Below are 140,613 nucleotides of genomic sequence, written 5' to 3'. Positions count from 1 at the left end.
CTGGCACAGCTTGAGACTGTGTCCGCTTGTTCTGGTGCTGGTTGCCTGGGAGAAGAGACCAACCCCCACCTGGCTACAGCCTCCCTTCAGGGAGGTGTAGACAGCAAGAAGGTCTCCCCTGAGCCTCCTCTTCTCCAGGCTAAGCAACCCCAGCTCCCTCAGCCTCTCCTCACAGGGCTGTGCTCCAGACCCCTCCCCAGCTTTGTTGCCCTTCTCTGGACACCTTCCAATGTCCTTCTTAAATTGAGGAGCCCAGAACCGGACACAGGACTCAAGGTGTGGCCTAACCAGTGCTGAGCACAGGGCACAATGACTTCCCTGCTCCTGCTGGCCACACTCTTCCTGATGCAGGCCAGGATGCCATTGGCCTTCTTGGCCCCCTGGGCACACTGCTGGCTCAAGAAAGCTGGGGAGGGACTTCTGAGGGTGTCAGGGAGTGATAGGACTGGGGGGAATGGAGCAAAACTAGAAATGGGGAGATTGAGATTGGATGTTAGGAAGAATTTGTTCCCCATGAGGGTGGTGAGAGCCTGGCACAGGTTGCCCAGGGAGGTGGTAGAAGCCTCCTGCCTGGAGGTGTTTGCAGCCAGGCTGGATGTGGCTGTGAGCAACCTGCTGTAGTGTGAGGTGTCCCTGGCCATGGCAGGGGGCTTGGAACTGGCTGATCCTTAAGGCCTCTTCCAACCCTGATGATTCTGTGGTTCCAGATTACTCTCTGCCTGTGCCACTCATTTCACAGTTTCTTCTCCTTTATTCCTGTCACAGACACATGCCCTGAGCCTTATAGCATGAAGAGCTCTTCAGCCCTCAGAGAACCACATCTGAGTGTGCCTGCACTATAGGAAGAGTGTTTAGTGAGCAGTTAATGACTTCCTTAAAAGGCTAATACACTTAGCAGTTGAAAGGATGCACAGCTAAATGTGGCCCTTATAAAGCCCAGCGGATTCCATTAAAAACCCAGGCGTGCAGGAAGTCTCTAGTTCCTATTAGAACTGATTGTACACAGTTGCATGGGAAGGAATAAATTTAGTGTACAGAATTTTACATCACTTCCTCTGCAAGCACTGACAATTCTCTGGGGTCCACAGCCCTCTGCATCTGGTCCCCACACACGTACGTAACACGCACGGACAGCCGAGGGCTGTGCAGCTGCCGTAAAGGGAAATGTGCCTCCAGGAGTCAGAGTCTGCACATCCTGAGGCAAACAGCAGTGGCCCTGAGGGCTGCTGCATCCCTGGGTTTGGTCACAGCCAGATCTGGAAGTTAGGTTTCCCTCTTGTTAACACAGGACTCACCTGGAGGGAATCTGTGTGCGCATGAAGGAGGAGGAATCATAGAGTGGTTCGGGTTGGCAGGAACCTCCAAAGGCCACAGAGTCACAGAATGTTAGGGGATGGAAGGGACTTTGAAAGCTCAACCAGTCCAACCCCCCTGCCAGAGCAGATCACACAGGAACACATCCAGGCAGCTCTTGAATGTCTCCAGCAAGGGAGACTCCACAACCCCCCTGGGCAGCCTGCTCCAGGGCTCTGGCACCCTCACAGGGAAAAATGTCTTCCTCCTGTTTCCATGGCACTTCCTCTGCCTCAGCTTCCACCAGTGCCCCTTGTGCTGTCCTTGGGCATCACCCAGCAGAGCCTGGCTCCAGCCTCTGGGCACTCACCCTGCACATCTTTATCAACAGCAATGAGGTCACCCTCAGGCTCCTCCTCTCCAAGCTCCAGAGCCCTCAGCTCCCTCAGGCTCTCCTCCTAAGGAAGATGTTCCACTGCCTTCATCATCTTTATGGCTCTGTGCTGCACTCTCTCAAGCAGTTCCCTGAGGTCCTTCCTGACCTGAGGGGCCCAGAACTGGACACAATATTCCAGGTGTGGCCTCACTAGGGCAGAGCAGAGGGGCAGGAGAACCTCTCTGGACCCACTGACCACAGCCCTTCTAATCCACCCCAGGATGCCCTTGGCCTTCTTGGCCACCAGAGCACATTGCTGCCTCATGGTCAACCTCCCATCCACCAGGACCCCCAGCTCCTTTTCCCCTTCGCTGCTGCAACATATCCAACCTCTCCTGCTCCATGGGGTTGTTCTTTCCCAGGTGCCAGACTCTCCCTTTGCCCTTGTTGAATCCCATTCCATTTCTCCCTGCCCAGCTCTCAGCCTGTCCAGGTCTGGCTGAATGGCAGCACCACCCTCCTGTGTCAGCCACTCCACCCAGCTTGGTGCCATCAGCAAACCTGCTGGCAGTGCTCTCTGTGCCCTCATCCAGGTCATTGATGAATATATTGAATGGTCCTGGTCCCAGTACTGACCCCTGAGGGACTCCACTAGGCACAGGCCTCCAACTAGCCTCTGTCCCATTGACCACAGCTCTCTGACTTCCTCCCTTCAAGCAGTTCCCATCCACCTCACTCCCTGCCCATCCAGACCACACTGCCTCAGTGTAGCTGCGAGGATGCTGTGGGAGGCAGTGTCAAATGCTGTGCTTAAACCAAGAGAAACCACAGCCATTCCAAGAGACACCATTCCACAGGCCATCCAGTCCAAACCCCCTGCAGTCAGCAGGGACATCCTGGGGAATTCAGTCCTGTTGTATGTGTGTGAGGGAAGTCATTCCATTCTCCTCTTTGGTCTACTTTCCCATTTGGGAAATGCAAACAAAGCTAATGCTAAGTCTCCTTCAGAAGCCTGAACCTTTGTTGTGGCAGCAGCTGTGCCTTCAGTCCTGCTCAGCTGATTTTATGGGCTCCTGCAGGTTTGTTTTCCAGGAAAAGAACTGCAGAGAGCACCACCTCAGCTTCAGCAGTGGGTGTTCACAGGAGCTGGAGAAACCACTCTCAGCTCCATTGGAAATGATTTTGTAACTCATTTGCAAGGACATCAAAGAATCCATTTGCCTCTAGCCACAGTCCTGGCACCAGCAGGTGAGGAAACGACCCAGAGAGCATTGAGACATCTCTGACAAAACCCAAGGCAAAACTGCCTCCAAGAAGCACTGGACTCAGAGGATGCTCAGGGACTCAATCCCCTAAAGACTCAGAATCACAGAATCACAATAAGGTCTGGGTTGGAAGGGACCTCCAAAGCTCATCCAGTCCACCCCCCTCTGCAGCCAGCAGGGACATCCTCAACTAGATCAGGGTGCTCAGAGTGGAAGGTGATGCTCTGTACAGCAGGGGCTGTCCCAGCAGCCCAGGCTGTGGGGCTTGGCTAAGGAGAAGCTAAAACTGAACCAGAGCCTTGCTCTCTTCCCTGAGGAGCTCCAGCAGGAGGATGAGAGGTACAATGTCTGAGGTCTTCCCCAGAGATGGTATCCAAGAGCCACCAGAAGTCCCCAGGGGCAGCTGAGCTGAGAAGGCAGTTGGAAACATGGTGCAGCACTAGACCTTGCCTCTGATGGCAGTGCACAAAGTGCTGCTATCTCTTCTGTCTTCATCTTCCTTTTGCATTCCTTGGCTTATTAACAGAGCTGATCTCTGCTAGCCTGGGACTAAAGACACACATTGTTGTGCACATAGATTTGAGGCTAAAGCACGTGGCCATGGAACTGGAGACAAACAGGACAAACCATTCCAAGCAAAGAGATGGGATCCCCACTCAGCTCCTAAGAGGACAGCAGATCCTGAGGGGGTCTAACCAGAAAGGAGGTCCCTCAGGGGTCAATACTGGGACAGAACTATTTAATATATTCATCAATGATGAGCACAGAGAGTTCCTGATGACCCCAAACTGGGTGGAGTGGCTCACACAGCTGAAGGCTGTGCTGCTGTTCAGCCAGACCTGGACAGGCTGAATGAAATTCACCAAGGGCAAGGGGAGAGTCCTGCACTTGGGAAAGAACAACCCCATGGAGTAGGATAGAGGGACTGAGCTGATGGAGAGCAGTGAAGGGGAAAAAGGACCTGAGAGTCCTGGTGGATGGGAGGATGCCCATGAGGCAGCAAGGTGCCCTTGTGGCCAAGAAGGCCAAGGGCATCCTGGGGTGCCCAGAGGCTGGAGCCAGGCTCTGCTGGGTGATGCCCAAGGACAGCACAAGGGGCAGTGGTGGAAGCTGAGGCAGAGGAAGTGCCATGGAAATATGACAAAGACTTTTTTCCCTGTGAGGGTGACAGAACCCTGGAGCAGGCTGCCCAGGGGGGTTGTGGAGTCTGCCTCTCTGGAGGTATTCAAACCCCACCTGGCTGTGTTCCCGAGTGACCTGCCCTGGGTGACCCTACTCTGGCAGGGGGTTGGACTGGATGAGCTTTTGAGTTCCCCTCCAGCCCCTACCATTCTGTGGATCTGTGATGTTCACCAACTGCTGTGCACATGCCAGAAAGAGGTTTTAGCTCTTTGCTGGCTTCCTGTTCGTGTTAACACAACAGAGCCTCAGTGTCCCCAGCCCCGTGTGCCCAGCTCCTGAGCACAGCAGCAGGAAGCAGCACTTTGCTTTCACACTTTCAGGGCCTGAGCACACCCGGGGTGTGTGTGGGGGGGGAGGGTCTGCCTGTGCTAAGGCCTTAACGACTGCCTCTAAGTGCAAAATAGCTGCAGCAATGCGAATCAGAGGCAGATCAACCCCTCAGGTGCTGTGGCTGCACCTCCATGGCATACCCACCTCCACGGCACAGTCACCCACCCTGCGTCCCCAGGGTGGGTGACAATGCTCCTGGGGAACCTGAGGTGTTCCTCAGGTACAGCCCTGGCTAATTCCTGGTGAGAGCTGCACTTAAGACAAGTCAAGCCCTAACTTTGCCTTTCCCCAAACAGGCTTAATTATTAACTCCAGACTGGATGAGAGGAAAACAAGTGTTAACTAATAACCTTGATTTCCCAGTACCCACAAAAGCAAGTTGGTTTGTTCTGTGTTTGGTTTTGTAGTGCTGGCTCCACTTTAACTTTCTGTTTGCCTGGGAAATGCTGATCTGATGCTTTGCCCCCTTAGAACTGAATCATAGAATTGAATTGCCAGGGTTGGAAGGGACCTCAAGGCTCAGCCAGTTCCAACCCCCCTGCCATGGGCAGGGACACCTCACACTACAGCAGGTTGCTCACAGCCACCTCCAGCCTGGCTGCAAACACCTCCAGGCAGGAGGCTTCCACCACCTCCCTGGGCAACCTGTGCCAGGCTCTCACCACCCTCATGGGGAACAACTTCTTCCTCACATCCAATCTCAATCTCCCCATTTCTACTTTTGCTCCATCCCCCCCAGTCCTATCACTCCCTGACACCCTCAAAAGTCCCTCCCCAGCTTTCTTGCAGCCCCCTTCAGATACTGCAAGGCCACAATGAGGTCTCCTCAGAGCCTTCTCTTCTCCAGACTGAACAACCCCAACTCTCTCAGTCTGTCTCCAGAGCAGAGCAGCTCCAGCCCTCTGCTCATCCTCGTGGCCCTTCTCTGGGCACCTTCCAGCACCTCCAGACCCTTCCTGTCCTAGGGGCTCCAGAACTGGACCCAGAGCTCCAGCTGGGGTCTCAGCAGAGCGGAGCAGAGGGGCAGAATCCCCTCCCAGCTCCCTTCACGTGGTTGGATGCCAAGGGAAAGAGAGAAAAATGAAACTGATGGAAACGAAGTCAGAGCCAGGCCTGAGTCAGCTGGTGCACGGCCACAAGGATGGAACCAGGGTTTCTTTTCTTCTCCTTTACCTTATGGATTAATTTACCATGATGTCAGTTCAGTTGTAACCAAACCCTCTCCTTCCTTCCCCCTCCTCCCCCCCGCGATGTACTCTGCAGCGCTTCACATAGCCTGGGGAGGTGGTCTCGAACGGCTTGCAAATGGATATTGCCCTGCAAGCTGCATTCTGCCTCACAATTGCCATCATCATCCCCTAAGTCTTAAAAGCCAGCGCACGATGTGAATGAGAGGCTTTTCTTCTCCATGTGGGGCTCACAGCTCAGAGCCCGACGTGACATTTTGTCAGCCTGTTAACAAAGCAACGCAGGAGACCGTTGGAAATAAGCCCTGCTTATGTAAGTGTTCACCGGGGTCTAAATATTAATGTCAGGACTCTGCATAATGGAAGTGCTCTAAATAATCCCTTTGAGCCTTCGTAGCTTAACCTTTCTTCCTATTTTAGCCATTAGTTACCTTTAAACAGCAGGGTTCTCCGGCTGAGGAAGAGGCTGGGAGCAGCAGGCACTGAAGTCTCCACAGCCTCCCCTTTCAGCGCTGGATTTCTGGGGCTGCCCTTGCTCTTGGGGATTTTCATTGCAAAAGAACGACACAGCCTGCAGCAGCCACCACAAGCAAACCAACAAACAAACCAGCCAGCCAACCAACCAACCAACAGGAAAGCAAACGTCCCAGGCTGCAGCTGCTGCTTCCCTCTCCCACTCTGCAGAGGTATTTGGCATCTCAGCCCGCTCATGTTATCAGGACGTAGAGAATTGTCAGGCTTGGAAGGGACCTCAAGGCTCAGCCAGTTCCAACCCCCCGGCCATGGGCAGGGACACCTCACACTGCAGCAGGTTGCTCACAGCCACAGCCAGCCTGGCTGCAAACACCTCCAGGCAGGAGGCTTCCACCACCTCCCTGGGCAACCTGTGCCAGGCTCTCACCACCCTCATGGGGAACAACTTCTTCCTCACATCCAATCTCAATCTCCCCATTTCTAGTTTTGTTTCATTCCCCCCAGTCCTATCACTCCCTGACACCCTCAAAAGTCCCTCCCCAGCTTTCTTGGAGCCCCCTTCAGATCCTAGAAGGCCACAAGAAAGTCTCCTGGGAGCCTTCTCTACTCAGACCGAACAACCCCAACTCCCTCAGTCTGTCTCCATAGCAGAGCAGCTCCAGCCCTCTGCTCATCCTCGTGGCCCTTCTCTGGACACCTTCCAGCACCTCCAGATCCTTCCTGTCCTAGGGGCTCCAGAACTGGACACAGAGCTCCAGCTGTGGTCTCAGCAGAGTGGAGCAGAGGGGCAGAATCCCCTCCCTGGCCCTGCTGGCCACACTTCTCTTGCTGCAGCCCAGGCTCTGCTTGGCTCTCTGGGCTGCAAGTGCTCACTGCTGGCTCCTGTTGAGCTTCTCCTCCACCATTTTTTAGCTTCTCATGTTGAGCTTCTCACACCACATTTCTACACAGTGTTATTCACTGACTTGCCAATAAAATGCTGCCTCAGTGATGCCCAGGTGATGAGCTAAGATGATGATTGGCAGGAATCAGAAGCTTCCACACTGTGCCTAACTGGTTGCCAGTGTCACCACTGCTCTCTTTTCAGGGAGCTGCCAAGCTTGGCTGCAGGCTCCAGCTCTGGGCACCACCTACACTGCAGCATCCAGCTGCTGAAGGGAAGGGTCTTGTTTCTTTCATGTGCTTCCCATCTGGCTTACAGACTGGGGGATGATGAGATCGAGAGCAGCCCTGCAGGAAAGGACCTGGGTGGGTGAGAAGCTGGGCATGAGCCAGCAATGGGCACTGGCAGCCCAGAAAGCCAATGGCAGCCTGGGCTGCATCCAAAGCAGTGTGGCCAGAGATGGAGAGAGGGGATCCTGCCCCTCTGCTCTGCTCTGCTGAGACCTCACCTGCAGTGCTGAGTCCAGCTGTGGGGCCCCCAGCACAAGAGAGACAGAGGAGACGACCAAGATGATGAGAGGGGCTGGAGCACCTCTGCCATGAAGTCAGGCTGAGAGAACTGGGGCTGTTCAGCTAGGAGAAGAGAAGGCTGCAGGGAGACCTTCGAGCTACGTTTCAGTATCTAAAGGGGACCTAGAGGAAGGCTGGGGAGGGACTGTTTGAGTACAGCCCCACATGGTAATCAAAGACTCACAGCACTGTCAGGGTTGGAAGGGACCTCAAGGCTCAGCCAGTTCCAACCCCCCTGCCATGGGCAGGGACACCTCACACTACAGCAGCTTGCTCACAGCCACATCCAGCCTGGCTGCAAACACCTCCAGGCAGGAGGCTTCCACCATCTCCCTGGGCAGCCTGTGCCAGGCTCTCACCACCCTCATGGGCAACAACTTCTTCCTCACATTCAATCTCAGTCTACTTATTTCTAGTTTTGCTCCATTCCCCCCAGTCCTATCACTCCCTGACACCCTCAAAAGTCCCTCCCCAGCCTTCTTGTAGCTCACTTCAGATACTGCAAGGCCACAAGAAGGTCTCCTCTGAGCCTTCTCTACTCAGACCAAACAACCCCAACTCCTTCAGTCTGTCTCCAGAGCAGCTCCAGCCCTCTGCTCATCCTCGTGGCCCTTCTCTGGACACCTTCCAGCACCTCCACATCCTTCCTGTCCTAGGGGCTCCAGAACTGGACCTAGAGCTCCAGGTGGGGTCTCAGCAGAACAGAGTAGAGGTGGAGGATCAGCTCCCACCTCCCTTCACTTGGTGTGATTCCAAGGGAAAGAGAAATATGAAACTGATGGAAGTGAAGTCAGAGCCATGCCTGACTCCCAAGGCAAAGACAGTGTCAACAAGTGACCCCAAGTACTCCTGGTTTTGGTAAGGCAAAAATTAATTCCATGGTTGTCCTGGCCCTCCCTTTCTCAGCAAACACAGTGGGAGTCTCATTGCTTCCATGTTTTGTTAAAGAACTAATTCACCTGCTGATAAAAGTTTGGATTCTGTTTCCAAAAGGCTCAGTAGTCTTTATTGTTGTTGTTGCTATTATTATTATTACTACTATTATTATTAGTAGTAGTAGTATTATTAATGTGGGTTGCACTTTCTTAATGAAAAATAACCAATGAAGATGCAGTGGAAAACTTCCCTCTGGGAGAACCAGTACTTTTTAATACACTCCATGCCTCCAGTTCTGCTGTCCCCAGCAGAAGAAGGACACAGAGCTGCTGGAGTGAGGCCAGAGGAGGCAACAAAGATGATCCAAGGGCTGGAGCAGCTCTGCTGTGAGCACAGGCTGAGGGAGCTGGGGGTGTTCAGAGGGGAGAAGAGAAGGCTCTGGGGGAACCTTAGAGCTGCCTTCCAATAGCTGAAGGGATCCTTCAGGAAGGCTGCAGAGGGACTTTTCCTGAGGGTGTCTAGAGACAGGAGAAGGGGGAATGGCTTGAAGCTGAGGAAGAGCAGGGTGAGACTGGAGCTGAGGAAGAAGTTCTTCAGTGTGAGGGTGGTGAGACTCTGGAACAGGCAGCCCAGGGAGGTTTTGGCTGCCTCCTCCCTGGGGGTGTTCAAGGCCAGGTTGGATGAGGCTTTGAGCAGCTGAGTCTAGTTGAGAGATGTCCCTGGGCATGGTGGGGAGGTTGGAGCAGACGATCTCTGAGGTCCCTTCCAGTCTGAGCCATTCTGTGATCACTGTTTAAGGTCATGATGTTTCTCATGTCCCCCCAGCACCACAAGAACACCACACAGCCAGCTGAGCCAAAGCTGTTGCTGAGGAATTCCTCACCATGGGCTTGATGGACAAGGACACCTTCCAGGCTGGGGCAGGCTGCAGAGCCTGCTGTGAGAGCTGTGCCACTGCCACTGGGTTTCTAAGGAAGCTGTGACAGGGATCCTGGCTGATGAGGAGGCACCACACGCTGGGGCTGAATGATTCAGCGTCACAGAAATAACTGTGGCAGAAATAACTCCTGGGAGCAGAGAGCACCCCAAACTCTGGCCCACAAAGCAGATCCTACACTGTGAATCATGTGGGTGAGATCCTCTCTCTCCCCTTACTTCCAGCTGCTCAGTTGCTCAACGTGTTGCTTAAAATATGACTGTTGCTTAATACTACCCTTATATGTAGCTGCTCTGCAGCATCATCTTGCAAAGTGGATGGGGAAATCCTCCCACCCCTGTGACAAAAAGCTTTGATAGCTCTTCAGAATCTAAATTTTCCAGTGGAAGCCTTCAGCTGCCCTGTTTGAAACACATCCTGCTGAGTTTGGTCAAATGAATGTCATTATTAGATCATCGAGGTGAAAAGGAACCCTGGAGAAGAGAAGGCTCCAGGGAGACCTTAGAGCTGCATGTCAGTATCTGAAGGGGGCCTACAGGAAGGCTGGGGAGGGACTGTTTAGGAGGGTCTATGGGGATAGGATGAGGAGCAATGGTTTGAAACTGGAGCAGGGTAGAATTAGGTTGAATATCAAGAAGTTCCCTGGGCAGCCTGTTCCAGCATTTCTCTACTCTCCCTGTGCAGATGAGCTGGGGAAGCAATGTGTCTCCACAGCAGATTCTCATTGTTGTCATAGAATAACAGAATGGTCCAGGCCAGAAGGGACCTCCAAAGGTCATCCAGTCCAAGCCCCCTGCAGTCAGCAGGGACATCCTCCACTAGATCAGGCTGCACAGAGCCCTGCCCAGCCTCACCTTGAATATCTCCAGGGATGGGGCCCCAGCCACCACCCTGGGCAACCTGTTGCTGTGTTCCACCACCCTCATGGTGCAGAACTTGCTCCTCACATCCAATCTAAATCTGCTCTTCTCTCATCTCAAACCATTGTCCCTCCTCCTGTCCCTGCAGGCCTTTGCAAACATTCCCTCTGCAGCCTTCTTGCAGCCCCCTTCAGGTACTGGGAGGCTGCTATTAGGTCTCCCTGGAGCCTTCTCTTCTCCAGGCTGAACACCCCCAGCTCCCTCAGCCTATCCTCCCAGCAGGGCTGCTGCAGCTCCCAGATCATATTTATGTCCCTCCTCTGGATCTGCTCCATCAGTTCCATGTCTCTCTTGTCAGCTGGACACAGCACTGCAGGGGAGGTCTCACCAGAGCAGAGCAGAGGAACAGAATCTCCTCTCTCGACCTGCTGGCCACAGTCCTTTTGATGGAACCCAGACTGCCACTGATCCTCTGGGCTGCAAGTGCCCTTTGCTGACTCATGTTCAGCTCCTCATGCAGCAGAACTCCCTAGGGGAGCCTGCAATGACCTCTGGCCTGGGTTTTGCAGTCATCTGACAGCTCTCTGATGTGCCTCCACTTTGAGAAGCAGGGCTGTGGGCAAAAGGATGGCCAACCACCATCTGCTTCAACACAGCTGAAAGCAGAGGAGGGAGGATGTTTTCCCCCTGCTTTTGGACGTTTCCAGCACTGGGCAGGAAGTTTGGCTGGAAAATGATGTCAAAAGGTACCAGTCTTTTGCAGGGGGCATAGAGAGGGGTGGCAAGGGAGAAGGGCTGCAGGGAGGCATTCAGCAGCATGGGCATGCAAGTAGGAGCTGCTGCCCAAGCAAGGGCTGAGGCACTCTGTTCTGTGTGGTCCTGTTATGAGTTGAGTTATCTGAGTTAGGGACTAGCTCAGGACACAGGCTCTCACCCACATTCCAGGGCAAGCAGACTGCTCCCATTCTCATCATCTTGTCTAACACATGGTCTGTGAGAAGCATGGTGAGGAAGCATGGTGAGGAAGCATGGAGGAATTGTGTTTCCTGGTGGACAGAAGCATGCCTATGGACCAGCAAGGTGCCCTTATGGCCAAGAAGGCCAAGGGCATCCTGGGCTGGATTAGAAGGGCTATGGTCAGTAGGTGGAGAGAGGTTCTCCTCCCCCTCTACTCTGCCCTGATGAGGCCATATCTGGAGTATTGTGTCTAGTTCTGGGCCCCTCAGGTCAGGAAGGACCTCAGGGAACTGCTTGAAAGAGTCCAGCACAGAGCCACAAAGCTGCTGCAGGCAGTGGAACATCTCCCTGTGAGGACAGGCTGAGGGAGCTGGGGCTTGGAGCAGAGGAGCCTGAGGGTGACTTCATTGATGGTGATAAAGATGTGCAGGGCAGTGTGGGGAGGATGGAGCCAGGCTCTGCTCAGGGATGTCCAAGGACAGCACAAGGGGCACTGGGGGCAAGCTGGAGCAGAGGAGGTGCCACAGGAACTGAAGGGAAAACTTTTTCCCTGTGAGGGTGGCAGAGCCCTGGAGCAGGCTGCCCAGAGAGGTTGTGGAGTCTCCTGCTCTGGAGCCTTTCCAACCCCACCTGGATGTGTTCCTGTGTGACCTGCCCTGGGTGATGCTGCTGTGGCAGGGGGCTTGGACTGGCTGATCTCTGGAGGCTGCTTCCATCCCCTAACATTCTGTGTGTCTGTGCTGTTCACCAACTGCTGTACACATGCCAGGAAGAGGTTTTAGCCCTTTGCTGGCTTTCCAGCTTGTGTTAACACAACAGAGTGAAAGCAATTGCTGAGCAAAGGCAAAATTGGAGGGAGCTGCAGAGGGCTGTGAGGCTGTGAGAAATGAATGGCACGGGGAGCACAGGCTGCATGGCACCCCTGGGATGCTGCCAAGCACAAGCCCTGAGCAGGCATCACATATTTGTTTCCACCTCCTTAACCTAATGCACACACACACACATGTGTAATTACATATAAATCCATCTAGATCTAAAATTGGCTATTTTCTCTTTGAAACCCTTGGAAACTCTGCTAGAATAAACTCCTAATCCTGTTTGAACAAGTGTGATTTTATATTCCCACTGCTTGCTTTGCATTGCATTACCAAACCCACCCCCCCCAACACACACACACACACAGAGCCACTCACTTGGAAAGCTGCTTGTGGCTCATAGAATAGCCATGGACAAGCTAAAAGCAAACCCCACTCTTCTGACTGAATGAAAAGCATTTGACTTGTTTTTCTTCTGGGTGGGATGGGAATTCCCTGCAAAGTCAGAGCAGGGCCTTCAGGGCTTTCTGAAATGGTTTGCAGATTGATGATGGAAATGGGATGATGGCAGCCAGACTGCTTGAAAACCCCAGGAGCTGGGTCTCCACTGGGTGAGATGGAAAAATAGGTTTCAGGGAAGAGCTGTTTGGGCATTAAATGCTGCAAGAGGCTCTGCTGTAGCCTGCCAGCTGTGTCCATGTGGTGTGCTGCAGCTAGAGAAAGCCTGTGACTGAGGGTTGGTGTAGAGAGCAGTCAAACCACCCCTGGGCAGTGGGGAGGAAACTCCTGCTGCCCTGCTGGAAATATCCAGTACAGCAAGCTCCTGCAAGCTCCTGGCTCAGTGCATGGAAGCAGCTCACACAACCCACTCAGTGCACTCCTTTGGAGTTTGCCACTTTAGCTTTCATCAGCCCCTGCAGGGGACTGGGATTGGGTCTGGCCAGAACTCTTCTCATTCCTGGTTCTTGTTTGTGTGACAGAATCCCAGAATTACTGAAGCTGGGATAGACCTCTGAGACCATCCAGTCCAGCCTGTGACCTAGCACCACCACCTCGACCAGACCATGGCACTGAGTGCCACATCCAACCTTGCTTTAAACACCTCCAAGGATGGCAACTCCACCACCTCCCTGGGCAGTCCATCCCAGTCTCTGATTCCCTTTTCCATGAGGAAGTGCTGCCTAACATCCAACCTAAGCCTCCCCTGGCACAGCTCCAGGCCATGCCCTCTCGTCCTGTCATGAGTTGCCTGACCATCACCCGACTACAACTTCCCTTCAGGCAGCTGTAGAGAGTGATGAGGTCTGCCCTGAGTCTCCTCCAGGCTGAACACCCCCAGCTCCCTCAGCCTCTCCTCATCAGACTTTCCCTCCAGCCCCCTCCCCATTCTGGTTGCTCTCCTCTGGAGCTGCTCCAGCACCTCCAGATCCTTCCTGCAGTGAGGGCCCAGAGCTGCACACAGTGCTGGAGGTGAGGCCTCAGCAGTGCCCAGGACAGGGCAGAATTCCATCCCTGCTCCTGCTGGCCACACTGCTCCTGATCCAGGCCAGGATGCCCTTGGACTTCCATGCCCCCTGGGCACACTGCTGGCTCATGTCCAGCTGCTGTCCCCCAGCACTGCCAGGTCCCTCTCTGCCAGGTGCTCTCCAGCCTCTCTCCCCCAGTCTGTAGTGCTGCATGGGGTTAGTGTGGCCAAAGGGCAGGACCCTGCCCTTGCACTTGTTAAACTTCATCCCAGTGGCCAGACTGAGTGCCTTGTGCCTTGAGTTCCCCTTCTGTACCTGCCCTGCATGCATGCAGGAGCCTTTGAAAGTGAAAACTGCTGGGAAATAAATCCTAAGGAACTTGGGTTTGAATTGCATTTTTCACACTGAGGGCATGCAAAAATGAAGTGGAAATTCATGAGCTGGTAGCAACCCTACAGCCATGTTACACAGGATGAGGGCACAGAGAGCACTGCCAGCAGGTTTGCTGATGGCACCAAGCTGGGTGGAGTGGCTGACACAGGAGGGTGGTGCTGCCATTCAGCCAGACCTGGACAGGCTGAGAGCTGGGCAGGGAGAAATGGAATGGGATTCAGCAAGGGCAAAGGGAGAGTCTGGCACCGGGGAAAGAACAACCCCATGGAGCAGGAGAGGTTGGGGACTGAGCTGCTGGAGAGCAGTGAAGGGGAAAGGGACCTGGGGGTCCTGGTGGATGGGAGGTTGACCATGACCAGCAATGTGCTCTGGTGGCCAAGAAGGCCAAGGGCATCCTGGGGTGGATTAGAAGGGCTGTGGTCAGTAGGTCCAGAGAGGTTCTCCTGCCCCTCTGCTCTGCCCTGCTGAGGCTGCATCTGGAATATTGTGTCCAGTTCTGGGCCCCTCAGGTCAGGAAGGACCTCAGGGAACTGCTTGAGAGAGTCCAGCACAGAGCCACAAAGATGATGAAGGCAGTGGAACATCTTCCTTAGGAGGAGAGCCTGAGGGAGCTGAGGGCTCTGTAGCTTGGAGAGGAGGAGCCTGAGGGTGACCTCCTTGCTGTTGATAAAGATGTGCAGGGTGAGTGCCCAGAGGCTGGAGCCAGGCTCTGCTGGGTGATGCCCAATGCCAGCACAAGGGGCACTGGTGGAAGCTGAGGAAGAGGAAGTTCCCATGGAAACAGGAGGAAGAATTTTTTCCCTGTGAGGGTGACAGAGCCCTGGAGCAGGCTGCCCAGGGGGGTTGCGGAGTCTTCTTCTCTGGAGATACTCAAAACCCACCTGGATGTGTTCCTGTGTGATTGCTCTAGGTGATCCTGCTCTGGCAGGGGGGGTTGGACTGGATGAGCTTTCAAGGTCTGGGATCTGTGATCCTGTGATCACAGAGAGCTGGGAGCATGGGGCCCTGCTCTGGGATGTTGGTGTGGAGCAAAGCATCGTGGTGTGGTGTTTGTGGAGTTCATATAGCCTCCCTTCTGTCATTGCAGGGCAGTGTCAGAGGGATGGAGCCAGGCTCTGCTCAGGGATGTCCAAGGACAGCACAAGGGGCACTGGGGGCAAGCTGGAGCAGAGGAGGTGCCACAGGAACAGAAGGGAGAACTTTTTCCCTGTGAGGGTGGCAGAGCCCTGGAGCAGGCTGCCCAGAGAGGTTGTGGAGTCTCCTGCTCTGGAGCCTTTCCAACCCCATCTGGATGTGTTCCTGTGTGACCTGCCCTGGGTGATGCTGCTGTGGCAGGGGGGGCTGGACTGGATGAGCTCCCTTCCAGCTCCTAAAGTTCTGTGAATCTGTGACTATCAAGCTGCTGAAAAAAGTACCAAGCCCTTCAAAATGCCGAAGTGAAGCCTTTGCAGTGTGAGGTGGAGCTGCCACCCTTGCTGACACTGCTGCTCACTGAGGGTTTTCGAAGCACAGCAACTCTTGGAGCCGGCCGCTGTCACTGTCAGGAAGTTCTGGGGACCCTAACTGGCAAAGATTTGTCTCCCTGGGGGCTTCTGAAGAAAAAAAATCCACGTTGGGAGGCAAGGGCTGGCTGGAGCTGTGGCAGATGGTGCTTTTCTGGAGAAGATATTAGTGTTTAATAACGACTGCGAGAGTGTGAACCAGATGTTCCCCTCACATTTTATCTGAGCAAAGGTTTGGGAGGGTGCCAGCTAGAGAGATATGTGCATCAGAGAGCCTGAAAAAATACACAGCTGGGTCCCCAGGGACTCATTAAGGGAGGAGGAACTTTCTGTGAGCCATTAAACTCCATTGAAACAGCAAGTTCTGTTTGAGCTGTGACTAATACCTCCTAGGAACTCCCTTTCAACTCTCACTTGGGCAGAGCAGCGCTCCAGAAGGATAAGGGCAGCACTAAGCTGGTTTGCCAAGGAAAATGGGGACTCCAGCTTCATCAAGGCTGATGGAAAATAGTCCTGAGCCAAGGAAGGAAAGCTCCTAATGGAATTCACCTTTGATAAGGCTTTGTCTAGCTCTCCGGTGGGATGCAGTGTGTTTGTTTCTAGCTGTACAGGACAACACTTTCAAGAGCCCTACATATGGGGCCCTCCAGCAAAGCATAGCTGTAGCTATTGTGTCTGAAGTGCTCCTGTCTGTGGCAGCCTCCCAGGCTTCAGTGAGCACAGAGTGTGTCAGTGAGCACAGAGTGTGTCAGCTGCAAGCCACAGATGACACCAAGCTTTTCTTCTTGAGTGCGACTGCAGGCTCCTCAGGTATGCAAAAGAGGCTGCTTGTTAGGGGGGGAATGTAGAAATCAGGGCTCAGTCTTGGCACCACTTCTGTTTAACAGCTTTATTGATGACCTTGAGGAAGACACAGTGTCAGCAGTGAGCTCACACATGACACCAAGGTAGGTGGAGTGTTGATCTGCACCAGGGTAGGGAGGATCTGCAGGGGGACTTGGGTAGATTGGATCCATGGCCAATGTTAACAGGATGAGCTTCAACAAGGCCAAGTGCCAGGTCCTGCACTTGGGGCACAACAGCCCCAAGCAATGCTCCAGGCTTGGGGCAGGGTGGCTGGAAACTGCCTGGCAGAAAGGGACCTGGGGATGCTAATGGAGAAGGGGCTGAACAGGAGCCAGCAGTGTGCCCAGGTGGCCAAGAAAGCCAAAGGCATCCTGGCTGGGATCAGCAATGCTGTGTCCAGCAGGAGCAGGGAGCTGATTGTCCTCTTGTGCTCAGCTCTGGGGAGTCCACAGCTGGAGTCTTGTGTCCAGGTTTGGGCAGCTCAATACAGGAGAGCTGTGGAGGTGCTGGAGCCAGGGCAGAGGAGGGGAAGGAAGCTGTGAAGGGGCTGGAGAAGGAACGTGATGAAAAGCAACTGAAGGAGCTGGGGATGGTTAGTGTGAAACAGAGGAGGCTGAGGGGAGACCTCATTGCTGTCTACAACTGCCTGAAAGGACCTTGTGGAGAGGCTGCTGCTGGTCTCTTCTCACAGGTAATTAGTGACAGAACAAGAGGGAATGGCCTCAGGCTGCACCAGGGGAGGTTTAGACTGGAGAGTAGGAAACATTTTTTCCCATCAAGAGTGGTCAGGCACTGGAATGAGCTGCCCAGGGAGGTGGTGGAGTCCCCAAGCCTGGATGTGTTTGAAGGTGGTTTGGATGTGGTGCTTGGGGACATGGTTTAGGGGTGACCCTTGCAGAGCAGGGCTAATGGTTGGACTTGGAGATCCTGAGGGTCATTTCCAACCTCAATGTTTCTGTGCTTCAGTGAGCTGGTCTGATTTCTTCTTGTGCAGTGGAGAAGTGCTCCCACCTCTGCCCTCTCCACCTGTAGCTGAGCTACCTGAAGGCTCAGCCTCATACTAGATGCTCATGGGACAGCAGAAGCATGAGGTCAGAGCTCCTAGTCTGGTGCCAGGTCGAGGACCTGGCAGAACCTGTGGCTGACCACCTGAGAGCAGGGGGAGTCTGGAGCCCTGTGGGAAGAGGCTGCTCCTCCAGCAGCAGCTGCTGACCTGCTGTGGTCCTTCCTGCCTCAGCTGCAAGAGCTGTTCTTCCTTCCCAGCTTTTACAATGAGTATTTTGTCACAGCACTAAAATAATCACCAAGGCACTGAGTGCTTTAGCTGGGCCTGCTGTGATCTTGGGTTTTGCAGCGGGATGTCACAGCTTCACAGATTGCATTGAGTTGGGAAGAACCCACAAAGGGCAACTTGTCCAACCCCCTGCACTCAGCAGGGACACCTCCAACTAGAGCAGGATGCCCATTTGAGTCTGACCTTGAATGTTGCCAGGGATGGGGCCTCAATCACATCCCTGGGCAGCCTCTTCCAGTATTTCACCTCTCTCACTGTGCAGAACTTCCTCCTGATGGCCAATCTGAATCTGCCCTGCTCCAGTTTCAAACCATTGCCCTTCATCCTATCCCCACAGCCCTTCTGAATAGTCCCTCCCCAGCCTGCCTGTAGGTCCTCTTCAGGTACTGAAATGCAGCTCTAAGGTCTCCCTGGAACCTTGTCTTCTCTAGGCTGAACAGCTCAAATTCTTTCAGCCTGTCTCATAGCAGAGATGCTGCAGCCCTCTGATCATCCTGGTGGCCTCCTCTGGACACGCTCCATCAGGTCCATGTCTGTCTTGTCTTGGGGGGCCCACAGCTGGACCCAGCACTGCAGGTGAGGTCTCCCCAGAGCAGAACAGAGGGGCAGGATCCCCTCTCTCCATCTCTGGCCTCTACTTTGGATGCAGCCCAGGCTGCCAATGGCTTTCTGGGCTGCCAGTGCCCATGGCTAGCTCCTGTCCAGCTTCTCCTCCACCAGCACCCCCTGGTCCTTTCCTGCAGGGCTGCTCTCATCTCCCAGCCTGGACTGATATTGAGGGTCGCCCCCCAACCTAGTTGCATTATGTGGAATGAGAACCTCTGTGTTCCTGCTGCCCTCTCTTCAAGCCTGCTTCAGCATCCAGGCAGACTCTGAAAGCAAGGATGCCCAAATGCTGTGAGGCACATTGGAGAAGCACCTGGGGAGCGGTACCACCTGGAGCCCATGGTGGACACGATTGTCAGGACCTTCTTTCTGGGCATGGCACTTGTGCTTCTGCATATTGCTGGGGGATTCCATGCCATGGCCATTTTTGCTGTTAGAGCTCGAGGTGTGCCACCTGAAGAACCTCACAATATGTTTGGTGCCAACACAAAGCCTGCCTGAATTAACAGGATTTTAATTAAGGGGATGAGCGATGTCCTGCACCACTTAAATTGCTCCAGAGGTGATTTACATCAATTTCTTTGCTGTTAATTAGTTGTAAGTCAATTAAATATCTCTACACAGAGGAACTGACTGCTCTAAAGTGCAAGCCTGACTCACAGCTTGCTTGTCCTGACATTGCAGTTCAAGGTCTCCATGCAGTGGGGGCCAGACTCTATAGCCTGTAAACAAGAAGCTTATCTTTTCCAGCCCTTTGTTTTCTGGTGGCTCAGCCACAAACCTGACCTACTGTCATTCAGCTGGGGAGGAAGTGCTTTAGCTTGAACTTCTCCCACCAGAGTTCATGCTGAGCTGCCTCCCCTTGCAGTTAGAGCAGGTGAGGAGGTACATAGAGATGATTATTGACATCTCTGGCAGCCTAGCTGATGCAAGGTTGGTTGCTGAACTCAGTTGTCTGCTGGAGCCCTTGAGCTAAACCAAAGGTGATTGTCACTGCCAGCACCTTTTCTGCATGCAACAACACAGCAGAACCCATTAAGGACTCGATTCTTTGGCATTCTTAGGAGTCACAGCAAACCCCCTTGGCTGCTCCATGTGTCCTTCCAGGGTTGGAAGTTACTGCCTTTAAAACCTCATTTGTTGCAGGAACAAGGAAAGAGGGGGGAATTGGAAGTGCCACCAGGTAACATCAGTGAAGAGTTTGGAAGAAGAAGAAAGTTTCCTTTTCTTGAAGAGATTTTTTCCAGGATTTCCATCTTTCCTATGCTACTACAGCAGCATTGCAGCTTTTTCCTTCTGTGACAAGGCTCCCTGATGTAAGGTTCACTGGGAAGACAGCACAGCAATATTCAGAGCCCTCCAGCACAGCCTGGGAGCACAAGGCTCACTGCTGACCAAGGCACAGCCACAACTATGCCCACAAACCAGAGAATCCCAGAATGGCTCAGACTGGAAGGGACCTCAGAGATCATCTACTCCAACCTCACTGCCATGGGCAGGGACACCTCTCAACCAGACTCACCTCCTCAAGGCCTCATCCAACCTGGCCTTGAACACCTCCAGGGCTGAGACAGCCACAGCTTCCCTGGGCAGCCTATTCCAGAGTCTCACCACCCTGGTACTGAAGAACTTCTTCCTCAGCTCCAGTCTCACCCTGCTCTCCCTCAGCTTCAAACCATTCCCTCTTGTCCTATCTCTAGACACCCTCAGGAAAAGTCTCTCTGCAGCCTTCCTCTAGGGTCCCTTCAGTTGCTGGAAGGCAGCTCTAAGGTGCCCCCAGAGTCAAATCTTCTCGAGGCTGAACCAGTGCATGCTACTCTTCTTAGATGCTGCTTCTTGCACCCTTCTCCCTCCCTCCCTCCCTCTCTTCCTCCCTGCCTCCCATCCTCCCATTTCCTTCCGGCACTACAAAGCCCTTCCAAGATCAAAGTCCTCGGTGACCATGAGTTAGCACAATGCTGCTGCTGCTTCGACAGGGGCTGGGAGCCAGCTGGCACATCTTACAAACCATCACCAGAGTCTGCTTAATTACTGTTCCCAGGGCACTCTGTGAACGAAACTCTGGCCTGGACAGCTGCAGCAAGCTGATGCCCAGCAGTGGGGCGCTGCAGCGGCACAGCCATGGCTTGGAGGGGGCCTCCTGCATTTATTTCTTTGTTTATCTTGTGTTGCACTTCATGCTGCTAATCCACTGGTGGGCCTGCTCTGAAAAGATGCCCTGTGGAAACACAGTGACATTCTATGACTATGACTCTGTGATTCTATGACTATGATTCTATGACTCTATGACTGACTATGACTCTATGATTCTATGACTCTATGATTCTTTGACTCTGTGACTATGACTCTATGACTCTATGACTCTATGACTCTATGACTATGATTCTATGATTCTATAACTATGATTCTGATTCTATGACTCTATCACTATGACACTATGACTCTATGACTCCATGACTCTATGACTCTATGATTCTATGACTCTGACTCTATGACTCTATGACTCTGATTCTATCACTCTATGACTCTATGGCTCTATGGGTCTATGACTATGATTTTTTGACTCTATGATTCTATGACTCTATGACTCTATGACTATGATTCTATGACTCTATGACTCTTTGACTCTATGACTCTATGATTCTATGACTCTGACTCTATGACTCTATGACTCTGATTCTATCACTCTATGACTCTATGGCTCTATGGGTCTATGACTATGATTCTTTGACTCTATGATTCTATGACTCTATGACTCTATGGCTCTATGGGTCTATGACTCTATGGCTCTATGGGTCTATGGTTCTATGACTATGATTCTTTGACTCTATGATTCTATGACTCTATGATTCTATGACTCTATGACTCTATGGCTCTATGGGTCTATGACTCTATGGCTCTATGGGTCTATGGTTCTATGACTATGATTCTTTGACTCTATGATTCTATGACTCTATGACTCTATGGCTCTAAGAGTCTATGACTATGATTCTATCACTCTATGACTCTATGATTCCGTGATTCTATGACTCTATGACTCTATGATTCTTTGACTCTATGACTCTGTGACTCTGTGACTCTGTGACTCTATGATTCTAGGACTCTATGATTCTAGGACTCTATGACTCTAGGACTCTGTGACTCTATGATTCTATGACTCTATGATTCTATGACTCCATGACTCTATGATTCTATGACTCTATGATTCTTTGACTCTATGATTCTATGACTGTGACTCTATTATTCTTTGACTCTGTGAATATGACTCTATGATTCTATGACTCTATGACTCTGTGACTCTATGAGTCTATGATTCTATGATTCTATGACTATGATTCTGATTCTATGACTCTATGACTATGATTCTATGACTCTATGCTCTATGACTATGATTCTGTGACTCTGACTCTATGACTCTATGACTCTGTGCTCTATGACTCTCTGACTCTATGCTTCTTTGACTCTATGAGTCTATGATTCTATGACTCTGTGCTCTATGACTCTATGATTCTATGACTCTGACTCTATGACTCTGACTCTATGACTTTATGACTCTATGACTCTATGACTCTATGAGTCTGTGCTCTATGACTCTATGATTCTATGACTCTATGGCTCTAAGAGTCTATGACTCTATGGCTTTAAGAGTCTATGACTCTATGACTATGATTCTATGACTCTATCACTATGACACTATGACTCCATGACTCCATGATTCTATGACTCTATGACTCTATGGCTCTATGATCTATGACTCTATGATTCTATGACTCTGTGCTCTATGACTCTCTGACTCTATGACTCTGACTCTATGACTTTATGACTCTATGATTCTTTGACACTATGACTCTATGATTCTTTGACTCTAATACTCTATGACTCTATGACTCTATGATTCTATGACACTATGACTCTATGACTCCATGACTCCATGACTCTATGAGTCTATGATTCTATGACTCTATGGCTCTATTGCTCTATGGATCTATGACTATGATTCTTTGACTCTATGATTCTATGACTCTATGACTCTATGGCTCTAAGAGTCTATGACTCTATGACTATGATTCTATGACTCTATCACTATGACACTATGACTCTATGACTCCATGACTCTATGACTCTATGCTCTATGACTCTATGATTCTATGACTCTGACTCTATGACTCTATGACTCTGATTCTATCACTCTATGACTCTATGGCTCTATGGGTCTATGACTATGATTCTTTGACTCTATGATTCTATGACTCTATGACTCTATGACTATGATTCTATGACTGTATGACTCTATGGGTCTATGACTCTATGGCTCTATGGGTCTATGGTTCTATGACTATGATTCTTTGACTATGATTCTATGACTCTATGGCTCTAAGAGTCTATGACTATGATTCTATCACTCTATGACTCTATGATTCCGTGATTCTATGACTCTATGACTCTATGGCTCTAAGAGTCTATGACTCTATGACTATGATTCTATCACTCTATGACTCTATGACTCTATGATTCCGTGATTCTATGACTCTATGATTCCATGCCTCTATGATTCCATGCCTCTCTGACTGTGATCTCATGATTCCATGACTCTGTGATGCTATTCTAAAAGGAGATCTCCCAAGTTTTTCCCCAGTGCAGAATAAATTGATTACTAAGAGGTCTGTCCCATGCAGATTGGGATTCAAAATATGTCACTTCCAAATATATCACTCACCAAACAAACAAACAAACAAAGAAAGCTCTTCCTGCTCAAGCTCCCCCATCTGTGACCTGGGGTAAGCACCCTCTCCTGGCTAGCCAGGGCTAGTTTGATGAGCTGCTCCAGGCAGTGCTTACAATTAATCCATCTGTTAAATGACACCCACTGAGGCTGATTCTAAGCCTTTTGCTCTATGTCTTCAATTCTGGCCCTGCCCAGCCCCATTGGGTGGTTTCTGTGGCTCTAGGTCCTTCCCTGATCCATGACCACACAGTCTTGCTGCCCCAGGCTGATCAGACACAGCACAGCACAGGCCAAGTCAGACATGTCCCAGCTAGCCAGTGGCTACGTGCAGTGGAGAACCTCATCCCTCCAGCACAGCTCTCCAGCCAGTGGCACTCACTTCCCTGCCACCCACTTGCTGTCAGCAAGCACCTGCTCTCACCCAAGCTCCTGCACCTGGCATGAGGTCATTCCAAGCTCTGCGCCCACCCTTAAGTCACCCCAAGCTCCTACAACCCTGGCATGAGGTCATCCCAAGCTCTGCACCTACCCTGAGGTCACCCCAAGCTCCTGCAACCCTGGCATGAGGTCATCCCAAGCTCTGCACCCACCCTGAGGTCACCCCAAGCTTCTGCACCCCTGGCATGGGGTCATTGCTCAGAGGCTGAGCAATGCAGGGTGGCACAGAGGTGGCTGCAGCTCCTGCTGCCATGGTAGCAAGGCAACCAAACCCTCTGCCCTCCTCCAGCTGTGCAGCTGGACACATGGTTTGTGTCTAAGCCTTTGCACCTCCGGTGGCTCTGCCCACAGGCCTCTGTGGTCACTCATTAGACTTATTTCCTTGACTGCAGGAGAGGAGATGAAAACCATTCTGTGGGTGAATCATCTGCACTCTGGCCCAGAATTGCACCACAGAATCCACAGCCACAGCTGCCTGAGTGCAGCCAAATTCTGGGAACAGAAAGGCAATGTGGGGCAGGAGAAGTCTCAACTGCCTGGTGGCAAAAGAGCTACCAAGGTGCAAAGGAAAAGGGACAGCACTGTCCACAAGGAGACACAGGCTTCAGGCCAGTGCACAACCTGCTTCCGGGGGGAGACTGTCATCAGCACCTCTGCAGCCACAGCTGGAGACCTGCTGCTCTTCTGGTCACTCAGCAGGCTGAAACACAGCTGCCCAGAGCTGGAGGGGCAGGAAAAGTCAGGTTCTGCACATGAGGGCATTGCTACCCTGGCAGGCACATCCTGCACCTGAGGGCATTGCTGCCCTGGCAGGCACATCCTGCACATGAGGGCATTGCTACCCTGGCAGGCACATCCTGCACATGAGGGCATTGCTGCCCTGGCAGACACCTCCTGCACATGAGGGCACTGCTGGCCTGGCAGGCACATCCTGCACATGAGGGCATTGCTGCCCTGGCAGGCACATCCTGCACATGAGGGCATTGCTGGCCTGGCAGGCACCTCCTGCACATGAGGGCATTGCTGCCCTGGCAGACACCTCCTGCACATGAGGGCATTGCTACCCTGGCAGACACCTCCTGCACATGAGGGCATTGCTGCCCTGGCAGGCACATCCTGCACATGAGGGCATTGCTACCCTGGCAGACACCTCCTGCACATGAGGGCATTGCTGCCCTGGCAGACACCTCCTGCACATGAGGGCATTGCTGCCCTGGCAGACACCTCCTGAACATGAGGGCATTGCTGCCCTGGCAGACACCTCCTGCACATGAGAGCATTGGTGCCCTGGCAGGCACATCCTGCACATGAGGGCATTGCTGCCCTGGCAGGCACCTCCTGCACATGAGGGCATTGGTGCCCTGGCAGGCACCTCCTGCACATGAGGGCATTGCTGCCCTGGCAGACACCTCCTGCACATGAGGGCATTGCTGCCCTGGCAGACACCTCCTGCACATGAGGGCACTGGTGCCCTGGCAGGCACCTCCTGCACATGAGGGCACTGGTGCCCTGGCAGGCACCTCCTGCACATGAGGGCATTGGTGCCCTGGCAGGCACATCCTGCCATGACCCAGGGAAGCACTCCTGCAGTGGAAGGCCTCTTTGGCAGCTCGAGCAACTGTGAATAATCCTTTTGAGTTCCTGCCCCCAGCCTCCAAGTGTGATCAGTGCACAGTGACGCCAGTGACACAGCCTGAACCTTCTCCTGCTTCGAGTGGCTGGGTTAGAACAACAGTGAGAAGAAAGAGCTGGGGTGCAAGGGACAGTCAAAAGGACTCTCTCCCTCACACAGATCCCGTGACAGGAAGGCAGAGCGCAGGACACAAGTCATGTGCTAGGGACATGCTGTGCTGGCAACCCCACCTTGCCCTGGCTCATGTGCACCTTCTTGTCCTGCCTCCCTTCTCCCATCCCACAGCCAGATGTGGACTTCAGCCCTGACAAGCTAGACTCCCAAAGGAAAGGATAGGTGGAGCAATCATCCCTCCTGCTAAAGCCTAGGGCAAGAATGGCCCTTCAAAGTGTCCATGAACGAGCAGCCTCAGCGCCCAGGGTACCCCAGGAGGATACAGCACAGGCAGTGGCTGCGCCACACAGCCCTGTTCCCTGTGGAGGAAGCTACAGGAACATGGGAAGGGGAGGTGGTAGAGTCACCATCCCTGGAAGTGTTTAAAACAAGACTGGATGAGGCACTCAGTGCCATGGTTTAGTTGATTAGTTGATTGTCAGCAGTGTGCCCAGGTGGCCAAGAGGGCCAATGGCATCATCCTGGCATGCATCAGCAATAGTGTGGCCAGCAGGAGCAGGGAAGTCTTTCTGCCCTGTGCTCAGCACTGTGTCCAGTTCTGAGCCCCTCAATTTATGTAGGACATTGACACACCTGAATGTGTTCAGAGAAGGGCAACAAAGCTGGGGAGGGGTCTGGAGCACAGCCCTGTGAGGAGAGGCTGAGGGAGCTGGGGTTGCTTAGCCTGGAGAAGAGGAGGCTCAGGGGAGACCTTCTTGCTCTCTACAACTCCCTGAAGGGAGGTTGTAGCCAGGTGGGGGTTGGTCTCTTCTCCCAGGCAAGCAGCACCAGACACAGGACACAGTCTCAAGCTGTGCCAGGGGAAGTTTAGGCTGGAGGTGAGGAGAAAGTTCTTCCCAGAAAGAGTAATTGGCCATTGGAATGTGCTGCCCAGGGAGGTGGTGGAGTCCCCATCCCTGGAGGTGTTCAAAAAAGGCTTGAATGTGACACTTGGAGCCATAGTTTAGTAGCCATGAGGTCTTGGGTGACAGGTTGGACTTGATGAGCTTTGAGGTCTTTTCCACCCTTGTTGATTCTATGATCAGATGGTGCTGGGTGATAGGTTGGCCTGGATGATCTCAAAGGTCTTTTCCAACCCGTTTGATTCTGTGATTCTGTGACATGATCATGCTTTCCCTTCCCAGGTTTTTCCCTTCTCACTGATAACTCTTCTGTTACTCTTTCCTGTGCAAGCTTCATCTCCTCCAGATTCCAGGCTTCTGTCAAAAAGGCATCAGAAGCTTCCAATACTTGGTCACCCTAACTCAGCAAGCAGTGTCTGCAGGACTGCCTGGGGATTATCACAGTATATTAGAGGTTGGAAGGGACCTCCAGAGATCACCCAGTCCAACCCCCCTGCCAGAGCAGCATCACCCAGGGCAGTCTGCACAGCAATGCATTCCAGATGGGTTTTGAATGTCTCCAGATTAGGAGACTCTACAACCTCCCTGGGCAGCCTGCTCCAGGGCTCCATCACCCTCACTGGAAAGAAGTTTCTCCCGGTGTTGAGGTGAAACCTTCTCTGTTCAAGTTTGAACCTGTTGTTCCTTGTCTTGTTACTGTGCACCACCCAAAAGAGCTTGGCCCCCTCGGAGGCTGAGAGTAAAATGCTGCCCTTGGAGGGTCAGAGGAGAATTTTGCCCTAGATTTTATCATGTCCCTGGAGCTGGGGTTTTCCCCAGTTGGACTTGGAATGCTCCAACTGGGTGTTCAGTCAGAAAGACCACACATGATGCTGTCTGACTGGTGTTTAGCTTTTCAGCTCCAAGCCTGCCTTGACCTACGACAAGAGCTGGGAGTGGAGGGGAGGAAGGGGAGAGAGGCTGGGCAGGAAACAGAGTCCAGTGAACTCTTACAAACCTTAAACAACCGCAGCGGGCTGAGATGCAGCGGGCGAGATGGACCAAGGTTCAGGGTGATTTGTTTTCTCTGGAATGCTTTCAGCTCTCTGGGTGTAAGATGTGGGGCTGGCTCCCCCTCTGAAGGGAAGCAGGCTTTGGGAGGAAGGCTTCCAGAGCCATCAGCCATTGATCTGCGCTGCAGCCTGCACAGATTGGGAACGGATTCCCCACGCGACGCAGCCTTTAATGAGTTTGTCTCTTGAGTTCTGCAAAGCAGTTCAAATCCTTTTGATGACATTTCCTCTGTAGTAATTAATGTCTTATCAGTGAGATTTGCAAGGAACAATGGCCTGATTCTCCTCTGATGCCATTTTGCATCTCTGTGTCTTCACTGACTACAAATGAGATGCTCCTGCTTCGCAGAGTGGGAGAGGACAATGAAGACCTTAAGCCTACCACGATTTAATCCCCAGGCTTTGAACTCATTTTCTCTCATTCAGAGTTCATCCTTTGCTTGCAGCCCTGCATAATCCCCATTTTACTATCATTGCTGGAAATGTGTGTCCCTTGGAGTGGGGACTACCTTTGGATTTCAGAACCCCCAAACGAGGGAGGCTCCAGCGGGGGGGAAGTTCCACACTGCGTCGTCTCTTCATGCAGGGTGGTGGCTCTGCTCCTCACCTGTACCCTCACCTGGGGACTGCTCACAGAAATCACAGAAACAATCAGGCAGGAAAAGACCCCCAGGATCACCAGTCCAACCATTAGCCCTACTCTGCAAGCATCACCCCTAAACCATATCCCCAAGCACCACATCTAAACCACCTTTAAACACATCCAGGCTTGGGGACTCCACCACCTCCCTGGGCAGCTCATTCCAGTGCCTGACCACTCTTGATGGGAAAAAATGTTTCCTACTCTCCAGTCTAAACCTACCCTGGTGCAGCTTGAGGCCATTCCCTCCTGTTCTGTCACTAATTATCTGTGAGTAGAGACCGGCACCAACCTCTCCACAAGGTCCCTTCAGGGAACTGTAGACAGCCATGAGGTCTCTCCTCAGCCTCGAGGTCTCTCCTCAGCCTCCTCTGTTTCACACTAACCATCCCCAGCTCCTTCAGTTGCTCATCAGATTTCTTTCCAGCCCCTTCACAGCTTCCTTGCCCTCCTCTGCCCTGGCTCCAGCACCTCCACAGCTCTCCTGTATTGAGCTGCCCAAACCTGGACACAAGACTCCAGCTGTGGACTCCCCAGAGCTGAGCACAAGAGGACAATCAGCTCCCTGCTCCTGCTGGACACAGCATTGCTGATCCCAGCCAGGATGCCTTTGGCTGTCTTGGCCACCTGGGCACACTGCTGGCTCCTGTTCAGCCCCTTCTCCATTAGCATCCCCAGGTCCCTTTCTGCCAGGCAGTTTCCAGCCACCCTGCCCCAAGCCTGGAGCATTGCTTGGGGCTGTTGTGCCCCAAGTGCAGGACCTGGCACTTGGCCTTGTTGAAGCTCATCCTGTTAACATTGGCCATGGATCCAATCTACCCAAGTCCCCCTGCAGATCCTCCCTACCCTGGTGCAGATCAACACTCCACCTACCTTGGTGTCATGTGTGAGCTCATTGCTGACACTGTGTCTTCCTCAAGGTCATCAATAAAGCTGTTAAACAGAAGTGGTGCCAAGACTGAGCCCTGATTTCTACATTCCCCCGCTAACAAGCAGCCTCTTTTGCATACCTGAGGAGCCTGCAGTCACACTCAAGAAGAAAAGCTTGCCACACAAACCTTCTAGTCCAGCATGAAAAGTCCAGCTGAATTTTCTCCTAGAAACAATCCACCTGTAGAATCTCCCTGCACTGCAGGATCATTTGCTATGATGCTCACAGGATGTATATCCTCAGAGTGGAATAAAGAGGCTGAACCAGGGAGGTGGTGCAACTTCCTCATCCTTGGAAGTTTTTGAAGCAAGGCTGGATGTGGCTCTGAGCTACCTGCTGTAGTGTGAGGTGAGGCCATGGCAGGGGGGTTGGAACTGGCTGATCCTTGAGGTACCTTCTAACTCTGACAGTTCTATGATTCTAATTGAGACTCTTACAAGAGCTGGACACATCTTTATGTTATTCTTTTGGCTCCAGTTTCAAGGCTGCAGGAATGGCTGTGCCCAGCAATACCTTGGTGAGGAGGGAATTTCAGGGTGTAGCTTTTTAAACAGAAAGACAGAGGAGAGGGCTTTTCCATGTGGGATTACATCAGAGGGCCACTTGTGGCCTTCTGCTGTGTGGCCTTGTGAAATTGGTGATGTCTTCTGGAGCTGCAGCCCCCCAAATGTTTCAAAATGCCCCCTTAGCTTTAGCAATGCTCCCTGTTCCTGGAGCTTCTGGACCAGGCAGCTAAGGGCATATCCTCTACAGAGTCACAGAGTCAGATTGCACTGGGTTGGAAGGCACCCTCAAAGGGCATCTTGTCCAAACCCCCTGCAGTCAGCAGGGACACCTCCAAGTAGAGCAGGCTGCACAGGGCCACATCAAAAGGTACAGGACTTTGGATGGTGACTTTATTTTGGTGTGGTTAGACATGAGGCTTTTTCTCTGGGAAGCAACAACACAGAACAGAAGTGATCCCTAACCTGAAGATTTCCAGTTCCTGAGGGCTTTGGAATGGAGGGAGCTTATCAGGCATTGGAGCAGGCTGCCCACGGAGGTGGTGGAGTCACCAACCCCGGAGGTGTTCTAGAAATATGTGGACAGGGTGCCTTGGGACATGGTCCCTCTGCCCTGCCCTGCTGAGACCACAGCTGCAATCCTGTGTCCAGTTCTGGGCTCCCCAGTTCAAGAGAGACAGAGACCTGATGGAGAGAGTCCAAGGGAGAGCCAGGAGGATGCTTAGGGGACTTGAGCATCTCCCCTGTGAAGAGAGACTGAGAGCCCTGGGGCTGTTTAGTCTGGAGAAGAGAAGGCTGAGAGGGATCTGATCAATGTCTATCAATAGCTGAGGAGTCGGTGTCAAGTGGAGGGGGCCAAGCTCTTTTGGGTGGTGCACAGGAATAAGCCAAGGAGCAATGGATACAAACTTGAACAGAGAAGGTTTCAGCTCAACATGAGGAGAAACTTCTTTGCAGTGAGGGTGGCAGAGCCCTGGAGCAGGCTGCCCAGAGAGGTTGTGGAGTCTCCTTCTCTGGAGCCTTTCCACCCCCACCTGGATGTGTTCCTGTGCAGACTGCCCTGGGTGATGATGCTGTGGCAGGGGGGTTGGGACTGGCTGATCTCTGGAGGTCCCTTCCAACCTCTAACACTCTATGATTCTGTGGTCTAATGACCATCTCAGTGTCAGGTTGATGGCTGGGCTGGATGATCTCAGAAGGCTTTTCCAACTGACACAAGTCTATGATTCTATGCTTCTAAGGCAACATCAGCAGCATGCAAGAGAGAAACAGAAATGCAGAGAGCCCAAGTGGCTGTGATAAGTTTTGACACAGGCAGATGCTCACTTGCTGTTGGAATAGTTATTTGTTTAGAACATGTTTCTATCTGAACAATGAAGTATGAGCAGGCAAGAGGCAGCTGGTGCTGGCTTGAAATACTTTCATCAGCTATACACCAATCTGGACTGAGTTCAGCATGCTCCCTATATTAGATAGGCAAATCCTGCAGTACCTCTTTAGTCCCATCAATTAGGAGCTGATAGGTGGTTTCAATTCATTCCAGTGGGGTTTCATTTTGTGTGTGTATGCAAACATTACTCAGATGGGTCCAGACTTGTAGGGCCAGACACCAGAGAGGAGTTAACCCAAGTGTGACTTGTGGTGCATTACATTTAAAAGGTAACATTATGAAGACCTTGGCTAATAAAAAAACCAACATCTAAGCTACAAAGCAAAGTGCTTGGAGCTGAGAACCATCCAGGGTTAAGGCTGTCCTTGCAGCTAATGCCTGATGATAACATCTTTAATTACTGTACTCTTTGTCATTGTCTCCATTGCTTTCAACTTGTGTGACAAAACGCTGTGTGGATCTTACTGCCAACATTATCTCTCCCCATGCAGCCTGGCATTCATGCTGATAGCCAGTGCAGAGTGCTGGGGCAGACAGACATCTTCCCATCACTGCCTGCTGGCAGCAGAGGAACGTGGAGCCTTATGTCCAGCAGTGACAAGTTTAAGGTGTGGGTGAGACCAGGCTGCCCAGGGATGAGGTTGCAGACCCATCCCTGGAGACATTCAAGACTCAGTAGAGGGACTTGGGTAGATTGGATCCATGGCCAATGTTAACAGGATGAGCTTCAACAAGGCCAAGTGCCAGGTCCTGCACTTGGGGCACAACAGCCCCAAGCAATGCTCCAGGCTTGGGGCAGGGTGGCTGGAAACTGCCTGGCAGAAAGGGACCTGGGGATGCTAATGGAGAAGGGGCTGAACAGGAGCCATCAGTGTGCCCAGGTGGCCAAGAAAGCCAAAGGCATCCTGGCTGGGATCAGCAATGCTGTGTCCAGCAGGAGCAGGGAGCTGATTGTCCTCTTGTACTCAGCTCTGGGGAGGCCACAGCTGGAGTCTTGTGTCCAGGTTTGGGCAGCTGAATACAGGAGAGCTGTGGAGGTGCTGGAGCCAGGGCAGAGGAGGGCAAGGAAGCTGTGAAGGGCCTGGAGAAGAAATGTGATGAAGAGCAACTGAAGGAGCTGGGGATGGTTAGTGTGAAACAGAGGAGGCTGAGGGGAGACCTCATTGCTGTCTACAGCTCCCTGAAAGGACCTTGTGGAGAGGTTGGTGTTGGTCTTTTCTCCCAGGTAATCAGTGATAGAACAAGAGGGAATGGCCTCAAGCTGTGACTGGGGAGGTTTAGACTGGAGAGTAGGAAACATTTTTTCCCATCAAGAGTGGTCAGGCACTGGAATGAGCTGCCCAGGGAGGTGGTGGAGTCCCCAAGCCTGGATGTGTTTGAAGGTGGTTTAGATGTGGTGCCTGGGGATATGGTTTAGGGGTAACCCTTTAGGGTAGGGTTAATGGTTGGACTTGGGTCTTTTCCAACCTGAATGTGTCTGTGATTCTGTGAATATGGCCCTGGGCAGCCTGCTCTAGTTGGAGGTGTCCCTGCTGACTGCAGGGGGGTGGCCAAGATGCCCTTTGAGGGTCCCTTCCAACCCAGTGCAATCTGTGACTCTGTAAACACGGTTGCCCAGTGATGGGCAGCTATCATCTTGGCTTTGGCAGAACCACCTACCTCTCTTTCTTCTCCCAGGCACCCCAGACACTGCCTTGCCCTGCTTTCCTCTATCAGTGCTCCTGCATGCACCACCTACTGTTTGATTCCCCAGCACTCACCCTCTCTGACAACACCTTCCTCCACCCTTGCTCTTGTCCTTCCCCACCCCATGCTGCCCTCTCCCCAAATCCTCCCTCTTCCCTCTTGCACTCTAACTCTCACAATCTCTGCACCTCCAGGAGTGAATCAAATGCTCTGCTCTCCCTCCTTGCTGTGCAGGCACACACAGCAGCCCTTGTCTTCAGAGTGCAGAGACAAAACCTCCAGCCAGTCCTTTTATTTGGAGACCAAGCCCAAAGAGATTTCTGTGGCTTTCAGCTGGAGCACCCCTGGCCCAGCTGAGCTTTCCAATGGCAGAATTCAGCAAGTCACTACAGAGCATGGACAAACTGCAAAGACAGGAATCACAGAGTCATGGAATGGCTTAGCTTGGAAGGGACCCCAGGGATCATCTCATGTAAGTAGTCACAAAATCATTAGAATCAAAGAATTGTCAGGGTTGGAAGGGACCTCAATGATCAGCCAGGTTCAACCCTCCTGCCATGGGCAGAGACACCTCACACTACAGCAGCTTGCTCACAGCCACATCCAGCCTGGCTGCAAACACCTCCAGGCATGAGGCTTCTACCACCTCCCTGGGCAACCTGTGCCAGGCTCTCACCACCCTCATGGGCAACAACTTCTTCCTAACATCCAAGCTGAATCTACCCATTGCTGGGTTTTTTTATCCATTCCCCCCACTTCTATCACTCCCTGACACCCTCAAAAGTCCCTCCCCAGCTTTCTTGCAGCCCCCTTCAGATACTGCAAGGCCACAAGAAGGTCTCCTCAGAGCCTTCTCTTCTCCAGACTGAACAACCCCAACTCTCTCAGTCTGTCTCCATAGCAGAGCAGCTCCAGCCCTCTGCTCATCCTCGTGGCCCTTCTCTGGACACCTTCCAGCACCTCCAGATCCTTCCTGTGCTAGGGGCTCCAGACCTGGACACAGTGCTCCAGGTGGGGTCTCTCTTTTCTTCTCTGCCCTCAAACAGCTCCTAACACAAACTCCCAAACTTCATATCTTTGTTTCTTTGTTTGATTGGGCTTTTTTCAGCTGATCTTAGGGCTATTGCTCATACTGCCCAGAAATGATATTTTCAGCTGGATTTTGGTCCCCGTTCAAGTTGCTTTGCTCTCCCTCCCACCCCTTGTAGCAAGCATGAGAGAGTTACTGCAGGCTGTTCTGTGAGCAGCTTGTTGTTTGGTTTGGGTATCTTTGGTGCATGCTTCCAAGACAACAGTGAACTGCTGTCTGTAATCTTCTCAGGGCTAGTCATTTATTCCTGGGTTACACATGGCAGTATCCACAAGCCCTGTGAGGAGAGGCTGAAGGAGCTGGGGTTGCTTAGCCTGGAGAAGAGGAGGCTCAGGGCAGACCTTCTTGCTCTCCACAGCTACCTGAAAGGAGGTAGTAGCCAGGTGGGGGTTGGTCTCTTCTCCCAGGCACCCAGCACCAGAACAAGAGGACACAGTCTCAAGCTGTGCCAGGGGAAGTTTAGGCTGGAGGTGAGGAGAAAGTTCTTCCCAGAGAGAGAGAGAGATTGGCCATTGGAATGTGCTGCCCAGGGATGTGGTGGAGTCATCATCACTGGAGGTGTTCCAGAGGGGATTGGACATGGCACTTGGAGCCATGGTTTAGTTAGTCATGAGGTGTTGGGTGATAGGTTGGACTTGATGATCTTTGAGGTCTTTTCCAACTTATTGATTCTATGATTCTATGGAAGGAACCTCCGACCTGGGCACTAATTACCTGTCCGCAGGTGAAGGGGAAGGCAATTTCGAGCCTCGGAAGGCAATTTCGTGCCTTTGTCTTTCCCCATTCACACCATGATCACTCACATCATTCACGGCTGATGGAGATGGGGGCAGGGGGTTTGGAGCACCGTGTAACACTTCCAGCACCTCCAGATCCTTCCTTGCAATAGGCATGGCTCAGATGTGGGGAACAATCCCCCAGGCGCTGTTGAAAAGCGAATTTCCGGTGTTTGGTTGACTCCTCTCGCAGAAAGTTGGTGCTCCGTGCTTCCCTGCGTGGAGGTAAAACATCTTCTCCGAGGAACGTTTGAAGGCATTTGGCTTGCCATAGACAAAATAACATACTTTCCCCTAGCCTTGCTCTTGGACACAGATGCACCCTTCCTGATAAAACCTGCAAACCCAAACTAAGCCCTGAACCCAGCCAGCTGGTGGCTGATACCCAGCGTGGCGAATCCCAGCTGGATGCATTCAGCTTTGGCAGAGGAGTAAGCAACTGACAACAAGCTATAATCATGAGAAAGTGTTGGGCAATCTCTGCACCTATAATTTATAACTCCTACACATTTTAAGATAATGGAAATTACTCATGTTCATCAGGAATTGAATGGATGCCTCTGTTATTACTTGTGTTATTCAGGTAGCAGCAGCAGCCAGAGGTACCTCTAACTGACTTTCATGAACTTCAGCAGCAGAATTAGAATCTATTGCAATTCAACCTTTCTTTATTTCTCACACACACACACACCCCATGTACTCCTTACAAACCTTAGCCATCATATCCATGTGTCCAGAGAAGGGCCACGAGGATGAGCAGAGGGCTGGAGCTGCTCTGCCATGGAGACAGACTGAGAGAGTTGGGGTTGTTCAGTCTGGAGAAGAGAAGGCTCTGAAGGGACCTAATTGTGTCCTTCCAGTATCTGAAGGGGGCTCCAAGGAAGCTGGGGAGGGACTTTTGAGGGTGTCAGGGAGGGATAGGACTGGGGGGGATGGAGCAAAACTAGGAATGGGGAGATTGAGATTGGATGTTAGGAAGAAGTTGTTCCCCAGGAGGGTGGTGAGAGCCTGGCACAGGTTGCCCAGGGAGGTGGTGGCAGCCTCCTGCCTGGAGGTGTTTGCAGCCAGGCTGGCTGTGGCTGTGAGCAAGCTGCTGCAGTGTGAGGTGTCCCTGGCCGTGGCAGGGGGGTTGGAACTGGCTGATCCTTGAGGTCCCATCCAACCCTGACAATTCTGTGATTCTTAGATGCCCTCTTCACAGCCATCACTGCAACACATTCCCTGTCCTAGGTTCATCTCTGTCTCTTTGCATCAGTATTCACTCCTTTTGCTGCACAACAACAAACACAAAGCAGCTTCACTTTCAGGCTGCTGCTGCTGGGCTGCTTCACCCAACTCCCCATCCTTCAGGGGGCTGCCACCTGTGCTCTGCCTCTAACACCAGCCTTTCATTTTCTTCTTCATTAGGCTTCCCTACCACTATTCGTTTCTGTTCCAGGTAAGCAAAAAACCTTTTGTTTGCTGCAAGTTTTCTGTTGCCACTTGTTGTTGCTCAGCTCAGCTGCAGGGCAGACTCAGACTTTCTGTTGCATTCCTTAAAGCCCAGCATTCTAAACCACCTTATGAATGGCACACAGCCCAGCTGCGTGGCCCTGGTGGTGCCACAGCAGACACAACAAGCAGTGGTTGCTTAATGGTGCCCTTAACTCCTGCCATGCTGTTGATTCAGCTATCAGGAGGCACCCAGTTCCGGGCAGACATAGTTGGTATCTCATAGCTAAGCAAAACAAACATAGAATCATAGAACTGTCAGGGTTGGAAGGGACCTCAAGGATCAGCCAGCTCCAACCCCCCTGCCATGGGCAGGGACACCTCACACTACAGCAGGTTGCTCACAGCCACATCCAGCCTGGCTGCAAACACCTCCAGGCAGGAGGCTTCCACCACCTCCCTGGGCAACCTGTGCCAGGCTCTCACCACCCTCATGGGGATAAACTTCTTCCTAACATCCAATCTCAGTCTACCCATTTCTAGTTTTGCTCCATCCCCCCCAGTCCTATCACTCCCTGACACCCTCAAAAGTCCCTCCCCAGCTTTCCTGTAGCCCCCTTCAGATACTGCAAGGCCACAAGAAGGTCTCCTGGGAGCCTTCTCTTCTCCAGACTGAACAACCCCAACTCTCTCAGTCTGTCTCCATGGCAGAGCAGCTCCAGCCCTCTGCTCATCCTCGTGGCCCTTCTCTGGACACCTTCCAGCACCTCCAGACCCTTCCTGTCCTAGGGGCTCCAGAACTGGAGCAAACAAAGAGAGAGCTAGAATAAAACATAAATAACCTGCAGAAGTCTGTGATTTGGGAGCTGTGGAGCAGAAGCAGCCTTTGAATCAAGGAGAAACAAAGATGTCCCAGGGTGTTTTGAGGGTGCTTGAAGAGGTACCCTTAAAACAAGAGCCTGTTGAAGAAGGATGCATGTCCAGATAACTACATGGTTAAGAACTGATGAAGAAAAGAACCCTGCAGTGGTGTGTTGCCAAACAATTGCTGCCACTCTCAGGCTGCTCAGTGGTCCCATGAGCACCAGTCCCATCCCACCACATCCCCTGAACTGACCCATTCACAGATTCCATCGGGTGGGAAGGGACCCTCCAAGGTCACCTGCAGTGAGCAGGGACCCCCTCCAACTAGATCAGGCTGCCCAGGGCCACATCCACCTGGAGTCTTAAGACAGAAATGAACATGGTCTGCAAGGGTTTAGTGAGACATTTGGATGGGAGAGGTGGGCAGATCCATTGTGCTTAAATCAGAAGCAGAACATTTGGCAGTTTGGGGATGTAATAATAACTCTCACTCTGAACTGTTCTACATATATATATATATAGAGAGAGAGAGAGGGATATAGATAGAGATAGAGATTCAGATTATATAGGTATAGATAGATACAGATGCAGATATATAGAGAGACATGATATAAATATAGATATAGATGCTATAGATGAGATATAGATATAGGTATAGATATAGATATAGATATAGGTATAGATATAGATATAGGTATAGATATATATATTGATATTGAGATTGATATTGATATTGATATTGATATAGATGGTATAGATGAGATATAGATATAGATGATATAGATATAGATATAGATATAGATATAGATATAGATATAGATATAGATATAGATATAGATATAGATATAGATATAGATATAGATAGATGGATTTCAGTGTTGTGGCACTGCTGGGGCCATACAGTTGGACTTAATGGGGTTTAGAATGTGTCCTGCTGCTGCTGGGACAGAATCCCAGGCTAAGCACGAGCTGCAGGCCATCAGCAGTTCTGAGTCAGCCAGCACAGCTGACTCCAGTTGGCTCCAGGTGCATCCCAGACCATCAGCATCACGTCCACTATAAAGGGGAAGTTTACTGCACAGAGGGGAGCTTGAGTTCTTATTCACCCTGCTCCTCTTCCTCCTGAGGGCTGCCTTCCTGCATGTTGGGATCTAGGACTAGGGATGGAATTCTGCCCCTGCAACTCAGCACTGGTGAGGCCTCACCTTTTGCAGTTCTGGGTCACTCACCTCAAGAAAAATATTGAGGTGATGGAGAGGGTCCAGAAAAGAGCAATGAGACTGGGGAAGGGACTGGAGGGGAAGTCTGATGAGGAGAGGCTGAGGGAGCTGGGGGTGTTTAACCTGAAGAAGAGACTCAGCGGGGGACCTTATCACACTCTACAACTACCTGAAGGGAAGCTGTAGTCAGGTGGGGGTCAGGCTCTGCTCCCAGGTAACTTGTGACAGGACAAGAGGGCATGGCCTGAAGCTGTGCTGGGGAGGTTCAAGTTGGATATTGGGAAGCACTGCCTCAGGGAAAGGGGGATCAGACACTGGGATGGACTGCTCAGGGAGGTGGTGGAGTTTGTCCCTGGAGGTGTTTGAGGCAAGGCTGGATGTGGCACTCAGTGCCATGGTCTGGTTGAGGTGGTGGTGTTAGGTCACAGACTGGACTTGATGGTCTCAGAGGTCTATTCCAGCCTCAATAATTCTGTGATTGTGACTGCTGCACTTCTGCTGTGAACTTTATAGCTCTTGTACTGACACTGGTATTAGTTTGGCTATTTCATTAACCCTGTTTTTATTTCAGCCTCTGGCTCTTCTCTCCTTTTCCTGGTTCCCCTTCCCTGCTGGGCTGAGGTCAATGGACAATAAAGTGGCTGCTAGAGTTTAGCCTTAGGTATGGGCTAAATGTAGGCAATATGAATGCAAAGTTATCTCAGGCCATTGCTGGCATGGGTTCAGGCACATTTAATATCAGCTGCTTTCTTCCTTTTCATAGGTTTTGTTCCTCTTTGAATAAGTTACTGAGGAAAATTGACTACTTCTTATAACTTCTGAATGTGATGCCAAGGCTCTCTCCCAGCCTGGGCACAAATAGTGCCAGAGACCATTTACACAACAAAGAGCAGCTCCAGCCAGCAGCACCTCATCACCCACTTGACTGCAGCACGAGGCTCAGGCTTTTGTGCTCCTCACTAGTGCTCTGGGCCAAGTGTTCTCAATCACATCTCATGTTATTAGCCAACTATTAATGGAGAAATGGCAAGATTAGGACCTCTCCTCCCCATGCAGATCTCTTTCCTTAGCTCTGCTGGTTGTGCAAGTCAGCAGGGGGGCTTTGCCACAATAGACATGGGTGCTGGGGAAGCGCTGAACTCCACTTACCCTTGACCTACCTTGGCAGCCATGGGCTGGAACTCTCTTTTTTTATTCCCCCCAAGATTCCCAAACTTGCTTTTTGCACAGCTCCCATCTTTCTAACCACCACTCTTCCCTAAAATTCCATAGTACACAACACTAAAAGGGTCCTGCAAAGCCCTCTCTCTCCCCTCTGTGGTACTGCTAGCTTTAGAAAGGCTTGTGTGAAGCACACTTGGTGCTTTGACTGCACGGTGTAAATGAGCCAGAGCAGGCAGCACCACCCAAAAGCTTTATTTGCCTTTAGGAAGGCCCCAGAGCTTAACTGTCAAACTTGGTGGACATTTTGGTTATCATTAGGGCTTTTTGGTGGTTGATGACCACGTGGCACCTGCTATGGGTGAGGTCCTCTTGCATCCTTCTGGCACACAGCACATTTTGTGGGGAGAGGAAAAAAAAAACCACATTAGAAAAAGCCTTTGATGGAGTTTGTTCCTTAATCCTGATCCAGCCTGGTTTGACTTTGGAGCTGTGATCAGGTGGTCAGTGCCCACTGGAGGGCCCTGGAAGGGACTTGGGGTGACACAGAGGCGGTGCAGTGATCATTACCTGAAAGCCTGCATCAGAAATGCCCAGGCTTGCAGCTTTCTTTTGGCAACTGTCTTATTGCCTGGCTCAACTGCTCTCGTTGCAGCCCTTATGATGTAATTCCTCTAGGTTAAAACACTTGGGTCCAGCTCCTTTCTGGGCATTCCACTTGCCTCAGTCTCTATAAAATCTGGGTGAGGAGAAGGAGAGGATGCTGAAGCACTTGGCTGTGATAAGAGAGCCATTCTCCATAGGACCACCAGAGAGTATGGTGCTTTGAGACATGGGAGTAAGGGGGTGGCAGACAGGTCCCAAGACAATATCTAGTTATTTCTGTGACCTACAAGGGCCATTTATTCTCTCTTCTTTCCTCCTCATGTCTAGCTTTCCAAACCATCTGTCTGATTTCCAGTCTTCAGTTCTGCTCCTTCTCATTAGTGTGTTCTTAGCTTCATGCTTGCCGTCAGAGATTGTCCCTGCACAGGTTTAAGGATGTGTGTAGGTATTTGGAGTTGTTGCAGGTCGTAGGCAGTGGCCCTGAAGGGCTCAAGGCTGTATAGACACTCGTGGTCCATGAGGAGGCCATGAGATGCTGTTGCCTTTGCCTGAGGAAGGCTTTCCCTTTGCTGGTTGCAGATGGTATGTGGAGCTTTGACAGATTCTACTGAGTTTGTAAATCCCTGATAAGTGTGGATTGTAACATGAAAGAAAAGATGAGCTTGGTTTATTTGTTAAAGATGTGCCTGAAAGGTCTGAACACTCAACCCCCACCCTGCTGTAGGAAGTCACTAGCCCCCTGGGGTCTGGCAACCCTTGGCATGCTTCCTGTACTCAGCTGCTCTGTCTCTGCATTTGTGCTTTATGTTCTTTGTGCCTAAGGTAGCACTCTGCTCTCCCACTGTTGAGGATCCTGCCTGCGTAAGGAGTGATATTTCTGCTTCCCCATCCTTCCCATCCCTTCAGACAGGGATCCCTATGAGATCCCATGCCTATGCCAGGTCCTACAGATCTGGCCCGACTGGAGTTCTGCTTCGCTGCCTTTCACCCACCCACCTCAAAGAGCGCTGAAATTACTTGGTAGACAGCAGGATTGTAGTCAAACCAAGGAACAGGACACACAGAACGGAGCCCTCAGTATTTGCAGCATACTTTGAGGGAGAAGGATTACATTAAACAATCTGTCTAACATAAGGAATATATTAAACAATCTGTGTGTGACACCCACGGGGAGCAGACCTTTGCAAATCTGCTAAGATTTCAGTGGGGAAGGCAGACTAAAACCCAACGAGACAGCATGTCCAGAAGGTGGGTCTAGAAATAGCAAGCCTGGTAACTGTTGAGAGGTATCACGTTCCTGGGACTGGGCTGTGTGCAGTGAGAGCACTCCAGGCATGGCCAGCTATCCCTCCAGGGCCGAGGGTCCTGCCACTTCCCAGCACAGAGCCAGCTGTTGCACCCACACTGTGCAGGGATCTCCAGGGATGCTTGTTTGCCTGGGAGAGGCTGGGAAAGTGATGAGTTGAGGCAAGAGACTGCTTGAGCCAAATTAACTGTATTTTCTTACATGGCATTCCTGTTTTGATAGGAAAGCAACCAGAGCAGGAACCAAAGGCAGTTGGGATCTCAACAACACCCACTGGCAGACAGGGCATAGAAAAACCTCCCTGGGTTCTCTAAGAGCAATAGATTTTTGCTAAACCAAAAGAGACCATGATGGTTCTTGTGACCCTTTGACTCATGGTATAAAACACTGCCCACAGCCTTCTGAATTAAGTCACAAGTGGCAGCTTGCAGGCAAGACTGATACATTTTGCTCTCCTGGTTATTGGTCATTTCCCATTTCCCTGATGTGAAACAGGGACACGTTCAGTGGTGGAAATGCACTGGCAGAGGCAACTGGATCAGGCTCCCAAGCTCTGCAACACCACCATTTTCCCCAGTTGAGAAATACCATGGACTAGTCATAGCAAGACTTCTGGTCGTGGCTTCTGGATCTGCCAGTTCCTGCGACATTTATGTTGAAGACCCAGCTCCCGAATCCGTGTAGCTAGGTGCAAATCACAGCCGTCTCTTACTTGCCACTCTCTTACCCCTAAAAGTTTCTCTTCATCTTGTTGATGGAGAAAAGGGGGAGGACGACACACAAATAAACAAACAAAGAGGTATCTTGAGGTAGAAAGCCAAAGGGGGGGGTCAAAATGAACCGGCATTTGGGGCTATTGCCCCATCCCCGTGATTTTTAAGCCCTCGTCCCGTTTTTTTCCCCCACCGCTCAATGTCGCGCACCCAGGCGGAGCAGAGCGCGGCGGCAGAGCGCTGAAAACCGGCGGCCGCGGCCGGATTTGCCCTGGAAGGACGCAGCCTCTCCCCCGCCCCGGCTCTTGTAACCGGGCCGGCCCTCGCTCGCTCGGCCCGCGGCGCTGCTCATGTTTTCCACTGGGGGGGAGGACGAGAGCGGGGCGGAGGAGCAGAGGGGGGAAAGTTGCTTGAATTTGCGAGGGGCGAGAGCCGGCGGCAGCGGCGCGCCGCCTCCTTCCACTGGCTGGGGGAGCTGCCAATCTGTGTTGTAATCCTGCAGGAATTTCTGCGGGGTTTAACTGGGAGCCGCGCCGCCGCCGCCACGCACTCGGGGCGGAGGGCGGCGGAGGGCGGCGGAGCCGGCAGCGCGCAGCTTGCAGCCCCCGGGCACCCGAACGCCGCGCAGCACCAGGCCCGCCGGAGCGGAGCGCGGACAGGAGCGGAAGAAGCGCGGAGGGCCGGAGGGCGCCCGCGGGCCTGCCCCGCGCCCCCCCTTCCCCGGGCGCCGCTGAGCGCCGCCGCCGACCCCCGGTTTCTTCTCTGTGCCCGGCCCCCGGCGGCCGCCGCCGCCGCGCCGGCTCCGCGGGAATAATGCGGGGCGTGTGGCTAGCGCTCACCGTCAGCTTCGTGGCCTGCGCCTCTGGGCAGCCGGTGAGTGCCGGGGCGGTGGTGGGTGGCGCGGCAGCCCCGCGGGGCTCGGAGGGACGGGATGGCGGCGGCCGCTTCGGCTCCGTCTGCTGAGTGCGGGGCGCGCAGCCCCGGCCCTGCTCCGCGGCATCGCCGCCCGCCGAGGCAGCGGAGCGGTCCGCGGTGGAATCTGTTGATAGCTGAGCTCTCGGCAAGCAGAATGCACCGCCCCTCCCCCTAAAAAACCCCCAGGGAGTCCTTAAAAGAACCCCATGAAGCGGGGCACTCCGCCGCTCTCCGGTGAGCCTCATCCGAAGTTTGTCGCGGCGACCCAGCCGCCTGCCGGACCGGAGCACCCTCCACCCCGGTACCTCTGTTCCTGCTGCCCCGGAGGAGGGGTGTGGAGGGGCTGCCTGGCGGCCGTGGGGCAGCCGTGGGGCGCCCGAGGGGCAGCGGCGGCGCGGGGTTGGGTCAGGTCCAGGGCGCTTTGTTCCCAGCCCGGCCGAGCGCTGGGTGTCGGGCGGGCGGGCTCCGAGCGGCGGTCCGAGGGAACCGCCGCCTAGCCCCGGCTCCGCGGGCTGGGAGTCAGGAGCGTCTCCTTGCAAAACCAACCCTGCCCGGCCGGCCTGCGAAAAAGACAAACAAAAGCAGTGGATTTTACTCCTGGCTGCTCTGCTCAGGACCCCCCTAAACCCTCCGGTACACCGCGTTGCTGCGCCTCTACCGTGAGCGGGGGCGCAGAGCTGCGCGCCTGTCGCCCGGCCGCCTGTCCCGGCCGCGGACCCCCGGCCGGCCCTTCCCGTAGGTGCTTGCTGCTAGGTTCTCGGGAGAGTGCTGCCGTTTGCACTTCTCCCGAGCCACGGGAGCGTTTGCTAATCGGGGACCTCTGCTGAACGCTGTTGTTACCTCGGGATTCGTACGTCTGGAAAAGCCACTCCGGCGATGTGCGCCCACCTTCCGCGGCAGCCAGCCCGGGAAAGGTCCGGAGGGTTTTGGGCTTCAATCGGCAGGTCTGAGACTGTTGCGAGGGAAAGGGACGTGCAGATGACACCGCTGCAGTGTTTGGCCAAATATTGGGAAATAATAAATGGAGGTTTGAGGATGAAATTAAAAAAGCCGTGACAATTTAATCCAATTAAAATGAGCTGCTCCGCTGAACTGAATAATGTCGCCAGGTTGGGTTAACTTTTGAAGTTGTCTAGCGGTTGTATAAGTTAGCCCAGTCGCAGCCTTCCTGAAACCTGGCTCATCGGTCGGGATTTCCAAGGATACAGTTGCAAAACACTTTTCTTAAGGACTAATTAAAACAAGGGCTGTGTAGGACCCGGGCTCCTGCTTCCGCTGAGCCTAGCAGCGCTGCACAAACACCCTTGCCTAATGAGCTACAATAGGCTTTAATTTTATAGAAACGCTCTGCTTCTGAAGTTCTCGGGTGGCGTAGTAACTATTAAATTGCCACAGTAATTAGTAAAGTATTAAGTTTTATGGGTTTTTTGCCTTAGGATGAACACATTGTGGCAGCGCAAGGCGAGTCCTATGGGGCGTACCGGGGCAGTGGGGAGAGCAAGGCGGGGCGGGGGGAGAGCCTGCCCTGGCTCTGGTGCCGCAGCCTTACCGCTGCCAGGAAGTTGTGGAGAGGCTGGAAAAGTAAAAGGAGGCTGGGTTTTTCCTTTTCTTTTCTTCTCCCCCCCCCGCCTTTCTTTTATTTTTTTTTATTATTTCTTCTCCTTTTCTTTCAGTCTGTCTGGCAGCAGCTACGTTGTCCCTTATGGTAGGATTTTGTAGACCAGTCTCTGGGAAAAGATAGATGCCAAGTCTGTGGCCTCTGTAGAAGGCTGTCCTTGTTGTATGAGGAATTTTATATAAGGATGCTTGGGGGGGAAAAAAAAAAAGCCCTATTAGCTCTCCAGAGCACTCTCGAGTGGTTTCAGCTCTAAATTTCTTCCCATTTTGTTTGGTTCTGCTATTTATTATTATTTGGGCAAAGCTGCAAGGTAAAAACAATAATAATTAAAACAAACAAAAAAACATCCCTCATTTCTAATGAGGTAAATCACTCAGGAGCTTCTGAGCACAGGAGAAGACGGCAGCTCCTAAAGCAAGAATTCCGTGTGTTTATACTTGGTGCAACCAGCAAACGTCTCGCTTGGTGTGGGGCCAGGCAGATGTCAGAGCTGTGCTTTAAACATGCAGTGGGAATGAGACCTGCGTTGGGCCTGCCACTGAACCTGGGAGCGGTTTGCCTGTGCTGGATGCACGCTTGGTGTGCCCTGACGCGGGCTGTCGTGCCGCAGGTGTGCTCTGCTGCGCTGTGCCAGCTCCCCTGGGGCACCACCCGTGTGGGGACACGGGGTGAGGAGGAGCCTGACCTGGGTGGGAGTTGAGGCATAGGAAGTTCCATGGAAACAGGAGGAAGAATTGTTCCACTGTGAGGGTGTCAGGATGCTGGACCAGGCTGCCCAGGGGGTGTTGTGGAGTTTCCCTCTGTGGAGATATTCAAGACCTGCCTGGATGCGTTCCTGTGTGACCTGCCCTGGGTGATGCTGCTCGGGCAGGAGGGTTGGACTGGGTGATCTCTCGAGGTCCCTTCCAGCTCCTAACATTCTGTGATTCTGTTCATGTGTGGTGGCAAGCATTGCCCACATCAAAGCTGGTGGCTGGCAGCCAGGGCTTGCGGGGCGGTTTGCTGTCGCCGGTGCAGCAAACCTGAGATGTCAGATTGGAGCGGGGTCTGGTGATGCCAAGGGGTGTGGTGCACTCACCCAGCCTGCTCTGGATGGCAAAATATGCACTTTTTAGCTACCTGAAAAGTTCCCTGCTTTGCTTTGAGGAGGGATGAAGAGAGTGATGTGAACCCACTGGAAAGAAGAGGCAAACTCTGTAAGTGAGAGGCCTGAGGTGCCTTTGAAAAGGTTGGGTTCAGGAGTTAGCTCTTGGCTGATTCCAGCAGCACCAGAAAGCAGCAGCACCAAGTGTCCAGCTGGACTGGTCAGCTCCCATGTGGAAGAGACTGAGAAACCTTTTCATTTCATCCTGTTTCTCAGAGGTGGGGTGAATGCTTTCCCAGAGCTTTTGTGAAGGTCTTGTCCCCTCTGCAAGCCCCAGTGCCTGTTGTGAACCTCGCTGGCTAGCAGGTTGTGCTGCGTAGCCCTGCACCGAGGTGCTGCTCTCCTGACAGAAGGTCAAGCACAGCTCTCCTTGTGAGGTTTCAGGAGACTTCATCTCAGCAGTGCAATGCGTGTGGGGCTGGGCTTTAGACTTCTCAGTGAAATAGAGCACAGGGGCATCAATGTCAGCTGGTGGGTGGTCTTTCTGTTTCTCCTTTAAGTGTCTGAGCACTGATTTGTTTGCATAAATGGAGTTAGTGAAGGATGATCCAAGAGCAATATTTGGAGTGGGGTTTTCTTTTTCAGCAGCATTTGGTGCTTTAGCAGCACGATGCTGTAATTTTCGTGCACTTGGTTGCTTTGCTTTGCTTTGCTTTTTTGGAATTCAGAAAATTAATGGTGTGCTGGAGAGGAGGAATGTTGGGGGTTGTGTTTTTCTTGGGTTTCCTTTTAAAAAGGCAGCTAGATTTTGGAGATGGTAATTAGGGGAGAAGAGAGCAAGCAGAAGGGCTGAAGAGATGGGTGGTGTCTCAGCTTTGTATGCTGTGCGTGTCTCTCCTAAGTGGTGTTAAAGCTGCGTTGCCAAGTAAGCTCCAAAGAAAGGTAGGAAGCTTTTTTTTCCCTCTCCCTTAGTGTTGATTTATTTGCACCATTCCCCAGCTCATGAGCTTTTTCTTCTCACTGTACAATTAACAAACCTCTGTCCGCTGCCTTTTGTGGCTTGGCAGTGGAAGGGCAGCAAAGTTGGTGAGGGGTTTGCAGCACAAGCCCTATGAAGAGAGGCTGAGGGAGCTGGGGTTGCTTAGCCTGGAGAAGAGGAGGCTCAGGGGAGACCTTCTTGCTCTCTACAACTCCTTGAAGGGTGGTTGTAGCCAGGTGGGGGTTGGTCTCTTCTCGCAGGCAAGGAGCACCAGAACAAGAGGACACAGTCTCAAGCTGCGCCAGGGGAGGTTCAGACTGGATGTTAGGAAGAACTTCTACACAGAGTGATTGCCCATTGGAATGGGCTGCCTGGGGAGGTGGTGGAGTCACCATCATTGGAGGTGTTCAGGAGGAGACTTGATAGGGTGCTTGGTTGCATGGTTTAGTTGATTAGGTGGTGTTGGGTGATAGGTTGGACTTGATGATCTTGAAGGTCTCTTCCAACCTGGTCTGGTCTATTCCATTCTATTCTGCTTCCCTTGCTTTGGCTGAACATCTGGGTGCTGCCATCCCAAAGCTGCTTGCACTGCCCTGCACTAGGAATCCAGGGCAGCTCTGGGTTTTGCTGCCACACTTGGGGATTACAGTTCTGCAGTGAAGCCACCCTTTAGCTGGATGGTCTGGGGAGCCACTTTCTGGGGACAGGTTTCCCTTCCAGCTTAGTTTATCTTTGCAAAATTAAAGGACAGATAATTCTGGACCTGAGATCAAACACTGAAGCAGGTTTGTTGGTGTTTTTTCTATCTCATAGCCCTGAGGTCTGCGTTGCAACTGACTTAATATTCAGGCCTAAAGTGCAGAGATGTTTTCTCTGCATTTTTTGCTAGATCCTTATCAAGGAAGTAGATGAGAGCCTCCATCTTCAGGGACAAGTCAGGACAAATAGCTCAGGGTTTGAAGTCAGATACTGGGATTGTGGTTCCTGGGTAGGTGATACCTCTGTGGTAGGTTTGAGGCAATTGCTGCAGCTCATGGGATAAAGATGGTGAACTTTGGGGAGTGAGCTGTGAGCCTTGGGCTTGTTTGAAGTTTTGCTGGATCTCGGCCTCTGGGGTCCCAATCTTAAGCGTAATCTCGGGATGACCAGATCAAGGCCTAATTTCTTGGCAAGCAGAGGTGCCCCAGGTCAAACCCACGGCCACGAGGGGGAGAGCTACCTGCCATCTTCAGTGGGGAACGTGGCAGTTTGGCAGGGAGTCCTGAGCTTGGAAAAGAGCTCCTTTCTCCCTGCAGCAGCTGAGCTCCCTGCAGAGCAGCCACTCGTCTGCAGAGCCCTGCTCTTCATGAGCCGATTGTCTTTTACAGAACATCAAGCAGAGGCATATGGATGGCATTTATTAATTGCATTATCTCACCAAATTGACTTTTGCCATTGACCAGTTAAAACATTTTCCTTATGGCAAAGAATTAGGGGCCTTAGGAAGGCTCAGTGGCTGAACAAAGGGCTCTTGTCTAGGGACAGAAAAGTGCCCTTTTGTCTTCTGAATGGATCTGACCCACAAAGGTTTTTAACAGAAATGTTGTGTTTGAGTCTGGCAAGCTTATTGGAGGCCCCGTGTTAAGACCCTACTTGAATGTAAGTCATAAAGGTGCCCTCTGTGCTGCAGCATTGGGAAGAGGGTGCACGAGTCATGAGCAAGAGATTTTGGTCCACGTTCAAGTCGCTTTGCTCTCCCTCCCACCCCTTGTAGCAAGCATGAGAGAGTTACTGCAGGCTGTTCTGTGAGCAGCTTGTTGTTTGGTTTGAGTATCTTTGGTGCATGCTTCCCAGACAACAGTGAACTGCTGTCTGTAATCTTCTCAGGGCTAGTCATTTATTCCTGGGTTACACATGGCAGTATCCACAAGCCCTGTGAGGAGAGGCTGAAGGAGCTGGGGTTGCTTAGCCTGGAGAAGAGGAGGCTCAGGGCAGACCTTCTTGCTCTCCACAGCTACCTGAAAGGAGGTTGTAGCCAGGTGGGGGTTGGTCTCTTTTCCCAGGCACCCAGCACCAGAACAAGAGGACACAGTCACAAGCTGTGCCAGGGGAGGTTTAGGCTGGAGGTGAGGAGAAAGTTCTTCACTGAGAGAGTAATTGGCCATTGGAATGCGCTGCCCAGGGAGGTGGTGGAGTCCCCATCCCTGGAGGTGTTCAAGAGGGGATTGGATGTGGCACTTGGGGCTGTGGTTTAGCTGTCAGGAGGTGTTGTGTATTTAGTTCATAGGTTGGACTTGATGATCTCTGAGGTCTCTTCCAACCTGGCTGATTCTGTGATTCTGTTTGGGTACAAGGTTTCTCATGCTCCCGTCGAGGTGTGATTTGCTATCCCTTGTGTAAGGACTGCATTAGTGTCTGCCCCTGGGATAATCCAGGTCTCTGTGGGTCTGTCTGCTGCTTTCTCCATTAGCTCAGCCCCGAGGGATGCTCTCCAAAGCACGCCAGCTACTGAGGCAGAAATGGGAAATCCATCTCGCCCTCCAAACTTTTGGGAAGCTGATTGCAGTAGGAGCAAACATAGCATTAAACAACTGCTTGCAACAAGTGCTGATGTGCTGAACAAATGGTTCTCTTTTCTTCTTTTTGCTGACATCTTAAGCAGGGGGATGCATTTAAAGTGAAGTGATGGCTAACAGGGCGGTGATGAATCTGCAGGACTCGGCCTTGTCTGGAGATAAGCTATTAGCATGTCACCTAAGCTGTGCTTCACCAAAGCCTGAGCTGGACACTCCATCTGCAATCACTGATTCTAGTTTTTATATAAACAGCTTCTTCAGAAATCTCCCTTCTGAAGCTGAATTGTTTTGTTCCAAAGGTGAATTGAGTTGGGAAAGTTCAAATAAAAACCTGTTTGGCCGTGTTTGAGTTGTGAGCATGAAGATAAATACATACTTTGTACTCTTACTCACATTAAGGAGACAAAGGGACTTGTGCAGAAGGTCACCCAGCCTGTGGTATACTCAGGAACTGAATCCAAGTGCTCAGAGAGCAGCAGTGTGATGAGCAGCCAGAATGCATTGTCTGTATTGAGATATTATGTTGTCAGAATGTGTTTTGTTCCAGCTTGATTAACCATAATAAAGGGTAATTTTCTCTAGAGGTGCTTCCACCCTAATGGAGGTCACTTGTCACCTTTCAGAGCAGTGTGAAGTGGCCCATCCTGATTTTTTGAAGTGTGTTCAAGAGTTCTGACTGTAATGGTCTGGCGGAGCTGTGGGGAGCGGTGCTGCTGGAGTAACGCAGGCTGGGAGGTGAAGTACATCTCAGGAAGCAGTTGGGGGCATGACTGGTGTGGCCTCAAGACCAAGGAAGTTTTGAGAGAGGAGAAATGGATGTAATGGACTTGCTACCACATGGATGAATAACCTAACCAGGTCTTTCATCACTCTCAGCTTCCCCAGGATCCTTTCTGGTATGCCTGCTCCATTAGTTACACAAGTAGAAGCAAGCTTTCCCCTTTCTCTGGGCTGAGCTGCATTAATTCCAGCTGTGGTGTTTCTGCAGAAACATCTGCCTGGACACAGCAATGTGAGGGCACAGCTGTAACCAGCCAAGCCCCATGGGCTGGGGTTTGCAGGGGAAGGCTGATAATGGGCTTGCATACATGGTATAGCTTACAGGGTGTTGGAAGGGGCAATGACTTTGAACTAGAGAAGAGCAGATTTAGATTGGATGTCAGGAACAAGTTCTTCTCTATGAGGGTGATGGAATGCTGCAAGAGGTTGCCCAGGGAGGTGGTTGAGGCCCCATCCCTGGAGATACTCAAGGTGAGGCTCAACGAGGCCCTGGGCAACCTGGTCTAGTTGAGGATGTCCCTGCTGACTGCAAGGGGGTTTGGGCTGGATGAGCTTTGGAGGCCCCTTCCAACCCACTCTATGATTGTCCATGAAGTGCCATCTCTCCCACCTGCTGCATTGGAATGTCTCATTTCAGTGCTTGCCTCCAAGTCTGGATGGAGATGGACTGTATGAGCTTTGGAGGTCCCTTCCAACCCAAGCCATTCTATGATTCTAAGGAGAGATGTCCAGCAGACAGATTCTTCCTCTGCTGAGTAGTTTATCCATGCTCACTCTTGATCTGGAGATCCTAGAATCAGTGAGTCGCTTGAATTGATTATACCAAGGGAAAGCCTCCACAAAGCCTCTCCTTTAGAATCCCTTTCAAGTGGTCTGCACTGCTGGGTTCAGATCTAGAGGTGTGGAGGTGTGACTTGGGTGGTGTTCTTTATTATGTAAAATGAAAACCTGCCAGGGAAGCAAAGCAGAAAGGTGAAGGTAGTTCAGAGTACTGGAGACACAGCAAAATGGAGCTTCTCTTGAATATGAATTTGTGACACTGCACAAATAAAAATGGATATGGCATAGCCCTACATAAATAATAGCACTGGGTAATACCTGCAGCAAGGAGGAGTGTAAAATAATGCTGCTGGGAAGCAAGATTCCGAGTTTTCTGTGGAAGGAGAGTGTCAGAATATTCACAGAATCACAGAATGTTAGAGGCTGGAAGGGACCTCCAGAGCTCAGCCAGTCCCAACCCCCCTGCCCCAGCAGCATCACCCAGGGCAGTCTGCACAGCAATGCATCCAGGTGGGGGTGGAAAGGCTCCAGAGAAGGAGACTCCACAACCTCTCTGGGCAGCCTGCTCCAGGGCTCTGCCACCCTCACTGCAAAGAAGTTTCTCCTCATGTTGAGCTGAAACCTTCTCTGTTCAAGTTTGTATCCATTGGTCCTTGGCTTATTCCTGTGCACCACCCAAAAGATCTTGGCCCCCTCCACTTGACACCCAGCCCTCAGCTATTGATAGACATTGATCAGATCCCCTCTCAGCCTTCTCTTCTCCAGACTAAACAGCCCCAGGGCTCTCAGTCTGTCTTCACAGGGGAGATGCTCAAGTCCCCTAAGCATCCTCCTGGCTCTCCCTTGGACTCTCTCCAGCAGGTCTCTGTCTCTCTTGAACTGGGGAGCCCAAAACTGGACACAGTCCTGTCCTGGCTGTGAGACTGTGTCTCCTCCCAGCTGGGAGTTCAGGGGCACTCAGCAGCCACCACTGGTGGCAGTGCAAGCACAGGGAATGGAAGTGTTTGTGCAGCAAGAAGGAACCTCCATGACCAGGGGCTTTGAAGATGGGAAATTTGGGGGTGTTTGTAACTGGCTTGTGTCAGTCTCCCTGTAAAAGGATGAGAAGTTCCCAAGAACAATGGTGAAAGATGAATGCTTCAGGATCATCAATGACTCAAGCATCTGTAGCATGGGGACCCTTCAGGTCTCCTTCTCTGTGGTGGAGCAAGAAAGAGGACTAGCGCTGGAGGTAGATAGGAAAAGATACAGACAGGCTGTATAAACCTTCTAAATTCTTGCCTTTGTTGGAGCTGCTTAGAATGTGCTCTTTGATTATTTCTTGTCTGTGAAGGCTGATTTTTCTTTTGAATGTAACATCTCAAATGGCATGAGAGGAAGCTTCTGGGAGTACATTGGAAATTAAGTGCCCCCAGAGACTTTCTCCTCTACTGAGCCTTCAGCACTGAGCTCTCTGCAGCTGTTGCAGTTGTGACTTGGAAGGTCTTTGGATCTTTGGGTGCCTGTGACTAGTTGATAGAGGTCTTTATTCTACCTAGGTCTTTATTTTATATGTGTTTTTGTTTTATCCACTGCTCTGTGCGTGTCTTTTACTGAAGGCAGCGTGTCTTTCATCTGTTCAGGAGAAGAAGTACCCCACAGAACATGAGAAGGGCTCCTGGTTAAATAAACAGAGCAAGAATTGCTCTCAAACCTTTCATAATAATTATCTTGGTCTGAATTAGGGTGGGAGGAGCAGCTGGGGCCTCTGCCCTTACCAGGGGGAAGAAAAGCCTCAACAAGAAAGCAATCTTTACCAAGTGTGTTTCTTCACTTGTGATTCAATGCATCAGTTTGATATCAATTTTCCTCCGTAAGTATGGTTTGATGCTCTGTAGCTCCCACAGGTGTCTTTTCCTTCTGTTTCCATGGAACTTCCTCTGCCTCAGCTTCCACCAGTGCCCCTTGTGCTGTCCTTGGGCATCACCCAGCAGAGCCTGGCTCCAGCCTCTGGGCACTCACCCTGCACATCTTTATCAACAGCAAGGAGGTCACCCTCAGGCTCCTCTGCTCCAAGCTACAGAGCCCTCAGCTCCCTCAGGCTCTCCTCCTAAGGAAGATGTTCCACTGCCTTCAGCATCTTTGTGGCTCTGTGCTGGACTCTCTCAAGCAGTTCCCTGAGGTCCTTCCTTATCTGAGGGGCCCAGAACTGGACACAATATTCCAGATGTGGCCTCACCAGGGCAGAGTAGAGGGGCAGGAGAACCTCTCTGGACCTACTGACCACAGCCCTTCTAATCCACCCCAGGATGCCCTTGGCCTTCTTGGCCACCAGAGCACATTGCTGGCTCATGGTCAACCTCCCATCCACCAGGACTCTCAGGTCCTTTACCCCTTCCCTTCTCTCCAACAGGTCAGTCCCCAACTTATCCTGATCCATGAGGTTGTACTTTCCCAGGTGCAAAACTGTCCCCTTGCCCTTGTTGAGTGTCATGAAATTTCTCCCTGTGTGGCCATGCTTGGATCAACTGAATTGTCTTTCCATCCTTTTTGAACCAAAATGCTTTGCTGGGCAACTCTCTCTGCTGTGTGGAAGTGTCTAGAAGTCTCTAGAAGTTCTCAGAGAGTTTGGCAGTGAGTGGTGGGTGGGCAAGGAAGCCCTATGGCAAATGCTGAGGTGGGTTCTGCTCTTCTGGTAGGAGCTGTGGTCTTGTGGAACATCCCAGAACATCTGTTGGCATGCAGAGGGATGATAGGAAGGCTGCTGAAGAAGTGACAGCTCTGAAAACTGCCATAAACTCTGCTGATCCCATTAAGCAGCCTTATCTCCAACCTACTGAATCATGTTTGGATACCTCGGTTGCTGCTTGCAGGGTCAAGGAAGGTAGGCACCGTGGCCACCTTACCTCCATGCTGGAGGGGACAGGGTGTTGAAGTTGACTGTGGCTGCCTCCAGTTGTGCTGCCTGCTGGAGATGCTCATTCTCTCTGGTGGTGTTTAGGCCAAGCAGCCATGCCCTGTGTTCTGCAAGAGAGGATCTCTCTGCCTTTGGGGAGGCTCAGTAAGAAACAGCCTTCCTGCTGGGGTGGGGAGGCAGAGGTGTGCCCATGCACCCGTGCTGGGGTTTGCTGGATGGAGGCAAATCCTGAGCTGCTGGTAACAGGAGACCGTTGGGTCTAAAATCATTTGAGACAGTGCTCTTAATAGCACTGCTGTGCTGGAAATGCCACTTCTTCTCTGTTGTGTAACTGTAGGGCATTAGAGAGGGGAAATGACCTTTCTTTCCTTTTGTTCCTGTTCTTACTGTGATTCACAACCTGAAAAGCTTATTCTGCCCATGGCTGCTTGGGATTCTGTGCTTTCGCTAATGCTGCTTCCTTTGACTGCATCTCTGCCACTCAACCTGGAGCTGGTGACTTGGCACCTTGATGTAGGTCTCTCTGGTGGACACCTGTGATTGGTCTCCTGCCTGGTGGCATAAATTGTCCTATCCCAGAAGCCAGATAATGAAGGCTTCCTAATGCTTTTCTTTTTTTTCTTGAGGGCCATGAACCTTGTCTGGATTAAAGAAATCATCTGGGCTTGTTAATATTTAGTGATGCTACCAAGGTCATGTGCCTATCATTTTATTTTAGAATAGAAAAGAATTAACCAGGTTGGAAAAGACCTTTGAGATCATCCACTCCAACCTATCACCCAACACCATCTGATCAACTAAACCATGGCACCAAGTGCCTCATCCAGGTTCTTCCTAAACACCTCCAGTGATGGGGACTCCACCACCTCCCTGGGCAGCACATTCCAATGGCCAATCTCTCTTTCTATGAAGAACTTCTTCCTGACATCCAGCCTAAACCTCCCTGGTGCAGCTTGAGACTGTGTCCTCTTGTTCTGGTGCTGGGTGCCTGGGAGAAGAGACCAACCCCCACCTGGCTACAACCTCCCTTCAGGGAGCTGTAGACAGCAGATGTTGTGTTTTTCTGACCTTCTCTGTCTGCACTGGAGGAATTGGGCAGCTTTGAGATGTTAGGAAGAAGTTGTTCCCCATGAGGGTGGTGAGAGACTGGCACAGGTTGCCCAGGGAGGTGGTGGAAGCCTCCTGCCTGGAGGTGTTTGCAGCCAGGCTGGATGTGGCTGTGAGCAAGCTGCTGTAGTGTGAGGTGTCCCTGGCCATGGCAGGGGGGTTGGAACTGGCCGATCCTTGAGGTCCCTTCCAGCCCTATGATTCCAGTTCTATGATTCTATGACATTAAAAAACCCCAAACCCTTAGTCTAGGGGGGGAGGGAAGTGTTGTGCTTTGATAATACAGAGATAAAAGTCCCTGTGATGCTCTTTTGCTGTGTTACTTCCTGCTATTTCCCATGAACATCAGAGGACCTTATCTCCACTGATTGAAATATGTAAAGGTGTTTCACTTGAGGAAGGCTGAGGAGAAAACAACTTCTGGCAGATGCAGTCAGCCTCTCCAAGACATGGGCAGGATCCATGGCCACGAAGGTAGTGGCTGCACACACACAGAGCTGGCACAGCGCCTGCGGAGCCTCACTGCCGTGTTGGTGACCGGAGATGAAGGGGTCCTAAGGGAGGATTAGCAGGAGGATTTGGGGGGATTTCTCATCTTCCTCGAGATGCACAGAAAAAGCTAATGTTTCTCTCTCTCTAATTCAGCTAACAGAATTGGAAAGCCTCCTTTGAGCTGTCTCTGGCAGCTCGCTGGAGCAGCTCTGCCATCAGTAGCATTCACCAAAACAAGGAGGGGTAGGGAAGGTGGAGACCTCTGTGCATCTCAACCCCCCTTTTCCTCCTTTCCCCCCTTCCCCCCCTCCTTTCCCCCCTTCCCCCCCTCCTTTCCCCCCTTCCCCCCCTCCTTTCCCCCCTTCCCCCCCTCCTTTCCCCCCTTCCCCCCCTCCTTTCCCCCCTTCCCCCCCTCCTTTCCCCCCTTCCCCCCCTCCTTTCCCCCCTTCCCCCCCTCCTTTCCCCCCTTCCCCCCCTCCTTTCCCCCCCTTCCCCCCCTCCTTTCCCCCCTTCCCCCCCTCCTTTCCCCCCTTCCCCCCCTCCTTTCCCCCCTTCCCCCCCTCCTTTCCCCCCTTCCCCCCCTCCTTTCCCCCCTTCCCCCCCTCCTTTCCCCCCTCCTCTCCCCTAGGACAGTGTTACTGCCAGTCTCCACAGGAGGTGAGTTTCTCCCCAGAGCTACTGGTTTTGGCTGTGCAACCCCTTTAACTCCTTGAAGCATTGACTCTTGGAGGGGTTGGCATTGTTGCAGTTAATTTATAGATTAATGCATTAATGGAGTTTGGCACAATCATAGAATCACAGAATTGGTAGGGTTGGAAGGGACCTCAAGGATCAGCCACTTCCAACCCCCCTGCTGTGGGTGGGGACATGACTGGTGGTGCTGGTGGGCTCTGTTGCCCACTCCTTGAGGTGTGAGCCATCAGGCTGGGTGGGAGAGGTATGCAATTAACTGCTGATATAGCTAGGGACAGTTCTTTGGCCTTTTTGCTCTCCCAGCTTGACTAACACATCTGAGTGCTGGGTTCTATACATGGGCCACAACAACCCCAGGCAGTGCTACAGGCTGGGGACAGAGTGGCTGCAGAGCAGCCAGGCAGAAAGGGACCTGGGGGGGGACTGGTTGATAGTAGGCTGAACATGAGCCAGCAGTGTGACCAGCTGGCCAAGAAGGCCAGTGGCATCCTGGACTGCATCAGGAACAGTGTGGCCAGCAGGAGCAGGAAAGTCATTGTGCCCTGTGCTCAGCACTGGTTAGGCCACACCTTGAGTCCTGTGTCCAGTTCTGGGCCCCTCAGTTTAAGAAGGACATTGAGACACTTGAAAGTGTCCAGAGAAGGGCAACAAGGCTGGGGAGGGGTCTGGAGCACAGCCCTGTGAGGAGAGGCTGAGGGAGCTGGGGTTGCTTAGCCTGGAGAAGAGGAGGCTCAGGGGAGACCTTCTTGCTCTCTCCAACTCCCTGGAGGGAGGTTGTAGCCAGGTGGGGGTTGGTCTCTTCTCCCAGGTAACCAGCACCAGAACAAGAGGACACAGTCTCAAGCTGTGCCAGGGGAAGTTTAGGCTGGAGGTGAGGAGAAAGTTCTTCCCAGAAAGAGTAATTGGCCATTGGAATGTGCTGCCCAGGGAGGTGGTGGAGTCCCCATCCCTGGAGGTGTTTAGGAAGAGCCTGGCTGAGGCACTTGGTGCCATGGTTTAGTTGATTAGATGGTGTTGGGTGATATGTTGGACTTGATGATCTCTGAGGTCTTTTCCAACCTGTCCTGTCCTAGTATGCTTTTTTGGGAGGGAGGAAATAGCCCTGATGCCCAACAAGAGTAAGAGCTGAGCTGGTGGAGAGCTGTCAGCCCTGGACAGTGATGCTCCCTGGCTGCAGGGTTGAGGGCTTTCTGTAGGCACCAGAGGGCAGAGGCAGATTTGCATTTGAATGGGCAGCTTGGCACTTGCCAGCTTCACACAGTTAATTACCCCGATGCTAATGTCACTGAGCCCCGGGTGTGTATTCAGGGAGCGCTGAGTTCAGAGCATCCAGGAGGCAAGCCATGATTTCCTAATCAGTGCAGAGCTGTGTGGTGGTCATGGATGCACCGTGTGACCCCCGCGGCTGGCAGGGATGGGGTTGGGAAGTGCTGTTGTAACCGAGGGCCATATGTCAGGGGCTGGGAGCTGCAGCCTATTTATAATCGTCCACAGGTGGAGCGGGAGGCAGCCCTGCACAGGCAGCAGTAATCACCACCAGCAGTGTAGTTCATTGCTCCAGCCTTTGGGTCTAATGCACTGAAAAAAAAGCGTTTGATCTGCAGGCTGGCACAGCCTTCAGCTGGAGCCCTTCAAAGGCATCCTGACCTAATTCTGCTGCGGAAGTGTGTGAGCCTCCCCTCCTTCCCTTCATTTCTCGCAGAAGGTTTCAATGATCGAGCCTCCATCCCCTCCACGTGCCCACACTGGATCCCAGAGCATCTGAGTGAAAGCAGCCATCACAAGCCAGGTGGTAAATAGAGCATCCAGCTTAACAGCAATGACCTTCAGTTCAGCAGAGGAGGGGCCCTGCTCCTGTGCTTTGCCGTTGTCAGTTAGCTTTCCTTGAGGCTTGCTCTGTTTGCTTATTTGTTTGTTATCTTATTGGCTGTGTCCTTTTCTTTTTTCCCTTGGTGCCTGATGGCAGAGCCTGAAGTGTAGCACTGGCTCTGTGTGTGTGTAGGAGGAAGGGCTTTGTGCTGTGCTGAGGTTGTGCAGTGGAGCAAACCCAGAAATGGGTGGGTTCAGCTTGGATGTTAGGAAGAAGTTGTTCCCCATGAGGGTGGTGAGAGACTGGCAGAGGTTGCCCAGGGAGGTGGTGGAAGCCTCCTGCCTGGAGGTGTTTGCAGCCAGGCTGGATGTGGCTGTGAGCAACCTGCTGTAGTGTGAGGTGTCCCTGCCCATGGCAGGGGGGTTGGAAGTGGCTGAGCCTTGAGGTCCCTTCCAACCCTGACAAATTGAGGACTTCTCCAAAGTGAGGAGGGGGACTCCAGGAGTGTGAAGGATGAGGGAAGTGAAGCTTTCCTTTTTTATAATCCCCTTTCCCAGGGGAAGTTTAGGCTGGGGGTGAAGAGAAAGCTCTTCCCAGAAAGAGTAATTGGCCATTGGAATGTGCTGCCCAGGGAGGTGGTGGAGTCCCCATCCCTGGAGGTGTTCAGAAAAGGCTTGGATGTGGCACTTGGAGCCATGGTTTAGTTGTCAGGAGGTGTTAGGTATTAGGTAATAGGTTGGACTTGATGATATCTGAGGTCTTTCCCAATCTGGTTGATTATGATTATGAATTCTATGAATTCCTCTTTCAGTGAGCACCTTTAAAATGGGAAATAGCTTTTAAAGGAAAGGTTGCTTTCTTTTCCAGATAAATCAGTTCTTTAATTTATCTAACACTGTCCATGGAGCTATGTGAATTTATCAGTTAAAGCATAAGTGCCTTGATTTGCCTTTTGGATACATCACAGAATATTAGGGGTTGGAAGGGACCTCCAGAGATCAGCCAGTCCAACCCCCCCTGCCAGAGCAGGGTCACCCAGGGCAGGTCACACAGGAACACATCCAGGTGGGGTCTGAACGTCTCCAGAGCAGGAGACTCTACAACCTCTCTGGGCAGCCTGCTCCAGGGCTCTGCCACCCTCACAGGGGAAATGTTTTCCCTTCTGTTCCTGTGGCACCTCCTCTGCTCCAGCTTGCCCCCAGTGCCCCTTGTGCTGTCCTTGGACATCCCTGAGCAGAGCCTGGCTCCATCCTTCCTCAAAGCAGATATAATGATGTTATCTTGATGGGCTTTTGCCTTCAAAAGGAACTGGGGAATAAAGTCTTTTTTTTCGGTGGTGGTACCATAGAGCACTCTGCTGTGCTGAGTTAGTTCTCCTTGTTATTGTCTGTGGAGGTGTAGACCATTTTCATCAGAAGATAAAACCAAACAAAGCAACCTGAGCTGAGGCCTTTTAGATTCTAACCTGTCACTTGGAATGTTTTCATATGCCATTATCACTGCAGTGGTGGGGGTAAAAATACCAGTTCCCTACTAGAAACACTGGGTTTTGTTCCATGTGTGTTTTGTGACTTGTGCTAATGGTGTTTTTGAGCAGTGCTGTGCAGTACATAGTAACTACAGTGCACTTAAATGTATTTTGCATCTTAAGTTCTCTTGCTCTTTTTCTCTGTGGTCTCTTCTGCTTCCAACCTCATTAGGCTTTCTATTTTTACTTCTCCCCTCCCCTGTATTCCTTCTCCCTGCTGCTTTTGTGCTGTCAGGCAAGCCAGGTAACTGTTAGCATTGGCACTGCTCCTCAGTCTCGTGTTGCAAGTACAAAATCCAAGAGCAGAAGAAAAAGGTAGATGAAAATCTGGGCCTGCTCTGATCCTTTGCCCACCCTCAGGAATCTTGCTCGCTCAGCTTACAGCTTTGAGAGAGAGGCAGTGGGGAAGGAGGTGGTTGGGAGTGACTGAAGTACTGGCTGAGCTGTTGGTGGGGAGGGGATGCTGGACTGCTGGCACACCTTGGCCAGACCCCTGATTCAAAGCTGAGACTGTCTTGAGAGCAGCCCTGAAGAAAAGGCCTTGGGGTGCTGGTGGAGGAGAAGCTCAATAGGAGCCAGCAGTGAGCACTTGCAGCCCAGAGAGCCAAGCAGAGCCTGGGCTGCAGCAAGAGAAGTGTGGCCAGCAGGGCCAGGGAGGGGATTCTGCCCCTCTGCTCCACTCTGCTGAGACCACACCTGGAGCTCTGGGTCCAGTTCTGGAGCCCCTAGGACAGGAAGGATCTGGAGGTGCTGGAAGGTGCCCAGAGAAGGGCCATGAGGATGAGCAGAGGGCTGGAGCTGCTCTGCTCTGGAGACAGACTGAGAGAGTTGGGGTTGTTCAGTCTGGAGAAGAGAAGGCTCTGAGGAGACCTTCTTGTGGCCTTGCAGTATCTGCAGGGGGCTCCAAGAAAGCTGGGGAGGGACGTTTGAGGGTGTCAGGGAGTGATAGGACTGGGGGGAATGGAGCAAAACTAGAAAGGGGTAGATTGAGATTGGATGTTAGGAAGAAGTTGTTCCCCATGAGGGTGGTGAGAGACTGGCACAGGTTGCCCAGGGAGGTGGTGGAAGCCTCCTGCCTGGAGGTGTTTGCAGCCAGGCTGGATGTGGCTGTGAGCAACCTGCTGTAGTGTGAGGTGTCCCTGGCCATGGCAGGGGGCTTGGAACTGGCTGAGCCTTGAGGTCCCTTCCAAGCCTGACAGTTCTCTGATTCTATGAAACACCTGCAGGTGACTGCTGTGGAGTGAGAAGAGTCACTGTCCCAGGGATATTAGCTTCATCTTTGACTCGTCAGCTGTGCCTGACACCTCTGGCGCTTGTGAACCAAGTGCTTAAGCAGATGTGGATGACTTGAGCACCACATCCCTCATCCCCTTTGCTTTTGGGAAAGTCGAGCGTGCGGAGCCAGCGTTCTGCCACTTGGATTTCTTTCTGCCGTTCAGGTTTCGTTGAGAGCCTTTGCCGCCTTCTCTTGGAGCGGGGAACGCTGAGCATGGTGGGCACACAGTGTGTGTGTGTGGGATCGAGCTGGTGTTGCTTCTCTGACCTACAGCATCCCTTCAAAACTGAGTTTTGTGCGAGTCACCCTCTGAGTGTTGAAGCGCTCAGCAAGCGGCGCTGGCTCGGAAGGAGGGGGGAGCAGGCTGGAGTTGGGCTGGTTTGAAGTATCAGGTTACTGAGCGCTCTATAATCAAGGTGACAGCTGCTTTCCTTGTGCTGTACTGAAACAAAATATCCCAAAGTGTTCCCTGAGCCTCCCCAAATACATCCGTTTAAGCTGGGTGCTCTTGCTCTTTGCACGTGGTGGTGGAACGCTTAGCGCTGCCGGCTGATGAAATCTTGGGAGTGGTGGTCTCTTTCCATGGACACCGGAGGGGAAAATGTTGAGTGCTGCCATCCCCGGAGTGCTTAGACCTGTCTGTGTGTGCTAAGGAACAGTTTCAAGGCAGGCAGCACAGGCAGGGAAGTGCTTCCTCTCTGGGGTGCTTGTGCACCTGCTGGAGGTGCTGAGCGTGGCCCAGGGGCAAGAGGAAGGGTGGGCTCCGGGATGCCTGGGGGGAATATCTGTTGCCCAGCAGCTGCTGTCTGGATGCTTGCTTCTTCCAGCAACCTGTTAACACAACTCCCATCCCTTCTGAGGTATTTACACTTGCCCTTAAGTCACCATTTCTTTCTTTGGCTCCTTAAGCTGACACACTTTGAGGCACTGAGGAGTGAAAAAGGGGAGGTGCTGCTCGAAATAGCTGCTCGGGAGAGGAGTGTTTGAGGAAGAGGCTATGAGCCCTCTCTGAGCTCCAGTCATACCTCCCTTCTAACAATACCAGTTGGTCTGATTTTATACAAAAACTCCTGTGGCTGCCTTAGCCACAGGGAGGGGGGAGGGGGAAAAACCCAACCAAAGCCACAAAAATACCTGGCTGGGTTTTGGGTGCAGTTTGTTTCCAGTGATGAAAGACAAAGCATCTTGTGGGGAAGAGGCTTATGTGAAAGACAAAAGATCAGTGAAGGCTGTTTTCATGTGATTTGGGGACTGTGACTAAAAGATTTAGAAATCATCCCCTGGTACAAAGCATTCTTTTAACAGGCTGGTCTTCAGGGAAAAGAAGATAGTCTGTGCCTTGGTCTTTGGATTGCCAGAGGCTTGCTGCAGGAGCAGTTTCCTTCAAGGCAGAGGGACCTCTTCCCAGGCCTCTGCTGCAACAAATGGCATCAGCAAAGGGAAGCTTGACCTGCAGAGGGTGAATCTGTCAAGGCAACAGAGACTCAGAAACTGGGGGGAAAGACAAGAGTGTTCCAACTGCTGAGTCTCACTGTGTGGGAAGCATAGCTTTAGCTGGTAGGTGCTGGCTGCCTCGTGCCCTTTCTGTGGTTAGGAAGGGCAAGAACAAGGAATGAAAGGACTCTGGGAATGCCACCTGGATTAAAGTTAACTCTCCCAGATCTGATAAACTGCACCAGGAGTTTCTCTGGGTGTATTTTAAGAGCTGCCTGTAAAAGCCTGAGGCTGGAGGGAGCTGCAGCAGGAGGGAAGGTAGCAGACTCCAGCTTTGGGGTTTGCAGGAGGCTTCTTCCTGGGCATAAGCTCCTTCCATGCAGGCCTCCTGTTCCACCAGGCTGCCAGCATAACTGGAAGTCTCCCAGTTCCCTGGCCACAGAGCCTTCTCCAGCATACAGAAAAGCAGGTCTCTGTCACTTCATTTGTGGTCAAGGATGTGAAATGTTTCCACAGATGAGAGTAGGCTCTGAGCAGTGCTGATGCTCCCACCAAGAAAGTCACAGAATGGCAGAGGCTGGAAGGGACCTCCAGAGATCAGCCAGTCCAACCCCTCTGCCAGAGCAGGAGCACCCAGGGTAGTCTGCACAGGAATACAACCAGGTGGGCTTGGAAAGTCTCCAGAGCAGGAGACTCCACAGCCTCTCTGGGCAGCCTGCTCCAGGGCTCTGCCACCCTCACTGCAGAGAAGTTTCTCCTCATGTTGAGCTGAAACCTTCTCTGTTCAAGTTTGTATCCATTGATCCTTGTATGGAATTTGATATGCAAAGTCCTCCCAAGGCAGGATCAAGGCAAAAGAACAGTGAGAGTGAAGGTGCTGGTAGAGCACAAAGTCTCCATCTCTGGCTTGTAGCTGTTTCAAAGCACCTGGTTTATCCTTTTGTCCTTTCTGGGGTGAAGCCTCTGCTCTGTGGAGACTCTGTTGGGAGACATGCAAGGTTTTTGAAGCAGTGAAACTGCTTGGTAGGAAGACAGTATGCATAACTGACAGAGCCTTTCTCCCTCATGAGTACTCTTAAAAGGTCTGGAGCAGTAGGTGCCTCAGAACCAAATCTCCCATGGGCAGGAGAGTCTCCTCTGTTGGCCGTCACAACCATGGTTGCCTCTAACCTTTCCCAGGAGACTTAGTTGACCTCAAGGAGGGCTGTGGTGTGTGCAGTCCCTGCTCCTGCAGCAGAGATCCCTTAAGCTTCTGTTTTCACAATTCTTGAGGTTTTCATTTTCTTTTTTTCCCTGACAGTGCAAGGATCACAGAATCAGAGAATTGTCAGGGCTGGAAGGGACCTCAAGGCTCAGCCAGTTCCAACCCCCCTGCCATGGCCAGGGACACCTCACACTACAGCAGGTTGCTCACAGCCACAGCCAGCCTGGCTGCAAACACCTCCAGGCAGGAGGCTTCCACCACCTCCCTGGGCAACCTGTGCCAGGCTCTCACCACCCTCATGGGCAACAACTTCTTCCTCACATCCAAGCTGAATCTACCCATTGCTAGGTTTTTTTATCCATTCCCCCCAGTCCTATCACTCCCTCACACCCTCAAAAGTCCCTCCCCAGCTTTCTTGGAGCCTCCTTCAGATACTGAAGTACACAGGAAGGTCTCCTCAGAGCCTTCTCTTCTCCAGACTGAACAACCCCAACTCTCTCAGTCTGTCTCCATGGCAGAGCAGCTCCAGCCCTCTGCTCATCCTCGTCGCCCTTCTCTGGACACCCTCCAGCACCTCCACATCCTTCCTGTCCTAGGGGCTCCAGAACTGGACACAGAGCTCCAGCTGTGGTCTCAGCAGCGTGGAGCAGAGGGGCAGAATCCCCTCCCTGGCCCTGCTGGCCACACTTCTCTTGCTGCAGCCCAGGCTCTGCTTGGCTCTCTGGGCTACAGGTGCAAAATGCCAGAGTTTCGTAATCATGGGCTGCTTCTCCTAGCATTCAGAAAAAGAAATCAATCAGTCCTGCTCTGCTTGGCATGCCAGGATATTATTTTCAATAAGTAGGAGAGATAAAAGTAAGTTCCCCCCTTAATCTCCTAACCTCTGAGAGAAAATGAAGGAGTTCTTTCCAGAGCACATACTCAACGACCAGCCAGTGAAGCCTATTCATATTTTGGTCATGCTTCACCAAGTCCTGCACCACACCTAATGAGCACACTGCCTCCTTCTGATGCCTCTTATGCTGCCAGCAGGAAAGCATTAGAAATAATGATGCAAAACCAAAAACAAAACAGCCCTGAAGAAATCCTCACTGCAACAACTCCCCTTTCAATCTGTTTGGTGTGTTTGCTCCTGCTCCCTTGGTAGAAGCTGTCACCTTATGTAAGAGTTCATCCTTACACTTTCATCCTGAGGGCTGAAGCACCTCTCCTGTGAGGACAGGCTGAGAGAGTTGGGGCTGTTCAGTCTGGAGAAGAGAAGGCTCTGAGGAGACCTTCTTGTGGCCTTGTAGTATCTGAAGGGGGCTGCAAGAAAGCTGGAGAGGGACTTTTGAGGGTGTCAGGGAGTGATAGGACTGGGGGGAATGGAGCAAAACTAGACATGGGTAGATTCAGCTTGGATGTTAGGAAGAAGTTGTTGCCCATGAGGGTGGTGAGAGCCTGGCACAGGTTGCCCAGGGAGGTGGTGGAAGCCTCCTGCCTGGAGGTGTTTGCAGCCAGGCTGGATGTGGCTGTGAGCAAGCTGCTGTAGTGTGAGGTGTCCCTGGCTGTGGCAGGGGGGTTGAAACTGGCTGAGCCTTGAGGTCCCTTCCAACCCTGACAATTCTAGGGTTCTATGACTCTCATTCGGTTGTTTTCTTGCCTTTTCCCTGCTTGTGTTTGTATGCTGAGGTGTTCACAAAGGCATAAGAAAGTGTCCTTTTGGGTGAGTTGTGAAATGGATGACGTTTTCTGAAAGCACATGGTGTCTCCTTTGGCAGCAGCGTGGTCAAATGAGTCAATATGTGCTTTGGTAAGGAGCCTCATTCTGCAAGCACCTCTGGGTCTGTCCCATCATACTCTCATGACTGTGTTTGTAATTCCAGGCAGTCTTGGAAACCCCATGGATGTCAAATTTGAGTATTTTGGGGTTGTTTTCTTGGTTTCTGGTGTTGGGTGAGGGTTTTTTTGTTTGGTTTGGTTTGGGTTTTTTCCTATTTCATGAGTTTAAAATTCCTTCTTAATTCTGTGATCACATTGTCACAGGCTCACAGGATGCTAGGGGCTGGAAAGGAACTCTGAAGATATTCAATCCCTGCCCCACTCCCCCACCAGAGCAGGATCATGGAATCCAGCACAGGTCCCACAGGAACACATCCAGACAGGGCTGGAAGGGCTCTAGAGAAGGAGACTCCACAACCTCTCTGGGCAGCTTACTCCAGGGCTCTGTGACCATCACAGTAAAGAAGTTCCTCCTCATGTTGAGGTGCAACCTCCTGTGCTGGAGTTTATATCCATTACTCCTTGTCCTATCCCAGGGCACAAGTGAGCAGAAGCTATCCTTGTTCTCTCCCTCTTGACCCTCAGCCTTCAGCTATTGACAGACATTGATCAGATCCCCTCTCAGTCTTCTCCTCTCCAGACTAAACAGCCCCAGGGCTCTCAGCCTCTCTTCACCAGGCAGTGCTCCAGCCCCTTCAGCATCCTTGCAGCCCTCCCTTGCACTCTCTCCAGCAGATCCCTGTCCCTCATGAACTGGGGAGCCCAGAGCTGGATGCAATATTCCAGGTGAGGTCTCAGCAGGGCAGAGTAGAGGGGGAGGAGAACCTCCCTGGCTCTGCTGGACACACTCCTCTGAATGCAGCCCAGGATCCCATTGGCCTTCTTGGCCCCCAGGGCACATTGCTGTCCCATGCAGAACTTGTTGTCCACCAGCACTCCCAGGTCCTCCTCCCCAGGGCTGCTCTCCAGCAGATCCCCTCCCAGCCTGTGCTGCTGCAGTTGATTCTTCCTCCCCAGGTGCAGGACTCTTCACTTCTCCTTGTTGAACCTCATTTGGTTCCTCTGTGCCCAGATTTCCATTCTGGCTAATGGTCTGGGTTGCTGCTCAGCACACAGTCTGGGTTTCTACTGTAATTAGCACAAGTTAGGGATGAGATAGCCATAACTCCAGTAGTGGTGTCTCAGCATGTTCTGCGGAAGGTAAGATAGTTGAGAACCAGGGGAGTGGAACATCTTCCTTAGGAGGAGAGCCTGAGGGAGCTGAGGCCTCTGGAGCTTGGAGAGGAGGAGCCTGAGGGTGACCTCATTGCTGTTGATAAAGATGTGCAGGGTGAGTGCCCAGAGGCTGGAGCCAGGCTCTGCTGGGTGATGCCCAAGGACAGCACAAGGGGCACTGGTGGAAGCTGAGGCAGAGGAAGGGCCAATGGAAACAGGAGGAAACAATTTTTCCCTGTGAGGGTGCCAGAGCCCTGGAAGAGGCTGCCCAGGGGGGTTGTGGAGTCTCCCTCTCTGAGGATATTCAAAACTGACCTGAATGTGTTCCTGTGTGACCTGCTCGAGGTGACCCTGCTCTGGCAGGGGGGTTGGACTGGAGGAGCTTTCGAGGTCCCTTCTGGCCCCTGACATTCTGTGATGTGGAGGGGTCTGCCCACACTTCATGAGGCATGTCAAACCTTGTTTTGCTGAAAGTTTGGTAGAGGGGATGGAGTTGTGCTGCACTGCTGCTGATCTCATGTGGCTATGGAGCAAGTCAGAGATGCAAAGAAGAGAGGAGTGTGCCTTCACTGGCTGAAAATCATCCTGTGGCTGCTTACAACTAACAGCAGACTGCAGCAAGAGACACCTGGAGAGGGGTGGCTTTCCCTGAAAGGGAGGAAGAACCCTCAACAAGACTCCCTTGCTGCAGCTTTTGGTTCCTTTCACTTCTGGCTTTTATTCATCTTGGAGTTTCTTTCATTGCATGGGGGATGTGACTGCAGTCAGTTCTTTGCTCTACTCTGCCCAAGAGCCAAGTTGAAGGATTGGTGGAGAGCGAGCGGGCAGCTGGCACCGCCGCTGCTGGCAGAGGTGCTTGGAGGTGAAGGAGTTACCTCATCTCACAGGTCTCACAGCCTTCACCTCCTCCAAACTGGTGCTTCTTCAGGCAAATGTGAGAGCATGGCAAGTAAAGCTGTGAGAGATGAGGGTGAAGATGATGGTGGATGTCTTTGTGGGACTTCCTGGGGCGGTGAAAGATGATCCATTGGTGTGAAGCGAGGCCTGCTTCCCCTCAGGCAGGACAGAGTGGCAGGTTGGAGCTCTCTGTCTGGGTGGAAAAAAAGACCAAATACCCTTTGTGCTATTTCACACCTGAACTGATGTGAAAATACACCAAGTGCTGTGGCTGCTCTGACCATAATCCAATAGAATGCCAGAAGTTGCTGGCTCCTGCTGCAACACCAGCAAATCAGTTAGAATAGAATAGAATAGAATAAACCAGGTTGGAAGAGACCTTCAAGATCATTGTGTCCAACCTATCATCCAACACCACCTAATCAACTAAACCATGGCACCAAGCACCCTGTCAAGCCTCGCCCTGAACACCCCCAGGGATGGCGACTCCACCACCTCCCCAGGCAGCCCATTCCAGTGGGCAATCACTCTCTGTGTAAAACTTCCTCCTAACCTTCAGCCTAAACCTCCCCTGACGCAGCCTGAGACTGTGTCCTCTTGTTCTGGTGCTGGTTGCATGGGAGAAGAGACTAACCTCTGCCTCACTACAACCTCCCTTCAGGTAGTTGTAGAGAGCAATAAGGTCACCCCTGAGTCTCCTCCTCTCCAGGCTAAGTAACCCCAGCTCCCTCAATCTCTCCTCATAGGGCTGTGCTCCAAGCCCCTCACCAACTTTGTTGTCCTTTTCTGGACATGCTCCAGCAAGTCAACCTCCTTCCTAAACTGAGGGGCCCAGAACTGGACACAGGACTCAAGGTGTGGCCTAACCAGTGCAGTGTACAGGGGCAGAATGACCTCCCTGCTCCTGCTGGCCACACTGTTCCTGATGCAGGCCAGGATGCCATTGGCCCTCCTGGCTGCCTGGGCACACTGCAGGCTCATGTTCAGCCTACCATCAACCAGCCCCCCCAGGTCCCTCTCTGCCTGGCTGCTCTCCAGCCACTCTGACCCCAGCCTGTAGCTCTGCATGGGGTTGTTGTGGCCAATGTGCAGAACCCGGCACTTGGATGTGTTCCTGTGTTGTTGTGCTCAGGTGCTTGTGTTTTAGCAGCTTCAGTTTGGGAATTCTAGGGGATTCAGGGCTTTGTGTCCAGTTCTGGGCCCCTCAGTTTAAGAAGGACATTGAGACACTTGAAGGTGTCCAGAGAAGGGCAACAAAGCTGGGGAGGGGTCTGGAGCACAGCCCTGTGAGGAGAGGCTGAGGGAGCTGGGGTTGCTTAGCCTGGAGAGGAGGAGGCTCAGGGGTGACCTTATCACTCTCTCCAACTCCCTGAAGGGAGGTTGTAGCCAGGTGGGGGTTGGTCTCTTCTCCCAGGCAACCAGCAGCAGCACAAGAGGACACAGTCTCAAGCTGTGCCAGGGGAGGTTTAGGCTGAAGGTGAGGAGAAAGTTCTTCCCAGAGAGAGTTGTTAGCCATTGGAATGTGCTGCCCAGGGAGGTGGTGGAGTCACCATCCCTGGAGGTGTGGAAGTGAGGATTGGATGTGGCACTTGGTGCCATGGTTTAGTTAGTCATAAGGTCTGTGGTGACAGGTTGGACTTGATGATCCCTGAGGTCTCTTCCAACCTTACTGATTCTATGATTCAGCAGATGAATTAACCAGGGTAAAGGTTATGCATTGCAGTGCATAATGGTTATAGTATTATCTGCTAATTTTCATCAAATAAGTAAGATTTTTCCACAGTTTGTTAAGACTTACTGATTTTGCAACCTAAAAGGCTAAATATCAGTTATTCATGTCTGATAAATGAGATTCTTCAGGAGGCAGCTTCAGCTGAGAAAGCATCTTTCTCCTGCTCTCTCAGCACAGGAAGGACATGGACCTGATGGAGAGGGTCCAAAGGAGGCCATGAAAATGATCAGGGGGATGGAGCAGCTCTGCTCCAAGGACAGGCTGAGGGAGCTGGGGGTGTTCAGCCTGGAGAGCAGTAGGCTCCAGGGAGACCTAATAGCAGCCTGCCAGTACCTGAAGGGGGCTACAAGCAAGCTGCAGAGGGACTGTTTGCAAAGGCCTGCAGGGACAGGATGAGGCAGAATGGTTTCAAACTAGAGCAGAGCAGATTTAGATTGGATGTTAGGAACAAGTTCTGCACCATGAGGGTGGTGGAACACTGGAGCAGGTTGCCCAGGGAGGTGGTTGAGGCTCCATCCTTGGAGGTATTCAAGGTGAGACTCGACAAGGCCCTGGGCAACCTGATGTGTTGAGGATGTCCCTGCTGGCTGCAGGAGGGGTTTGGACTGGATGAGCTTTGGAGGCCCCTTCCAACCCATGCTATGATTGTCCATGAAGCGCCCTCTCTCCCACCCGCTGCCGTTGGAATGTCCCATTTCAGTGCTGGCCACCAAGTCTGGATGGAGATGTGGGTATCTCACAGTTGCCAGCAGGGAGAAAGGGACCAGTTCTCCAGGCTAAATCCTCTTAGAGCTGTGAATTTGTTTGCTTTGCAGGCAGGATTGAAATGGATCATCTGCTAAAGCCCTGCTGTAATTTCTCCTTGGGAATTTAGGTGGATATTATGCATGCCACACAGCTGAGCTCCTCTGCACATTCTCCTTTTTAAAGCATGCTCTTAAATGTCAATAGACTCATCTCTGAAGTTTAAGGATCCAGAATTGATGGGCTAGGCTGGTTTTGGTGGGGTTTTTTTTTTAGGACTTGACAGTGGCAAGTGGGAAGGCAGTGCTAAAATAAGGCATTAGACTATCTGAAGTTGCTCATTCAGCTTTAGACTCAGGGGGTGGCAAGTTTGGGTCATTTTCCAAGGCACCATGGGCCACGTGAATGCATGCAGAGTTTGAGGTGGAGGGGGCAGGATTTTCTAGAGGGCAGGAAAACAATTCAGCTGTGCACTGTGGCTGTTTCACACCATTTCTCTGTGAGGCATCATATGTTGCAGTGGGGGAAAAACACAGGAGAAGGGGAAGCTAAAAAGAAGTGGCCAGAGTTGTATTTTTCTTTTGGTAATCACAGAATCACACAGTGTTAGAGGTTGGAAGGGACCTCCAGAGATCACCAAGTCCAACCCCCCTGCCACAGCAGCATCACCCAGGGCAGTCTGCACAGCAATGCATCCAGGTGGGGTTGGAAAGTCTCCAGAGAAGGAGACTCCACAACCTCTCTGGGCAGCCTGCTCCAGGGCTCTGCCACCCTCACTGCACAGAAGTTTCTCCTCATGTTGAGCTGAAACCTTCTCTGTTCAAGTTTGTATCCATTGTTCCTTGGCTTATTGCTGTGCACCACCCAAAGGAGCTTGGCCCCCTCCACTTGACACCCACCCCTCACATATTGATAGACATTGATCAGATCCCTCTCAGCCTTCTCTTCTCCAGACTAAACAGCCCCAGGCTCTCAGTCTCTCTTCACAGGGGAGATGCTCAAGTCCCCTAAGCATCCTCCTGGCTCTCCCTTGGACTCTCTCCAGCAGGTCTCTGTCTCTCTTGAACTGGGGAGCCCAAAACTGGACACAGGATTGTAGCTGTGGTCTCAGCAGGGCAGGGCAGAGGGGGAGCAGAACCTCCCTAGCCCTGCTGGCCACACTTTGCTTGCTGCACCCCAGGATGCCATTGTCTTTCTTGGCCACCAGGGCACATTGCTGTCCCATGCAGAACTTGCTGCCCACCAGCACTCCAAGGCCTTTCTCCATGGAGCTGCTGTCCATCAGGGCTGCTCCTAACCTGTCCTGGTGCCTGCTGTTATTCCTCCCCAGATGCAGGACCCTGCACTTGTCCTTCTTGAACTCCATGAGGTTTGCCTGCACCCAGCTCTCATCCTATCAGATGTGGTTGGATGGCAGCACAGCCTGACAGGTGTCAGCCACCCTCTAGAACCACAGAATCACCAAGGTTGGAAGAGACCTCAAAGACCATCAAGTCCAACCTGTCACCAAGAGAAAAGATTCACCATAAAGCCTTACTGCTTTTTAGCATGATGTAGCAGGACAGCCTCAAACAATAGCTTGGGATATGCTGCTGTGTCTTCTGAGCAGTAATGATTAGTAAGTGGTGTTTTGCTGATGCATTAAGTGATGGTTTGCTGGAGTATTGCCTTAAGGAATCAAAACAAGTTAAGAGACTTAATGAAAAAGTATCTCTTGCCTAGCAGTCCAGAGAGTTCCATGCAGCAGTGTGATCAGCATGGACTGTGGGGCCAGATTTAGTTATAGGCTTTTATCATTTAAAGAAGTCAACACTTGTTAGCAATTTGGTGTGAGGAGCTCTGGATTCTGTACTCAGTTCCTTTTCAGTCACTGTGATTCGTGTGACAGTTCATTGATTTCTTGTTTTGGAGGCCACAGGAGAATTAAAAGTAGCTTCCAAGGGTGTGATGAGAGCTCAGCTCCCCCTGCCTTACACTGGTTTTGCAAACTGTCACTCTGCAGCTGAATTTGCCCTTTGTGTGAAGCCTTGTGTACCACCAGAGTTAATATGTAAACCAAACCACCCCCTTGTAATTTGCTACCCTGTTCCATTACATTAGAAACTCAGGTGACAAAGTGAAAAGGGTCTTGTTTTAGAGCCTGAGCTGCTTTCCCACCCTCAGGCAGCAACCTTATTTTAAGGCTCTTGCTCTGAGGGAAGGAAGAGTTCAGTCCTCCAGCTGCATTTGAGAGTCTCAGTGATGTGAAGAGAGAAGCTGGTGCTGTCCTAAATTCACCCTGGAGCTAGCAAGCACCCTTCCAATACAATGAATAGTAATGGCTGCTTTGAGTAGGCTACAGGTGAGCACTCTGCTGGATGTTGGTCATTATGTTGCTGGAGTTTAGGGCCATCCCAGTCTCTAGGAGCAGAGGTGAGCACTCTGCTGTATCACAGTATAACTAAGGTTGGAAGAGACCCCAAGGATCATCAAGTCCAACCTGTCCCAACAGACCTCACAACTAGACCATGGCACCAAGTGCCACGTCCAATCTCCCCTTGAACACCTCCAGGGACGGCGACTCCACCACCTGCATGTTGGTCTTTATGTTGCTGGAGTTTAGGGCCATCCCAGTCTCTAGGAGCAGAGGTGAGCACCCTGCTGGATGTTGGTCTTTATGTTGCTGGAGTTTAGGGCCATCCCAGTCTCTAGGAGCAGAGGTGAGCACCCTGCTGGATGTTGGTCTTTATGTTGCTGGAGTTTAGGGCCATCCCAGTCTCTACTTAGGAGCAGATACTGCTGAAGAGTTTAGGTTGAGCAACACTAAAGAAGGAGTTATGGAATCTTCCTCTCTGAAGATACTCAAACCCCACCTGGATGTGTTGCTGTGTGGTCTGCTCTAGGTGATGCTGCTCTGGCAGGGGGGTTGGACTGGGTGATCTCTGGAGGTCCCTTCCAGCCCTAACAGTCTGTGATTCTGTAGAGAGTGGTTGATCCATCTCCAGACTTGGCTCTCTTCAGCTTTTGGTCATATTGCAACACTAAAGAAGGGTTGATCCATCACCACACTTGGCTCTCTTCAGCTTGTGGTCATTGTTGACCCTTAAATAAGACTTTGTGCAGCTGTGATACCATTTGTACTGTGACAGGGGACAAGCTGGACTTCAGATGTTTGATATGTGCAGTAGCTGTTGTCTGCAGAGGCTGGTGCTGGTGGTCAGTTTAGGTGGATCCCATGCATTGTTCTTTGTATCTCATTATCTGGGACCTTTCAGCTGTGAGTAGTGCCAAATAAAAAGACCATAGGGGTTTAAAGTACAAGCACCTGCTTCTGTGGTGTCCATAAGTGTCTTCAGAGTTGTAAATAAGTAAAGGAAAGCACATCAGATGCAATCCAGGACTGAAGAGCAGGCTCCAAGTGAAGCAAGCTGAGCAAGCCCACATAGGGTCCCTGGTGGGACTCTTGTTGTGCATGAAGTGAGGCATATGTGGGAGCAGCATCTGCTGGAAGTCCAAGCTCACACAGAATGATAGGGCTTGGAAGGGACCTCTTGACATCATCCAGTCTAACTCCTTGTCAGAGCACAGAGCAGGTTGCACAGGATGACATCCAGGTGGGCTTTGAATGACTCCAGAGATGGAGACTCCACCACCTCCCTGGGCAGCCTGCTCCAGTACTCCACTGCCCTCAACATAAAGAAGTTTCTCCTTGTGTTTAGATGGAACTCCCTGTGTTCAAGTTTGTGTCCATCATCTCTTGTCCAGTCACTGGGCACCACTGGAAGGAGGTTGTAGCCTGGTGGGGGTTGGTCTCTTCTCCCAGGCAACCAGCCCCAGAACAAGAGGACACAGTCTCAAGCTGTGCCAGGGGAAGTTGAGGCTGGAGGTGAGGAGAAAGTTCTTCCCAGCAAGAGAGATTGGCCACTGGAATGTGCTGCCCAGGGAGGTGGTGGAGTCCCCATCCCTGGAGGTGTTCAAAAAGGGATTGGATGTGGCACTTGGAGCCATGGTTTAGTTGTCAGGAGGTGCTGGGTATTAGGTACTAGTTTGGACTTGATGATCTCTGAGGTCTTTTCCAAGCTGCTAATTCTATCATTCTATGGAAACAGCCTGGCTCCCCCCTCCTGACACCTACCCTTTAAGACCCTTTAAGAGTCACAGCTTGTGGGCAAGCCCCAATGCAAAACTGGTGGCAGTATGCTGGGCCAAAACTTGACCCAGTGTGTTCCTTGCAGGGTTTGCTGGCTTCCTCAAAATGCTCCACAAAGTGATTGCCTGGGTTTGGCTTGCTCTATGACAGACCACAGCTGCTTTTCTCTGCTGGAGATCTGTCCATTTATTTGTGAGCTTAAAAAATAGCCTGGACAGTTGGAGTGCTCTGGGGTGGGGGGAGAGGATTCAGCTTAAGCAGCAAATGGTATGAACAACGAGACTAACACTGCACAGGTTGCCTTAACACTGCTGTGGGATCTCAGTGCTAAGACTCTGAATACATTCAGTATGGAGAAGAGAAGGCTCCCAGGAGACCTTCTTGTGGCCTTGCAGTATCTGAAGGGGGCTCCAAGAAAGCTGGGGAGGGACTTTCTAGGGTGTCAGGGAGTGATAGGACTGGGGGGAATGGAGCAAAACTAGAAATGGGGAGATTGGGATTGGATGTGAGGAAGAAGTTGTTCCCCATGAGGGTGGTGAGAGCCTGGCACAGGTTGCCCAGGGAGGTGGTGGAAGCCTCCTGCCTGGAGGTGTTTGCAGCCAGGCTGGCTGTGGCTGTGAGCAACCTGCTGCAGTGTGAGGTGTCCGTGGCCATGGCAGGGGGGTTGGAACTGGCTGAGCCTTGAGGTGCCTTCCAACCCTGACCATTCTATGATTCTGTAAGAATTGCATCAGGAGGAGCAGGAGGAGCTGACAGATGCAGAGAAGAGGCAGCTGGGTGCCTTGCAAGTTTGTCCTAGGAACTGTTGCTTCTAAAAAAGCCAAGAAATGAACCAGTTCTGTATAGCAAAGGCAGTTTGTGTGCTGTGCTTGGCAGCTCGAGTTAGGGATGCAGCTGAGATGGGGGATGCAGATCCCTCCAGGCAGGTTGGGAGGTTTCTCAGTGGAAAAAGAGAAGTTACTCCAGAAGAGAGTCCTGAGCAAGTGGCTCACTGAAACTGGTCATGGGGTGGGTATCAGGTGGAAGGGGATGGTCTCTTTTTGGTGGTGCCTGGTGCCAGGACAAAGAACAGTGGGTACAAGCTGGAACACAGGAGGCTCTACCTCAACGCATGGAGACATTTCTTTACTGTGAGGGTGGCAGAGCCCTGAAGCAGGCTGCCCAGAGAGGTTGCTGAGCCTCCTCTGGAGACTTCCCAACCCCACCTGGATGTGTTCCTGTGTTACCTGCCCTAGGTGATCCTACTTTGTCAGGGGGTTGGACTGGATGATCCCAAGAGGTCCCTTCCAAGCCTTAGCATTGTGTGAAATGACAGAAGTCTATGAGTCTGGAACAGGTTTCCACCATGCTAGGTGGAAGGATGGATGCTGCTTCTGTGCACCATGTGAAGGAGACCAGTGGCTGTCACTGCCTGTGTGATGCCATTACCTGTTGCTAAGTGAAGCACGTGTGCAGTGTCCCCAGTTCAGTTCAGTAATCCTTCCTATCCCAAGCTCTCCTTGCAGGCTTATTGATGAAGCACTCTTCTTCCCCCCACCCCCTCCCAACTTGATAACTGGCAGCAGTCTGCTCTTCTCTCCTCCCAAATGATCATCCCCACCCTAAACTCAAACTGCTAAACTGAGTAGGGATGAACCCATGGCATCTTCACTATGTCTAGTTCTGGGCCCCTCAATTTAAGAAGGACATTGAGACACTTGAAGGTGTCCAGAGAAGGGCAATGAGGCTGGGGGAGGGGTCTGGAGCACAGCCCTGTGAGGAGAGGCTGAGGGAGCTGGGGTTGCTTAGCCTGGAGAAGAGGAGGCTCAGGGGAGACCTCATTGCTCTCTCCAACTCCCTGAAGGGAGGTTGTAGCCAGGTGGGGGTTGGTCTCTTCTCCCAGGCAACCAGCACCAGAACAAGAGGACACAGTCTCAAGCTGCACCAGGGGAGGTTTAGGCTGGAGGTGAAGTGAGGAGAAAGTTCTTCACTGAGAGAGTTGTTAGCCATTGGAATGTGCTGCCCAGGGAGGTGGTGGAGTCCCCATCCCTGGAGGTGTTCAAGAGGGGGTTGGATGTGGTACTTGGAGTCATGGTTTAGTTGTCATGAGGTGTTGGGTGACAGGTTGGACTTGATGATCTCTGAGGTCTTTTCCAACCTTATTGATTCTATGATCTCTGGAGCTGCAGCCCAGGTCTGATCAAAGCTCAGGCTGTTGGATGGCCACTGCCTTGCTCCTGCTTCAGGATATTCCACGTGGCACAAGCAGAGCTTGTTTGCAGGGGCTGGAACTGCCCTGCAGTGCCTGGGAATCTGCAGGTGCAGGCTTTGCTCTAGCAGTGCAAAGGTTGTGTACATGAACATCAGAGACCCTGCAGAGGCTGATGCCATGTGTGACACATGCACTGAGTGATGCCTTAACTCTGATCTGACATACTTGCTGATGTACAGCTTCACAGATTGCCTTGGGTTGGAAGAGACCCTCAAAGAGCATCCTGTCAACCCCCCTGCACTCAGCAGGGACTCAGCAGGCTGCACAGGACCACGTCCAGTCTGATCCTGAATGTCTCCAGGGACAGGGCCTCAACCACATCCCTGGGCAGCCTGTTCCAGTATTTCACCCCTCTCACTGTGCAGAACTCCCTCCTGATGGCCAACCTGAATCTGCCCTGCTCCAGTTTCAAACCATTGCCTTTCACCCTATCCTCACAGCCCTTCTGAGCAGTCCCTCCCCAGCCTGCCTCTAGGTCCCCTTCAGATACTGAAATGCAGCTCTGAGTTGTGCCCAGAGCCTTCTCTTCTCCAGGCTGAGCAGCCCCAACTCTCTCAACCTCTCTTCACAGGGGATGTGCTCCAGCCCTCTCATCATCCTGGTGGCCTCCTCTGGACCCACTCCAGCTGTCCTTAGCAGTTGTTTGTTTCTGATTCTGTTCTATTTCCTGCCAGAGAAACTTTGGTGTCATATCCTATGGCAGAAATGAGGTCTGGTTGATCTTGGAGTACTTTGCTTGAAACTGTTCTCACTCTGGTGTCCTCCAAAGCTGATTGCTCTGCCCTGGCCAGCGGGGGCTGGCAGGATCTGTAGGCACATGCCCTGTGGTCAGTGCAGTAAGGTGGTACCTCCAAACCCAGTGGTCAGTCCTGCTCCCTGGCAGAGGGTTTGGCTTTGCTGCTGTTGGGCCTGGCAGGTGAGTGTGACTAAAACCAGATCTGCTCACCAAGTGCCTGAGTTCCCAGGTGGCTGGATTTCCATGGAATAGGACTTTGACCAGGATTTATCCTCTTGGGGTCAATCAGTGCTGAAAAGCTGCCTTCCTGCAATCAGGGCTTTATTCATCACAGGGTGATTCTGCACTTGCTCAGCCTTTATCTCACTCATCTGTGCTACTTGAAAATTTGGGGTGCTCTAGTGAAGAGAAGCTACCCTGGGAAGTGGCAGCTTTATTACCCATGCCTGTCCTTCCTTCCTTCCCTCCCTCCCTCCTTTTTAATCTCCCCACTGTAGCCTCAGAGCTCAGGTGATGAGACCTCCTTTGCTGGCTGTTAGTGAGACCTTCCCTCAGTTTGAGGAGTAGCTGGCAGGCAGTGACCTGCACCTGGATGTCCATATGTGGTATGGCAAACCTGAGGTGTGTGGGGTGCTAGCTGTGGTAGCTGCTTCTCCCATGGGCAGGTGTCCCCTTGGTCACTGGAGGGCTGGTCTGCTCCTGAGACTGCCTCACCAGCAGCAAAGGGGAGGTGGGGTCTTGGAAAGCAGAAGAAACTGATGTGGGCTACGTGGCAGGGGGGTTTTCTGCTATGAGGACAGGCTGAGGCAGCTGGGGTTGTTCATCCTGGAGAAGAGAAGGCTCTGGGGGGACCTTGGAGCTGCCTTCCAATAGCTGAAGGGATCCTCCAGGAAGGCTGCAGAGGGACTTTTCATAAGGGATCATCTACTCCAACCACCACACTATGGGCAGGGACCCCTCTCAACTAAACATGGTTGCCCAAGGCCTCATCCAACCTGGCCTGGAACAGCCCCAGGGAGGAGGCAGCCACAGCCTCCCTGGGCAGCCTGTTCCCTCACACTGAAGAACTTCTTCCTCAGCTCCAGTCTCACCCTGCTCTCCCTCAGCTTCAAACCATTCCCCCTTGTCCTGTCTCTGGACACCCTCAGGAAAAGTCCCTCTGCAGCCTTCCTGGAGAATCCCTTCAGCTATTGGAAGGCAGCTCTAAGGTCCCCCCAGAGTCTTCTCCAGGCTGAACACCCCCAGCCCCCTCAGCCTGTCGTCACAGCAGAGCTGCTCCAGCCCTTGGATCCATCCTTGTGGCCTCCTCTGGCCTCACTCCACCACTCCTTATGACACGGAGCTATTGTGGCAGTTCATAAAGTGCTTCTTAGGGCAGTTTAGGAAGTGAGGGGTTTTATCCTGCTTTTATATCCTTCCCATGCATGTGGTGGGGTGTTTCTAGCAAATACACTTCTTGTGTGTTCCAGTGCCACTGACTTCCTGCGTCATTCCCTTCGGTGCTGTGTGGTGCTGAGTGAGCATTCCTGCTGTTTGTTGAAGCATCTTGCCCTTGTGAGTGTTTAGTGTTTCTGCAAGCCATTGAGCTTTAGGAGAGTTTCTTTAGTAGGGAATGAAAAGAATTGCAGGTATTCCAGGAATCTCTGAAGAGCTATTTCATAACAAACCCAAACCAAACAAAAGAAAAGGGAAAGCATTTTTGGGGTGCTTTTTAGTTGTTTTTTTTCCCCCTGCTAATCTGAATTTTGAGAGAGGTGAGTACCAGGAGCTCAGTGTGATGGCCTTCAGGCATGTATCACAGTCTCACAGTATAACTAAGGTTGGAAGAGACCCCAAGGATCATCAAGTCCAACCTGTCCCAACAGACCTCACGACTAGACCATGGCACCAAGTGCCACATCCAATCTCCCCTTGAACACCTCCAGGGACGGTGACTCCACCACCTCCCTGGGCAGCACATCCCAATGGTGAATGACTCGCTCAATGAAGAACTTTTTCCTCACCTCAAGTCTAAACCTCCCCTGGCACAGCTTGAGACTCTGTCCCCTTGTTCTGGTGCTGCTTGCCTGGGAGAAGAGACCAACCCCTTCCTGTCTACAACCACCTTTCAGGTAGTTGTAGAGGGCAATGAGGTCACCTCTGATCCTTCTCTTCTCCAGGCTAAACAACCCCAGCTCCCTCAGCCTCTCCTCACAGGGCTGTGCTCCAGACCCCTCCCCAGCCTTGTTGCCCTTCTCTGGACACGTTCAAGTGTCTCAATGTCCTTCCTAAACTGAGGGGCCCAGAACTGGACACAGGACTCAAGGTGTGGCCTAACCAATGCAGAGTCCAGGGGCACAATGACCTCCCTGCTCCTGCTGGCCACACTGTTCCTGATACAGGCCAGGATGCCATTGGCCCTCTTGGCCACCTGGGCACACTGCTGGCTCATGTTTAGGCAGCTGTCAATCAGCACCCCCAGGTCCCTCTCTGTTTGGCAGCTCTCAGCCACTCTGACCCCAGCCTGTAGCTCTGCATGGGGTTGCTGTGGCCAAAGTGCAGCACCTGGCACTTGGACTTATTAAATGCCATCCTGTTGGACTCTGCCCATCTGTCCAGTCGGTCGAGGTCCCTCTGCAGAGCCTTTCTACCCTCTAACTGACTAACATCTGTTCCCAACTTGGTGTCATCTGCAAACTTGCTGATGACTGACTCAACCCCCTCATCCAGATCATCAATGAAGATGTTAAAGAGGATGTAAAAGCAAGCTGTGATCCCCAGTAAGGTTGCAGAGAGAATACAGATCCCACTGAGTCAGGGTGTTTCTCACCACAGCACTGAGGTCTCTCTAGCTAAACGAGAAGTGACAGCAGCGTTGCTTTCAGCCCGGCCAAGAGCTAAGGTGGAAGGAAGGAGGCTGGATAACAAGGTCCTGCAGCTGGGTCAGGGCAATCCCAAGCACTGATAGAGGCTGGGCAGGGACTGGCTGGAGAGCAGCCCTGAAAGAAAAGGCCTTGGGGGTGCTGGGTGATGAGAAGCTCAACAGGAGCCAGCAGTGAGCACTTGCAGCCCAGAGAGCCAAGCAGAGCCTGGGCTGCAGCAAGAGAAGTGTGGCCAGCAGGGCCAGGGAGGGGATTCTGCCCCTCTGCTCCACTCTGCTGAGACCACAGCTGGAGCACTGTGTCCAGTTCTGGAGCCCCTAGGACAGGAAGGATCTGGAGGTGCTGGAAGGTGTCCAGAGAAGGGCCATGAGGATGAGCAGAGGGCTGGAGCTGCTCTGCCATGGAGACAGACTGAGAGAGTTGGGGCTGTTCAGTCTGGAGAAGAGAAGGCTCTGAGGAGAACTTCTTGTGGCCTTGCAGGATCTGAAGGGGGCTCCAAGAAAGCTGGGGAGGGACTTTTGAGGGTGTCAGGGAGTGATAGGACTGGGAGGAATGGAGCAAAACTAGAAATGGGTAGATTGAGATTGGATGTTAGGAAGAAGTTGTTCCCCATGAGGGTGGTGAGAGACTGGCACAGGTTGCCCAGGGAGGTGGTGGAAGCCTCCTGCCTGGAGGTGTTTGCAGCCAGGCTGGCTGTGGCTGTGAGCAACCTGCTGTAGTGTGAGGTGTCCCTGGCCATGGCAGGGGGGTTGGAACTGGCTGATCCTTGAGGTCCCTTCCAACCCTGACAATCCTGTGGTTCTATGGTTCTAAGTCCTATTTGAGTGCCTGCAAAAAGTAAAGAACTCAATTACTGGGAAATTCTGTAGGCTGCTACAAGTTTGTCTTCGGTAAGGACCATTGAATAGTCCTGATGTGGAGAGACCTCTTGGGGTGACCATTTCACCTTCTGGACAAGCCATTCTGCTGGGTTTGCTTTGCTTTGTGCAGTGAATTGTGGTGGCTGTTCTAGGAGAGCCCTTCAACCTTAATGCCTTCCTCTTAGGAAGTGGTATTGCTAATGGGAAGTTGTAGAGATTAGCTTAGATCAGTGCCTGGTTTCTATCAAGCAGCTTGGCAGGAGTTGCTGCATTCTCTGCTGGTAGATTTGCTCCCCTAATGGGGCAGCTCTCTAGGCACAGTCTGAAATGAGATGCTGGAGTCAAGACTTTTTGTTCCCTGCCTGTACTTCAGGAGCTCTGCCTTTAAATCATGGGAGCCTTACTGTGCTTCAGTTTACTGATGTTTAATTTTGAAGCAGAGGTTCCCTCCAGCCAGGCAGCCAGATTTACTTAAGGCCCATAACAAGGTAAGGATCAGATGTGGATGCTGGTTTAACAGGCCATGGATTTTTCACAGGGTAATTAAGGTTAATGTTTTCCTAAACTTATTTGGGTTTGTATCATTTTCAATTAGTGTCTGATATAAAAGATAGGTTTGTAGGCTACCTCTGCTCATTTATTTTTCCTTTCTAATTTTATTTTTCTAATGTGATTTAATTATTTCTGGGGGGGGGGGGGGGGGTGGAAATCTCTCTCTCTTGTTTTGCTTCAGTGCTTCAACAGTCTGTAGCCTTAGAGGAATATGCTAAAGCATGAGCTGAGCTAAGCTTTGCTTTTTCCTCCCTCATCAGTAATGATCAGGAGCAGGTTTCCATCATTCAAGGCTGCTTCTTCCAAGGGCAGTAATGTTAGCTGTGCTGTGGGTTCAACCCACACAAGGTGGGCTTCGTTACAGGTGCTGAAGATGAGACATCTCTCAGCCAGCAGTGCCCTCCTGCAGCCCAGCAGGCAGCTGTGTGCTGGGCTGCAGCCAGAGGAGTGTGGGCAGCAGGGCAAGAGAGGGGATTCTGCCCCTTGGCTCTGCTCTGCTGAGACCCCACCTCCAATCCTGCCTCCAGTTCTGCTGTCCCCAGCAGAAGAAGGACACAGAGCTGCTGGAGTGAGCCCAGAGGAGGTCACAAGGATGATCCAAGGGCTGGAGCAGCTCTGCTGTGAGCACAGGCTGAGGGAGCTGGGGGTGTTCAGCCTGGAGAAGACTCTGGGGGCACCTTAGAGCTGCCTTCCAGTACCTGAAGGGATCCTGCAGGAAGGCTGCAGAGAGACTTTTCCTGAGGGTGTCTAGAGACAGGCCAAGGGGGAATGGTTTGAAGCTGATGGAGAGCAGGGCTAGAGTGGAGCTGAGGAAGAAGTTCTTCAGTGTGAGGGTGGTGAGACTCTGGAATAGACTGCCCAGGGAGGCTGTGGCTGCCTCCTCCCTGGGGGTGTTCCAGGCCAGGCTGGATGAAGCCTTGAGCAGCTGAGTCTAGCTGAGAGGTGTCTCTGCCCATGGTGGGCAGGTTGGAGTAGATGATCTCTGAGGTCCCATCCAACCTGAGCCATTCAAGTATTTTGTAGCTGGGACAAGCTACTCCTGAATAAGTAAATCTAAACCTATACTTAGTAGTTTTGCTGTCTCAAGTTTGAAAACAAAGCTCATTCCTTCCTAAAAAGACATCTGATTTAATGCTACTGGGTGAAAGCAGTATCAGCAAGACACAGAGGACTCTTACTCATGCATTTGAAAGCAGTAGAAACATTTGGGTGATGCATATGAAAGCTGTGTCAGCTCAGTGGCTCCAAAAGGAGATTACAGAATCATAGGATTGTCAGGGTTGGAAGGGACCTCTAGGATCAGCCAGTTCCAACCCCCCTGCCATGGCCAGGGACACCTCACACTGCAGCAGGTTGCTCACAGCCACATCCAGCCTGGCTGCAAACACCTCCAGGCAGGAGGCTGCCACCACCTCCCTGGGCAACCTGTGCCAGGCTCTCACCACCCTCATGGGGAACAACTTCTTCCTAACATCCAATCTCAATCTACCCATTTCAAGTTTTGCTCCATTCCCCCCAGTCCTATCACTCCCTGACACCCTCAAAAGTCCCTCCCCAGCTTTCTTGTGGCCCCCTTCAGACACTGGAAGGCCACAAGAAGGTCTCCTGGGAGCCTTCTCTTCTCCAGACTGAACAACCCCAACTCCCTCAGTTTGTCCTCATAGCAGAGCAGCTCCAGCCCTCTGCTCATCCTCATGGCCCTTCTCTGGACACTTTCCAGCCCCTCCAGATCCTTCCTGTCCTAGGGGCTCCAGAACTGGACACAGAGCTCCAGCTGTGGTCTCAGCAGAGTGGAGCAGAGGGGCAGAATCCCCTCCCTGGCCCTGCTGGCCACACTTCTCTTGCTGCAGCCCAGGCTCTGCTTGGCTCTCTGGGCTGCAAGTGCTCACTGCTGGCTCCTGTTGAGCTTCTCCTCCACCAGCACCCCCAAGGCCTTTTCTTTCAGGGCTGCTCTCCAGCCAGTCCCTGCCCAGCCTGTATCAGTCCCTTGCTCCAGTCTGTTTCCAGTACAAATCACTTTTGTCTAGAGGAACTCAGGCTGGACATCAGCAACCTCTGAGACCAAAGGCACAAAGAAGCATGCTCTAGCTTCAAACTCAACTGGACACAGTGCTCCAGGTGGGGTCCCACCAGCGCAGAGCAGAGGGGGAGCATCCCCTCCCTCAGCCTGCTGGCTGTGCTCCTGTTGGTGCAGCCCAGGATGTGACTGGCTTTCTGGGCTGCTCTAAAGCCAAGTGGCTGGTTTTTAATAGGAGTGAGTGCAGTGTAGAGCACAGGCAGGTCTTTGCATTTTATCTTTCCTTTTTTTTTGGCCTGCTTGCCATGGGCAGGGACCTCATGGTGCAGTCTGATTTATGGTTGAAGAAAAATCCCATTGCCAGTGTTTTGGAAAGCCTGGGAAGGAAGGAAGGAAATAGGTAGCCTCTCTGGTTAGCTTTCAGTGGAGTGCTGCGAAAGGCACGGCCTTCAGTCAAGAGAACAAAAGCCCTCTTGTGGCTTTATGAGGTTTTGGGGTGTGTCTGCACCCTGAAAAATGCCAGAGTAGCATTTATTTTGGAAGCTTCATTTGGAGCTTTCATCGACACCTTGATGAGGAGAGGAGAGCTGCCGTCAGCTCCCTGCCTGGCCAATTCCCAGCTTCATCCAGACAAGAGGGAAACATCAGTGGAAATGTGTCAGCCTTTGCAAATCCAGCCTGGACCTGTCTTTCTGGCCTTGAAGGAAGGAGGAGATGTTCACCAAGATGTTCTGCTGATCTCTGTGTAAATTATGGCTGATGAGCTGGACAATGAGAAGCTGTGGCAGGAGAAGACCTCTAGGTGTTTTTTAACACAGGCAGCTGGTAACACTTCACCCTCTTCAGCTGCTAATCTAATACAAGATTCAGTTCAGGACTGCTGCCTGCAGATTTGGAAGGCTTGGGAACTAAGAGAAAACCACCTGGAAGGTGGTTGTGTGCTGTGCAGTCCTCTTGCATGCCTGGGACCCAGTAGTCTGCATTGCCAGCCACTGCTGCCAGCAGCATTTTGGGGTTTGGCTCCTATCTGATCTTCCCAGGAGTTTCTAGGTGCTGTAAGTGGACTCTAGTCTTGCTTGGTGACAACCTGGAGCACTCTCCAGAGCTTGCCCTGCTGTGCTTGTCACTGAAGGGTGATAAGCCAGGCCTTACTCATGTTCCATTCAGCACCTGTGTATAGGAAGTGTGCTGAGGTTACAGAGCTGAGCATTCCAGAAGTGTTTCAGACATCTGTGCAGCCTTCATTCAGGGGCCTTTGTCTCCTATGTCACAGACTAGCCCCTGACTCAGTCAGCCTCCCTCTGCCTGCAGCTCCTCTGTCCCACACTGAGAGGGCAGAAGGCAAACACTCTTCACTTTTTGTGCCCTCTGTCACTGAGGCATCCATACAGTCATGGTAGCTGTGATGGGACCTGCAGGAGGCACGTGTCCCTGTGGAGCTGGGCACAAGGCAGGGTGCCCAAGGCAGCCCAAGCAGTGCTACATGCCTGTTTGCAGGAAGCTCAACAGGGCTTCTCTGCCTGCAGTGAGTGGATTTCCATTCATCAAAATAGAATCACCAAGGTTGGAAGAGACCTCAAAGATCACCAAGTCCAACCTGTCACCACAGACCTCATGACTAAGCCATGGCTCCAAGTGCCACATCCAATCCCCTCTTGAACACCTCCAGGGATGGGGACTCCACCACCTCCCTGGGCAGCACATTCCAATGGCCAATTACTCTGTCTGGGAAGAACTTTCTCCTCACCTCCAGGCTAAACTTCCCCTGACACAGCTTGAGACTGTGTCCTCTTGTTCTGGTGCTGGTTGCCTGGGAGAAGAGCCCAACCCCCACCTGGCTACAACCTCCCTTCAGGGAGCTGGAGAGAGCAATAAAGTCACCCCTGAGCCTCCTCTTCTCCAGGCTAAGCAACCCCAGCTCCCTCAGCCTCTCCTCACAGGGCTGTGCTCCAGACCCCTCCCCAACTTTGTTGCCCTTCTCTGGACACGTTCAAGTGTCTCAATGTCCTTCCTAAACTGAGGGGCCCAGAAGTGGACACAGGACTCAAGGTGTGGCCTAACCAGTGCTGAGCACAGGGCACAATGACTTCCCTGCTCCTGCTGGCCACACTATTGCTGATGCAGGCCAGGATGCCATTGGCTTTCTTGGCCCCCTGGGCACACTGCTGGCTCATGTTCAGCTGCTGTCAACCAGCACCCCCAGGTCCCTCTCTGCCTGGCAGCTCTCAGCCACTCTGTCCCCAGCCTGTAGCTCTGCATGGGGTTGCTGTGGCCAAAGTGCAGCACCTGGCACTTGGGTTTGTTCAGTGCCATCCTGTTGGACTCTGCCCATCTGCCCAGTCGGTCGAGGTCCCTCTGCAGAGCCTTTCTGCCCTCTAACAGATCTTTGATGATCTTTGAGGTCTTCTCCAACCTTATTGATTCTCTGTTTTGGGACACTGAGCTCAAGGCAGGTGCATGCCTAAGTGTCTTTGGAGCTGAATCCCTTTCCTTAAGCCTGGCCCTCTGGGCACCTGGGGCTCTTTGGGAGCGAGTTTGCAGGTCTCCATGCTTGTTTGTGCTTCCCCCTCCCCCCCCTTTTCCTTTTCCCCTATCGCTGAGGAACAGCAGTGGTCCTTCAGCTTGGGGCCAGGAAGCACAGTGATATCCTGTAATTGCCTTTCAGCCCTTAGCAGGGAAGTTGCTTTTGTGTAATTGTCTTGTTTTGTTCTCCTGGCTTGTTTGTTCCCACAGCCTCCTATTACATTAGGACAATGTGTCCCTCTAGGAAGGTTTTCTAAGCCACTGTAAGGTAATTTCATCTTGCTAACCAGGACACCATTGTCTGTAAGTGCATTACATGCAAGGTATCCTGAGGGGGTTTTCATGCTGTGTGGGCATTTGTCAGGAGCCTGGCTTGAAAGAGAAGATGATGACACAGGAATAGGAGGAACTGGAGTGCTGTCTTCTGCTGAGGGAGTTGGCCCTTGCTGCCTGTAGGTAGGATAAGGTGTATAATGAGCAGAAATCTCAAGCACTTTGTAACACAAGCACATCTCACATTTACAAGTTGGCCTTAGGTCAATTTTTCTCCTGTTCTGTAATTGAGAGGTGCTCTTTTTTTTTTATATACATATAGAAAAGAACTGTGAATTTTGAACTGGTTGGACTGGTTTCTCTCTTAGCCCGTCATAGATACAGGTGGTTTGATTTGAAGCCTTCACAGGTTACCCTTCCTTCTCATTGTGCATGAGGAAGGAAAAATCCCCAGCCTGCAGGTTTTACAAACCATTGCATCCTTCCCAGATGGCAGAGGTCTGAGGAGCTGTGCACCCTGTGCACTTGGATTGCTGCACCACAAGGCAGCTCTGGTTCCTTTGGTTTCCCTTCCTCAAAGTGGCCTGTGGAAGGTCTTGTTTCTGAAGTATGATGCTCAGCATGCATTCTCCACACCCTGGGTGGCACGAAGAAAGGAGCTGATCGATGTTACCATTTATTTGATGGCTGACCAGGGCAGAATGAACAACTGGAGAGGAGCTGCAGTGCTCCCAAATGTGGAACAATACAACTTCCATAGCAGTCATCAGCTTGACAGTTGGCAGTGCCCAGGTGGCCAAGAAAGGCAATGGCATCCTGGCTTGGATCAGGAACAGGGTGGGCAGCAGGGACAGGAGGTGACCATCCCCCTGTGCTCAGCACTGGGGAGGCCACACCTGGAGTGTTGTGTTCAGCTCTGGGCCTCTCACTCCAGGAAGGACATTGAGGGGCTGGAGAGTGTCCAGAGAAGGGCAAGGAGGCTGGAGAAGACCTGGAGCAGCTGGGCTCTGAGGAGGGGCTGAGGGAGCTGGGGGTGTTCAGGCTGGAGCAGAGGAGGCTGAGGGAGACCTCATTGCTCTCTACAGCTCCCTGAAGGGAGGTTGGAGCGAGGAGGGGGCAGCCTCTGCTCCTTGGTGGCAAGAGACAGGAGCAGAGGAAATGGCTCCAAGCTGCACCAGGGGAGGCTCAGGCTGGATATCAGGAAATATTTTTTCACTGGAATGGTTCTCAACCATTGGAATGGTCTGGCCAGGGCAGTGCTGGAGTCACCATGCCTAGGGGTGTTCAAGCAGCCTGTGGACCTGGTGCATGGTTTAGGATTGACCCTTCAGTGCTGGGTGGAAGGTGGGACTGGATGAGCTTGAAGGTCTCTTCCAACCAGCTAGATTCTGTGACTATAAGCAGTATAAGAAGAGGTAAAAGGTTTACCTGGAAGAACTTTTTGGCACATAGTAGTAGTGAGCTAGCCAGCCAGCAGAACTGGGTTTCTGTACAGCCAGGCCTGCACATGAAGTTGCATGGTGGTCTGGGTGCTTGTCTGCTTCAGAGCTGAAAGAGCTGAAAGCTGGACATGGTCAGAGGAATACAGCTTCCAGGAATTATGCTGTAGATGCTTTTTTTGCCCTTCCTTATAAAGCATCCAGAGAAATGGGTACCCACTGTCCTAGGGCAGGGAGGAGTCCCTTACTTGCTTGGGTTGTGCCATGTCAGTGCTAATAAACAGAGGTCTTCAGCTGGAACCACCAGCTGCAAAAGTATAGGTCTGCAGCCTGAAACTGTGGGGTGTGGGGTTGGCATTTCTGAGACACTGAGGTTTCTTTCCAAGCCTTGTGAATGTGCTGCTGGCACAGTGCTTGTTCCCTTGGGGAATTCAGGAGGTGTGCTGGCTTTGCAATGTGCCTCTTTGCTGGGTTATCCTAAAGCTCCTTCAGCCCCCCCTGGAACCCGATGTCAGAGGTGCCACTGCAGCCAGACATTGCTGAACGTGTGTTGGAAGGACTGTTCAGCTGAGTCTGAGTTCAGACATCAGGACTGTGAGCAGCCCTGTAGAGAAGTAGTCCTCCCTCCATTGATCTGTATAAGGACTGTGGGCCCTATATTTAGCTGCTTTGAATTGAAGCGTCTGAAATACACAGTGGCTTTCTGTCTCAGCACCTCCTTAGTCTCACTTGAGAGTGCTGCTGCATGAAAGCCCCGAACTCAATAACCCAGGGTGAGGCCAGTTGGTTCAAAAGGACAAATGAAGACTATTTGTAGTGATTGTGCTAATTGTGCAGAGAGAATGAGTGGGGAAAGAATGTGCATATGACTCTTTGGGGACTCACTTTGATCCTTTGCCCTCCATGTGCCAAGCAGCAAGGGCCACAAAGAATAATAGGAGATGCAGATAACTCTGGGGAGAGACCTCAGGTTTCATCCAAGGCTGATGTTGTGTTTTAAGCCATGGCACTTTACATCAAGCCATCTGAAATTGTTTAGCCTGGAGAGGAGGAGGCTCAGGGGGGACCTCATTGCTCTCTGCAGTTAGCTGAAAGGTGGTTGTAGCCAGGAAGGGGTTGGTCTCTTCTCTTTAGCAACCAGCACCAGAACAGTCTCAGTCTCAAGCTGTGCCAGGGGAAGTTTAGGCTGGAGGTGAGGAGAAAGTTCTTCACTGAGAGAGCTGTTAGCCATTGGAATGTGCTGCCCAGGGAGGTGGTGGAGTCCCTGTTGTAGTTTGAGCTGGGTGCCCCCCTGGTGCATTCACTTCCTGTGTCCAGAAGTCCAGCCCAGAGGGATGGACACAAGAAATTGTGTATTCCCTACCATAATTCTTTGCACCACTATAAGATCCAGTGCAGAGACTGGCACTTCCTCTTTCCTTCCCTCTCCGAGACTTGGTAACTGGGGGAGAGATCTCCCGGCCATGGGCCCGATTAGGCCCAAGGCCACAGGGGGATGGGCAGTCTCAGGGCTGGCCAGCTGAGACTAGCCCAGCAGAGGGAGGGGGAAGAAGGAGCCCTGGGGGTTTTGCATGCACCCTCAGGTGGGGATGGGATCTTTCTTTGTCACTGTGCTTTGGGTTTTCTGTAACATTCACTGCTTTCTATTTAAACTTTCATCACTTTTGCAATCCGTTTGCCTGAGTCGTTATTTCTGACTGTGGTGGGGAGGGGATCTGCCCTAACCCATTACATTTTTGGCGCCCAACGTGGGGCCAACTGCAGCTCGGATTGCAAAAGATGGAGAGTTTAAATTTAGTTCTGGGCGTCGGTTTGGGTTTGAGAAGCTGGGGCTCAGGTTTTGTGTTACCGGGGCGACTGTGTGAACTCCTGTAGACTGCAGAAGGATACCTGGTGCGTAGCTGATGGCATGGAAGTCCCTCCTGTTGCTTGGGAACAGCGAGGGGTGGTTCTTTCTGTGACTTTCTGCCCAGGGTAGTTTAAGAGTGCTCTAGTAGCCTAAGAAGGCGAGACCTGCCTTCTCCTCGTTCTCTGCGGAGCGGCAGGGAGCGGAGGAGGGGCAGCGGCAAGCAGAGGGTGGTCGGCCCGCGGCCGCTGCGGGGAGCGGACACCCGCGGCGAGCGGGCAAGCGACTGCTGGAGGTGACTCGGACTCTGCATCGCGGCGACAGAGACGGCGGGGGCCGGGCCGGGCCGCGTTCAAGCGGCGGCGGCGGCACCGCCCGAGCCGGGCTGCGTTCAGGCGGCGGCGGCAGCTGTAAATCTTTCCCTGGTGTTTTCGGACGTGTTCCGAAAATGGCGCCGAGCACCTGGCTCCGCCTCCCTGCTTCTTCAGCGGGCTGTGGCGCAGCTCCTCCCTCTGCCGGGGGGGGAGGTTGTGCAGCCGGATGCTGTCCTGCCTCGGTACGCGAGCGCCCAGCCGGGGGGTGCGGAGTGCCTCTGACATGCATCCGTGTAGCTTTGGTCCGCGTGAAAGCGGTTGGCTGCGGCACCCTGGATGGATTGAAAAAGGCAGTCGTGGAGCCGGATTGTTCCGACTGGCCTGCCCCAGGGGTGGAGAATTTGCCGCTGAATAGGAGAGTAAAGGCTTGGCTGAGAAGTTGTGAGGTATTTCCAGGTGACCAGGATGTCCCAAGGAGTCCACAAGGAATTCACACTGCAGGAGAAGGACTGCGTCGCTGGGAGGTTCCATCACATGAGGAAGAACAACTGGAATGGACTGATGCTTGAGCCTGAATGAGAGACTGTTTGAGTGGACGCCCAGATGAAGATATGGACTTCGCCGGACATGTCATCAGAAGTTTTCTGATCTGATGATGTGTTTGGGTGCAAAGATTATGGTATGAAATACAGGGGTGGCATGTTGTAGTTTGAGCTGGGTGCCCCCCTGGTGCATTCACTTCCTGTGTCCAGAAGTCCAGCCCAGAGGGATGGACACAGGAAATTGTGTATTTCCTACCATAATTCTTTGCACCACTATAAGATCCAGTGCGGAGTCTGGCACTTCCTCTTTCCTTCCCTCTCCGAGACTTGGTAACTGGGGGAGAGATCTCCCGGCCATGGGCCCGATTAGGCCCAAGGCCACAGGGGGATGGGCAGTCTCAGGGCTGGCCAGCTGAGACTAGCCCAGCAGAGGGAGGGGGAAGAAGGAGCCCTGGGGGTTTTGCATGCACCCTCAGGTGGGGATGGGATCTTTCTTTGTCACTGTGCTTTGGGTTTTCTGTAACATTCACTGCTTTCTATTTAAACTTTCATCACTTTTGCAATCCGTTTGCCTGAGTCGTTATTTCTGACTGTGGTGGGGAGGGGATCTGCCCTAACCCATTACAGTCCCTATCCCTGGAGGTGTTCAAGAGGGGATTGGATGTGGCACTTGGTGCCATGGTTTAGTCATGAGGTCTGTGGTGAGGGGTTGGACTTGATGATCTTTGAGGTCTCTTCCAACCTTGGTGATACTGTGAAACCCTCAGCCCATGCAGGATGCACTGTTGAGGTTAGGTGGCTGCAGTTCACAGGATCCCAGGATGTCAGGGGTTGGAAGGGAGCTCCAGAGATCTCCCAGACCACCCCCCTGCCAGAGCAGGACCAGAGAATCTAGTGCAGATCACACAGGAACACATCCAGACAGGGCTGGAAAGGCTCCAGAGGAGACTCCACAACTGCTCTGGGCAGCCTGCTCCAGGGCTCTGTGACCCTCACAACGAAGAAGTTCTCCCTCATGTTGGGGTGGAACAGCTGGCAGCAGAGCTGAGCACTGGCACTGTGAGGAGCAGTGCCCCTCTGCTGGGCTCCTTGTCCTGACCAGCCACCAGGCTGGAAACCTGCTGGAAACTCAGAACTTACTGATGAATGAATATGTGGGACAGGAGCTGCCTTTAAACTTGTCAGCTGCAAGGTGTGAAGCCAGCATCTGATTTCCCTTTTGCTGTGTCTAAACTGAATGATGTAACTTCTGCATTTGTGGGGCAACCTGTCCTCCTGTTCCTGTCCTTCTGCAGAACAGGAGGTTCCACCTCACCATGAGGAGGACCTTCTTCCCTGTGAGGGTCACAGAGCCCTGGAGCAGGCTGCCCAGAGAGGTTGTGGAGTCTCCTTCTCTGGAGCCTTTCCAGCCCTGTCTGGATGTGTTCCTGTGTGACCTGTGCTGGATTCTCTGGTCCTACTCTGGCAGGGGGGATGGACTGGAAGATCTCTGGAGCTCCCTTCCAACCCCTATCATCCTGAGATCCTGTGATCCAGATACAGCAAGGGGCTCTGCCACATGAAATCCTGGCTTTCAGAAGGGGCTGAAAGGACAAGCATGTGATGGATGTCAGTCCTATGCTTTATATACCACGCCGGAGAGCACTGTGCAACAACCTGGGCACGGCAGAATAAAGGAACATTGAAAAGGTTTAGCATTAATCCACTCTGGAAGCTACCTCTTGCATAAGAGGAAAGGCCTGGACCTGTCAACATCCAGCTGGGGAAGCAGGGTAATCCGGGTGTGACCCCATCACAGGGTGCTCCAAGCCTCTGGGAGCTACCTGTCTTTACCTCTGGCCTCACTGCAACCTGAATCCCATGCGTGGGCCAGAGTGCCCACACCTCCTCCTTGCTGTCTCCCTGCTTAAATGGAAACTCTTTACTTTCCTTGAGCAGGGTCACCAGCTGCTGGCATGCATAGGTTTGCCTGGCAGGGACCATGTAGTTCTGAGAGTTAGGAACACTTAACATCTTCAACCAGAACTTGTCCACACAGATTATCTTGTTAAAAAGCAGTAAGCCTTTGAATCCTCAGCAGGACAGTTGTAATCCAGCACTCATTACCACAGCAAGCCTGAAAACGATGCTGAGTTCAGTGTTGTTGCTTGGGATGCCAGCAAGCTGGAGGAGGCAAGCCCCACGGTGCTGAGACTGCAAAGAGCAGAGGGCTGAAGGCTCTGGTGGGGGACACTCTGCTTTGCTTTGGCAGCTCCTCAGGGGGTTTGTTGCAATAAAGCAGCCGGAGGGGATGGCAAATAGCAGCCATCGCTGGAGCTTTCAGGCTATCCTCTGTGCTTTGCTTTGCAAATGGAAGTCTGATACTTGACATGGGCCCAGGAGCACCGGGAATGCAGACTGAATCTGTGCTTCACTCCCTTTTAGCACTGGGGTTTGAAGAATGTGTGCCCTGAAAAGCTTTGCAGCTGCTTGGGGAGAAGCAGTGATGGGAGCTCAGCACTGAGATTGGTTACTCCCAGATTGCAGAGCAGCAATTGCAGACAGTGTTACTGGTAAAACACTGCTCAGCATTAGACCACTTGGATAGCAGACTGGAAAGGCAGACCTTCCTGTGGCCTTCCAGGATCTGAAGGGGGCTCCAAGAAAGCTGGGGAGGGACTTTTGAGGGTGTCAGGGAGTGATAGGACTGGCGGGATGGAGCAAAACTAGAAATGGGGAGATTGAGATTGGATGTTAGGATGAATTTCTTCCCCTTGAGGGTGGTGAGAGCCTGGCACAGGTTGCCCAGGGAGGTGGTGGAAGCCTCCTGCCTGGAGGTGTTTGCAGCCAGGCTGGATGTGGCTGTGAGCAACCTGCTGTAGTGTGAGGTGTCCCTGGCCATGGCAGGGGGGTTGGAAGTGGCTGAGCCTTGAGGTCCCTTCCAGCCCTGACAATTCTATGAAACACCTGCAGATGACTGGTGTGGAGTGAGAAGAGTCACTGTCCCAGGGGTATTAGCTTCATCTTTGACTCATCACCCAGTAGTGATTTGTTTACATTTTACTACTTTCTGCTCAAGATCTGTGAAAAAATTTGTAAAGGCATAGTCTAAAACTACAACACCATAGAAGGGCAACAAAGCTGGGGAAAGGTCTGGAGAAACAGGGCTGGGGAGGAGCAGCTGAAGGAACTGGGGTTTTTAGCCTGAGGAAAAGATGTCTTGAGAGGAGACTTCCTGCTCTCTACAACTCCCTGAAAGGAGAAGGCTTAGTCCATTCTCCCCAGGTACAAGCAATAGGCCAAGTTGTGCCAGGGGAGGTACATAGAATCATAGAATCAATAAGGTTGGAAAAGACCTCAGAGATCATCAAGTCCAACCTGTCACCCAGCATCTCCTGACAACTAGACCATGGCACCAAGTGCCACATCCAGTCCCCTCTTGAACACCTCCAGGGATGGGGACTCCACCACCTCCCTGGGCAGCACATCCCAATGGCTAACAACTCTCTCTGGGAAGAACTTTCTCCTCACCTCCAACCCAAACCTCCCCTGGCACAGCTGGAGACTGTGTCCTCTTGTTCTGGTGCTGGGTGCCTGGGAGAAGAGACCAACCCCCACCTGGCTACAACCTCCCTTCAGGTAGTTGTAGAGAGCAATAAGGTCTCCCCTGAGCCTCCTCTTCTCCAGGCTAAGCAACCCCAGCTCCCTCAGCCTCTCCTCACAGGGCTGTGCTCAAGGCCTCTCCCCAGCCTTGTTGCCCTTCTCTGGACACCTTCAAGTGTCTCAATGTCCTTCTTAAATTGAGGAGCCCAGAGCTGGACACAGGACTCAAGGTGTGGCCTAACCAGTGCTGAGTCCAGGGCAGAATGACTTCCCTGCTCCTGCTGGCCACACTGTTCCTGATGCAGGCCAGGAACCATTTCTTCACAGAAATGGTTATTACACACTGGATGAGGCTCCTCAGGGAGGCAGATGAGCCCCCATCCCTGTGGGTATTTAAATGACATATCAATGTAGTCTTCAGGGTCAGTGGTGACCTGGTTTAAAGGTTGGACTTAATGATCCAAAAGGCCTCTTCCAAACAAAACAGTTCTATGATTCTGTGATGTCCAAAGCAGCTTTGGCTTAGTCTTTCTTCCTAATGCTGTAAACAGGTCCATAAAGGAGGTGATGTTTGAGTCCTGGCTTTCTGGCAGGCTTCATGGCAGCAGGGGCTGTCAGCACAGCCTCAGCCAGTGATTGAAAACTGAGGCAGTAGCCACAGGTTGGTGTTTTGGAAGGTTTATGTCACTTTTATAGGGTTCTTCTACACATTGGCCACAACAACCCCATGCAGTGCTACAGGCTGGGGGCAGAGTGGCTGAGAGCAGCCAGGCAGAGAGGGACCTGGGGGTGCTGGTTGACAGCAGCTGAACATGAGCCAGCAGTGTGCCCAGCTGGCCAAGAAGGCCAATGGCATCCTGGCATGCATCAGGAACAGTGTGGCCAGCAGGAGCAGGGAAGTCATTGTGCCCTGTGCTCAGCACTGGTTAGGCCACACCTTGAGTCCTGTGTCCAGTTCTGGGCCCCTCAGTTTAGGAAGGACATTGAGACACTTGTCCAGAGAAGGGCAACAAGGCTGGGGAGAGGCCTTGAGCACAGCCCTGTGAGGAGAGGCTGAGGGAGCTGGGGTTGCTTAGCCTGGAGAAGAGGAGACTCAGGGGTGGCCTTATTGCTGCCTACAACTCCCTGAAGGGAGGTTGTAGCCAGGTGGGGGTTGGTCTCTTCTCCCAGGCAACCAGCACCAGAACAAGAGGACACAGTCTCAAACTGTGCCAGGGGAGGTTTAGGCTGGAGGTGAGGAGAAAGTTCTTCCCAGCAAGAGAGATTGGCCATTGGGATGTGCTTCCCGGGGAGGTGGTGGAGTCCCCATCCCTGGAGATATTCAAGAGGGGATTGGATGTGGCACTTGGAGCTATGGTTTAGTTGATTGGGTGCTGTTGGGTGATAGGTTAGACTGGATGATCTTGAAGGTTTTTTCCAACCTGGTCTATTCTATTCCATTCTATTCTGGTCTGGTCTTCATAGGCATTAATTTATTTATTCCCCCTCCCCCCTTCCAAATTATTTTTTCCCCCTTTCAAATTAATTTTGAAAGAACGACATGGAGGCTTGTTAAGCCTTTTGGTTGCATAACCTGCTGTTTCTGAGCCCTAAGCCCACAGTAATCTGCTCTTGCAGCCCATCAGAGGACTGCAGCACGACCTGTGTGTGTGGACATGTAATTAATGGAGGGAACACAGCCCCTGCCAGGTGCTGGCCCAAGGCCTTGGATCTCCAGAAGGGTCTGTGCTGTGTCAGGCTGTGAAGTGAACAGTTTGAGCCCAGGAGAGTCTTGGGGTGCCAGTTTCACTTGCTAAGCCAGTTTTACTGCCAGTGACATGCAGAGACATGTTTCACTGGATGACTCCTGCTGGTTTTCATGGGATATCTGATGTAAACTAATTTTTATTAGAAGAAATGAAAGGAGCTGAGGACTCTTCCCAGAAAGAGAGATTGGCCTTTGGAATGTGCTGCCCAGGGAGGTGGTGGAGTCACCATCCCTGGAGGTGTTCAAGAGGGGATTGGATGTGGCATCCAGCCTAAACTTCCCCTGGCACAGCTTGAGACTGTGTCCTCCTGTTCTGGTGCTGGTTGCCTGGGAGAAGAGCCCAACCCCCTCCTAGCTACAACCTCCCTTCAGGGAGTTGTAGAGAGCAAGAAGGTCTCCCCTGAGCCTCCTCTTCTCCAGGCTAAGCAACCCCAGCTCCCTCAGCCTCTCCTTGTAGGGCTTGTGCTGATAAAGCGCTGCTCTGTGTTGCATTGCTCTTGTTTAAAACCCAGTCCTTGCCCTCTCTGTTGCCTTAGATATAGTTAATCAAGTGGACTAGGAATGCTGCAAAACTATTCAGTGCTGTCTTGCTGTGGCAGATCTAAGTGTCTGGCCTTATGGTCTTCCTAAGCAGAGTCTTTACACCTCCTCTCTCTGTCCTTGGGATGTCTTTTAAGCTCCCAGAAGCCAGGCAGGTGGGCAGGTTTGTGGGAGGTTAGGCCTGTTAAGCAGCCCACATCCCTGACACTTAGGCTGATGAAAACTCCTTTTTGCTTTTTCCATTGCTGAGTGCCCCTTTCACTGAAGCAAACAGGCATGGGAACTAAGCAGCTTTCTGATGCTGCCAGCATGCCAACCTTTTCTTATTGCTCACTGAGGGGAACAAAAAACAACCAACCCAACCTGTGGCTTGAATTAAACTTTTGTTATTAAGCTGGGGGTAGCTTTGTAAAGTGCAATGGCTTTGGACATATCCAGAAGGAATCACACAGAATCACCAAGACCTCAAAGATCCTCAAGAAGCCTTCAAAGAATTTGTCCATGATTGCTGGAGCAGATGATGTGGGGCAGCTCTGAAGCAGAGCTGTCAGAAATAAGGTGCAGATAAGGCCTTTGACACCATTCCCCACAGCAAACTCCTGGCCAAGCTGTCAGCCCCTGGCTTGGACAGCAGCTCTCTGAGCTGGGTTAGGAACTGGCTGGAGGCTGAGCCCAGAGAGTGGTGGTGAATGGTGCCACAGCCAGCTGGCAGCCAGGCACCAGTGGTGTTCCCCAGGGATCAGTGCTGGGCCCCATGCTCTTTAACATCTTTATTGATGATCTGGATGAGGACATTGAGTCCATCATCAGTAAATTTGCAGATGACACCAAGCTGGGGGCAGGAGTTGATCTGCTGGAGGGTAGAGAGGCTCTGCAGAGGGACCTCGACAGGCTGGGCAGATGGGCAGAGTCCAGGGGTATGAAATTGAACACATCCAAGTGCTGGGTTCTGCACATTGGCCACAGCAACCCCAGGCAGAGCTACAGGCTGGGGGCAGAGTGGCTGGAGAGCAATCAGGCGGAAAGGGACCTGGGGGGACTGGTTGACAGCAGCTGAACATGAGCCTGCTGTGTCCAGGTGGCCAAGAAGGCCAATGGCATCCTGGCCTGCATCAGGAAGAGTGTGGCCAGCAGGAGCAGGGAAGTCATTGTGCCCTGTGCTCAGCACTGGTTAGGCCACACCTTGAGTCCTGTGTCCAGTTCTGGGCTCCTCAGTTTAGGAAGGAGGTTGACTTGCTGGAGCGAGTCCAGAGAAGGGCAATGAAGTTGGTGAGGGGTTTGGAACACAGCCCTGTGAGGAGAGGCTGAGGGAGCTGGGGTTGCTTAGCCTGGAGAAGAGGAGACTCAGGGGTGGCCTTATTGCTGCCTACAACTACTTGAAGGGAGGTTGTAGCCAGGTGGGGGTTGGTCTCTTCTCCCAGGCAAGCAGCACCAGAACAAGAGGACAGAGTCTCCAGCTGCACTAGGGGAGGTTTAGGCTGGGGGTTAGGAAGAAGTTCTACACAGAGAGAGTGATTGCCCATTGGAATGTGCTGCCCAGGGAGGGGGTGGAGTCACCGTCATTGGAGGTGTTCAGGAGGAGACTTGATGGGGTGCTTGGTGCCATGGTTTAGTTGTTTAGGTGGGTTGGAGTTGATGGGTTGGACACAATGATCTTGAAGGTCTCTTCCAACCTGGTCTGGTCTATTCTATTCTATTCTATTCTTAGAATGCCAAAGAAAGAAATCTATTAAAACCCCAGTGGACACAATGGATAAATAACCTTCAGCCCTGCATGGCTTTAGATAAAGCACAGCTGTAAAGTAGCATAGAGAAGCCAGTGCTGAATTCATTGCTCTTCTAAGAGGTTGTTAAAAGGTGGGTTTGTGGCCCTTGAAATCATTCCCAAGGTTCTTAGAATGGTTTGGGTTGGAATGGATCTGAAAGAGTAATTCTTCACAGACAGAGTTAACTGGCCAGTGGAATGTGCTGCCCAGGGAGGTGGTGGAGTCACCATCATAGTATCATAGTATCAGTCAGGATTGGAAGGGACCACAAGGATCATCTAGTTCCAACCCCCCTGCCATGGGCAGGGACACCTCACACTAGATCAGGCTGCCCAGAGCCTCATCCAGCCTGGCCTTAAACACCTCCAGGGACAGGGCCTCAACCACCTCCCTGGACAACCCATTCCAGGGCTTCACCACTCTCATGGGGAAGAACTTCCTCCTCACCTCCAGCCTGAATCTCCCCACCTCCAGCTTCATTCCTTTCCCCCTAGTCCTGTCACTACCTGAGATCCTGAGCAGTCCCTCCCCAGCTTTCTTGGAGCCCCCTTCAGATCCTGGAAGGCCACAATGAGGTCACCTCAGAGCCTTCTCTTCTCCAGACTGAACAGCCCCAACTCCTTCAGTCTGTCCTCACAGGAGAGGTGCTCCAGGAGGTGATCAAAAAAGGATTGGATGTGGCACTTGGAACCGTGGTTTAGTTGTCAGGAGGTGTTGGGTATGAGGTGATAGGTTGGACTTGATGATCTCTGAGGTCTTTTCCAACCTGCTAGATTCTATGATTCCATGATCATCCAGTCCCAACCAACACCTCCCACCAGCCCAGCTTGCTCAAGGCTTCATCCAGCCTGGCCTTGAACACCTCCAGGCAGGGCACATCCACAGCCTCCCTGGGCAGCCTGTGCCAGTGTCTCACCACCTTTACTGGAAAGAATTTCCTCCTAATCTCCAGTCTAAAGTAGATATAGGTAACTTCACTGAATTGCTAACTTAGAAAACATCTGTTCCATTCACTCCACGAGGTACAGGTTTAGAAAGGAAAAATATCACTAAATAATCATTAGCAGAGATTTTGTGGTCTCAATTCAGTTTGAATTTTTCTGTTGCCCTCTCTCTGGGAAGCTTCCTCTGGATGCCTTGGGCCTCAGCTTAGAGTCTAGGTATCAGCTGGTTTACAGAAGCTGGTATCAGATCTGAATCTCTCTGTGCTGTTGAGTACATTTTAAAGTATGCCCTTGGATTAAAACAGGGTAGATTTTAGTAGTTCATAGACCTGTGCTCCAGACTCCTCCCCAGCCTCATTGCCCTTCTCTGGACACCTTCCAGCAGCTCAACTTCTTTCCTAAACTGAGGGGCCCAGAACTGGACACAGGACTCAAGGTGTGGCCTAACCAATGCAGAGTACAGGGCACAATGACTTCCCTGCTCCTGCTGGCCACACTCTTCCTGATGCAGGCCAGGATGCCATTGGCCTTCTTGGCTGCCTGGGCACACTGCTGGCTCATGTTCAGCTGCTGTCAACCAGCACCCCCAGATCCCTCTCTGCCTGGCTGCTCTCAGCCACTCTGACCCCAGCCTGTAGCTCTGCCTGGGGTTGCTGTGGCCAATGTGCAGAACCTGGCACTTAGATGTATTCAATCTCATGCCCTTGGACTCTGCCCATCTGTCCAGCCTGGCAAGGTCCCTCTGCAGAGCCCTCCTACCCTCTAACAGATTTCTCTGCTGTTCATTGCCCCTTCTCAGGAAGCAGCCCAATTCCTGGCAGCAGGGCAGTGATCTGTAGGATATCAGAATCCTATCAGGAAAGCAGAAATAAGATAAAACCAGAAATAAATGCAAAGGGACCTTGCCACAGGCCCCTTTCTGCTTTGTGTTTAGTACCTCCTAGTTTGGAGCTGTATTGTAAGCAGTGCTTTACAGACAAAGCCTCACAGAGAGACTTGCTTGCTGGCAGAAAGTTGCTTAAAATAACTTGCTGGAGGATAAAGAGGCTGCCCAGGTCAATAATGCTGTGAAATCCTCAATGTCTAACAGCTCCAGGAGGTTTTGTAGGACATATGGATTTGTAGAAGCTTCAGACAGTTGATAAGGCAGCAGAGATTGCAGAGTGCTGCTCACCTTTGTATTGATGCCACTGGGACTGTTGTAGAAAGATTTGGAGTTGGCTGTAGATAAACTGAAATCTTTGTTCCCTTCAGCAGAACTCTAAAGCATGACTGCTAGAAAGAAAGGCTTCCTGTTCTTTGTTAACAGATATTCAGTACCATTAAGGGTCTCTGCTGTGTTTTGCTCTTCAGTCAGATGTGTGAGTGCTGAAAATGCTGTCAGAGAGCTTGCCTGGCTCGCTTGCCTCTCGAGTCAAGGCAAGCGGATTTCATAGAACCATCACAGAACCACAGAATCAGCCAGGTTGGAAAAGACCTCAGAGATCAGCAAGTCCAACCTATCACCTAATACCCAACACCTCCTGACAACTAAACCATGGCTCCAAGTGCCACATCCAAGCCTTCTTTGAACACCTCCAGGACAGTGACTCCACCACCTCCCTGGGCAGCACATTCCAATGGCCAATTACTCTTTCTGGGAACAACTTTCTCCTCACCTCTGACCTAAACTTCCCCTGGCACAGCTTGAGACTGTGTCCTCTTGTTCTGGTGCTGGTTGCCTGGGAGAAGAGACCAACCCCCACCTGGCTACAACCTCCCTTCAGGGAGTTGTAGACAGCAATGAGGTCTCACCAGAGCTGAGTAGAGGTGGAGGATCACCTCCCTGGCCCTGCTGGCCACACTTCTCTTGCTGCAGCCCAGGCTCTGCTTGGCTTTCTGGGCTGCAAGTGCACACTGAGAGCTCCTGGTGAGCTTCTCCTCCCCCAGCACCCCCAAGTCTCTCTCCTCAGGGCTGCTTTCCAGCCAGTCCCTGCCCAGCCTGGATTTGTGCCTGGGACCCTGCCCTTGGTCTTGTTGAACCTCCTGAGGTTGGCTTGTGCCCACCTCTCCAGCCTGTCCAGCTCCCTCTGGATGGATCCCTTCCCTCCAGCCTGTCTGCTGCACCACACAGCTTGGTGCCATCAGCAAACCTGCTGAGGCTGCACTCAGTGCCACTGTCCATGGCACCCACAAAGATGTTGAACAAGCCTGGTGCCAGGACTGATCCCTGAGGGACTCTGCTTGTCCCTGGCCTCCACTGGGACATGGACCCATGGACAGCCACTCTTTGGCTGTGCCCATGAAGCCAGTTCTGTATCCATCTAGTGGTCACCCATCAAAGCCATGTGTCACCAGTTCTGCCACATCCATTTGTCCAGCTCACAGGGAGGGAGTAGCACAGAAGAAAGGAACAGGAGGAGCTGGGCTTGTGGTAGGAGGGGGAAAGCTCTCCAGAAAATCAGGTGTCAGCTTTTCAACTGCTCATGGAGGAACTTCTATCTTAGTGCACTTTATACTACATGGCTTCAACTTGATGCTGTTACTGGCCATTGGAATGGTCTGCCCAGGGAGGTGGTGGAGTCACCATCACTGGAGGTGCTTAAGAGGAGACTGGATGAGGCCCCTGGTGCCATGGTTTAGGTGATTAGATTTTGTTGGGTGATAGGTTGCACTTGATGATCTTGAAGGTCTTTTCCAACCTGGTTAATTCTATTCCATCTGTGTGGTGTTTTTAAATTGCAGTTCTGAGGTTTTTAATTGCAGTTATGTGTTAGAGATGGTTCTAAGCAGGAATATGAAGGCACAGCAATGCCTTTCTTTCTAGCAGCTTTCTTCTAGCTTTAGAGTTCTGCTGAAGGGAACAAAGATTTCAGTTTATCTACAGCCAACTCCAAATCTTTCTACAACAGTCCCAGTGGCATCAATACAAAGGTGAGCAGCACTCTACAGGATGTAGAATTGTCTTGCAGCAGGTGTGGAGGCTCACAGCAGACTGCCTGGCTTAGGCTCTGCCTCCCTTTCTCTTGCTGGGCAGTTGGTAGAGGGTCAGCCAGCTGCAAAACCCTGTTGGGAGAAATCCCTAACCACAGCATTCAAATTGTCTTTTAGCAGTTCTGCTCACTTTATCCACCTAGGTTCTGAACACAGCCCTTCAGCAGAAATTGCCCTCTGGGCTCTCTTGCCCAGTCAAATGCTGCAATGCAGCCCTGGGGAGCTGCCAGGAGAGTCAAAGGCCAGGAGGGAAAACTCTTCCTTCTTGCCTCTGCTGCACCTGGCTAGGAGGTTGGCTGGCACTGCAGGCAGGTACTGTGGTGTCTTATCCTCACTCTGCTCCCTGCCAAGCCTACCCTGGCTGTCCTCTTTGGCTAGGGAGTCAGGCAGTCTTGCCTTGTGATGTAGCAGTTTCATCTCCCTGCATGGAAGGAGGGCAACCATCCCTGAAGGGCAGCATACCAGACAGAAGACAGCTCCTGAAGCCATGTGGCACTGAGAGTGAAGTTTTATCCTATCTGGAGGCAACTCATTTCTTATCCTCCTGTGCATCAAAGAGGGTATGAACACCAAGGCTTTGTAGAAAAATTCAGTGAAGTACAACAGGATCAGAGTGCTGCATCTAGCAGCTGCATCTTGGAGAGCAGTGAGGTGAGTGGGAGCTGGCACCTGGAAGCAGCGATGAAGCGGTCTTCGTTGTGTTAGTGCTTGGGGATCTGGGATACAAGGAGGTGTCTCACCTGGATGGACCTGGACAGTTTGGCTAAGGCCAAGTTCATGTGGAGCTGCAGATCAGTTGGCATTTGGCATCATTAGACAGCCCTAGTTTTGAGCACAACATCTTCTCTGTCAGCACCCAAAGCAGCACAAAGATGATGATTTGGTGGTTGGGTGGGGATTTGGAATGCTCTTTGCTTGAAGGGTGAGTCTTTTCCTCTTGTGCATATCCTGGCATAATGAAACTGAGAGTCCTGAGCCAGGCAACCCTGCAGAGAGGTTGGACTAGATGATCTCTGGAGGGTCTCTTCCAACCCCTACCCTTCTGTGACAAAGGTGTTTCACTTCAGCATGCTTGAAACTTTACTTTCCTTAAGTAAGAACCTAGCAAACCTGGGATATGAATGTGTTACTGTCTCAGCTCTTTCATCTCAGATCTTGGGATTCCTCTTCATTTCATGACCATAGAATGGTTTGGGTTGGAAAGGACCTCCAAAGCTCATCCAGTCCAACCCCCTGCAGGTTGCCCAGAGCCTGATCAAGCCTCACCTTGAATATCTCCAGGGATGTGGCCTCAACCACCTCCCCTGGGCAACCTGTTGCAGTGTTCCACCACCCTTATGGTGCAGAATTCATTCCTAACATCCAGTCTGAAGCCATTGTCTCTTGTCCTGTCACCACAGGCTTTTGAAATAGGTTGTGTATGTTTGTGGGAGGGAGGGAAGTTTCTTCAGCTAACTGCTGTGGTAGCACACAATTTTAAAAGGCTCAAACAGATTTTAGATCTACCAGGTGCATCCACCTGTGGGGACCTTTGGTGGAACACCACCAAGAGCTGGCTGGCTGCAGGTGGCAGAGAAGTGTCTGCTGGAAAGATTTGTGGACCTTGTTGTTCAATTAATAAGAACCACCAGAATAGGTTTGGTTGGGAAGCACCTCCAAAGGTTATCTTGTCCAATGCCCCTGCAGTGAGCAGGGACATCCTCCACTAGATCAGGGTGCTCAGAAGTCCCTATTGAATATCAGATTAAGCATTCAAGGCTTGGAAATGCTCACTCTTGAAGCTGGGAAGTCAGATTCCTCCACACCTTTGACAAACTTCAGCTGTGATCCATAACCTTTGCTAGTGATATTTAATTGGTGCTTAGGGTAAACTTACTAGCCTGGTTGTTGTATGTGCCATTTCCCTGCTCATGTAATTGATTGTAATTGATGTAATTGATTGAGGCAGCACTGGTTAGGCCACACCTTGAGTCCTGTGTCCAGTTCTGGGCTCCTCAGGTTAGCAAAGATGTTGAGTTGCTGGAAGGTGTCCAGAGAAGGGCAACAAAGCTGGGGAGGGGTCTGGAGCACAGCCCTGTGAGGAGAGGCTGAGGGAGCTGGGGTTGCTTAGCCTGGGGAAGAGGAGGCTCAGGGGAGACCTTCTTGCTGTCTCCAACTCCCTGAAGGGAGGTTGTAGCCAGGTGGGGGTTGGTCTCTTCTCCCAGGCACCCAGCATCAGAACAAGAGGACACAGTCTCAAGCTGTGCCAGGGGAGGTTTAGGCTGGAGGTGAGGAGAAAGTTCTTCCCAAAAAGAGATATTGGCCCTTGGGAAGTGCTGCCCAGGGAGGTGGTAGAGTCCCCATCCCTGGAGGTGTTTAGGAGGAGCCTGGCTGAGGCACTTGGTGCCATGGTTTAGTTGACTAGATGGTGTTGGGTGACGGGTTGGACTTGCTGATCTCTGAGGTCTTTTCCAACCTGCTTGATTCTGTGATTCTGTACTTCTTGCCTCCAATGGCAAAAATATCTTAATTTCAATGACTTCACATTGGTTTGCTTCTGGGTTCCTCACGTGGGGTCATTTTTGTTGGTGTCCAGGGAGTGGAAAGGAATCAATACGTGGCTTTGGAGAGCGCTGGAGGTTTGCAGCGCTCCTGCTACGATTGATTACAGCTGCTTTTGTAAGGGGGTTAAAAGAACAATCTGTATTAAAAACATCATTCTTTGCTATGAGCTCCAACAGCTCCAAATAGGTTTCCATGGGGGCTGCCCTGCAATTTGACCACTTGAAGGGATTGCAGTAATCACCAGCGGGCCAGGGCAGCGAGGCAGAGGGAAGGCTGTGAGGTGGGGAGTTATTGGCATGCATGCCAAAGAGGTTACCCTGGCAGCTTTAATCATTCATCCACAGTCTCAAGAGGAGGGAGGAAAATATAAGTGTTAGTTCTTCTGATTGATTGGGGAAAAGCATCAGTAAAACATGAAAGGAGAGGGGAGGTGTGTGTGGAAGAGGCAGCACGCTCCTCAGATTGAAACATACTAGGGCAGGTAGACGCAGTTATGACCTCTAAACCACAGGCTCTCTGCTTCTCCTCTTGCTGTCAGAGCTGTGAGTGGGGAGCCAGAGCCAGGCTGACCTCTCCTCATTCAGCCTTTTCAAAGGGCTGCGTTTTAGCTTCTTGGTCACGGCTGGGCCTTCAATGCAACCTGCCTGCAGCGTGGGCTGCTGCCTCCTTAAACAAACCCACCAGCGTTTTGTGCTGTGACAGTGATTTGCCTGCTGAGGGATGGGGGGGTGTGTGTGTCTGTGTCTGTGTGTTTGACCCTCATTTGGGGGCTCTGGGAGGGGAAAGGTGCAGCAAAATGCTGTGCTAATGGAGAGGAATCAATCAGGGCTGCTGCGCGCTGCCGGCTCCCGCCGCTGCTTCGCCCACGCCTTGCCCTTTAATGTTGCAGTCTGGAGTAGCACTTTGGAAGCTGATTCAGCTGCAGGCCTTTGAAAAGAGTTTCCCTGCTGTATCGTGCCTGACGTCAAAGGCAGAGCTGGGGAAGGAACTGTTCTTTGCACCGGGGACAGCTGAAAGGCCCTTTGGATCTTTTCCTTTTGGTGTTCCTGGAGAAACGTTTTGGGCTTCAAGTTCTGCTTTCATCTGGGGGAAAAAGAATTGCTGTGTGCCCTATCTGGGCTGCTCAGCAGCCTCGAGGTTTAGAAGGTGGAATGGAATGGAATAGAATAGAATAGAATTAACCAGGTTGGAAAAGACCTTCAAGATCATCAAGTCCAACCTATCACCCAACACCATCTGATCAACTAAACCATGGCACCAAGTGCCTCATCCAGGCTCTTCTTAAACACCTCCAGGGATGGGGACTCCACCACCTCCCTGGGCAGCACATTCCAATGGCCAGTCACTCTTTTGGGGAAGAATTTCTTCCTAACCTCCAGGCTAAACCTCCCCGGCACAGCTTGAGACTGTGTCCTCTTGTTCTGGTGCTGGGTGCCTGGGAGAAGAGACCAACCCCCTCCTGGCTACAACCTCCCTTCAGGGAGTTGGAGAGAGCAAGAAGGTCTCCCCTGAGCCTCCTCTTCTCCAGGCTAAGCAACCCCAGCTCCCTCAGTCTCTCCTCACAGGGCTGTGCTCCAGACCCCTCCCCAGCTTTGTTGCCCTTCTCTGGACACCTTCCAGCAACTCAACATCTTTCCTAACCTGAGGAGCCCAGAACTGGACACAGATTTAGACAAATCCCCATGCTGTACTAAACAACAGTGCTCAGATGCCTTGAACTTGGTAAAGGAGATGACTAAAATGCAGTGTTTAGTTCTGAGTTTCATGTACAAGGACAGTCCTGTTGGTGCAGAGTGAGGGAATGTGATACAGTCTCAGATGAAGGGGGGCACATAAAAAGCACAGCAGCGCTTCCTTCTTGAGCTGGGGTGTCATCAGATTTGTCCTGCCCCTCAATCATTCCTAAATAACCCTTTTTTTATGTTGGAGTACATTTATGTGGATTAGGAAGGTTCCTGACCCTCATTCATAGAGTCATAGAATTGTCAGGGTTGGAAGGAACCTCAAGGAGCAGCCAGTTCCAACCCTCCTGCCATGGCCAGGGACACCTCACACTACAGCAGGTTGCTCACAGCCACAGCCAGCCTGGCTGCAAACACCTCCAGGCAGGAGGCTTCCACCACCTCCCTGGGCAGCCTGTGCCAGGCTCTCACCACCCTCATGGGGAACAACTTCTTCCTAACATCCAAGCTCAATCTACCCATTGCTAGTTTTGCTCCATTGCCCCCAGTCCTATCACTCCCTGACACCCTCAAAAGTCCTTCCCCAGCTTTCTTGGAGCCCCCTTCAGATCCTGGAAGGCCACAAGAAGGACTCCTTGGAGCCAAGCACCACCAAAATTTCTCTTCTCTTGCTTTTAATATTGAGAAGCTGGAGTCTGCCTCTACGCCCAATGTACAGAAGACTCAATCCAACACAGACAACCATTGCAATCCTGCAGGCTACCAAATGCTTGTCTGCTTCCTCCTGCATCTGCTTACAAGCAGAAGCAAGGTGAAGCTTCAGCTCTATTTCACCACTCACTGTTTTTTCCTCCCTCCACATCCAAATACGCAGAAGGCCACAATGAGGTCTCCTCAGAGCCTTCTCTTCTCCAGACTGAACAGCCCCAACTCTCTCAGTCTGTCTCCATAGCAGAGCAGCTCCAGCCCTCTGCTCATCCTCGTGGCCCTTCCCTGGACACCTTCCAGCACCTCCAGACCCTTCCTGTAAATGATGCACAACTGGAAATGAAGCTCTGAAAAGAAGCAGAAAGACAGAAACTTCATCCACTGGAATTTACTTCACACAGGCCAGAACTTAAGAGGATGTTTATTGTTCTCTTCAAGGCAGCTCAAGCCTCAACTGCAAAGCTGTAAGCAGGCTACACAGATCTGTGAGCCTTTATAATGGGCCCCCTCAACCATCCTCCCCCCAACCCATTTTCAATTAAGCTTGGCCAAGTTCTCCTATTAATGTTTTAAGGTCAGTTAGCACATAATGTACCATCCAGCATGTGATTATGTTTCTAAAGGCACAGGTGGCTGTTAGGAAACAGGCACACAAGTGTCCACAGCTTCATGAAGAGTGGGACCTTAAGTCTATAGATTCTTTGATGCATGTCTATAAAGGAACAGTGGCTGATGTGGTGGTGGCTTCTTGGTGTCTCCTTACCCCAATGGCCTTGGAGTTCTTCCTTGCAAGCCCCATGGATGTGGTGTATTTTCTTCAGTGCAAGCTGTGATACCTCTGCTGTGAGGATAGGCCGAGGGAACTGGGGTTGTTAAGCCTGGAGAAGAGAAGACTGGTGGAGGAAGGGCTCTCAAAGCTGCCTTCCAATGCCTGAAGGAAGGCTGGAGAGGGACTTTTCAGAAGGATGTCTAACAGCAGGACAGGGGGGAAAGGTTTGAAGCTGAGGGACGGCAGGGTGAGACTGGGTCTGAAGAAGTTGTTCTTGGTTATGAGGGTGGTGAGACTCTGGAACAGGATGCTCAGGGAGGTTGTGGCTTCCTTCTCCCTGGGGATGTTTAAGGCCAGGCTGGTTGAGGCCTCGAGCAGCTGAGTCTAGCTGAGAGGTGTCCCTGCCCATGGCAGGAGGGTTGGAGTGATTGGATGTGGTGCTCGGTGCCATCGTCTAGTCATGAGGTCTTGGGTGACAGGTTGGACTTGAGGATCTTTGAGGTCTCTTCCAACCCTGGTGATACTGTGATACTGTGATCTCTGAGGTGCCTCCCAGCCTCAGCCATGGTGTGATCCAGGCTGCTGACGTGTCTGACCCCAGCAGGAGCTGCTTTGTCGTTGCTGTCCCTGTCAAACACAGCCCTGTCCTGGTGATTAGTCTGGCGTAACAGACTGTGCACATCCTAAGCCAGCACATTTTGACTCTTGGCTCTGACACGAGGCAATCTCTGTAAACCAGCTGATTTACAGAGCCTCCTCTCCTGCTGGATGCTGGTGGTAGCAGGAGCAGCTTGCAGTCCTTGTGTTTATTTTGGGCTCTCCGCCTTTCCTCGGCCGCCGCGAGCGGTCGGCCCCTTTCTTTATCCGCTGTTGAGAGGTTGAAGGCCCTGAAGCTATAGTTTTGTGCAGCATCAGGAAGTTCTGCAGCAGGTCCAAGGAGCGTGAATAATCTTTCTGGCATGTGCTGCAGCCCTGGCAGTGGCTCTGTGCTGCGCTAGAGAGGGTCTCAGCCTGGTGCACCGCTGCTGGCGCCCTCCCCAGGGGCAAAGACCCAACAGAGAACGCGGGCAGGGCCAGCCCTACAGAGCCACTTTGCTCTTCCCCTCTTACCTGAAGAAGGACAGCAAATGGCCTCTAAAAGATTTTGAAATCCCTTTGCAAACAAGCTCTCCAGAGACACCACAGCCAGTGGTTTTTATTTAGCTGGCCAAGGCCAGTGGTGCAGGAGGTGGCCTGGGTAAATTGGGTCTGCTCCGGAGAAGAGAAGACTGAGAGGGGATCTGATCAATGTCCATCAGTATCTGAGGGCTGGGGGTCAAGAGGAAGGGGACAGGCTCTGCTCAGTTGCTCCCTGGGATAGGACAAGGGGCAGTGGATACAAACTGCAGCACAGGAGGTGCCACCTCAACGTGAGGAGCAACTTCTTCACTGAGCACTGGCACCGGCTGCCCAGAGAGGTTGTGGAGTCTCCTCCTCTGGAGACTTTCAAGACCCATCTGGATGTGTTCCTTTGCGAGCTGCTCTAGATTCTATGGCCCTGCTCTGGCAGGGGGGTTGGGCTTGGTGATCTCCAGAGGTCCCTTCCAACCCCTGACATCCTGTGCTCCCATCACAAGGCTGCTTCTCACCCTGGACACATGGATGAGCACAGAAAGGCAGCAGCCTTGGGGAGTGCTTGAAGGGGTTTAAGCCTTTCTTGAGGTAAAACCGGGAGATGGTAACAATGTCAAATTGTCTGGGGGGAATGAGCAGTGCCTATGTTGGCTGCTGTATGAAAGCCTTACTCTTGGACTTGGAAAATTCAGTCCTGAGACCTGTTGTTGTGGAAAGAGTATTTTTGCTGTGAGCACAATTCCTGAGCCCATGGTGAGCTCAGCCTTCCTGTGGCCAGTACCCACCCCTCTAACATCCCTGCTGTGCAGGCAGTATGGTTTCTCTTCAGGAACCATCACAGCACTGTAGAATTCTTTTGGTGGGATCTCTAAGACCATTGAGCCCAACCTTCATCCCAACACCCCCGTGGCCGTTAAACCATATCCCAGAGTGCCATGGCCACAGGTTTCTTGAACAGCTCCAGTGGTGGGGACTCCACCACCTCCCTGGACAGCTTGTTCCAGTCCCTGACCACTCTTGTAGGGAAAAAAATTGTTCCTAATGTCTAACCTAAACCTCTCCTGGCACAATTTCAGGCCATTCCCTCTGTGGTACTTGTTACATCACTTATTATTAGCATCTTATTTCTCTTCTGCTGAAGGCCCTGCTGCAGCTGGCAAAGTGCCCCACAGTGGGGTTTGCTGGCAAGAGTTAGGCCTGCCAATGGCATCCTGGCCTGCATCAGGAACAGTGTGGCCAGCAGGAGCAGGGAGGTCATTCTGCCCCTGGACTCTGCATTGGTTAGGCCACACCTTGAGTCCTGTGTCCAGTTCTGGGCTCCTCAGTTTAAGAAGGACATTGAGACACTTGAACATGTCCAGAGAAGGGCAACAAAGCTGGGGAGGGGTCTGGAGCACAGCCCTGTGAGGAGAGGCTGAGGGAGCTGGGGTTGCTTAGCCTGGAGAAGAGGAGGCTCAGAGGTGACCTTCTTCCACTCCACAACTCCCTGAAGGGAGGTTGTAGCCAGGTGGGGGTTGGTCTCTTCTCCCAGGCAAGCAGCACCAGAACAAGAGGACACAGTCTCAAGCTGTGCCAGGGGAAGTTTAGGCTGGAGGTGAGGAGAAAGTTCTTCACTGAGCGAGTCGTTCATCATTGGGATGTGCTGCCCAGGGAGGTGGTGGAGTCCCCATCCCTGGAGGTGTTCAAGAGGGGATTGGATGTGGCACTTGGTGCCATGGTCTAGTCATGAGGTCTGTGGTGACATCACAGAATCACAGAATGTTAGAGCTTGGCCCCCTCCACTTGACCCCTACCCCTCAGCTATTGATAGACATTGATCAGATCCCCTCTCAGCCTTCTCTTCTCCAGACTAAACAGCCCCAGGGCTCTCAGTCTCTCTTCACAGGGGAGATGCTCAAGTCCCCTAAGCATCCTCCTGGCTCTCCCTTGGACTCTCTCCAGCAGGTCTCTGTCTCTCTTGAACTGGGGAGCCCAAAACTGGACACAGGATTGCAGCTGTGGTCTCAGCAGGGCAGGGCAGAGGGGGAGCAGAACCTCCCTAGCCCTGCTGGCCACACTTTGCTTGCTGCACCCCAGGATGCCATTGGCTCTCTTGGCCACCAGGGCACATTGCTGTCCCATGGAGAACTTGCTGTCCACCAGCACTCCAAGGCCTTTCTCCATGGAGCTGCTCTCCAGCAGGGCAGCTCCTAACCCATCCTGGTGCCTGCTGTTATTCCTCCACAGATGCAGGACCCTGCACTTGTCCTTCTTGAACTTCACAATAACCACAAATGGGTTTGTGGAGGTAGAATGTGCAAACTTTTTTATTTTCCCTCCCCAAAATACTGAATGGCTACTACAGACTGTTCTGGGTCTAAGCCTGCTGATAGCAAACCTGGTTTTCCACCCTGCCTTTTGTGGACACCCTGAAAGCAGTCTGTGGGCACCCTTGGCTGCCCAGCTGACAAATCAGAGAACATTCCTAGAGCAAATATGAAAGTTTGGTTTTACCTAGCATAAAATTGCAAAGCTGAGCTTCAGTGCTTGGTCCTCACTTAGGCAGCATGAAGGATTGTTTTCTTTTCATTAAGCATCTCTCATGGCTTCAAACTGGAGAAGAGGAGATTTAGATTGGATAGCAGGAGGAAGTTCACTATGAGGGTGGTGGAACACTGGAACAGGTTGCCCAGGGAGGTGATTGAGGCTCTCTCCCTGGAGATATTCAAGGTGAGGCTCAACAGGGCTCTGGGCAGCCTGATCTAGTTGGGGATGTCCCTGCTGACTGCAGGGAGGTTGGACTGGATGAGCTTTGGAGGTCCCTTCCAGCTTGGACCGTTCTGTGGTTCTGTGATTCTCCCAAGCTTCATTGTCACAGAAGTATTTTTTGTGACTGTGCATTTTGGTTTGGTTAACTGTTGAGCTTTTCTTTCTGTTCTTAACCTGAAGGCAGTTTTCATTCCAAGTGCTTCTGAGTCACTGGGCAAAGAGGGGCAAGCTGGAGGTGTAGAGGGGGCTACCCCTACTTTGGGGGTGCCAAGGCCTACTAGCCAGCTTGCAAAGAGCCTGAGTGCATTTATCATTGCAAATGCCTGGAGAGTTTGAGGCTAGAGTATGCTTCTTTGTGCCTTTGGTCTGAGAGGTTGCTGATGTCCAGCCTGAGTTCCTCTAGACAAAAGTGATTTGTACTGGAAACAGACTGGAGCAAGGGACTGATATAGGCTGGGCAGGGACTGGCTGGAGAGCAGCCCTGAAAGAAAAGGCCTTGGGGGTGCTGGGGGAGGAGAAGCTCAACAGGAGCCAGCAGTGAGCACTTGCAGCCCAGAGAGCCAAGCAGAGCCTGGGCTGCAGCAAGAGAAGTGTGGCCAGCAGGGCCAGGGAGGGGATTCTGCCCCTCTGCTCCACTCTGCTGAGACCACAGCTGGAGCTCTGTGTCCAGTTCTGGAGCCCCTAGGACAGGAAGGATCTGGAGGTGCTGGAAGGTGTCCAGAGAAGGGCCAGGAGGATGAGCAGAGGGCTGGAGCTGCTCTGCTATGGAGACAGACTGAGAGAGCTGGGGTTGTTCAGTCTGGAGAGGAGAAGGCTCTGAGGAGACCTCATTGTGGCCTTGCAGTATCTGAAGGGGGCTCCAAGAAAGCTGGGGAGGGACTTTTGAGGGTGTCAGGGAGTGATAGGACTGGGGGGAATGGAGCAAAACTAGAAATGGATAGATTGAGCTTGGATGTTAGGAAGAAGTTGTTCCCCATGAGGGTGGTGAGAGCCTGGCACAGGTTGCCCAGGGAGGTGGTGGAAGCCTCCTGCCTGGAGGTGTTTGCAGCCAGGCTGGATGTGGCTGTGAGCAAGCTGCTGTAATGTGAGGTGTCCCTGGCCATGGCAGGGGGGTTGGAACTGGCTGATCCTTGAGGTCCCTTCCAACCCTGACAGTTCTCTGATTCTATGACTCTGGCCAGAGAAGCTGCAGAGCATCTTCTTCAGAGGGAGCCTGTTTGATATGAATGCATTTGGGATTCACTGTCCCACGTATTTCCCCCTATAGTAATTATTGTATTGGATCTATGGCACTGTGAGGAGTGATTTCCTCATGCTGCTGGAGTTGTGCCTTCCCTAACAGCAGATATTAAAGAATGTTTTGCATTGTATCTTTTGCATCCTCAAAATGTAACACAATGGATGCTCAAATTGCTGCTGAAAACTACCCAGGCTTTTCTGCCCACTCTCTTCCCCTTTTCAGCTGGTTTAAATCTTGAGAACATCTCAGCATAGGTGGAAATGAATGCTTTGGGCTGCTGAAAAGGTGTGATTCGTTGCAGGGAAGGGAGAGAATGTGCTGGTGGGAAGCCTGGCTGCCCAGGCACCTGCAGCTCGGGCTGCGTTGTGTTACCTGCTCAGCTGCCTCACAAAATCTGACTCCTCAGAGCTCTCAGGGATCATGTTGCTGTCTTCCCTTAGTGCTGTGAGGCTGGAAAGAGGAAGATTTGTTTGTTTGGGGGTGAGGGTGTTTAGGGGTTTTGCTTGGTTTTTAAGGTCTACATTTGCTTAGCCTGGAGATGAGGAGGCTCAGAGGGAACCTTACCACACTCTACAACTACCTGAAGGGAAGCTGTAGTCAGGTGCGGGTCAGACTCTGGTCCCAGGCAACTTGTGACAGGGCAAGAGGGCATGGCTTGAAGCTGTGCCAGGGGAGGTTTAGGTTGGATGTTAGGAAGCACTTCCTTATGGAAAGGGGAATCAGACACTAAACATGAGCCAGCAGTGTGCCCAGGTTGCCAAGAGGGCCAATGGCATCCTGTCCTGTATTAGGAATAGTGTGGCCAGCAGGAGCAGGGAGGTCATTGTGCCCCTGGACTCTGCATTGGTTAGGCCACACCTTGAGTACTGTGTCCAGTTCTGGGCCCCTCAGTTTAAGGACATTGAGACACTTGAAGGTGTCCAGAGAAGGGCAACGAGGCTGGGGAGAGGCCTTGAGCACAGCCCTGTGAGGAGAGGCTGAGGGAGCTGGGGTTGCTTAGCCTGCAGAAGAGAGGGATCAGGGGTGACCTCATTGCCCTCTACAACTGCCTCAAAGGTGGTTGTAGACAGGAAGGGGTTGGTCTCTTCTTCCAGGCAATCAGCACCACAACAAGAGGACACAGTCTCAAGCTGCACCAGGGGAGGTTTAGACTCAAGGTGAGGAGAAAGTTCTTCACCGAGCGAGTCATTTGCCATTGGAATGTGCTGCCCAGGGAGGTGGTGGAGTCCCCATCCCTGGAGGTGTTCAAGGGGAGATTGGATGTGGCACTTGGTGCCATGGTCTAGTTGTGAGGTCTGTTGGGACAGGTTGGACTTGATGATCCTTGGGGTCTCTTCCAACCTTAGTTATAGTGTGATACTGTGTGATACTGGGATGTGCTGCCCAGGGAGGTGGTGGAGTCCCCACCCCTGGAGGTGTGTAAGGCAAGGCTGGATGTGGCACTCAGTGCCATGGTCTGGTCAAGGTGGTGGTGTCAGGTCATAGGCTGGCCTGAATGATGTGAGAGATCTATTGCAGCCTCAATAATTCTGTGATTCCGCTGCAGACAGAAGAGGGCAATGGCCTAGGGAATACATTGGTTACTGGGTTTATCTCTTCAGCCCTGCCAATTGTGAGCATGGGTGTGTGCTGCTTCTGTTCTCAGCATGCACTCCCTAGCATGTGCAAACTCAGGTTGTTCCTCAGCTGTTCCCAAATGCAGTTCCCATGGTTGGGAAATGTCAACAGGTAGCCCTTCAGTTCTTCATTTCCCCACCCCCCAGCTTGGCAATGGATAACATTCATTACCTTGGGGATGTTGTCTGCCTTTTCTGTACTGGTGGCCAGCCACCTGCATGTCCTTTGCAACATGTTTTGCTGGTTTCCTGCCTGCTGGTGAGGGCTGGGGCTTGTTTTGCAGCATGACTGTGGCTGAAGTAAAGGAGGACAGAGTGGTGTGGCCGTCGTGGCAGCTTGATCAACAGCAGCTTATGTGACCTGTGACAGGGGCTTGTTTTCCCATGAGGAAACGGTCTCAGCTGCCTCTTAAGGAGAATACCACCCATACACCCACTGAGGGCCTTCAGGCCTTCCTTTGGAGACATCTTGGAAAGGAATTAAGCCATTGCATGGTGACCAGACATCATCTTGGACTGCTGCTCTGGACTGCAGCCAGTTCCAGACAGAGCGTGTGAAGGAGCAGGAGCGGATCACAGATCCCAGGCTGTTAGGGGTTGGAAGGGACCTCCAGAGATCAGCCAGTCCAACCCCCCCTGCCACAGCAGGAGCAGAGAATCCAGCACAGGTCACACAGGAACACATCCAGGCAGGGCTGGAAAGGCTCCAGAGAAGGAGACTCCACAGCCTCTCTGGGCAGCCTGCTCCAGGGCTCTGGGACTCTCACAGTGAAGTTCCTCCTCATGTTGAGCTGGAACTCCCTCTGCTACAGTTTCAATCCATTGCCCCTTGTCCTGTCCCAGGGCATAAGTGAGCAGAGGCTGTCCCTTCCTTCCTGACATCATCCTAGGAGGCTGATTAAAGGACTGGAGCACTCCCTTATGAAGAGAGACTGAGAGCCCTGGGGCTGTTCAGTCTGGAGAGGAGAAGACTGAGAGGGGATCTGATCAATGTCTATCAATATCTGAGGGCTGGGGGTCAAGAGAGAAGGGACAGTTCACCAGCACTGTCCTGGAAGCATTTTGAGAATCATATAATAAATTCATAGAATCAAGAAGGTTGGAAAAGACCTCAGAGATCATCGAGTCCAACCTGTCACCCAACACCTCCTGACAAACTAAGCCATGGCTTCCAGTGCCCTGTATTCTGTAGTCTCAGCTCTTCATTCTGACTTCCATGAGGTTTGGCTTGGTGAACCTCTGAGGTAGCTTCTGGCATGTGCTCTCATGGCTTGGCATTTGAGATGCTGTCAGAGGGCTTCAATCTGGGGAGGTTCTTCTCCCCCTCTACCCTGCCCTGCTGAGACCACACCTGCAGTCCTGTGTCCAGTTTGGGGCTCCCCAGTCCTGTGTGGACTGCCCTTGGCTGAGCCTGCTTTTGGCAGGGGTTTTGGACTGGCTGATCTCTGGAGGTCCCTTCCAACCTCTAACATGCTGTGATTTGCTTCTTTTCCTGCTCCAGAAGCTCAGCAGAGTATATTGCAACTCCTGTTTGGTCACTCATGCATTTAGTGAGATGAAGTGTGGTCAGAAGGGGAGCTGCTTCCTAAAGGTTGGGAGGCTTCTTGGTTCTCATTGTACAGCTCTAGAGTGCTATTTATTGATTTATTTTATGGTCTAATTTTACAAATGACTTCAGCATCTCAGACAATTGCAGCACATAAACTGGAAGTATAAAACTGGGCCTTCCTCAGCCTGCCCAGCAGCCAGCAATGTGCTCTGGTGGCCAAGAAGGCCAAGGGCATCCTGGGGTGGATTAGAAGGGCTGTGGATAGTAGGTCAAGAGAGGTTCTCCTGCCCCTATGCTCTGGCCTGGTGTGGCCACATCTGGAATATTGTGTCCAGTTCTGGGCCCCTCACATCAAGAAGGACCTCAGGGAACTGCTTGAATGAGTCCAGCACAGAGCCACAAAGCTGCTGCAGGCAGTGGAACATCTCCCTGTGAGGCCAGGCTGAGGGAGCTGGGGCTTGGAGCAGAGGAGCCTGAGGGTGACCTCATGGCTGGGGATAAAGATGTGCAGGGCAGTGCGGGGAGGATGGAGCCAGGCTCTGCTCAGGGATGTCCAAGGACAGCACAAGGGGCACTGGGGACAAGCTGGAGCAAAGGAGGTGCCACAGGAACAGAAGGGAAAACTTTTTCCCTGTGAGGGTGGCAGAGCCCAGGAGCAGGCTGCCCAGAGAGGTTGTGGAGTCTCCTGCTCTGGAGCCTTTCCAACCCCACCTGGATGCATTGCTGTGCAGACTGCCCTGGGTGATGCTGCTGTGGCAGGGGGGTTGGACTGGCTGAGCTCTGGAGGTCCCTTCCCACCCCTCACATTGTGTGGCAATGTGAGCTCTGGAAGTAGGAGCAAAGATGAAGAGAGTGCTTCATTGCAGGACTGTTCTCTGTGTAACCAATCCCTCTCCTCTGTTTTGCAGAGAACAGATTCGGTCTCTGATAAGGATTTATACCTTGACAACAGCTCTGTTGAAGAAGCATCAGGAGTCTATCCAATTGATGATGATGATTATTCCTCTGGGTCAGGTTCAGGTGAGACAACATGCCACAATGTGATTTTAGAAGGTGTAAGAAGTAATGTGATTCCTGGGGGAGGGAAATACCTGCTTTAAGCCTGAGATGTTAACTTGAGAGAGTGCTTGGCTCTCTGTTTACAGAGCACTGAGCACCCCTGTGGGCTGGGCTTTAAATGTTAACTTTCTGCTCTTTTCTCTTAATCCTTAGTTGCATTGTTTTCTTTCTGCTGCCTCTCTGGTTTCTGTGTAGATCTCCCCAGACTTTAGATAGAAGGATTAGAGAAGGCTTAGTTCTCCCCTGGCAGAATGCTAATTGGTGGATGAGAAGCTCAACAGGAGCCAGCAGTCAGCACTTGCAGCCCAGAGAGCCAAGCAGAGCCTGGGCTGCAGCAAGAGAAGTGTGGCCAGCAGGGCCAGGGAGGGGATTCTGCCCCTCTGCTCCACTCTGCTGAGACCACAGCTGGAGCTCTGGGGCCAGTTCTGGAGCCCCTAGGACAGGAAGGATCTGGAGGTGCTGGAAGGTGTCCAGAGAAGGGCCATGAGGAAGAGCAGAGGGCTGGAGCTGCTCTGCTCTGGAGACAGACTGAGAGAGTTGGGGTTGTTCAGTCTGGAGAGGAGAAGGCTCTGAGGAGACCTAATTGTGGCCTTGCAGTATCTGAAGGGGGCTCCAAGAAAGCTGGGGAGGGACTTTTGAGGGTGTCAGGGAGTGATAGGACTGGGGGGAATGGAGCAAAACTAGAAATGGGGAGATTGAGATTGGATGTTAGGAAGAAGTTGTTCCCCATGAGGGTGGTGAGAGCCTGGCACAGGTTGCCCAGGGAGGTGGTGGAAGCCTCCTGCCTGGAGGTGTTTGCAGCCAGGCTGGATGTGGCTGTGAGCAACCTGCTGTAGTGTGAGGTGTCCCTGGCCATGGCAGGGGGGTTGGAACTGGCTGAGCCTTGAGGTCCCTTCCAACCCTGACAATCCTCTGATTCTACTCTGGCAGTCTGTAAGAACACATAGCAGCAGCAGCAATCTTGTTTTCCCATTCAGGTTCACATGCAGTTGGTGGCCATTCCTCCCCTGGTTTCTTTGACATTTAGAATTCCAGATCCTGCCAAGCCCTTGAGTTTACTCTGAGGTAATTTCATCCATACAGGAAATAAAGACATTTTAAAACATAGCACAGTGGCTTTTCAGCCCCAGTAGAGGCATGTAGCTAGCTCATCAGTTTTCCAAAGGCTGTCATTTCAACCTCATGAATCATTTCTGTCTGAAAGCCTCTTTGTTGACTATCTCCTAGACTAGCTAGGAGCTTCCAGCCTTGAAAAGTTAGGTGCAGGACTTTATGGTAGTTCTGGAAGAGAATTTTCCTTACTGTTGTATTTGCTGAGCCTGTGTAGACATCCCCTTTCCTTTCCTAGTGTGTTTGTTGCTGCATTTTTTGTAATGATTTGATGTTTAGGCAGCCCAGAAGGCAAATCCTGTGCTAGGCTGCAGCCAGAGGAGTGTGGGCAGCAGGGCAACAGAAGGGATTCTGCCCCTTGAATCTGTTCTGCTGAGACCTCACCTCCAATCCTGCCTCCAGTTCTGGTGTCCCCAGCAGAAGGACACAGAGCTGCTGGAGTGAGTGCAGAGGAGGCCACAAAGCTGATCCAAGGGCTGGAGCAGCTCTGCTCTGAGGACAGGCTGAAGGAGCTGGGGGTGTTCAGCCTAGGAAGGAGAAAGGTCTGGGCAAACCGAATAGCAGCCTTCCAGTCCTTGAAGGGATCCTAGAGGAAGGCTGGAGAGGGACTGTTTGCAGCATGAGGGGCAATGGTTTGAACTCAGAGAAGAGAAGATTTAGACTGGATGTTAGGAACAAGTTCTGCACCGTGAGGGGGGTGGACCAGTTTGCCCAGGGAGATGGTTGAGGCCCCATCCCTGGAGATACTCAGGGTGAGGCTGGACAAGACTCTGAGCAACCTGATCTGGTTGAGGATGTCCCTGGACTGGATGACCTTTGGTGGTCCCTTCCAACCCAGGCTGTTCTCTGGTTCTCTTTCTTCTGATGCTGCTGACTTTGTGTCAGGAAAGGAGGGAGGTTGGCAGTAAACAGCCATGTATAGACTGGTCTCTTTTGGGGATCTTTTCATTCCTCTGTGGAGCTTGGCTGTTTCTAATACAGGTGATTCAAGATGCAGCTCTGCTTTTGAAGGGGAAAGGAACTTCTAAGAAGTAGCTTTAGGTTTTATTACCCCAACTGATGTGGTTTCCCTGGAGCTGAGCAGCGCCTTCGACACTGTCCTGCAGCACAGCCTGGTCTCCAGGCTGGTGACACATGGCTTTGATGGGTGACCACTAGATGGATACAGAACTGGCTTGATGGCTGCACACAAAGAGTGGCTGTCCATGGGTCCATGTCCCAGGGGAGGCCAGGGACAAGCAGAGTCACTCAGGGATCAGTCCTGGGACCAGGCTTGTTCAACATCTTTGTGGGTGCCATGGACAGTGGCATTGAGTGCAGCCTCAGCAGGTTTGCTGATGGCACCAAGCTGTGTGGTGCAGCAGACAGGCTGGAGGGAAGGGATCCATCCAGAGGGACCTGGACAGGCTGGAGAGGTGGGCACAAGCCAACCTCAGGAGGTTCAACAAGACCAAGGGCAGGGTCCTGCAGCTGGGTGGAGGCAATCCCAGGCACAAATCCAGGCTGGGCAGGGACTGCCTGGAAGGCAGCCCTGAGGAGAGAGACTTGGGGGTGCTGGGGGAGGAGAAGCTCACCAGGAGCTCTCAGTGTGCACTTGCAGCCCAGAAAGCCAAGCAGAGCCTGGGCTGCAGCAAGAGAAGTGTGGCCAGCAGGGCAAGGGAGGGGATTCTCCCCCTCTGCTCAGCTCTGCTGAGACCCCAGCTGCAGTACTGCCTCCAGTTCTGGAGCCCCTATTCCAAGAGGGATCTGGAGGTGCTGGAAGGTGTCCAGAGAAGGGCCATGAGGATGAGCAGAGGGCTGGAGCACCTCTCCTGTGAGGACAAACTGAAGGAGTTGGGGCTGTTCAGTCTGGAGAAGAGAAGGCTCTGAGGTGACCTCATTGTGGCCTTCCAGTATCTGAAGGGGGCTCCAAGAAGGCTGGGGAGGGACTGCTCAGGATCTCAGGGAGTGATAGGACTGGGGGGAATGGAATGAAGCTGGAGGTGGGGAGATTGAGGCTGGAGGTGAGGAGGAAGTTCTTCCCCATGAGAGTGGTGAAGCCCTGGAATGGGTTGTCCAGGGAGGTGGTTGAGGCCCTGTCCCTGGAGGTGTTTAAGGCCAGGCTGGATGAGGCTCTGGCCAGCCTGATCTAGTGTGGGGTGTCCCTGCCCATGGCAGGGGGGTTGGAACTAGATGATCCTTGTGGTCCCTTCCAACCCTGACTGATACTGTGATACTATGATCTCAGTGGTAGAAGTGGAGCCAGATGGACAGAAGCTACCTTTACACAGCTGACCAACAGGACTGTATGCCACACTCCTGCTCCTTTTCTTTCCTGCTCTGTTTCTTTCCTACAAGAAAAGAGGAGAAGTCTCAGTGTAGACTGAGTGCCCTTCCAAAGAGCTCACATGACAGTACCACAGTCTAATACTCTTGAACCAAGGAAGAACTCTTAAGTTCAAAGAGTCTTCTGAGCAATCTGTGAGCCTAGCTGTAGTCACTTAAGAAAACAATCTCAAGAGGGAAGCAATTTAGCATCTCCTCCACCCTACTCATCCTGTTAGCTCAGTTTTATGAAGGAGGAAGTGGCCTGTAGATATATCAATGGTCAATTTTCTTCATGTCATCCTGAATGTGTCTCTCTTGACTTGATTCTGACTTCTGTAGTGTTCCCAGCAGGAAGAACCCTTCCACTCTAGAGTGGTTTTCTTGCTGGCAATTCCACTCCATGCAAGCAGATCCAAGATGACAGCATTCTGACTTCTTTCTTTGCTGTGGAAATTGTTAGCTGCCACCAGGCCTGTGGAGATAAGCAGGAGCTACCAGCAGCACCATGAATGCCCTTGAAGGGCTGCAAGCAGCATCAACATGGCACTGAGACACATTTCACACTGGACATGGGCTGAGCATGTTTTGTGGGGAGAAGGAAAGGTGATTGGTGTCCTGCTTCTGTTCTTCTCTTTCATAGCCTCTGGAGGCCTCATGGATGTTCTTCCCCTGTGCTCAGCACTGCTTAGGCCACACCTTGAGTCCTGTGTCCAGTTCTGGGCTCCTCAGTTTAAGGACATTGAGACACTTGAAGGTGTCCAGAGAAGGGCAACAAAGCTGGGGAGGGGTCTGGAGCACAGCCCTGTGAGGAGAGGCTGAGGGAGCTGGGGTTGCTTAGCCTGGAGAAGAGGAGGCTCAGGGGAGACCTTCTTGCTCTCTGCAACACCCTGAAGGGAGGTTGTAGCCAGGTGGGGGTTGGTCTCTTCTCCCAGGCAACCAGCACCAGAACAAGAGGACACAGTCTCAAGCTGTGCCAGGGGAAGTTTAGGTCAGAGGTGAGGAGAAAGTTGTTCCCAGAAAGAGTAATTGGCCATTGGAATGTGCTGCCCAGGGAGGTGGTGGAGTCACTGTCCTGGAGGTGTTCAAAGAAGGCTTGGATGTGGCACTTGGAGCCATGGTTTAGTTGTCAGGAGGTGTTGGGTATTAGGTGATAGGTTGGACTTGATGACCTCTGAGGTCTTTTCCAACCTGGCTGATTCTGTGTGATACTGTTGTAGCCCAAATCTCACTGTTGGCCAAGTGTTCAGCCTGAGTTCTTTTGCCAGTCCAACAGAGAGCCATGAGGATGCTTAGGGGACCTGAGCATCTCCCCTGTGAAGAGAGACTGAGAGCCCTGGGGCTGTTTAGTCTGGAGAGGAGAAGGCTGAGAGGGGATCTGATCAACGTCTATCAACAGCTGAGGGGTGGGTGTCAAGTGGAGGGGGCCAAGCTCTTTTGGGTGGTGCACAGGAATAAGCCAAGGAGCAATGGATACAAACTTGAACAGAGAAGGTTTCAGCTCAACATGAGGAGAAACTTCTTTGCAGTGAGGGTGGCAGAGCCCTGGAGCAGGCTGCCCAGAGAGGTTGTGGAGTCTCCTCTGGAGCCTGTCCAAGCCCACCTGGATGCATTGCTGTGCAGACTGCCCTGGGTGATGCTGCTGGGGCAGGGGGGTTGGCCTGGCTGAACTCTGGAGGTCCCTTCCAGCCTCTACCATTCAGTGATTCTGTGATCCTCTGTAGGCAGAGAGGTTCAGCCCTGCAGTGCTCACCATTTGATCTGGCAGACACAGCTGTGGCCTGAAGCAGAGGTGGCATTTAAGGATCTGGAGGAGCAGGTTGTGATTAAATGGAGCTTAGCATTTCATATCCAGAATATACAGCTGTGCATTCTGCAAGTGTGGCTCATCAGCTCTCTAATCTGATCACCCATTTTCATTTCCTTGGCTGTGAAAGCCTTGTGAAAGCCTTGAGCTTTGGAAGGTGAAGCAGACTTGAGGTATCCTCTGGGCCTTCAGTTCCCAAAGAGAACTCTTGAGGCAAAGCCAGGAGATGTTTTTTCCTGTTGGATGCCTTTCCTCACCTCTGTTTTGAAGCAGGATGTTGGGGTTTTGATCTTTGGGTAGCATTTCAGGCCAATCCCTAATTCATGGTGGGAGGTCTTTGTTCTGGAGCTTGCACTGTGTACTTTTGGTACCTCTGGAAGTTTTTACCAGCATTACCTCTTCTTTGTCACAGTACAGAGTTGCTTTAGTTATTGTCTTTGTTAGTGCCCTTCCTTTTGATGCCCAATGTGGGTCATTCTTGCTCCTGAGTTCAGATCTTTGCTGTTGCACTCACATTTTCAGCCTGCTTTCTTTCCCTGCAGCAATAAGGTTCATAGATTCATAGAATGGTTGGGGTTGGAAGGGATCTTAAAGCTCATCCAGTTCCAACCCTCCTGCCAGGGGCAGGGACACCTCCCACCAGCCCAGGCTGCTCAAGGCCTCATCCAGCCTGGCCTTGAACACCTCCAGGGAGGGGGCAGCCACAACCTCCCTGGGCAACCTGTGCCAGTGTCTCACCACCCTCACTGGAAAGAATTTCTTCCTACTCTCCAGTCTAAATCTGCCCTCCTCAAGCTTCAATCCATTCCCTCTCATCCTATCACTACAAGCCCTTTAAAAAGTCCCTTCCCTGCTTTCTTGTAGCCCCTTCAGGTACTGGAAGGCTGCTCTAAGGTCTCCCTGGAGCCTCCTCTTCTCCAGGCTGAACAGCCCCCACTCTCCCAGCCTGTCCCCACAGGGGAGGTTCTCCAGTCCTTTGATCATCTTTGTGAGCTCCTCTGGACCCACTCCAGCAGCTCTATGTCCCACTCATGCTGGAGGCAGTGCTGCAGGTGGGGTCTCAGCAGAGCAGAATGAGGGAGTCATCCCATTCTCTTTGAAGAGGATGTCTTTCTACTTGTTAGGTATTACTCTTCTGTACAGTTGCTGCATTTATTACCCAACAATTCCTTGGGCAACTGCTGTCTGTAGTGAGCAGAACTCATTGAGTGAGATCCCACCTGGAGCACTGTGTCCAGTTCTGGAGCCCCTAGGACAGGAAGGATCTGGAGGTGCTGAAAGGTGTCCAGGGAAGGACCACGAGGATGAGCAGAGGGCTGGAGCTGCTCTGCTATGGAGACAGACTGAGAGGGTTGGGGCTGTTAAGTCTGGAGAAGAGAAGGCTCTGAGGAGACCTTCTTGTGGCCTTGCAGTATCTGAAGGGGGCTCCAAGAAAGCTGGGGAGGAACTTTTGAGGGTGTCAGGGAGTGATAGGACTGGGGGGAATGGAGCAAAACTAGAAATGGGGAGATTCAGCTTGGATGTTAGGAAGAAGTTGTTGCCCATGAGGGTGGTGAGAGCCTGGCACAGGTTGCCCAGGGAGGTGGTGGAAGCCTCCTGCCTGGAGGTGTTTGCAGCCAGGCTGGCTGTGGCTGTGAGCATCCTGCTGCAGTGTGAGGTGTCCCTGGCCATGGCAGGGGGGTTGGAACTGGCTGAGCCTTGAGGCCCCTTCCAACCCTGACAATTCTATGATTGAGATTCATAAGGAGTGGTCCCAGAAGGGGCTGATTCCTTTACTTTCTGGTCTTGCAATAATTTAGCCTCTTGCCTGTGTCTTCTTTCTTCCAGGATATTTATTAAACATGGCTCTTATCTTATTCTAAAGGAGCCCTCAGCCTCCAGTTGGGCTTTGAATGTACAGGAAATGAAATTTAAGGTCATCTTTAAGGAGTTTTCTGTCCTTTTTATTTCAGAAGAAAAAGGCTTCTGAATCATGTGGAGTTTAAAGCCATGAATTTCTAGTGACTGACACACAAAGTAATGGCAGGATGTCTTGCTGTGGGTAGGAAGTCTTTTGGGTTTTATGTCTGGGGGTTAAAAGATTTGCTGTACAGGAGAAATCTTGTTGAAGAATCACAGCATCAATAAGGTTGGAAAAGACCTCAGAGATCATCAAGTCCAACCTATCACCCAACACCATCTAATCAACTAAACCATGGCACCAAGTGCCACATCCAGTCCCCTCTTGAAGACCTCCAGGGATGGTGACTCCACCACCTCCCTGGGCAGCACATTCCAATGGCCAATTAGTGAAGAACTTTCTCCTCACCTTGAGCCTAAACTTTCCCTGGCACAGCTTGAGGTTCTGGTGCTGGTTACCTGGGAGAAGAGACCAACCCCTTCCTGACTACAACCTCCCTTCAGGGAGTTGGAGAGAGCAAGAAGGTCTCCCCTGAGCCTCCTCTTCCCCAGGCTAAGCAACCCCAGCTCCCTCAGCCTCTCCTCACAGGGCTGTGCTCCAGACCCCTCCCCAGCTTTGTTGCCCTTCTCTGGACACCTTCCAGCATCTCAACATCTTTCCTAAACTGAGGGGCCCAGAGCTGGACACAGGACTCAAGGTGTGGCCTAACCAGTGCTGAGCACAGGGCACAATGACTTCCCTGCTCCTGCTGGCCACACTGTTCCTGATGCAGGCCAGGATGCCCTTGGCCTTCTTGGCCAGCTGGGCACACTGCTGGCTCATACTCAGCTGCTGTCAGCCAGTCCCCCCAGGTCCCTTTCTGCCTGGCTGCTCTCAGTCACTCTGTCCCCAGCCTGTAGCACTGCATGGGGTTGTTGTGGCCAAAGTGCAGCACCTGGCAATTAGACTTGTTCAATGCCATCCTCCTGGACTCTGCCCATCTGTCCAGCAGTGTGTTACAGGGAGAAGCTGCCAGTTTGTGTAGTTTGAAGTCAAGTCAGGATCAAAGATGTTTATTGATTGCTTAATCTACCTGATGTCTCTAACTGGCAGCCACTGAGCTATAGTTCTAGGCTCAACAGCATCATTGCAACAGGCAACCCCAATAGCAGCCACTTGCAGAATGGTAACATGCAACTGCAGCTTCCCAGCTGCCCTCCTGGAGCTGACCCCAACTGTGCCATAGTCACACAAAGCCTTGTGTGCACCCCCCCAGGTGTGTGGGGTGCTGAAACTCCCCTCCTCTGGGTGTGCAGGACCCCCTGCCCACACTCCCCCACTGCTGGAGATTCACAGCTTGCACTGGGTTGGAAGGGATCCTCAAAGGGCTTATTTTCCAACCCCAGGGACACCTCCAGCTAGAGCTAGCTGCATAGGGTCACACCAGTCTGATCCTGAATGTCTCCAGGGACAGAGCCTCAACCACAGCCCTGGGCAGCCAGTTCCAGTAGTTCACCTCTCTCACTGTGCAGAACTTCCTCCTGATGGCCAACCTGAATCTGCCCTGCTCCGGTTTCAAACCATTGCCCTTTGTCCTATCCCCAGAGGCCCTTCTGAGCAGTCCCCCCCCGCCTGACTGTAGGTCCCCTTCAGATACTGAAATGCAGCTCTAAGGTCTCCCTGGAGCCTTTTCTTGTCCAAACTAAACAATGCCAGCTCCCACAGCTACTCCTCATATAACACCTTCCAACCCCCTCTCCAGCCTCGTTGCTCTTCTCCTCTCCAGGCTGAACAGCCCCAACTCTCTCACCCTGTCCCCACAGCAGAGGTGCTGCAGCCCCCTGATCATGGTGGTTTCTTGGTTACCAGCTGATGGCCTTCCCTTTCTCTTTCATGGGATCCCCTGGGGTAAATATCCCCCTGGCAGCTTGGGGCACTCTGCACTTCTGTCTTTATCGTAGCAGGCACCTAGGCTACCTCCCTAGGGTGGGCTGTGCAAGCAAGCAGAATGGAATAGGAATAGAATAGGAATAGGAATAGAATAGGAATGGAATAGGAATAGAATAGGGATAGAGTAGGAATGGAATGGAATGGAATGGAATGGAATGGAATAGACCAGGTTGGAAAAGACCTTCAAGATCATCCAGTCCAACCTATCACCCAACACCATCTAATCAACTAAACTATGGCACCAAGTGCCACATCCAATCTCATCCTAAACACCTCCAGTGATGGGGACTCCACCACCTCCCTGGGCAGCACATTCCCATGGCCAATCTCTCCTTCTGTGAAGAACTTCTTCCTAACCTCCAGCCTAAACCTCCCCTGGCACAGCTTAAGACTGTGTCCTCTTGTTCTGGTGCTGGGTGCCTGCACCTCAGTGTCCTAATCAAAACTGGAACTGCCCTGCAAGGATCCCCCAGGTGGATGAAGTGTCACTTTTTCTCTTGTTGTTCTGTTTTGTCTGGTCTTCAGGTGCTGAAGAAGATGAGGATAGCTCAGTGATAACAACATCCAGAGCACTGCCAAAGTTCCCAACCACGAGTGATGCCTCCAGGGCTGAGACAACCACGGTGAAGATGCAGACCAAGGTGCCTGCACAAACAAAGGTGGGTGGCTGGAGGGCTACACCACTTCAAATGGCTCAGCCCACTGAGGGCTTGATGGGAGCTCTCCTTGATGGAGGTGGATTAAGATGCTCCCAAGAACTTTACTTACTGTTACTACAACCCATCACATGTTTCATTTCCACCAGAAGGTCTGCACAGAGCTGTCTGGATTTCACAGGATGTTAGGAGTTGGAAGGGATCTCTGGAGATCATGCAGTCCAACCCCCCTGCCAGAGCAGGAACAGAGAATCCAGCACAGGTCACACAGGAACACATCCAGACAGGGCTGGAAAGGCTCCAGAGAAGGAGACTCCACAACCTCTCTGGGCAGCCTGCTCCAGGGCTCTGTGACCCTCACAGTGAAGAAGTTCTTCCTCATGTTAAGGTGGAACCTCCTGTGCTGGAGTTTGTATCCATTGCCCCTTGTCCTATCCTAGGCCACAACTGGGCAGAGCCTGTCCCTGTCCCTTCCTACCTGACCATTCCAAAGGCCAATCTCTGGGAAGAACTTTCTCCTCACCTCCAGCCTAAACTTCCCCTGGCACAGCTGGAGACTGTGTTCTCTTGTTCTGGTGCTGGTTGCCTGGGAGAAGACATCAACCCCCTCCTGCCTACAGCCTCCCTTCAGGTAGCTGTAGAGAGCAAGGTCTCCCCTGAGCCTCCTCTTCTGCAGGCTAAGCAACCCCAGCTCCCTCAGCCTCTCCTCACAGGGCTGTGCTCCAGACCCCTCCCCAGCCTCATTGCCGTTCTCTGGACACCTTCAAGAGTCTCAATGTCCTTCTCAAACTGAGGGGCCCAGAAGTGGACACAGTAAAGTGGTGTTTGCCATTCTGATGTGGTGACAACAATCAGATGCAGTCAGCGGGTCTGGCACAGCCTCCTGCGGTCAAAGAGCTTCTCACCTCTTGTGTTCGTTGGTGGAGCCACAGCTTCATGGCTGCAATGAGTGCTGCTTGCTGCTGAGCCCTGGCTGTCAGTGATGATGTTTTCCTTTCTTTGCTGCAGACACCTGAAGAAATTGATAAAGAGGAAAGAGCTGAGACAGGTGGCAAGAAAAAGAGCGAGGAGCCGGGGGATGACACCGACGTGTTCACCGAGAAGCACTCAGAAAACCTCTTCCAGAGAACAGAAGTTCTGGCAGGTGAGGCAGCGTTTGCCAGGGTTCATCTCACCAGAGACACAGGATCCCTGGATCCCAGAGTGTTAGGGGTTGGAAGGGACCTCCAAAGATCATCCAGTCCACCCCCACTGCCAGAGCAGGATCATGGAATCCAGCACAAGTCACACAGGAACACATCCAGGCAGGGCTGGAAAGGCTCCAGAGAAGGAGACTCCACAACCTCTCTGGGCAGCCTGCTCCAGGGCTCGGTGATCCTTATAGTAAAGAAGTTCCCCTTGTGTTGAGGTGGAACCTCCTGTGCTGGAGTTTCCATCCATTGCCCCTTGTCCTATCCCAGGGCACAACTGAGCAGAGGCTGTCCCTGTCCCTTCCTTCCTGACCCCCAGCCCTCAGCTATTGATAGACATTGATCAGATCCCCTCTCAGCCTTCTCGTCTCCAGACTAAACAGCTCCAGGGCTCTCAGCCTCTCTTCACCAGGCAGTGCTGCAGTCCCTTCAGCATCCTTGGAGCCCTCCCTTGCACTCTCTCCAGCAGATCCCTGTCCCTCTTGAACTGGGGAGCCCAGAGCTGGATGCAATATTCCAGGTGAGGTCTCAGCAGGGCAGAGTAGAGGGGGAGGAGAACCTCCCTGGCTCTGCTGGACACACTCCTCTGAATGCAGCCCAGGATCCCATTGGCCTTCTTGGCCCCCAGGGCACATTGCTGTCCCATGCAGACCTTGTTGTCCACCAGCACTCCCAGCTCCTTCTCCCCAGGGCTGCTCTCCAGCAGATCCCCTCCCAGCCTGTACTGCTGCAGTTGATTCTTCCTCCCCAAGTGCAGGGGAGCCCCTGGAGCCTCCTCTTCTCCAGGCTGAACACCCCCACCTCCCTCAACCTGTCCTCATAGCAGAGGTGTTCCAGATATCATTCCAAAGGGCACTGTACCTGCAGGTCAGGAATCCATGAACCTGCAGCTGTAGAAAGGTTATTAATGATCTTCAAAAAGCCTAATGAAGAAAGCCACCAATTGTGGCAGAGCAGGAAGCTGTCTTCATTCCTGATTACAGCATTCCATTTTCTTTTAAATCATTTTTGAATAGTTAGTATTTCCAGGTATTGGAAGGCAGCTCTAAACTCTCCCTAAAGCCTTCTGTTCTCCAGGCTGAACACCCCCAGCTCCCTCAGCCTATCCTCACAGAAGAGCTGCTCCAATCCCCTGATCATTTTCATGGCCCTCCTCTGGACCTGACCCATCAGGTCCATGGCAAACTCATTTGTGTGAGATGAGATCTTGGGTGACATGTTGAACTTGATGCTCTTTGAGGTCTTTTCCAACCTCATTGATTCTATGAGAAGGAAAGATGGTGGTAGCCTTATTTTGGGGGGCACCTTGTGACTGTTTCTTTGGTGAAAGATGCTGGTAGCCTTGTTTCAGGGACACAGGTTGCCCAAGGAGGTGCTTGAGGCCCCATCCCTGGAGATGCTCAAAGTGAGGCTCAAGAGGGCTCTGGGCAACCTGATCTAGTTGAGGATGTCCCTGCTGTCTGCAGGGGGGGTTGGACTGGATGAGCTTTGGAGGTCCCTTCCAACCCAGGCCATGCTCTGATTCTGTGACCACCTCTAAGCAAGGCTCTGCTGCCCAGCAAAGAGTGAGATTTGTGGTTGGATTAAATGCAGCCAACACAAGAATGCAAAGAGTGGAAAAGCTCCAGAGGCCAACAAGACAAGACAGGGAGACTCCTCACTTTCCATCTGCATTGTCTTACCAAGAGGAGCTGAAGGCTGGGTGCTGTCAGCTAACTGAAGGCAGTAGGCAGCAGGAGATGTGCAAGGAGGGGCAGTGCCTGGCCGTGTGCTCAGCAGCCAGTGGGGTGCAGGTGGTGGGAAGGACTCAGGCAGTCGGTGTTTAATCTGTCTGGCATTTGGTTTGGGCTGGATGACCTTCAGAGATCCCTTCCAACCCAGACCTTTAGAAAAAGACACACAATAATCCCCAGTTTAACATCTCTCCAATCCCCTGAGCCTGCTGGCATCTCAGCCCAGTGCCATGCCTACAAAATCTGTATAAAGGACTTGGAAGTGGGCACGCACGGAGTGATAATCCTGAGAAGGTTTCTTCCAGGTCTTCACTGGGCTCATGACCTGAGGGAGGCCTTTATGTTAAAAACTCAACTCAAGCTTGAACACAGATTTCATAGAATCATAAAATCAGTAAGGTTGGAAGAGACCTCAGAGATCATCAAGTCCAGCCTGTCACCCAACACCTCATGACTACTAAATCATGGCTCCAAGTGCCACATCCAATCCACTCCAGGGATGGGGACTCCACCACCTCCCTGGGCAGCACATTCCAGTGGCCAATCTCTCTTGCTGGGAAGAACTTTCTCCTCACCTCCAGCCTAAACTTCCCCTGGCACAGCTTGAGACTGTGTCCTCTTGTCCTGCTTGCCCGGGAGAAGAGACCAACCCTCTCCTGGCTACAACCTCCTATCAAGCAGTTGTAGACAGTAATTTCCGCTCAACATGAGGAGAAACTTCTTCGCAGTGAGGGTGGCAGAGCCCTGGAGCAGGCTGCCCAGAGTGGTTGTGGAGTCTCCTTCTCTGGAGCCTTTCCAAGCCCACCTGGGATGCCTTCCTGTGCAGACCGCCCTGGGTGATGCCGCTCTGGCAGCGGGCCGGGACTGGCCGATCTCTGGAGGCCCTTCCCGACCTCTGCCGTCCTGTGAGCCCTCTGTGACTGCATTGCTTTGTGCCTGCAGCTGTCATTGCTGGCGGAGTCATCGGCTTCCTCTTTGCCATCTTCCTCATCCTGCTGCTGGTGTACCGCATGAGGAAGAAGGACGAAGGCAGCTACGACCTCGGGGAACGGAAACCATCCTGCGCTGCCTACCAAAAGGCACCGACCAAGGAGTTTTATGCATAGAAATTCCTCTTCTTATTTTTTTTTTTGTTCCCCTCTTTTTTTTTTTTTGGTTTAAGTGTCTCTATTTCTGAGATCACTGAACTTTTGGTTTGGTTTTTGGTTTTGTTTTGTTTTTTTTTTTGTTTGTTTTTTTTTTTTAAATAAAGCTTTTGCATAGAATAATGAAGATTTAAGAAGAGAAATCCCTTGGGTTGCTGTTCCCCCCACCTCCCCTCTTCCCCCCTTCCATCACAGAGCCCTCGAGGGCAGCCTGATGAGCAAAACAAAAAAAACCACCCCATCCTATTTAAAACTTTTCCTGCCCTCCCTTTTTTGACCAAAAAAAAAACAGAGAAGTGTCCAAACCTCTCCCTCACCCCCACCCCACCTGGAGATGGTGATCCTGGGTGCCCACGCTTGGTGTGGCAGTTTCAGGCTATGCCTTCACCCCGCCGCATTCGGTGCAGGGGTGGATGGATCCCTTCCAACCCCCTGCCACGCTGGTGTTCTGGCGAGGCAAAGCCCTAACACCTGCAGTGTTCTGGGTGGGGGTGTGTGTGTGTGGGGGGATAACAGTGGCAAAGCTTTTGGAATAACCCACTGAAACACACCCCCCCCCCTCCCCCTTTATTTTTTTGTTGGTCTTCTTGTTGTTTTTAATATTAATAATTATTATTTTTCCTAGCAAAAGAAGGAAGACAAAGAACAATTTATTGCTTTTATCCTATGGGGCAATGAAAGTGCTTTTCATTTGTGTCCAGCTCACAGGGTTAGGGTTGGGGTTGTTGGGGTTGTTTTTTTTCCCCCCCCTCCCCTTGCATTAATTTATCTCTTTCCAGCAAAACAAAACAAAAGATGCCTCTTTGGTGGTTGGTTTTTTTTCCTTCTTCTCCCTAAGGTGCAATTTAGCCTCAGCTCGGTCAGCTAACTTTGAGTGTCAGTGGAATTTGGGGGTTTTTTGGGTTCTTCCCTTGGTTTTTGGGGGGGTTGTGGTGTTGGTTGTTTTTCCCCCCCCCCCCTCCCCAGCTCTGTCGACTTCAAGCTCCACTACTTTGTGTGTGTGAATTTCAGCCTGGGGGCGGACCTCCGCTTCGATGCTTTGTCGGGTTCGGTTCTTTTTGTTGTCCTACCCTCGGCCTCTTAGCTCGGAGTGAGCTTGGGAACAGCAAACTTTTCCCGTGCAAGGAAAACCAACCAACCAACACCCCACAAAAAAAAACCCAACCCAAAACCACCCTAAAAAAAAAATCAGATCATTGCTACAAACTCCTTTCCCACTAAGCAAACCTCCTCCTGAGGAAGATTTGGGAGTAAGCTACTGACAAACCCAAGCAAAACCCAAAGACTCTGTAACAGTGTTTGGGAGAAGCTGCTGCAGCTTTCTATGGCCACTGCGTTTGGTTGATTATTTGCAAGCTGAAGGTACAAGTTGGGGAGGGAAAGGGGGGGGAGGGGGGAGGGGAAGTGTTTCACTCTTTTTCTGTTGGGGAGGGGGTGGTTTTGGTTTTGGTTGTCCTTTTCCAAATGCATTTGAGTCGTCAAAAATGTCTTTTAAAGCCTTTGAAGTGCCTCTGATTCTCTGTAACTCGCCGCAGACCGCTGTCAATGAGTAGATAACAGTCAAAAGACACAACAAGCAAGCAAACAAACGTTGGCATTTTATAAGCACAGAACAAATGGTTAACTTTTGTAGCCTCACATGGATAGACCTCATTGTAATTTGGGAGCATAAACACTACTGAATAAATCATGTGGCCTAATACTGAGAAATTCCCTCGTGGTTAAGACTTTTTCTATGCCTTTTTTTCTTCTCCCCCCCCCCCCCCCCCTTGTCTTGCTGTTGGTTTTTTGTTTGCTTTAATGTGTTGATGGCAGAGAGAACGGCGAAATCCTTAGCCCCCCCCAAACAAGAGAGGGAAAGGAGCAGGCTGAGAGCCTCCAGAGCAGGTTCCTTGCTGAAGTGGCAGAGGGAAAAGCAGGAATGTGTGAGTCTTGCATCTGGTGTCTGAGTCATTTGACCTTCCCCTTACATTTAAAGGCAGTATTGCCACAGAGCTGTTCTTCCTCACAATGTTGCTTTCTGTGCTGTGAAAGTCAGAGGAGTTCCTGGATTCATTTCTTGTGTATATTGGGGGGGTGGGGGGGTGTTTGTTCTGGGTTGGGTTTGGTTTGGGTTTGGTTTGGGTTTGGTTTATGTTTTGGTTTCGTTTTGGTTTCATTTTGGTTTGTGTTGAGTTTGGTTTGGTTTTGGGTTGCATTTGGTTTGGTTTTGTGTTGTGTTTTGTCTTGGGTTTGGGTTGGGTTGGGTTTGGTGTTGGGTTGGGTTTGGTTTTGTGTTGTGTTTTGTTGGGTTTGGTTTTTGTCTTGGGGTTGGGTTAGGTTGGGTTTGGTTTGGTTTGGTCTTGGGTTTGGTTTTGGGTTGGGTTGAGTTTGGTGTTGTGTTTTGTTTGGTTTTTGTTTTGTGTTGAGTTTGGTTTGGTTTTGGGCTGTGTTTGGTTTGGTTTTGTGTTGTGTTTTGTCTTGGGTTTGGTTTGAGTTGGGTTTGTGTTGGGTTTGGTTTGGTGTTGGGTTTGGTTTGGTTTTTGTCTTGGGTTTGGGTTGAGTTTGGTTCATTTTTGTGTTGTGTTTTGTTTGGGTTTGTGTTTTGTGTTGGTTTTGGGTAGAGTTTGGTTTGGTATTGGGTTGGGTTTAGGGTTGGGTTGGGTTTGGTTTTGTGTTTTGTTTGGTTTGGTTTTTGTCTTGGGTTTGGGTTGGGTTTGGTTTTGGGTTGGGTTTGGTTTATTTTTGTGTTGTGTTTTGTTTGGTTTGGTTTTTGTCTTGGGGTTGGGTTGGGTTTGGTTTTGGGTTGGGTTTGGTTCGTTTTTGTGTTGTGTTTTGTTTGCTTTTGGGTTGAATTTGGTTTGGTTTGGTGTTGGGTTGGGTTTGATTTAGTTTTGTGTTGTGTTTTGTTTAGTTTGGTTTTGGGTTGGGTTTGGTTTGTGTTGAGTTTGGTTCAGTTTGGGTTTGTGTTGTGTTTTGGTTTGGGTTGGGTTTGTGTTTTGGTTTGGGTTGGGTTTGTGTTGTGTTTTGGTTCAGTTGGGGTTTGTGTTGTGTTTTGGTTCGGTTGGGTTTGTGTTGTGTTTTGGTTTGGGTTGGGTTTGTGTTGTGTTTTGGTTTGGTTGGGGTTTGTGTTGTGTTTTGGTTCGGTTGGGGGTTTGTGTTGTGTTTTGGTTCGGCTGGGGGTTTGTGTTGTGTTTTGGTTTGGTTGGGGTTTGTGTTGTGTTTTGGTTCAGCTGGGGGTTTGTGTTGTGTTTTGGTTCGGCTGGGGGTTTGTGTTGTGTTTTGGTTCGGTTGGGGTTTGGGTTGTGTTTTGGTTCGGTTGGGTTTGTGTTGTGTTTTGGTTCGGTTGGCGTTTGTGTTGTGTTTTGGTTCGGTTGGGGTTTGTGTTGTGTTTTGGTTCGGTTGGGTTTGTGTTGTGTTTTGGTTCGGTGGGGGTTTGTGTTGTGTTTTGGTTCGGTTGGGTTTGTGTTGTGTTTTGGTTTGGTTGGGTTTGTGTTGTGTTTTGGTTTGGTTAGGTTTGTGTTGTGTTTTGGTTGGGTTGGGGGTTTGTGTTGTGTTTTGGTTGGGTTGGGGGTTTGTGTTGTGTTTTGGTTCAGCTGGGGGTTTGTGTTGTGTTTTGGTTGGGTTGGGGGTTTGTGTTGTGTTTTGGTTCGGTTGGGGTTTGGGTTGTGTTTTGGTTCGGTTGGGGTTTGTGTTGTGTTTTGGTTTGGGTTGGGTTTGTGTTGTGTTTTGGTTCGGTTGGGTTTGTGTTGTGTTTTGGTTTGGGTTGGGTTTGTGTTGTGTTTTGGTTCGGTTGGGGTTTGTGTTGTGTTTTGGTTTGGGTTGGGTTTGTGTTGTGTTTTGGTTCGGTTGGGTTTGTGTTGTGTTTTGGTTCAGTTGGGGTTTGTGTTGTGTTTTGGTTCAGTTGGGGTTTGTGTTGTGTTTTGGTTTGGGTTGGGTTTGTGTTGTGTTTTGGTTCGGTTGGGTTTGTGTTGTGTTTTGGTTTGGGTTGGGTTTGTGTTGTGTTTTGGTTCGGTTGGGGTTTGGGTTGTGTTTTGGTTGGGTTGGGGTTTGGGTTGTGTTTTGGTTCGGTTGGGTTTGTGTTGTGTTTTGGTTTGGGTTGGGTTTGTGTTGTGTTTTGGTTCGGTTGGGTTTGTGTTGTGTTTTGGTTCGGCTGGGGGTTTGTGTTGTGTTTTGGTTCGGCTGGGGGTTTGTGTTGTGTTTTGGTTCGGCTGGGGGTTTGGGTTGTGTTTTGGTTCGGCTGGGGGTTTGGGTTGTGTTTTGGTTCGGTTGGGGTTTGGGTTGTGTTTTGGTTCAGTTGGGGTTTGGGTTGTGTTTTGGTTCAGTGGGGTTTGTGTTGTGTTTTGGTTCGGTTGGGGTTTGTGTTGTGTTTTGGTTCGGTTGGGGTTTGTGTTGTGTTTTGGTTTGGGTTGGGTTTGTGTTGTTTTTTGGTTCGGTTGGGGTTTGGGTTGGGTTGGGTTTGGTGTGGTGTTTTGAGATGTTTAATTTTTCCCCTCTCCTTTTGGAGAGCTTTGGGTTGTTCTGCTCAGACTCCAGCAGACAAGTGGAATATCCTCATAGGAGAAGAAAGCAATATCCCAAGTAGAAGAGAAAAGGCTCTTAGACTGCAGGTAGTTGTTGGGTAGAGGGGCAGGTGGAGAAGACGACAGTCTGCCACCTCCTATTATGCTTTGTAACAGACAAATGGCTTCGTCTTCTGCTCTGTTTAACCTCTCCTCAGTTCTTAACTCCTTAAGATTTCCAAGCCTGAAGTGTTCAGAACATCAAAGCTGAACTTGCTTCCCAGAAATGGCAAGGTCACGTACAGAAGAGCTGGGGAGCTCTACAGATAAGGGTTGCACAACCTGTGCTTGTTGCTATCCCGAGCTCAGTGGTCAGTTAGGAGCAAATGAACTCTGTCCTGTGCTTAAAATATCTAATTTAATAGATTGCTTTATTAAAATCACTTACTCTGGCAAGGGGGTTTTTTGTTGTTGTTGGGGTATTATTATTTTTTTCAAAGCCATACCAAGTTTCCAGCAGTTCAAAAAGCAAACAAACAAACAACAACAGGGTAAGAATTTTTACCAGGTTTATCTCCTTGTGCAATATTTTAGGTGAAACTCAGATTAGTGAAGTAACTGCTTGAAATAACTATGCCAAGAAGCAAAAGAAACCAACACACACACACACACAAAAGAGAACCTTTCTGGCAAATGCTGTGCCACTGCTGTAAAATAAAAGCATTTGTTCAAGTGCCAAAATAAAGTCTACCATGCCTAAACTAATGCTTGATTTGTATAGTCTGACATCCAGCTGGGGGGTTGGGGCTTTGGGGTTGGGGTTTGGTGGTTGTGGTGGTGGTTGGTTGTTTTTTTTTTTGAAGGCCACTTTTAGATCTGAATTTTCTTTAAGGGTGTGATGAATGTTGCTGTAAATCAGGGAATTGGCAGGGTTGGAAGGGACCTCAAGGAGCAGCCAGTTCCAACCTCCCTTGCCATGGGCAGGGACACCTCACACTGCAGCGGGTTGCTCACAGCCACATCCAGCCTGGCTGCAAACACCTCCAGGCAGCAGGCTGCCACCACCTCCCTGGGCAACCTGTGCCAGGCTCTCACCACCCTCATGGGGAACAACTTCTTCCTCACATCCACCCTCAATTTCCCCATTGCTAGTTTTGCTCCATTCCCCCCAGTCCTATCACTCCCTGACACCCTCAAAAGTCCCTCCCCAGCTTTCTTGTAGCCCCCTTCAGATCCTGGAAGGCCACAAGGTCTCCTTGGAGCCAAGCACCACCAAAATTTCTCTTCTCTTGCTTTTAATATTGAGAAGCTGGAGTCTGCCTCTATGCCCAATGTACAGAAGACTCAATCCAACACAGACAACCACTGCAATCCTGGAGGCTACCAAATGCTTGTCTGCTTCCTCCTGCATCTGCTTACAAGCAGAAGCAATGTGAAGCTTCAGCTCTATTTCACCACTCAAGGCTTTTTTCCCCCCTCCACCCAACTATGCAGGAGGGGTTCAATGCTTCAGCTCTGACCATCGACTTACTACACCCTCCACGACAGCAACCTGAAGCTTCTTCAAGCATGCAGGAGGCATGGCAGCAGCATTTAGCACCTTGCAGTCTCTTTGCCTTCCTGTTTGCAGTGCCAGACTGTGCCGTTAAGGGAAGATTCTAGCAGAACTATCACCTTGGTTATAAAATCAGTGCTCCCCAGGCTGCTGCAGACCCCCAGCTCTCTTCAGAGGAAATCAGCAGCTGAATGTGCATCTCCCACAATGAGGCTTCCTAGCACAAGTTGGTCTTTGGGTTTGCTTCCCTTTTGTTTTCTGCCCTTCCTGGATGTGTTTCTAGCAATACTCTGGCTGCTCGTGGGTGTTGCTGGGCAGCTGGGAGTCCCTGTGCCAAGCTGTGGATGCTGCGCTGTCTGCCTGCAGCTAGCAGCAGGAGCAGGAGCTCTGGGATGGCTTCTCCTAGAGATCCATGGCTCGGCTCTGCTGGAGCAGCTCTGAAATTCCTCAGCAACCTGATGGGGCATCCCCCATGTGATTGATAGGCTTCAGTGTTTATCAAAGTGCTGGTTTGCTTTGACTTTCCCCTGCTTGCTTCCTCTTAGATTCTTTGCAAGTGGAGCCCAAGGCAAGTAATACAAAGCTTATGTGGAGAGCAGCCTCTTGCCTTGTGCTTTAGTCATGCGAAAATCACTTCAGAAGCTGGGTTCCTGCTTCCTCTGCTTGCCAGCTTGATGAATTCAATGGTGGCTCATGTTTGCAGCCTGCAGAGCCGGCTGCTCCTTCACTTCCAGCATTGCCTTTCATTGAAACGGGGTTAAATTCAAACCAAAAGGGTTCTCTTGTGTGTCCCCCAAGAGGAGAACAGCAGCAGACTTCGCAGCTTTGGCTGCTCCGTGCTCCTCGGGGTTGGTCTGTTGGTTTGGCTGTTTGGTTTCCCTGGGAGCTGTGCGTTGAAATGGTGGTGGAGTGCAGCCTGAAAGGCCAGATACTATTTTGAAGCAACATATGGAATACAGGAAACTTGGGGGCTGAAGGAAATATCCAGCTAGACATCAAACAAACAAACCCCAAACCTCTCCGTGTGAGGGAGATGATGATAGCCTGCTGAGTGTCGTAGTCTTTGCTCAAGCAAGCAAAGGGGGAGAAGGGAGAAGGAACCAGAGGGGCAAAGCTCTCTGAGGAAATGATTGCTCTTACAGATAGCAATAATAGAGCTTGATGGACAGCAAGCTTGCAATCAGTTACTTTTGTTACTCAGCGCTCGCTAACCCAGCCGGGGGCATCATTCTCTTAAGCACTTCGCAACCTTGTTGTCCATTTTAATGAGCTGCAATCCCAACGTCCTTCCACTGAAGCTCTTTTCTGTGTCTCCCAGCTCGGAACCTGAAAACTCGGCGCTGTGACCTTTCAGAGCCCTGCCTTGGCCAAAACGTGGATCCCCGTGTGGAGGAAGCAGGACCTTGCTGTAGCGTTTGCCTGAGAAAAGATGCAGGCTGCATCTCTCTGCCTGACGCGTCTGGCGGGGCTGGGACGGTTTGGGGCTGGAGCGGAGGAGTGGTTTAGCTGAGGAGCTGGAGCAGGGGATGCTGACCATGTGCGTTTCATTTCCTGCCGGCTCTCGGGCTGCCCAGGCGCTGGGTTCAGCTGCGTGGGTGGGAGGGGGGGAGCTGAAACCCAACCCTGCCAGTGGAAAAGATGCTTTGCTGAGGTTTCTGCCCCTCTGAAGGAAGTTGCCTGTTCTTTTCTCTTCCTCTCCTCTCCTCTCCGAACCCCTCCTCTCCGAACCTCTCCTCTCTGAACCTCTCCTCTCCAAACCTCTCCTCTCCGAACCTCTCCTCTCCGAACCTCTCCTCTCCGAACCTCTTCTCTCCTCCCCTCCCCTCCCCTCCCCTCCTCTTCCCTCCTCTCTTTTTTCCTTTCTTTGAAAACAAACAACTGATAAAACTTCAGCTGAGCAGAGCTGGGAATGGAAATGGGGTTGCTCCTGCCCTGTGAACCAGTTTCATGTGTCCATGGGATTTGCAGTGGGTGGAAATCTGGCAAGCACTCGGTGTGTTTGCAGCATCCTGAGCTCAGTCTAGCAGGGCTGGGGTGAGGGAAAGGCACGGGGCCTGTGTAGGACTAATGACATCAATTTGGGGTCGTGGAAAGAAGGCAGGAAGAGAAACTCTCCTGGCAGCCCACGTTCTCCACTGGAAGTTCCAAGGCACTTTGTTTTCTGGAGTTGCTGCTGTCAGACTGAATTTGCTCTGAGCAGAGGAATTCCATCGGTAGGGGACTGGGCAGATGTTGGTGTCGTGCTCTGAGCGATGCTTGTGGTGCACACAGCTTCCTGGCACAGCAGAGATCTCTGCCACCTGTTGCAGATGCTGCCAGCCACAGTGGCTGCCGGCCCCACGGATCTGCGGAGGAACTGCCGCAGCAGAACCAGTGGAGGTCCCATGGGGCTGGCCCTGCACAGCTTCTGCTGCCCACAGGAGGTGCTGGGAGGGGGGCAGGAGGCAGTGGCTACGGTGCTGCATTGCACATGGAATCACAGAATCATCCAGGCTGGAAAAGACTCTTAAGATCATCAGGTCCAACCCTACTGTGGATGTAGCCTACTGGGGAGGTGGTGGAGTCACCATCATTGGAGGTGTTCAGGAGGAGACTTGATGGGGTGCTTGGTGCCATGGGTTAGTTGATTAGGTGGTGTTGGATGATAGGTTGGACTCGATGATCTTGAAGGTCTCTTCCAACCTGGTCTGGTCTATTCTATTCTACTTTATTCTACTCTACTCTACTCTACTCTATTCTACTCTACTCTATTCTACTGAGTTCACCACTAAACCATATCCCCAGGCACCACATCTAAGCGACCTTTAAACACTCCCAGGGATGGTGACTCCACCACCTCCTAGGGCAGCCTGTTCAAATTTTTCCTAATGTCCAGCATAAATCTACCCTGGGTCACATATCCCAGGATGTTAGGAGTTGGAAGGGACCTCTGGAGATCTTCCAGTCCAACCTCCCTGCAGAGCAGGACCAGAGAATCCAGCACAGGTCACACAGGAACACATCCAGACAGGGCTGGAAAGGCTCCAGAGAAGGAGACTCCACAACCTCTCTGGGCAGCCTGCCCCAGGGCTCTGGGACCCTCAGAGTGAAGAAGTTCCTCCTCATGTTGAGGTGGAACCTCCTGTGCTGGAGTTTCCATCCATTGCCCCTTGTCCTATCCCAGGGCACAAGTGAGCAGAGGCTTTCCCTGATCCTTCCTTCCTGACCCCCAGCCCTCTATCAGATGTTGAGAGACAGTGATCAGATCCCCTCTCAGTCTTCTCCTCTCCAGACTGCCCTGTTGCAGCTTGAGGCCTTTCCCTCTTGTTCTGCCACTGTGAGAAGGCTCTGGGTTGTCTTTTGTCCATGGGAATTGGGTAGAAAAGGCTGAGACGTGCAGCTGAGGCTTTGCAGCTGAGCCGTGGTGTTGCATATTGAAGCAACTTTCTTTTCCATGTGTGGGAGAAGTCATAGAATCATAGAATGGTCTGGGTTGGAAGGGACCTCTGAAGGTCATCCAATCCAACCCTCTCTGTGTCCAGTTCTGGGTCCCTCAGTTTAAGAAGGACATTGAGACAGTTGAAGGTGTACAGAGAAGGGCAACGAGGCTGGGGAGGGGTCTGGAGCACAGCCCTGTGAGGAGAGGCTGAGGGAGCTGGGGTTGCTTAGCCTGGAGAAGAGGAGGCTCAGGGGAGACCTTCTTGCTCTCTACAACTCCCTGAAGGGAGGTTGTAGCCAGGTGGGGGTTGGTCTCTTCTCCCAGGCAACCAGCACCAGAACAAGAGGACACAGTCTCATGCTGTGCCAGGGGAAGTTTAGGCTGGAGGTGAGGAGAAAGTTCTTCACTGAGAGAGCTGTTAGGCATTGGGATGTGCTGCCCAGGGATGTGGTGGAGTCACTGTCCCTGGAGGTGTTGAAGAGGGCATTGGATGTGGCACTTGGTGCCCTGGTCTAGTCATGAGGTCTGTGGTGACAGGTTGGACTTGGTGATCTTTGAGGTCTCTTCCAACCTTAGTGATTCTGTGATCCTCAACTAGATCAAGTCACCCAGAGCCCTTTCACTACTCCTTAATCCTTCAGTGTGTGGTTATGGTGCAGCCTGCAGAGCTCTTGTGTTTGGTGGGGTTTTCAATTCATATTGCAGCTTCAAAAGTGTGCTGGGGTTGGGCTGGGGCTGAGGGCCACTCTCTCACAGCTGAAGGTCAGGTCCAAAGGAGTCCTGCAGCCCGGCAGTTCAGCCCCAGCCCGGAACGAGAGGAAGCAGGAATGCCTGTGAAAAACTGCCCTGAAAATACTGCAAAACCCTGTCAGAGTCTGTCACAAATAAACAGAGCCCCAAGTTCCCTGCAGGGGGTGACTTTAATGAATGGAGATTTCTTCTGGGGCATTATGCAATATATCTTTTTTCCCATGGATCTTTTGTTGTTTGCTTGAATGCAGGGGAAGCTTCTGATTTCTTTTTCTCTTCCCTCCCCCCCCCCCCCTATTTTTAATCCAAGTGCTGACATACAAGGAGCAACAATTTCACCCAGACAAGCTACTGGAAGGTTATCCAGCGGTGGGAAACTAAGCTGAGGGAAGGAAAAAGCTCCATGTCCTAGTTACCCACCCACCTTCTCTGGCCAGATGGAATCTAAACACAGTTTGGTGCCCGTTTTCCTCAGCCCCTGTGGTGGGCCAGGAGCCTTCTCTAAACACTGCAGCTCCCCAGGGGCTACCAGAGAGAACTGGGAACAGACTTTTGGATGTTTTTGTGTCACAACCCATAATACCAACGCTCCTCTCCTTGCTCCTAAGTACAGGGGAGAAGTCAACAGCCCTCACAGCAAGCAAGGATGCAAAGCAGTCCAAAGCTCAGTTTCCCTCCTTCAGCCCTGTAATTTTTGTTACCACAGAGCTAACAGAAGAGTCTCTTGTGAAGGGAAGCGAAGCAGAGAGGCCTCTGCCTTCTGCACCAGCCCAAGGCCAGCTGAGTTACTGCTGACCTCAGCAAAAACCTCTTCTTGCAGAGGAGCAGCTCCCAGGGACAAGGCTCAGATGGCTGAGGGCACAACTTCACTCCTGTTCAGACTGAAAGGCTTGAAGGAAGGACACTGCCCTGACCTAAA

General features: G+C 51.8%; 1 protein-coding gene across 1 annotated transcript; it reads left to right on the top strand.

Annotated features, from left to right (window-relative positions):
• Positions 1 to 41,867: 41,867 nt before the first annotated feature.
• Positions 41,868 to 129,471, top strand: SDC2 (syndecan 2). The gene is made up of 5 exons (XM_054167455.1): positions 41,868 to 42,166; positions 115,566 to 115,677; positions 125,292 to 125,425; positions 126,431 to 126,566; positions 129,288 to 129,471. Exons 1-5 carry the CDS (start codon positions 42,107 to 42,109, stop codon positions 129,449 to 129,451), a joined length of 606 nt encoding a protein of 201 aa, XP_054023430.1. The 5' UTR covers positions 41,868 to 42,106; the 3' UTR covers positions 129,452 to 129,471.
• Positions 129,472 to 140,613: the final 11,142 nt, after the last annotated feature.

Source organism: Dryobates pubescens, chromosome 14 (genome assembly GCF_014839835.1).
Source record: "Dryobates pubescens isolate bDryPub1 chromosome 14, bDryPub1.pri, whole genome shotgun sequence".
Taxonomy (NCBI): domain Eukaryota; kingdom Metazoa; phylum Chordata; class Aves; order Piciformes; family Picidae; genus Dryobates; species Dryobates pubescens.
Note: the sequence above shows the minus strand (reverse complement) of the source record. Positions and strands in the feature narration are given on the sequence as shown.

What these genes read in the sequence shown, in the direction of transcription:
- SDC2 (XM_054167455.1), top strand. Translation starts at nt 42,107, where the DNA reads ATGCGGGGCGTGTGGCTAGCGCTCACCGTCAGCTTCGTGGCCTGCGCC. An exon ending in CCTGCGCCTCTGGGCAGCCG is followed by an intron (nt 42,167 to 115,565) that starts GTGAGTGCCGGG and finishes TCTGTTTTGCAG; the next exon opens with AGAACAGATTCGGTCTCTGA. An exon ending in GAGAACAGAAGTTCTGGCAG is followed by an intron (nt 126,567 to 129,287) that starts GTGAGGCAGCGT and finishes TTGTGCCTGCAG; the next exon opens with CTGTCATTGCTGGCGGAGTC.